Source organism: Anabrus simplex, chromosome 1 (genome assembly GCF_040414725.1).
Source record: "Anabrus simplex isolate iqAnaSimp1 chromosome 1, ASM4041472v1, whole genome shotgun sequence".
Taxonomy (NCBI): domain Eukaryota; kingdom Metazoa; phylum Arthropoda; class Insecta; order Orthoptera; family Tettigoniidae; genus Anabrus; species Anabrus simplex.
The window spans coordinates 565140929-565285107 of NC_090265.1; the positions used below are offsets into that span (position 1 = coordinate 565140929).

Sequence of the window (144179 nt, forward strand, 5' to 3'; positions counted from 1 at the left end):
GTCTGTAATTTCGTTTTCTGAAGAATAACTTTTCTTGTTTGAAGTAGTCTGTATTTTATGTCCTCTTCACTCCTGACATCATTAGTTATTGTGGTAACCAAGTAAAACTATTCATCTACTTCCTTTAATATTTAATTTCCTAATCTTTATTTTACTACATTCCATTGATTTTGTATTGGATTTGTTCGTTTTCATCTTGTATTCCTTCTGCAAGATTGCATTGATACCATTCTGAAATTTCTTCGAATCTTCTGCAGACGCAGGTAAATAACTATATCATCAGCAAATCACAGAGGTTTGCTAAAGGGGGTTCACATGACTTTACAACAAATATATTAACATTAATTTTAATTGCAAGTTGTTACAGGACCATCGTGAAATCAGGGGCTATGATATCCGAGGAACACAGTCATGAGACTCTCACCAAGATGAGCACGGATCGAATTTCGACCAATGAATATTGGATTTCTTAAATTAAAGCACCTGTCACTCAAACTACAGCAGGAAAAGTCTGCTTCTCGCCCGATGGACTGTATCGCTATTCGCCTACCCAAAGCTTATGATAGGGTAGATGATGAGAGACTACTAACAAAAATGAAGGTAGTTAGTTGTCCAAAAGATTAAATGGGTGGCTAAATTTCTAGAAAATAAAACTCGGAGAATTAGAGTAGGTGAAGCAGTATCTGATCCTGTAAAGATAAAAAGGGTGATTCCGCAAGGCGATTTTATTGGACCTTCTTATCTCTCTACTTAGTATAACATAAAGTCCTCGATCCCGTTTGTCTGTCTGTCTGTCTGTTTGTCTGTCTGTCTGTCTGTCTGTCTGTCTGTCTGTTTGTCTGTCTGTCTGTGACGACCAATATCCAGAATCACTGGATGGATTTTGATGCGGTTTTCACCATTCTATAAAGCATTTTAAAAGAAAGGTTTGTGTATAGGAACATTCATCTATGACCAAAGAAAGTCGAGCAGTAACGATTTCCGTGAAGCAAGTCGAAGAAAAAACGGTCGCCCGCTGGCTAAACCGTTAGGGATATATCTATACTATGAGGGTAAGACTTGTTTCGGCATAGAATGTTCTACAAAAAAGTCCGTGACAGCATACATCCCACTATAAGGGTTTTTATGTTACAGTTTTCAAACAACTTAAAATTTAGAAACAACAAATCAGCTAAACCGTATCAAAATAAATGGTTTGTTCACCTCAAGTAACTAATGTAAATTAAAATGTTATTTACGGTATGTACTTTAGGAGATATCGTTGTTTTCATTTTTCCGGGGAATCTCCATTCAGAAATATGGAAATGTAACGATTTCAGTGAAGCAAGTCGAAGAAAACACGGTTGTCCGTGTGTCTTTTTAGCTTACGCTGGCTGAACCGTTAAAGCTAAATCTGTACTATGAGGGTAAGAAGTTTTAAAAAAAGGTCCGTGACAGCATATATCTACCCTCTACACATACATACATTTACATTACGTTATTTCCACCTATACTTTCGGAATTGTCAACGGCTTTGGCCAGCAGTTAAGACTTCAAAAAAGAGTTTTCGCTATTAATTCGATTCACGCTTTTCTGTATTCCGTCTATGAGCATTTTGTTCCACAGTTTGTTTGGAGTTTCCGTGGTAATTTGATGCACTTCGACTTTTCTTAATTCATTCTGTGAAAATTTCGTTCTGCATGCTACACAGTCGAGTTGAAATTTGAAGGGGGTTGGATAGTTGGACTTTCCCTGGTAATCTGGTGCACCTCGGCTTTTTAAAATTCCATCTGTGAAAATTAAGTTGAACATGCTACGATACAATAATTAATAAGTTTTCAGTGACTTTTTTTTTTAGCTATATGAAATCTATAACCAGGCGTGTGGTCTCCGGAGAGACCTGGAGTAGGTCTTTCGAGTTGATGCCTTCTAGGCGACTTGTGCGTCTGTGACGATGGAGCCTTACCTACGATGAATTCTAATGATAAATATGGCACAAACAACCAGCACCCGAGGCAGAGGAATTAACTAAGGAAAGTTAAAATCCCCGACCCGTCCGAGAATTGAACCCAAGATCCCTTGGACCAAAGATCAGCATGCTAACCATTTAGCTATGGAGACGGACTATGGAATCTATCTGCCGTTATTACGAAGACTGTTCCCCCTGTGGGTGGGGGTGATAGAATAACAGCCACGGTATGCCCTGCCTGTCGTAAGAGGCGACTAAAAGGGGCCCCAGGGGCTCTGAACAATGGAGCGTGGGTTGGGGATCACGGCGCCCTTAGCTGAGTCCCGGCATTCCTTCCACTTACTTGTGCCAGGCTTTCATCTATCCTATCCGACCTCCCTTGGTCAACTCTTGTCCTTTTCCGACCCCGACGGTATTAGAGCACTCAAGGCCGAGGGAGTATTTCATTTTCACGCCCTTCGTGGCCCTTGTCTTTCTTTGTCCGATAATTTCATTTTTCGAAGCGTCGGATGCCTTCTATTTTTTCTCTCTGATTAGTGTTATATAGAGGATGGTTGTCTGGTTGTACTTCCTCTTAAAACAATAATCACCACCCCCACCGCCACTACTTACGAAGACTGTCCACATCATGACAATATGAGTGATTTTGAACAGTAATCCGGCAGTCTTTTTCTTTGTTCTAATGAAAATGAAAACCTACAACCTGTTTTCCAGTCAAAGACCGGGTCAGGGATGTAATGAATGAAGCAGTTATAAGCTATTAGTACGATGGGGTCGCCACTCCCAAAGTGATTTATTAATGAGTGATAGATGCTATGAAATGAGAATGGAGAGTGTTGCTGGAATGAAAGATGTCAGGGAAAACCGGAGTACCCGGAGAAAAACCTGTCCCACCTCCGCTTTGTCCAGCACAAATCTCACATGGAGTGACCGGGATTGGAGCCACGGTATCCAGCGGTGAGAGGCCGACGCGCTGTCGTCTGAGCCACGGAGGCTCCTTTGTTCTAATAAAATATTATATTAATAGCATGATGACCAAGATTTCATATTACATTATATTTTACCTTCCATTATAGGTGACATAGACGTATTAAGACCCTAATGTTGTGATATATACTTCCCGTGTTGTTAATATTAGTTTGTAGAGCGTGACGTTCTGTTCATCGGAAGCTCAGTTTTTGGTATAAACTGTTCGGAGCCATCCAGCTATTTTTCAGCAATTTCAGGATAATTTATCATTCACTCAAGTGTAACTGAAATCTGTCTGTCCAACCCAAACAAGTCCCTTAGCAGCGCGCATACATCGACCAGAATACCCGTTGCTATACAGTGTTCAGCACACCGCCAGCACATTGTAAGCTTCTGCCCATATCTGTTTTCGTTTGCAATCTGTCCGCCTCTGTGGTGCAATGTTACGGGAGGTCAATATAGAGGGGGTTCGATTCTCACTTCATCCATCCTCGAAGTGGTTTTTCATAGTTTTCCACTCCTTCTCCAGGCAAATGCCGGAATGGTACCTAACTTAAGGCCACGACCTCTTCCTAACCTATCCCTTCCAATCCTACCATCCCCCACAAGGCCCCTGTTCAACATAGCAGGTGAGGCCGCCTGAGCGAGGTACTGGTCATCATCACCAGTTGTATACCCGAGCAAATGTCTCACGCACCAGGACAGTGCCCTTGAGGCGGCAGAGGTAAGATCACTCGCTGAATTCGCGGGAAGAGCCAAACTTGGACTTTAAACTGATGATGAAATGACAATTCTTCGTTTAAAATCAGAATGTATTTAAAAAACCTGGCTCAAATAACCTTTTTTTTTTGCTAGGGGCTTTACGTCGCACCGACACAGATAGGTCTTATGGCGACGATGGGATAGGAAAGGCCTAGGAGTTGGAAGGAAGCGGCCGTGGCCTTAATTAAGGTACAGCCCCAGCATTTGCCTGGTGTGAAAATGGGAAACCACGGAAAACCATCTTCAGGGCTGCCGATAGTGGGATTCGAACCTACTATCTCCCGGATGCAAGCTCACAGCTCAAATAACCTTTAGCTAGACTCCTTTTATTATGCATAAGCATTTGCAATCGGGATCAATAATGGCATGCAAAATATTCCAGTTTGAGAGGTAATGCAACTTGTATGACCTCCCTCTACGTAGAGTAAGCCGATTCAAAGAGTATTACTGGTATATAAAGCGTGAGTCAGTCAGTGAAAGTTGCTTCTCAACCCGCACCAAAACTTGTTCGCGAGCAATATCAAGATCAGGAGTTCTAGTTCTTAAGCTTGCTCTATTTTTCTCGACAAACCCGGAAGGCGTTTTATAAATCACGTTCAGTATGGTTCCTCATGCCCTCTTTTCAATTGTTGCATCATGTATTAAGACTAGGACAACGCGATCAACAGCACCATGTACTTATCGCGTGTAATATGTCCCACTAACGACTTTTTATGGTTTTTGGAGACGCCGAGCTGCCGAAAGTTTGCTTCGCGGGTGGTTTACCGATATACCGACATCAGGCTGGCGTATTTGAGCAATTTCAAATACCACCGGACGGAGCCGGGAACTGGTGGTATATTTACGGCGCTCTTTACTTTCTTTTCACTGAATACGAAGCTCTTTGGTCTTGTTACAGAATAAGCCCGCCCTCTTGATGAAGCTGGGAAGCAGAACAAAATAAAATCAGAGAACTGCAGTTTTATACATAAAAATTAGCTCCTACGGAGGGAGTTGCCCGTGCGGTTAGGGGCGTGCTGCTGTCAGCTTGCATTCGGGAGATAGTAAGATCGAATCCCACTGTCGGCAGCCATGAGAGATTGTTTTCCGTGGTTTCCCATTTTCACACCAGGAAAATGCTAGGGGCTGTACGTTAATGAAGGTCACGGTACCGCTTCCTTCCCACTCCTAGTACTTTCCTATCCCATCGTCGCCAGAGGACCTATCTGTGCCGGTGCGACTTAGAACAACTTGTGAAAAAATAAAACCTGAGCTCATTCAGAAAGTTAATTTTTCAATATTATTTTTCTCCTAGCGCATAGTTAAGGACTAGTGGTGTAGTCATTTTGAAACACTGATTCGAGATAGTCGAGAGTTGATTTTTAATTTTTAAAAAAATAATTTGCTTTACGTCGCACCGACATAGATAGGTCTTACGGCGACGATGGGATAGGAAAGGGCTAGGAGTGGGAAGGAAGCAGCCGTGGTCTTAATTAAGGTACAGCCCCAGCATTTGCCTGGTGTGAAAACGGGAAGCCATGGGAAAACCACGGAAAACTATCTTCAGGGCTGCCGACAGTGGGGTTCGAACCCACTATCTCCCGAATGCAAGCTCACAACAGCGCGCCCCTAACCGCACGGCAAACTCGTTCGGTGTCGAGAGCTGAGAAAAAATGGATGTAGGAGAACTGGGATCGTTGAGAACAGAGCCAATCTATTTGCAGGCAGTATTGTACGAAAATGTGGAATTTGTTCTTGTCCTTTTGTGTTTTCCTTCTACTTCTTCTTCTTCTCACACTGCTCTGTCATTGTGTTTATCCTGTTATTTGTTACTATCTTTCGATCCACTTCCTTGTTCCTTTCCATTAGCCAGCCCCGGCGTGTAGGAGTAGTGTGCCTGCCTCTTAACTAAAGGCCCCGGATTCGATTCCCTGTATCTGAGGGCTAGTTCGAGGTCCACTCAGTCTACGTGACTACAGTTGAGGAGCTATCTGATAGTGAGATGGCGGCCCCGGTCTAGAAAGCAAAAAATAACGGCCGAGAGAATTTGTCATGGTGACAATTCAACACCTCGTAATCTGCAGGCCTTCGGGCTGAACAACCGTCGCTTGGTAGGCCATGGTGCTTTGGTGCTGTTTTGCCATGGCGTTTGGTAGGTTTGGTTTTGTTCCTTTCCATTACCTTACACGTTGGGATTCCTGGATTCTTTTCTCCTTTCGTGTTTTTCCTGTGTTCCTCGTCTTATCTTTTTCTTTGCCTTTTTTTCGGCTTTTTCTTATCCTACACTCTCGACATCAAGATTAAACCTCTATCATGATGGCCCGTCAATGAGCGTTGAAGTCCGCCCTCCTGATTTGGAAGCAGAAACGAGCTCCTCGGAGGCTGAAAAGGAATGCATATGGAAGAAGTGGTATTGATAGGGGAGAGAGTTAATCTATTTAAAGATAGCAGTGTGCGAAATTGTTGAATTTGTCCTTGTCCTTTGGATGTTCCTAAATCTGCTATCTGACTTCCTTTGCACTTAAATTTTTTTCCATTACTTCCAGAGGAATTAATGTAACTTCTCTCTTTTGTTAATTACGCACCTTTATGCGAGTGATAAGGTACTCTTTCCTCTTCTTACAGCTGATGACTCTGCAGGTGTCTTGCTCGCAGGTCACTGCAAGAGATGGGAGAATTGGCAACAGTAACCCGCACCTTCACCCCCCCGCATAAACAGTTTACCTTTGCGCTTTTTGCATTGTCTACACTATAGAAGCTATCCATACTCCAAATTTCAAGTTTATATAATTTTGTTAAGTACGTTAATCATTTTTATTGGTACACTTATACTCAAGTTTTCTTCTAATAATATTCTCTCGATATAGCTTACTGTACTTACCGCAAACTGCTTAACGACACGCTAACACAAGGAAGCTTTTGGCGATCAGTTCTCATGACGGTGAGCTGTTATTACGATTTCTCATTGTTGTGTATTTCAAATCCCTTGATTTGTTACAGATTTTAAAATTCGTAGGAGTACTGGGATTTTGACCGCGGGAAAATTCTTTAACGTGCTAATAATTCTTTCATTCTTTCTGAATCTGTTTACCCTCCAGGGTTGTTTTTTTCCCTCGGACTCAACAAGGGATCCTACCTCTACCGCCTCAAGGGCAGTGTCCTGGAGCGCGAGACATTGGGTCGGGGATACAACTGGGGAGGAGGACCAGTGCCTCGCCCAAGCAGCCTCACCTGCTATGCTGAACAGGGGCCTTGGTGGGGGATGGGAAGATTGGAAGGGATAGACAAGGAAGAGGGAAGGAAGCGGCCGTGGCCTTAAGTTAGGTACCATCCCGGCATTTGCCTGGAGGAGAAGTGTGAAACCACGGAAAACCACTTCCAGGATGGCTGAGGTGGGAATCGAACCCACCTCTACACAGTTGACCTCCCGAGGCTGAGTGGACCCTGTTCCACCCCTCGTACCACTTTTCAAATTACGTGGCAGAGCCGGGAATCAAAGCCGGGCCTCCGGGCGTGGCAGCTAATCACACTAATCACTACACCACAGAGGCGGACTATCATTCTTTCTTTCTTTCTTTCTTTCTTTCTTAATACGTTTACCCTCCAGGTTGGTTATTCCTTCGGACTCAGCGACGGATCCCACCTCTACCGCCTCAAGGGCAGTGTCCTGGGGCGTAATATTTTGGGTCGGGGGATACAACTGGGAAGGAGGACCAGTATCTCGCCCAGGTGGTCTCATCTGCTATATTGAACAGGAGCTTTTTAGGGGGTGGCAGATTGGAAGGGATAGACAAGGAAGGGGGAAGGACGCGGCCGTAGCCTTATGTTAGGTACCATCCCGGCATTTGCCTGGAGGAGATGTGTGAAACCACGGAAAACTACTTCGAGAATGGCTGAGGAGGGAATCGAACCCCCCTCTACTCAGTTGACCTCAGAGGCTGAATGGACTCCGTTCCAGCCCTCGTGCCACTTTTCAAATTTCGGGGCAGAGCCGGGAATCGAACCCGGGCCTCCAGGGTTGGCAGTTAATCACACTAACCATTACACCACAGAGAAGAACGTAATAATAATCTATAATATATATAAAATAAGAGTTTTGTCTGTACATTGCTCAAAATTTGAAAAGAATGGTATTTCTGTATCGGTCATGTCCACAGTAACAAGAAAATTCATTTTTTACTTTTCCGTAATTTCTGTCTGTCTGTCTGTCTGTCTGTCTGTCTGTCTGTCCGTCTGTCTGTCTGTCTGTCTGTCTATCTGTCTATCTATCTGTCTGTATGTATGTACACGCATCACGAGAAAACGGCTGAAGAGAATTTAATGAAAATCGGAATGTAAAGTCGGGTGATGAACTGCTACAATCTAGGCTATAAATTATTTAATCACGCTGAGAGAAATGGTAGTTTAGGTGAAGGCCTGAAATTTAATTCTAAAATATTTATGTTATTAGTGGTCGTGTCTTAATGAAAATCGCTTGACAAGGATGGAAAATAAGTCGCTACGATATAGGCTATACACGCTGAGAAAAATGGTAGTTTAGGGGAAGGCCTAAAATTTAATTGTCAAATATTTTATTAAAGGTCGTATCTTCACGAAAATTGGCATGAAAAGTCGGGGAATAGGTCCCTTTAATCTAGGCTATCAATAATGTTATTACACTGAGTGAAATGGTAGTTCAGGGGAAGGACTTAAATGTAATCTATATATAAAATAAGTGTTTTGCCTGTGCATTGCTGAAAATTTGAAATGGATGATATTTATGTATCTGTCATGTCCACAGTAACAAGGAAATGCATTTTTAACTTTCTGTAATTTCTGTCTGTCTGTCTGTCTGTCTGTCTGTCTGTCTGTCTGTCTGTCTGTATGTATGTATGTATGTACACGCAACTATAGAAAACGGCTGAAGAGAATTTAATGAAAATCGGTATGTAATGTCGGGTGATGAACCACTGCAATCTAGGCTACAACTTATTTTATGCACGTTGAGTAAAATGGTAGTTTAGGGGAAAGCCTGATATGTATTTCTCAAATAAGTTATTTATGTTATTAGTTTTCGTATCGATAAATACTACATAACTAAGTTATTTATGTTAGTTTTCGTATCGATAAATACTACATAACTAACATAACTTTAGTTATGTCGTAAGTTAGTAGTAGTTATGTAAGACGTTATTAAATTTTCGATCACTTATGTCTTATACATTGTTACCGTACCGCATATAATCAGAGATATTCATGAATTTGGTTTTTTGTTACTAAGTCCATTTCACGCCGAGTCACGAGAAAATGGGTAAACAGAATTTAGTGAAAATCGGTATGTAAATTCTGAGAATAAGGAACTACAGTCTACGATATACACTGACTGACAGACAGAGCAAATGCAACACCAAGAAGGAGTGGTCAGAACTTTATGCCAATTGCAGGGTAGACTGACGTCACTGAGGTATGCTCATGATGTGAAATGCGCCGCTGTGCTGCGCACGTAGCGAACGATAAATGGGACACGGCGTTGGCGAATGGCCCACTTCGTACCGTGATTTCTCAGCCGACAGTCATTGTAGAACGTGTTGTCGTGTGCCACAGGACACGTGTATAGCTAAGAATGCCAGGCCGCCGTCAACGGAGGCATTTCCAGCAGACAGACGACTTTACGAGGGGTATGGTGATCGGGCTGAGAAGGGCAGGTTGGTCTCTTCGTCAAATCGCAGCCGATACCCATAGGGATGTGTCCACGGTGCAGCGCCTGTGGCGAAGATGGTTGGCGCAGGGACACGTGGCACGTGCGAGGGGTCCAGGCGCAGCCCGAGTGACGTCAGCACGCGAGGATCGGCGCATCCGCCGCCAAGCGGTGGCAGCCCCGCACGCCACGTCAACCGCCATTCTTCAGCATGTGCAAGACACCCTGGCTGTTCCAATATCGACCAGAACAATTTCCCGTCGATTGGTTGAAGGAGGCCTGCACTCCCGGTGTCCGCTCAGAAGACTACCATTGACTCCACAGCATAGACGTGCACGCCTGGCATGGTGCCGGGCTAGAGCGACTTGGATGAGGGAATGGCGGAACGTCGTGTTCTCCGATGAGTCACGCTTCTGTTCTGTCAGTGATAGTCACCGCAGACGAATGTGGCGTCGGCGTGGAGAAAGGTCAAATCCGGCAGTAACTGTGGAGCGCCCTACCGCTAGACAACGCGGCATCATGGTTTGGGGCGCTATTGCGTATGATTCCACGTCACCTCTAGTGCGTATTCAAGGCACGTTAAATGCCCACCGCTACGTGCAGCATGTGCTGCGGCCGGTGGCACTCCCGTACCTTCAGGGGATGCCCAATGCTCTGTTTCAGCAGGATAATGCCCGCCCACACACTGCTCGCATCTCCCAACAGGCTCTACGAGGTGTACAGATGCTTCCGTGGCCAGCGTACTCTCCGGATCTCTCACCAATCGAACACGTGTGGGATCTCATTGGACGCCATTTGCAAACTCTGCCCCAGCCTCGTACGGACGACCAACTGTGGCAAATGGTTGACAGAGAATGGAGAACCATCCCTCAGGACACCATCCGCACTCTTATTGACTCTGTACCTCGACGTGTTTCTGCGTGCATCACCTCTCGCGGTGGTCCTACATCCTCCTGAGTCGATGCCGTGCGCATTGTGTAACCTGCATATCGGTTTGAAAGAAACATCAATTATTCGTCCGTGCCGTCTCTGTTTTTTCCCCAACTTTCATCCCTTTCGAACCACTCCTTCTTGGTGTTGCATTTGCTCTGTCAGTCAGTGTAAATAATTTTGTAAGACACCCTAATATCGCAGAGTCGAAAGAAATCTAATGTGAAGGCCTGCAATATAGAAAGCACATAAACTTTATCAACAATAACATGACATTGACCATTGTTTGTTGTGATGTGCTTTTTGTCTTCTGTTTCCTCCCATCCCCGATAGATAGGATTACTGCAGTGTACCGAGGTTTTTTTTTTTTAAATTTGCTTGACGTCGCGCCGACACAGGTAGGTCTTATGGCGACGATGGGATAGGAAATAAATAGTGGTGTGAAGGAAGCGGCCTTGGCTTTAAGGTACAGCCTGGTGTGACTGGTGTGAAAATGGGAAACCACGGGATACCACCTTCAGGGTTGCCGGCAGTGGGGTTCGAATCCATAGCTGCGCGCCCCTAACCTCACAGGCAACTCGCCTGGTCGTACCGACTGTAACAGCCTGCCTGTATATTGGCGGGAAGTAGCTGGGGAGTAAGATAACTTTCTTCTCTAGCATGCCATTCCTCTGGTTCATACATTTTATGATATATCTGGTACGTAACACACTGGTTCATCATAGTATTCGAGCTATTGAATCCGTACTCTAAGGCACTGACTGGAATGAGTAGTGTGCATATTTAACGGAATAATGACAGAGGAGTGTTCACGGCAGTCTGCGACCTGGTTATTCCAGCTCTGGGACTTAGGACTCTTAGATCGGCACCGTAGTACTGTTCGTTGAAAGTGAGAAAGTGTGCGGATTTTCATTTGATCGAATATTTTATATGATAACATTGCCTTCAATCGCTACATTCCTACTGACGTTTTTGTAATGACCTATGTTGAATTCAGTTAGGAAAACCACCAAGTCAGTCTTTCTGAGAATCCCGTAGCGAAGCACGGGTACATCAGCTAATAATAATAATAATAATAATAATAATAATAATAATAATAATAATAATAATAATAATAATAATAATAGTACTGTATGTCTTCAGATACCGAGTGGTGGCATTTAGGCGGCTTGTCTATCAATTTGTACATTCCGATTGTGATACTATTTAGCAACGAGATGAGTTCTACTGGGCGTTTCCTATGACTGAGTAAATTTGATTTTGTCGAGAGACACCCAAGGTCGCTCGAGATGTAGTGCCAAAATTTTTGACTGCACTTCGAATGTCGATGAAATATGCGAAATTGGGCTCATGAGTCGGACACTCTTACCACTGGTTAATTACGGCTGCAACGTGCTTGTAAATATTCTGCCGTGGCGTAGTTTTCTTGCATTTAACTACTATTTGCCATGAGTAGGCCTAGGGTAAAATAGAACCTCGAAATTGACGAGCAAGCAGCCAGATGGCGTTAAATTATAAAGCATGCACACTCTGAGGCCATACGATTATTGGTATTATTATTACTGCTATTTAATGTCAACCGACTGCACCGTGTTTCGATCCCGAAGATTTATGCGTACCTGATGAAAACCTCGAACAACTTTGCTACGCAAAGACACATAATAATAATAATAATAATAATAATAATAATAATAATAATAATAATAATAATAATAATAATAATAATAATAATAATAATAATTATATTGCCAACGAGCGGAGTGACCGCGTGCGTTAACGCGCTACGGCTTTGGATCCAAGTTGCATTCGGGAGACGAGGGGGTTCGAATCCAACCGTCGGCTGGCCTGAGAATGGTTTTCTGTGGTTTCCCATTTTCACTTCCCGGTAAATGCCGGGACAGTTCCCATTCATAGGCCACAGCCGATTCATTCCACTCCCTTACCGAAATTCATTCACCTCCATTAATTTCTTCATTAGTTCCTCAACCGGAGGTTGGCGACAAGGAGGGCATACGGCCGTACATAAAAGCCGTATAATTAATGTCATCATGGGACTAAGAAGTAAAATGCATTATTATTATTATTATTATTATTATTATTATTATTATTATTATTATTATTATTATTATTATAACTGACTTTCTCCGTGGCCCAGGCGGAAGCGGACCGACCTCTTACCGCTGAGTTCCGTGGTTCAAATCTTGGTCACTCCATATGAGATTTGTGCTGGACAAAGCGGAGGTGGGACAGGTTTTTCTGGGTACTCCGGTTTTCCCTGCCATTTTTCATTCCAGCAACACTCTCCAATATAATATAACTAGTAAGATACCCGTACTTCGATACGGTATCATACTGAAATTTACAATTAAATGCTTAACGTTTTATATATAATCTGCCGAAATTCGCGATCTGACTCGTTTTCTGAGAGATTACGGCAAAGTTCCTCCCATTTTACAATCTTTCTTTCCAGCAATCGATTTCGTACTTCCCGGGCTAGATCCAGGTATTCCACCCATTCAGTTGGGTCCCTAAATCTTTTCCTGTAAGCATTTTTAATATGGATCAACTCCTTGAGGAGATCCGGCGGTGTCGTCTTGGATGCCTTGGCGGTACTGAAACCGCGGCCGGACTGCATCCGTGGACATTACGTTTCCGTTTCCGTTTCCAGGTCGGTCCGCACACTTTGACGACTGTCCAAAACATTATTATTATTATTATTATTATTATTATTATTATTGTTATTATTGCTGGTTGCTTTACGTCGCACCGACACAGATAGGTCTTACGGCGACGATGGGACAGGAAAGGGCTAGGATTGGGAAGGAAGCGGCCGTGGCCTTAATTAAGGTACAACCCCAGCATTTGCCTGTGGGAAAATGGGAAACCACGGAAAACCATTTTCATGGCTGCCGACAGTGGGGTTCGAACCTACTATCTCCCGAATACTGGATACTGGCCGCACTTAAGCGACTGCAGCTATCGAGCTCGGTATTATTATTATTATTATTATTATTATTATTATTATTAGGGCGGGTGATATTAGTTGAATTTAGATTATTATTATTATTATTATTATTATTATTATTATTATTATTATTATTATTATTATTATTATTATTATTATTATTATTATTATTATTATTATTATTGATGTTCTGGACCCCACAGCAAGATACAAGTCCGCTACTTGGCCTAAATTACATCTGCTGCCATTGTCATTACTTACAATGTGACCAGCACCGTTGCCGCGCGTAGGCAAGTGCGCGGGATTTCTGGCGATACGCATGATATACTTCCGTGCATTATTGACCTTATTATAGATGTGGACAATTGCACGGCCAATATCATTCCTATCGTTTATTTCAAATGTGCTTAAATTTTCATTTACACGCTAGGAGAACCTACTGTAATCTAACTTTAAGTTTTCCAAAGGAAAAGGTGGCTCTTGGAAACGAACCCAGGAAAGAGTAAAAACGATCGGTTTATGATCAGAATAAGTACATTATGAACAGTAAAATAAATTGGTCTCAACTACTTTTTCACCCCACCGACGTTCATTTGATTCCCTCTCCCCGAAGAATAAAGAGGCGTGTTTCTTTATGTTTAAAGGAGATTCCACGCCTGTTACCTTCAGTTTTGAGGTATGAGTATCCCCGTAAAAGTAATTTACTTTTTTCACTTCCTTTCATACCCCCTCCCCCGACGTGAATTTTCCGGCAAAAAATACTTGTTTCTTTAATAGTAAAGGATCTTCTAAATACCAATTATCACGTCTCTACTATCTTCAGTTTCTGAGATATGTGTTCTCATAAAAGAAATTCAACTCCTTTTCACCCCCGCCTCCCAAGATGATTTCCCCCCAAAACGCATTTTTGTTTGTTATTAAAGGAGATACAAATACCAGTTTTCACGTCTGTAACATCTTTAGTTTTTATTAGATGTACGTATCCACATACAATTAATTCAATTAATTTTTCAATTTTTTCACATCGCTTCCCCCCCCCCCCGTTTCATTGGATTTTCCGAGAATAGGTATTTCTTTACTTTTAAAGCAGATTCCAAATACCAATGTTCACGTCTGAAAAATCTTTCGTTTTTGAGATAATAGTATCTTCATACAAATATTTCAACTATTTTTTCAGTTACCCTCCCCCCCTTTAAGTGGATTTCCAAAAACAAAAACTACGTATTTCCTTATCTTAAAGGAGATTTCATATATCAAATTTCAAGTCTGTAAAATATTCCGTTTTTGAGATATCAGTATCCTAATTAAAAGAATTCAACCCCTTTTTCATTCACTCTTACCCCCCCCCCCCACTAAGTGGTTTTTCTGAAAACAAAAAATACATGTTTCTTTATTTGTAATAGAGATAAAAATACCATTTTTCACTTCTGTAACATATTACGTTTTTGAGATATACTGTAGAATCGCTCAATTTAAAATTTCATCCCCTTTTTAGTTCCCTTTAAGTGGAATTTCCAAAAACAAATCACCTATGTTTCTTTACCTTTACATGAGATTCCAAATAGCAGTTTTTACGTCTGCGACATAATACGTTTCTGGGATACACTGTAGTTATAATCTTTCTAATCGTTCCCGTTTAAACCCCATTAATTGGATTTTCCGAAAAAAAATACTTGTTTCTTTGTTTTTAAGTGAGATCCCAAATACCAATTTTCAGGCGTGTAATATCTTAATTTTCTGAGATATACGTATCTTCATTAAAGGCATTTAACCACTTTCACCCCTTTTCACCCCTCCTATTGGGATTTTCCTAAAATAAATAATACTTGTTTCTTTATTTTTAAAGGAGATTCTAAATACCAATTTTTACGTCTGTAAAATTTTCAAGTTTTGAGATATAGATACACTCATTTTAAAATATCGCCCCCCCCCCTTTCACCCCCCATTAATTGGATTTTCCAAAAACAAAAAATACTTGTTTCTTTATTTTTATAGGAGATCCCAAATACAAATTTTCAGGTCAGTAATATCTTCAGTTTCTGAGATATAAGTATCCTCATTAAAGGTATTCAACCCCTTTTTCACCCTTTTCACCCCTCCTATTGGATTTTCCGAAAACAAAATACATATTTCTTTATTTTTAAAGGAGATTCTAAATACCAATTTTTACATTTGTAGACATTTAAAGTTTTGAGATATAGATACACTCATTTTAAAAATTCACTCCCCATTTCACCCCCCATTAATTGTATTTTCCAAAAACAAAAGAAATACATGTTCCTTTATTTTTAAAGGAGATCCCTATTACAAATTTTCAGGTCTGTAATGTCTTCATTTTCTGAGATATAAGTATCCCCATTAAAGGCTTTCATCCCGTTTTCCATCCTTTTTCACCCCTCCTATTGGGATTTTCCCAAAACAAAAAGTACGTGTTTCTTTATTTTTAGAAGAGAATCTAAATACCAATATTTAGATCTGTAAACTTCTAAAGTTTTGAGATATAGGTACACTCATTTCAAAAATTCATCCCCCTTTTCTCACTCTTAGCAACGGAATATCCAAATATTCTCCCTTAGCGAGCACCTACATTGTAATATAAATGTATCCACAAAATTTCATTTCTTTATGTCCAGTAGTTTTGGCTCGGCGATGATGAATCAGTCAGTCAGTCAGTCAGTACAAGTTACTTTATATATATTGATCTCATTTCATCTGTCAGTCATTAATCATTGCCCCAGAGGAGTACAACAAGCTGTGGATTATTATTATTATTATTATTATTATTATTATTATTATTATTATTAAATTGTGCTTTGCAGGTGTGTTACCATGAGCATTGAAGAAAATGTATTTGTTTACAAGATTTAGAGGATGTACAGGCAGCTTATATATCAGAGAGTTATGTGTCGTGAACGGAACTCGTCTGTGACGGTCATGGTCGGTTGTTACGAGAGCAGCGTAAAAAAAGAAGTTTCTAATGTGATGTGTGTGTGTGTGTGTGTGTGAGTGTGTGTCAACATATAGCGCCTTGTTCTTATTCCACATAAGCTACATCTAACGCATCTTCACACGTCTTACTGCCTGAACTTACAAGGGGAAGGCCTCAGCTGCGAATTCACCTATTTGAAATATATTTGTAATACGCTAAGCTTAGGCTTCATTTGGAACTTTAATAATTCTACCCTACTTCAACAAAATAAAGTTACAAATTTAAATTAAAAATGATGCCAAAGTGTGGGACCAGTATTACAATTAAATTACAGTTTACCCCGTATTATTATGATAATATTATTGTAATACTTGAGCCTCCGTGGCTCAGGCGGCACCGCGTCGGCCTCTCACCGCTAGGTTTCGTGGTTTAAATCCCGCTCACTCCATGTGAGATTTGTGCTGGACAAAGTGGAGGCGGGACAGGCTTTTCTCCGGGCACTCCGATTTTCCCTGTCATCTTTCATTCCAGCAACACTCTCCACTATCATTTAATTTCATCTGTCAATCATTAATCATTGCCCCAGAGGAGTGCGACAGGCCTCGGCAGCCGGCACAATTCTTATCCTCGCCACAAGATGGAGGCTTCATTCATTCCATCCCTGACCCGGTCACTGACTGAAAAAACAGGTTGTAGGTTTTCATCATAAGTAATACTTGTCTCACAGTTGGGCGTCATTTGTTTTATAATTGTAACAATTTTGATCACCATTTGTAACTTTACTGATTATACTTGACTTGAACTAAATGAAATAATTGTAATAACTTGAATTGCCCGTAATTTGGACAGCTGAATTCACTCAAACTTATTCGTGGAATTTAGACAGAGCAAGATGATGTTCTCTTCTCCCCCAGGGCGTGTACATGAAGTTGTGTACAGGCCTTACCTAAAGCAAAAAGCAAAACGCAAGAAAGCAAAATCATCTCCGTCCAGATCATGAGGGAGGGGTAGAAGGTAAAGGATTCCACTATCCGTAACCTCGGCACTTGATGGGGTAGAGTGCTCAGCTCTATGTCAGGCCTCTTTTGCTCCCAGGAATTAACCTGGCACACATTTTTTATGTAGGCTGAGTGAACTCCACGTTTCATCAATAAAAGTGTTTAATAGTAGGCCTAATACAGTAACAAGAAACAGACAGAGCAGGCTACGTTAATATATAGCAGCGGAAATTCTTCTAGATCAAAATGAGATGACATGATATTCATTTTCTTCTTTACTTTTAAAATTTGATATGCAATTTTATGTCGTGGAAGCACTTTGAAGTTTATGTTCTAGATGAATTTCTACTTTCACTTTTCCACTTCTCTCGCCCTTTTAACGGCATCCTTACATGAAATCCCTTTATGAGCTTTTGTTGCTTCCTCTGCTTCATGCTCGTCCTTGTCCATGTTTGATGTAGTAGTCTCAGCAGTCACATATTGAACAAGACACTCAGAATGCATGGATTGATCCTCTGTGTACACATCGACATCAATGGACTCTAAGTCTGTTGTGTATGTATTGAACCCATGACCTTTGTGCCCTAAGAACATTATGTATAAATCGACAATCATTTAAAAGTTGGATTCTTGATAGCATGGATTTGACACGTGACGAGGGGGTGATTACCTTCGGTCCCACGCTCTGGGATACGTGACGTCAGCCACACGTGTCAACGGCGGAAGAATCTCAAGTCATTTTTATGAACTATTTCAAAGCGCGTGTATATGGCGTGACCCAAGCCAAGTCAAAAAATATAGTGCCTATCAAAGGGGGTCAATCATCTCACAAATCGAACCCGTAAAAATTTTAAATGTCCATGAACACTACCGCCAGAAATGTAGCAAGCATGTAGTCACTTTCAAAACTCTTGAAATTACAGTTTAGGTAAGTCAGAAAATTTATAGAAATTTTCTTGGCGGCAAAGGGAGATATCCGAAGAGAGGGGGTAACTGCTATAAATATGAAGGGACGCCATGATGAAGTCTCCTTCTCCGGCATTTGTGATACAAAGCGGACGAAAAATTGTTGAGCTGCTCTGCGAAATCAAACCAACGAAAGTAGACTGAGTTCAACTGCAGGTTTTAGCCATTATGGCTAGGTCTTGACTCCATGAGGAGATAGTTTTCTTGAGTGAAATAATTGTACCAGACAGGACGGTCAAAGTACTGAATAAATTCTAATGTGATTAAGTAATTCGTGTGCGGGAATAATTATAGTCCATCGTGTGCGCTCAACAAACAAGTGAAGGGTATTTTCTTTTTTTAAATGCTTTATTCCAGGAAACCTGAAGAAACATAATGGTTTGTAAAGCCATGAATGTAAAAATGGCTAAATAAAATGCCAGGGTCGCAGGTGAGCCCTATGACTACATAAGGTAGGTGACTTTCCATCTTACTACCTCTTATATCTTGTCTCATGATCTCTAAAAGTGTATTTGAATGGGGATATACGCAGTGGTCACCCCTCCTAAGTTTTGTAAATGTGAGAGTACGACTAAAGGAGTCATTTGTTTTATTTTCCACTTGGATAAATTTTTGAAGTCTTGCGAGTGCCGTATAATGTTGTAAAAGGTTATTTAATAGGGTTTCGAAGTGATATCACGTCCAATGTAGATCGTCATCCGTGTGAGTGTGCTGCCTATATTTTGTGATGTCAAATTAAGATGTTCATTCGACGTAAAATTTTTCTGTCTGCAATTTGACGTTAATAATAATAATCCATGGTCACTCATTTTCAGTCGAGTGGAAGTGCGCTGTCGGGTGAGAACCTAGGGTGATGAATTTGGTCACGGAGAGAAACGTTTTTCTAGGCCCATTTTAAACTGTGTCTGACTGACAATAAAAAGATCTAGTAGAATGTTTGAGTCATTTCTCGTAAAAGTCAAGTTATTAAATACGATATCCTTTATGCGAAGTTATTCATGATTAATGCATTGTGCGATATTAGACGTCGAGATTTCTAGTGAGGATTTTATTCCAGTTCTTTGTCGATGATAATTGTGGAGCTGGGAAACAGAGGTTAGTTTTGTTGATATGAGATTTGTGAATCAGGTTGGACCTGTCATTGAAGCCGGGACACGGAAGCCCGAGGAATGTTTTATATGAGTTGAGCTGAGATGTGCGAATCAGGTTAGAGTCCTGTCATTGAAGCCGGGACACGATAGCCCGAGGTATATTTTAAAATGTTTGGAATGGAAAGAAATTCATAGAAATCCATAGCGGTATTAATTGGCGACGCGTATAATTAGTGTGGGCATCTTGAAGCTTAATCTGTGCATTTAGTTGGTTAGAATATCGTATTTGTTTAATTATGTCGGCAGAGTTTAAAGAGAGCATTTTGAGTAGCCAGTCAACTGTGAATAAACCAGGTGTTTCATGTAACTGCCAAGCGAACTTGGGGGATGAGAGGCCTCAGCTGTGATAACGGGACAGGCGTGGAATTGAGATTGCACTGTATTCTCGGCCGGGGAAAACGTTTAATTGCTGGATTTAGTTGAAATTCATAGCCGGTAATGATCTGAGTATTGTGAAATCCTGTAAAATTTGTTTAATTGGGGACGTAATGAACATTTGAAATCATGAACTTCGAGTATAAGGAACAGAGTAACCAAATCCAGGGTTGTCCAAAATATAGAGCGATGGTTGTGATGATCGGTTTGTCTGTGAAGGGTGTGCAAAATTCATAATGGTATGACGAGATATGACATCGTAATTATATGGCGAGTTGTTTGGTTCGTACGTAGATTATTAGGATATCCAAGTGTTAATAACGGTTAGGACTAGATTAGATTTTAAAGTGTGAGATCACGAGACAAGATATATAACTGGACATGAATTATGTAACTATTTTTTTCCAGCCAGATAAATATCATAAGATTGAATTCACATCACAGCTGCGTAGGAATTTGTGAAGAAACCATAGTCCGCGGAGATAAAAGTTACTGTTCTTTAACATTTCGTTAAATCATTTAAATTTATTTAATTATTAAATTCAGTGAAACCGAATTTTGAAATAACTTTAATCAAGCGAATAACTTGGAGATGCATTCTGGAAATTTTTAGTTTGTTTTTCTGGGGGAATATTTAAATATAAAGTAACGATTAAAGGGGCATATCCGAAGGAAATGGATTTTACTGCCACAAAGTTTGTGAGCATTGCTATTGTTGTAATTAGTGAACTTTGATTGGTTGAGCAGTGAATGTGCTGGGGATAGTAAAGTGGAAACTTTGGTCATCAACCGATGCAACTTAATTGTGTTTAGCCTTCAGCCTAGAAACTTGGATGGTCAGGGGGTCATCAACCTCAGTGACTTAGATTAGGGCCATATGCCATTGTAGCATCATTTCCTTGCGGTCATCATCCACAATGACTTTAAAGTAACTTAGAAGATTAGATGTCGGTCCATGACATAGACGCAGGTCACATCGATTCAATTAAGGGTCCATGCCGTAGAACCACTGTGTGGCACACACCAATTGGACTGCCTTAATTATACCCAGAGTCCAGAGTTCGTGTTACGAGGGCTGGACCATAACGAATCACTATGATGGTACATGTGGTCTCACATGGAAGCCGAATTTAAGGATTTCCAGACTTTCCTTTCTTAAATAATTAATAATTGAGACAATGTTTTCTAGTAAGAATGCCCATCAGGCAGTTACGTTAAAGTCTCACACCAGTGTTCTGACGTTTATGTAAAAATGATTGTGGTGTCCAGTGGACACAATTGACTTCTATGATACCATTGACATATCAGAATGCTTCGAAATTTTCCTGAATAAATGGGAATCTTTTAAACAGACCTTTCATTCCAGTAGATAGATTAGAATTACTGAACCCTACCTTTACCTCAGCAAGTGACGAAGAACCCGATACGACCCAAGAGACAGATCTCATGAGCTTTGCTGATAGGTAAGAAAGGTAGGTATCCCTCTATATGGACCAAAGGGTTCAGTATGTATGTTCAGTCTTCAGCCCTGAGGCTGGTTGGATCCTCAACAGCTCTGCCATCAGCTGTCATAGATGGCCTAGGCATCACTGAAGAGGCGTACTAGGGAAATGAGGAGTGAGGTAGTTTCCCGTTGCTTTCCTCACCGAGCCAGAAGTTACTATTACATATCAGTCTGCCAAGCCCACTGAAATGCATGCACCAACTGACCCTATGAGCAACATTTTCACACCATTCATAGCAGGGACTGGCTGCAGCAAGAATGGCATTACTAGCATCGCTCATACCTCAGTCACTTTCATATTGTCAAAGCCGAGGATGAGACTGAGACAGGTCAATGAAAGTAACAAAATTGCTCTAGCCTATACCAGAAGACACAGTGCACTGTAAACACTAGGTCCTGCCAGCAAAGGCACCATTATCAAATTGTTTTAAAAGTTTTCCATGTTAAGACTTAGCTCTTGTCGTTCTGAGTAGCTCAGACGGTATAGGGTTGGCTTTCTGAGCTCAAGTTGGCGAGTTCGATTCAGTCTCAGTCTGGTGGTATTTGAAGGTACTCACTAACGACAGCCTCGTGTCGGTGGTGGCACGTAAAAGAACCCCGGTGGAATAAAATTCCGTCACCTAGGCAACTTCAGTCATAAAGCTAGTTAGTGGGACGTAAACCATTATTATTATTATTATTATTATTATTATTATTATTATTATTATTATTATTATTATTATTATTATAATAATATTTAGCGCTTTCGCTTTCACATTCATTACTTCCGCAACGTGTCCGTTACACAGAAAATTTTATCCAGTAATATTGATTTTGGTCCGCCTCAGTGGTGTAGTGGTTAATCTGATTAGCTGCCTCGCTCTTAGGCCTGGGTTCGATACCCGGCTGTGCCACGAAATTTGAAAAGTGGTCCGTGGGCAGGAATGGGGTCCACTCAGCCTTGGGAGATTAACTGAGTAGAGGGGGTTTCGATTCCTACATCAACTATCCTCGAAGTGGTTTTCCGTGGTTTCCCACTTCCCCTTCAGGCAAATGCCGGGATGGTACCTAATTTAAGGCCACGGCCACTTCCTTACCTCTTCCATGCCTATCCCTTCCAAACTTCCTAGCCCCCCCTCCACAAGTCCTCTGTACAGCATAGCACGTAAGGCCACCTGGATGAGGTTCCGGCCCTCTTTCCCAGTTGTATCTCCCTCGACGCAAAATCTCACGCTCCAGGATACTGCCCTTGTGGGAGTAGAGGTGGGATCCCTTGCTGAGTCCGACAGAAAAAGCAACCCTGGAGGGTAAACGTTTTAAGAAAGAAATATTTATTTTGTTGTGTCTGCATCTATTATTGAGAATGTCCACTACTGAGAAACATTTTTTATATACTGTATACCAGATTGTGAGAAGAGTGGTAGAGGAATAATAATAATAATAATAATAATAATAATAATAATAATAATAATAATAATAATAATAATAATAATAATAATAATAATAATAATAATACGACTGCACTTCTACCGGGAAATTAAAACTAACCGTTTCCTAGAAGAGCGACCGGCTCCATGGCTAAATGGTTAGCGTGCTGGCCTTTGGTCATAGGGGTCCCGGGTTCGATTCCCTGCAGGGTCGGGAATTTTAACCTTAATTGGTTAATTTTGCTGGCACGGAGGCTGGGTGTATGTGTTGTCTTCATCATAATTTCATCCTCATCACGACGCGCAGGTCGCCTACGGGAGTCAAATCAAAAGACCTGCACCTGGTGAGCCGAACATGTCCTCGGACTCTCCCGGCACTAAAAGCTATACGCCATTTCATTTTTTAGAAGAGTCTGCTATTCAGAAGTGTCCGTTAGGAGAAGTTCACTGTACCGTTGAGACAGGTGTAAGGGGAATTGAAATGTTTCAGGGTGAGGCAAATCATATTCCAGGAGACCACGAGATGACTGACTAAAATAATGTTACGACTGTTTCTGGCTTTAAATACCCTGGCCAACTGCTTATGTGTGTGGAATGTGTCCGATCGACCGCCTCTGTGGTGTAGTGGTTAGTGTGATTAGCTGCCACCCCCAGAGGCCCGGGTTCGATTCCCGGCTCTGCCACGAAATTTGAAAAGTGGTACGAGGGCTGAAACAGGGCCCACTCAGCCTCGGGAGGTCAACTGAGTAGAGGTAGGTTCGATTACCACCTCAGCCATCCTAGAAGTGGTTTTCCGTGGTTTCCCACTTCTCCTCCAGGCAAATGCCGGGATGGTACCTAACTTAAGGCCACGGCCGCTTCCTTCCCTCTTCCTTTTCTATCCCTTCCAATCTTCCCATCCCCCACGCTAGGCCCCTGTTCAGCATAGCAGGTGAGGCCACCTGGGCAAGGTACTGGTCATACTCCCAAGTTGTATCCTCCGGCCCAATGTCACACGCCCCAAGACACTGCCCTTGAGGCGGAAGAGGTGGGGTCCCTGGAGGGTAAACAGATTAAGAAAGAAAGAATGTGTCCGATAACCTGTAGTATCTTGATGAGAGTATTTCTGTCTTCAGCGACACCTTGCTTTGTCTTCCTTTAGTCTGGGTGGAGTACTACGAGTTCAGCCCTGCAGTGTGATGTTTCACGTTATTTTCCGGCGTCGTTGGAGGCTCGGATTCGATTCCCGGACCGATCAGAGATTTAGGATCGACAATGGAACTGGTGTTTGTTGAGAAAAGTACACACAGCTCACCACCATCTTCGGGAGTGTGCCTTAAAAGAGCCGTACCTCCTCCAGGAATGCCAGGACACGAATTTACACTTTGCGAGCACTATGATCTAGAGGTGGCTTGCCTGTCTCTTACTCAGAGGTCCTGGGTTCGATTCCCGGACAGTCCAGGGATTTTAGTTCTGGACTAGCAGCTGGAACGAGGCTCACTCAGCCTCATGACATCAACTGAGGAGTTGGCTAATATGAGAGGCAGCAGACCCGCTCAAGAAAGCCAAGCAGTGCAACTGAAGATATCGTCAATCTGACTCCAATATTTACAGGACATTTGTCTGGGCACCAGTCGTCTTGGCAGGTCAAGGTCCTAATGGCCTGCTGTGCCACGGGAGTACTAAGGCTGAATTTCGGACTTGATCCCCCTGTGGGTGGGAGCGGTAGAATAACACCCACGGTATTTCCTGCATATTGTAAGAGGCCACTAAAAGCGGCCCAAGGGCTCTGAACTTGGGAGCTGGGTTGGCGACCACGAGGCTGTTAGCTGAGTTCTGGCATTGCTTCCACTTGCTTGTGCCAGGCTTCCCATTTTCATCTGTCCTATCTGACCTCGCTTCTTTTTTTCTGACTCCGACGGTATAAGGTATCGAGGCCTAGGGAGTCTTAAATTTTCACTCTCTTCGTGGGCTTGTCTTTCTTTGACCGATACCTTCATTTTCCGAAGTATCGGATCCCTTCCATTTTTTCTGTCTGATTAGTGTTATATAGAGGATAGTTGCCTAGTTGTACTTCCTCTTAAAACAATAATCATCACCACTACTTTCAGACTTGGTTGGGGTTTAAGGCCGGATAATGTTATTGGTTTTACGTTATGTTAACTATCTTTGCGGTTTCCAGAGCTGCCGATGAGCCGGGATTTTCTCCAACAGGAGAAATCGTATTCCAGGAGATCACGAGATGACTGTCTAAATGTGACGATTGTTTCATCTTAGTGGCTTTAAATACCCTGGCAAACTTCTTATATGATTGGAATGTGTCCGATAACCTGTAGTATCTTGATGAGAGTATTCACCGGTAAGTCTACCAACACGAGTTTGGTGAATTTGACCACCTTCAAATAGCACCGGATTGAGCCGCTATCGAACCCACCAACTTGGGCTCATAATACCATCGTTTGAACCACTCACTCTGGCAAGATGGGATAGCTTCCCTTTCAACACGCGCTGGTCCTACCATCAAATTGTTTGGGATTCGAACCTGTGTTTACTCGGACTGATCACTGCTTCACTGAGAACCACTCAACTCTGGTTTTCAAGTTCTTCTTTCCCCATCGCTTTTCCCACACCCTAGTCACAATGAGGGTGCGAACTACTGTATATGCCAGGTATGTCCCGATAAGAGGATGTATTCATGAAATCGTGTTTGTTTGGTGGTTGGTAGTGTGATGTGTGTATGAAGAAGCATGTTTGATTGGGAAAAAACATAAACACCCCGTCCATGAGCCAGGAGAATTAACCAGTTACAAATAAATAAAAATACCACACTAAGAGCTCTCGAAGTGCAAGAACGGAAATTGAAATTTCTGAGAAGAATAATAGGGCCAAGGATCCTACCAGATGGAAGACCCAAAAATGAGCTCTACCAGCATCAAGAAAACCTCATAGATGCCATCAGAAGAAAACGTCTATCTACGGACACCTGCACAGAATGGATCCTGATAGATTATCCCATAAGATCTTCAAGGTTGTTAACAAAGGCAAGGCTACTGGATTCCCCTGGACCAAGCAAGTTGACAAAGATCCTGCAGAGCTTAATATTAATCAAGCCGCCATAACTGACAGGAATGCATACCGTTTAATGGTCAAAACTAAACCTTTCCTAACATCCCTTACATCAGCTAGTCACAAAGGAGCCGGGAATTGGTCAGAGGAGCGCAGGAAAGAATTCATCGAGAAAATGAAGGAATACTGGGCCAACAGGAAGGCTCAAGAGGCCACTAAGAACACAATCCAGTACGCCAAAAGGCGGCAGACGACGACAAAAACACAGCTGGAACACAAGCACCGTGGTCCGCAGATGGTCTAAACGCAAGGAATAAATAAATAAATAAATAAATAAATAAATAAATAAATAAATAAATAAATAAATAAATAAATAAATAAATAAATAAATAAATAAATAAATAAATAAATAAATAAATAAATAAATAAATACATATTTTTTGCTAGGGGCTTTACGTCGCACCGACACAGATAGGTCTTATGGCGACGATGGGATAGGAAAGGCCTAGGAGTTGGAAGGAAGCGGCCGTGGCCTTAATTAAGCTACAGACCCAGCATTTGCCTGGTGTGAAAATGGGAAACCACGGAAAACCATTTTCAGGGGTGCCGATAATGGGATTCGAACCTACTATCTCCCGGATGCAAGCTCACAGCCGCGCGCCTCTACGCGCATGGCCAACTCGCCCGGTAAAAAAATAAATAAATAAATAAAAAAATAAATAAATAAATACATAAATAAATAAATAAATAAATAAATAAATAAATAAATAAATAAATAAATAAATAAATAAATAAAATCCGCGACCGGGCTGGGAATCGAGCCTGTGATTGAACTGAAGGCCTCGATGCTGATACTTCAGCCAAGGAGCTCGATCATCTGGCTTACAAGTTCTATCCGGAGCAAATTTTAGCATGTTCCGTTAAATAAACGAGTGACTGACATTACATTGACTTCTGTGATGCATGGTTCACATAACATAAGAATCTAGAAATAATGAACAGTGATAACAACGATAACATGTGCATACTTCTGAGTATTATATCATTTAGGAAGTGAATTCTGTACCTCAACCGGTCTGACCTTTAGAGAAGTGTCTCCAACAGGCTTAACGACGTCGTTCATCACAATGAAATCAGAGGTCAAGCAGACATTGCACAAATCATGCCTCGTGGGGCCATGAAGAGAAAAAGAGAGAAAATATCAAACTCGTCAGACCGATTCGCACGGCTTGAAACCAGTTTTACATGCTACACTTTCTTTTGAAATCTTAGTAGAAGCGATATTCGCAAGCAATGACTTCATTTCAGTGTTGGATAATAATTCCCCGCCCCTTAGAAAATGCACCCTTGCTAGCCCAGGTATAAATACTGTGTATAGTACTGGGACAGCATTCAGTGTTGAACTCAGCAATCAAGCAAACAAACCTCCACAAGCAATGGCTTTCAAGGTAAGATATTTGTGTGATTTATTTATTACTGGTGTGTTGATTTTCGGAGTAAGTTGCAGGGTTTCTAAGGTGGCCATTCTGCTATAAGATATCAGGAACTTCAATCAACAGTTGTACTTCGCGACAAAATTATCGATTTCTTATGAACACTTTCGTATTATGGCAGCTACGTACACGTGTTTATATATAAATCCATGATAATATGCAGTGATATATATTTATAGCCTCTTTGCTGTAATATCTTCCTTCAGTTGTCTTCACTAAAAATGAAAATCCTCGGCCTATTTTCAGTCATTTGACCGGGCCAGGAATGGAATTAATGAAGCCCCCTTCCAGCGGCGAGGAAAGGAACTGTGCCGGCTGCCGAAGCCTGTCGCAGTCCCCTGAGACAGTGATTAATGACTGACAGATGAAATGAAATGATATTGCAGAGTGTTGCTGGAGTGAAAGATGACAGTGAAAATTGGAGTACCCGGAGAAAAACCTGTCCCGCTTCCGCTTTAACCTGCACAAGTCTCACATGGAATGACCGGGATTTGAACCACGGAAACCAGTGGTGAGAGGTCGGCGTGCTGCTGTCTGAGCCACGAAGGATTCTTGTCTAAAAAAAAAAAAAACATGGCATTACAGCCCTTGAAGGGCCTTGGCCTACCAAGCGACCGCTGCTCAGCCCGAAGGCCTGCAGATTACGAGGTGTCATATGGTGAGCACGACGGATCCTCTCGGCCGTTATTCTTGACTTTCTAGACCGGGGCCGCTATCTCACCGACAGATAGCTCCTTAATTCTAATCACGTAGACTGAGTAGACCTCGAGCCAGCCCTCAGGTCCAGGTAAAAATCCCTCACCTGTTCGGGAATAGAATCCGGGGCCTCCGGATAAGGGGAAGGCACGCTACCCCTACACCACGGGGTCGGCCTCTTGGCTTTATTACTACATTTAATAATGATGTTATTGATTTTACGTCCCATTTACTATTTTCACGGTTTTCAGAGACGCCGAGGGGCTGGAATTTAGTCCTGTAGGAGTTATTTAACGTGCCAGTAAATCTACCGACACGAGACTGACGTATTTGAGCACGTTTAAATACCACCGGACTGAGCCAGGATCGAACCCGCCAACTTGAGTTCAGAAGGCCAGCGCTCTACCGCCTGAACTACCCAGCCCGGCTTGTTACATTTACTGTACGTTACTGACTTTTTCTCATGCATTCGACTGCCGACCTATTTGTAGACTGCGGCCCAATGATTTTCAGTTCAAAAATAAAACAGTATATTTCCGTGCTGAGCATTTTGTTTCATGTATACGGTACGTTATTAATACCTGTTTGATTTGTTTTATATTCGTGCTCTTCTATTATCATTACTTATTTCATTTTGTAATTTTTCTCCAGTCAAAGTAAATACAACTCGAGCTCCAGATTCTCTCTAGATAAATTCTGGAGCTCTCATTATATTACTACACTTATTTTTCTGGTAGTGAATACTTAGGCAAATTACTTTTCTCACGTAAATGGGAGTCTCAGGTTTTGAATGGTTCAGGGATCCTATTCTTATTCGTATCATTTTTCGTCTATGTTCCCTGAGCCTCTATTGCTCCTATATCCTTTGTATCTAAAGCCACTATCTCAGTGAAGCTTAAAATAAGTCTATGAAAAATTCCTAGTTACAAATTTGTTTTCAGATTCTCTTTCTTCTGTGTATATACTGGAGACCATTTTCCTCATTTCTTCCTTAGTACTTTATATCATTTAAGTTATTTGAAACAAATTGAAACCTACGTTCATTATCTTTTTCTATATAATTTCAGGTGATTTTTCTTATTGAGGTAATAATTTTCGACAGTTGTCACCTTGATACCTTCTAGTTACACCTTTTTGCTACTTATTAGTTACTTCTTTATAACGCTGTAGGCATAACACTTCCGTTTTATAGAAAATCGGAAATTTCATCCTGATGTATATTTCTTACCTTCTTCACTCTGTTATTTATAAATGTGTTCCTCTTGTTGCTAAATTTGTTCTTGCTGCATTCTACACTCAATAGATTTTTGATAAATTCTCTCTCCTTATTTCCCCACAGCCTTACCATCATTTCCATGTAGCAATGTAGACATTATAAAGCATTTTACAAACACAAGGATTAATCTCTATATGCATTTATTTAACACAAATTTGTATTTGTAGCATTTTTCGTCTATGTTCTGCGAGCCTTTATTACTGCCACATCCGTTATGTCTAAAGCCATTATCTCTACGAAATAATTCCAACAGAAAAGTCTGTTTTCAAATGAATTTCCTCGATTTGATAAAGGGACATTATTTTTTTCTTTCCAGTGCATCGTTTTCGCCACTCTGCTGGCTGTCGCTAACGCTGGCTATTTGGGAGGTTATGCTGCTGCCCCAGCCTACGCTGCCCCTGCCTATGCCACCCCCGCCATCACTGCTCAGCAGTCCAATATCCTGAGGACTCCCGGTAACCTGGGACAGATCTCCACCTACTCTAAGACCATCAACACTCCTTACTCGAGTGTCAGCAAGTCTGATGTCCGTGTGAGCAACGACGCTCTCGCCTACGGTGCTGTCGCTCATGCTCCTGTTGCCTACGCTGCTGCTCCCGCCTATGCTGCCGCCCCCGCCTACGCAGCTGCACCCGCTTATGCTGCCGCCCCCGCCTACGCCGCTGCCCCCGCTCTCGCTGCTCGTGCCTACGCTGCCCCTGCTGGTCTCCTTGGCGTGGCGTACTCTGCCGCTCCTGCTGTAGCTCATGTGTCCTATGCCGGTCTGGGAGCTCATTACGCCTGGTAGATGAGACTTTCCTCCAAAATACACTTCATCTCTTTCTTCCGTATTTTATAGTCAGTATTTTTATACAAACAATCGATTTTTGTAAATAAAGGTTTTACATACAATTTATTCTTGTCATTTTAAGTCGTCCTACAGCTTCCTCGAAAATTACGACGTCCTCCTTATCTTAATGATTTTGGGTACTCTGTTCAGTCTTCATCCCTAAGGCTGGCTGGATCCTCAACAGCTCCGCCATCAGCTACCATAGATAGCCTAGGCATTACTGAAGAGGTGTACTAGGGAAATGAGGAGCGAGGTAGTTTCCCGTTGCTTTCCTCACCGAGCCAAAAGTTGCAATTACATATCAGTCTGCCAAGCCCACTGAAATGCATCTACCAACCGACAATATGAGCAACATTTTCACACCATTCACAGCAGGGACTGGCTGGATTTGGGTACTCTAAGATGAAAACATCATTTTTTTTATTTAGACCCTATACACTTTTCCATTGTTTTCGGATTCCAACCCTGTATAGTTTATTGGGTTTCCGATGCCTGTAAGTACCTTTGAAACATCATTAAAAATTGGGGCTTCATGATCCACAACCACATTAAAAGTTATTGGTGCTCTGCTGGTTATACTTATGCATAACACAGATGATATCATGGTTTAGAGCGTTGATGGGTGATGCAAATTTGTTAGTACTGGCAATTCCAGTGACAGTTTTAATCAATGAATTTGGGAAAGAATATACAAAATTATGCTTGTTGGTCTAGATACTTTCAATATCGGTGTTCTAGATGCAGTACTCTGTTACAACCATTGCCAGGATTAATGGATTGAAAAAAATAAAATGGGGACCCATCACGGCAAATTCATTTATAATTGACAAGATTCGTGTACAAGAAGCAGAAACGTTCACTGAACGAAAACCAAAAGCAGAAAGAGGAATCTAAGGAGAAAAAGGTAAGAATAAGGAAAATATAACGATTACGCTGCAAGGATTTTCTGAAGTTATGGTATCTATCTAAAAATACGCGCTGTTATCTTTACATTTTTTATTTGTACAATTTGCTTGTTTACGTCGCACTGACACAGAGAGGTCTTATGGCGACGATGGGATAGAAAAGACCTAGGAGTGGGAAGGAAGCGGCCGTGGCCTTAATTAATGCCTGGTGTAAAAGTGGGAAGCCATGGAAAACAATCTTCAGGACTGCCGACAGTGGGGTTCCAGATGCAAGCTCACAGTTGCGCGCCCTTAACTGCACGGCCCCACTCGCTCGGTATATTATCTTTAGAAACTGCTTTCCACAATAACACTTTTCGAATGTTAACTCAAACATCATCAAAGATAAAGGGCTTATATTTTCTATCCTAACTTATACAGTGTGTATCTGTGATGATATTTCAAACGTTCGGGGATGATGGAGGACGTCAAATGAGGTAAAAAACCGTAGTTCGGAAATGTTAGAGTGTCGGGGTGTCGGAATTTTGTCCCGCAGTAGTTCTTTAAGGTGCCACCGGAAGCCAACGAAATGGGGTTGTCACCTTTAAACACCCTTAAAATCCTCAGTCGGGTCTGAACCCGTTAACTTGAGATTAGTAGACCAACGCCGTATCCACTATGCCACTGCGGTCGGCAGTCAAAAGTTAAAGCAAAAATTGGGCTGATACCTCCGACTGTACCGTACACTACATGTGCCAAGAGTACACTAGGGGAGACAATCCCGATGAGCAGAAGAGGCTTAACGTTTGACTCGATCGTTTCCAGACTACGGTTCCTTATCTCAAATTGATCCATTTGCCGTACTCCATCATCCCTGAGAGTTTGTAACATTACCACGGATACATCCTGTATAACAGAGATTTTGGACATGCAACAAAAAGTAGTTACAGGCTAAGAAACAAAACAGAAGTCCTTTCAAAAATAGTATTTTAAAAAGTCTGTTACCTACATTTAAATAAAATATTAATTGATAAACAGGTTGATAATCTGACATTATACATTTATAGTGTGTATAAAAGAGTGAATAGCATTTGGTAACAAATAATTGGGATAAATGTACCTGAATGAACCAGTGTAACTTCTTTAAAAATAAAGTGTTAATCTGGACTTTTTCAAAAATTATATTTTCAAATAACATACTGTAAGCTTATTTTTATATTTTAAAAGATTATTAGCCATATATTTACTATAAAAGGAGAAAATGCTTAATGGAACCATGTCTGCTAATGCATATAATTTGCGTATTCAGAAGTACACACCAAGTGCTTTTAATTCCAAAAATTTACATTTGCTACAGCACTCCAAGCACCTATTTCCGTGCATATAAATAGGTTTTTCAAAGACACAGCAGTTCATTATATCTCTTAATTCCTCCCTTTTGATTTCCTTTAGTACATCAGTTATAAGGACGAGGCCAAAGCAAAATACAGGTCCTTCGGTAGCTTATGCGACTCTTCTTCCTGCCTTCGTGGTTGTCATCCATGACTCCCCCAGTTGTGAGTTCCTTTAAGGGAGCGGTGATGAAAGTCATAACTGAATGAAAAATAATCACCTTTTCCAAAGGTAAAATAAATAATTTTTGTGTGTATATGAAACCTATAACAACTTTGCCGGAACTCTTCCATCTTTCTCTTTCATTTATATTACAAGAATTCAATAATATAAGTGATTGTCTCTCAAAGAAAAATTACCAACGCGCTACTTTAATGGAGCCAAGCTGTGCAGTTGGGGGACGAGTAGGTTCGAACCTCACCGTCGGCAGTCCTGAGAATGGTTTTCTGTGGCTTTCCATTTTCACTTTCAGGCAAATGCCAAGGCAGTTCCTATTCATAGGCTACGGCCGATTACTTCCACCTTTTCACTAATTTCTTTCATCATTATTCATTTCATTATGTTATAATTGAATTCATTAGCTCTTCAACTGATGGCGTCAGGAAGAGCATCCGGCCGTAAAAAGACGCCATGTAATTACATATCACCTCATCCCTGATCGCGTGTGAGGAAACTGGGCTAAGGGGTAGACATACATACATACATACATACTTGAATTAATTTAAGGCCTTGGTTTACCTTTGGTCTACAGTGAAGTGTATTTATGAATTGTGCAAGCAGTCTGATATAACTGATGTAACTGTGATGACTCTGGTAACGTCTGAGTGTATGTATGTATGTGTTTTGGTCTTGGATTTTGGATGGGTGCTCTGGAAACTGAAATAAGGTATTTGCCTTGAGAGTGGAAACAACAGCGAGAATATGGCACTCAGAATAATCACTGTCAGTTCCTGGATCTCCGAGCAGAGCAGCTTTCTAGGCCTAATCGCTTGGCAATGAAGTGCCCGGGAACGATTTCATCCATGAATTTTTCGTGTTATTACTCATACTACAATAATGGACAGCTAAAAATATTCCTGCGATTATACTGTATGCGAGTTAAATTGTAACTCTCAACTTGTCAAGAAACTTTAATCTAAAAGTAAATTCCGGAGACGAAATTCTTACTTCTTTCTTTTTTTTTTTTACTTTTTTTTTTTTAGAATTTGCTTTACGTCGCACCGGCACAGACAGGTCTTATGGCGACGATGGGAGAGGAAAGGGCTAGGAGTGGGAACGAAGTAGCCGTGGCCTTAATTAAGGTATAGGCCCAGTATTTCCTTGGTATGAAAATGGAAAACCATCTTCAGGGCTGCCGACAGTGGGGTTCGAACCCACTATCTCCCGGATACAAGCTCACAGCTACTTCATTCTTTAAATAAATTAATCTACTCTCACTTGCATGTGTATCACCTACCGTAAGTGCTTATGCTGATTTTATGCCAAATATTTCATGTAGCACAGAAATTATTGTAAATTTGTTATTGTTGTTGTTAAAGTTCGTACAGAAAAATGCCTGTTGATGATGGCCAGCTCTATAGAGGAGTGACTTAACATTATCTAGTATTTGAGATATTTGGAGATCCATCCTCAGTTGGAATTTACGAAACGTAATAACCCGATTGTGGCTGTCAAGCATATGAAAGGGATCGCCCAATATTGTACACTCTTGCTGATTTTCTTCAGTCTTTTCAGAGGCTATGTACAATTACCTAGTTAAGAACTAGTCGACATTACGATCGTATTCTGAATGAAGCTCATTTATTTCTATTCATCTGTATGTCCATATCCTTACTGTGGGAATTGTTATGCTGAAAGGTGATGCTGGTTACCTTCAATAGTGCCGCAAGCTGTCGAGACCAAGTTCCGTTTAACGAGCAGTGTGCTCTGTACAGTGCTGCTCGAGTGTGGGTAACTTGATACTAAGTGCGGTATACAATGTGACCGCACCCGTCATATTCCTCAGAATAAAGCGGCAAGATTTTGTGTTATTTAGCTACAAGAAGTTAGGCTAATGTTTGAAAACAAAATAGGCACCCGAAGTTGAATAATTACAGAGATGTTAATTTTGTGCAGTTCTTAAGTATTTACTGAATTAATTTCTTAAACAAAATATAATGAAACGAAATTCTCCGTAAAATTGTTGAGACTAGTTCTCAAGGCAATATCCAAAACTGTGTTATTAATAGAGTGTGAGTAAATCGCTTCCAATAGTCAATTCATATCTCAGTACTAATTCACTTTTGACTTAATAATAATAATAATAATAATAATAATAATAATAATAATAATAATAATAATAATAATAATAATAATAATAATAATAATAATAATCTCAAACGCAAACTTAGATAGGTTCATCAAGAAGTCCATGTCCATTCTGATGCATGGAAGAAAGCACACTCCGAAAGTATGAAAACCTGGTGGGCCCGCAATAAGACAAACAGTTGATACCTCGCGGTCCTTAGCGGCCCTGCGATGGATAATAATAATAATAATAATAATAATAATAATAATAATAATAATAATAATAATAATAATAATAATAATAATAATAATAATAATAATAATAATAATAATAATGTATGTCTACCCATTGGTCCCGTCCCATGGTACGAGGTCGGAGATGAGATGAAATGGAATGATATGGTATGTTTTATGGCAGGATGCCCTTCCTGACACCACACTCAGTTGAGTTAATGACTATGAAATGAATGATGGTAAATGAAATCGGGTAAGGAGATGGAAGGAATAGTGTGTGGCCTATAAATAGGAACTTGTCCTACATTTGCCTGTAAGTGAAAATAGGAAACCACAGAAAACCATTCTCAGGACAGCCGACGGTGGGGTTCGAACCTACTCGTCTCCGATTTCAGAGATTGGCTCCATAGCCGTAGTGCGGTAACACCCGCCGCCACTCCACTCCACTCGGTGATGATGATGATGATGGTATAATAATAATAATAATAATAATAATAATAATAATAATAATAACAGTAATAATAATAGTAATAATAACAATGTTTGCATTTTTTTGCTACGGGCTTTACGGGCTTTACTACGGAAAACTATTTTCAGGGCTGCCGACAGTGGGATTCGAACCTACTATCTCCCGAATACTGGATACTGGCCGCACTTAAGCGACTGCAGCTATCGAGCTCGGTACTGTACAAGTTACTGCATGCTGTAAGGGGTCATATTAATACAGGTTGATAGTATGTATCTTTAAGTGGCGTCATTTCCTTATCCTCCTAAAACAATCGTAATGGTATACAACAAAAATACTATATCGTCTAGTGTTTCGGGTAGTGAAGTCATACATTGAAATGAAAATGTTAATAATAATAGCCTAATAATAATAATAATAATAATAATAATAATAATAATAATAATAATAATAATAATAATACATCGCACGGACACAGATAAGTCTTATGGCGACGATATGATAGGAAAGGGATAGGAGTGGAAAGGAAGCGACCGTGACCTTACTTAAAGTACAGCCCCAGCATTTGCGTGGTGTGAAAATATGGAACCACGGAAAACCGTCTTCAGGGCTGCCTGCAGTGGGGTTCGAACCCTCTATCTCCCGAATGCAAGCTAACAGATAGGTGACCCAAACCGGCCAGTAATATAATAATAATAATAATAATAATAATAATAATAATAATAATAATAATAATAATAATAATAATAATAACGTATAATTTAAATGCAAGTTATAAAACACGGAATCATTTCCGATTACTACAAGTAAAATTCGAGTGGTGAGTTCCTGATGAGGATCCACGACATCCTACATTTTGTATATAGTTCAGTATCTGAACGTCCTCTGGAGAACGTTCACTCTGAACACAGCCATAGTAACAATTTTGCTCGTCCCTCTCACGAGGAGGGTCATTTCAGAAGGCTTAGAGGCGACGAAACCTTTGAGTGAACATTCTGGGCACTTTACAGGATTATGTTGAAGTGGATAACAAAAGATTTCCGTTTGTTATTCTATTTCGTTCAAAATTCGAGGAAGGGTAATGATGTCTTATCTTGATCAAGCTAGTTACGTATGAGTATCATTTTTGTTTGATAATAGAACTGACGTTTCGAAATATTCTTTATTTGCTTTGCTGCTGCTACTGCTGATCATGAGTCAGTTTCTCGAAATTCTAAGTTTAATTACTGAAAGTTTAATCGGAGAGGAAGGGCAGAAGGGGTTCGTTGGCAGTTATTCAGTTAGGCGTATGCTTCACTTAATGCTCCCTATGTGGATTATCAGCTTCCGGATCCCAAGGTCGCAGATTCAATTCCAGCAAATGTAATCTGATTGCTGAAGGGCGGAAGAAGTCTATTCGACACTCCATGCTGGTACGACCGCGGAATGTAAAACATCTCATCGAGACATATTTGGAGTTAACCGGAAAAAGTAATCAAAATCTCAGTAACAAGTCTCCTAAAATTGTTCCAATTATTTTGGCGTTTGAAGATGCAAACAACCGGGGGAGTTGGTCGTGCGCGTAGAGGCGTGTGGCTGTGAGCTTGCATCCGGGAGATCGTGGGTTCGAATCCCACTGTCGGCAGCCCTGAAGATGGTGTTCCGTGGTTTCCAATTTTCACACCAGGCAAATGCTGGGGCTGTACCTTAATTAAGGCCACGGCCACTTCCTTCTCATTCCTAGGCCTTTCCTATCCCATCGTCGCCATAAGACCTATCTGAGTCGGTGCGACGTAAAGCAAAAAAAAAAAAAACTTGTACAGCACCTACTAAGTATCATTCATTATTAGTTTTCTTGCGATTTGTCTTGTTTCATGTAGCATAAATTCAAAAGATGCCAGTCTAATATTACAATATTATCATTGAAATAATAATAGTGAAATTGTTACTGGCTTTACGTCCCACTGACTACTTTTACGATTTGCGGAGACGAGGTAGCGATACGAGGCTCATATATTTTTAGCACCTTCAAATACCATTGGACTGAGCCGGAATTGAACCTACCAGCCTACCAGAAGACTAGCGCTCTACCATCCGAGCTACTCAGTCCAGCAAGAAGAAGAAGAAGAAGAATCACATAGTGGTTTATCTGCTGGACTTCCAGTCTGGAAGCCGAGGTTCACATGGTGCCAGGGAAAACATCTGACATTTAACTCCTGGCCAAAATCAAGTGCAAACATGTGATTCGAGTAGTTCCAGAAATAACTAGGGTAAACTATGTAAAATTTCGACGATTATTTGGCTCATAAATCCAGTATGGAACATGCATGATCCAGGGATTTAATTTAAAATGTGCTACTCTGATTCAAACGATCGTGCAAAATTCAAGAATGTGGTTAGAATTTACAAATAATAACTCAAACACCTAAATTAAAGATTAGAAATGTCACGTGACGCAAGTACGCGATCTCATTGGTCTGTCTGACGTCATCGTCTAGGTTGACTGTGTTAGTAGACAAAATAACACATACTATGCTTTGAGAAACGTGGACACAGTTCACGTGAAAATGAAAAAAAATGAAAATCCACAGCCTGTCTCCAGTCATTCGACCGGGTCAGGAATGGAACGAATGAAGCCCTCATCCAGCGGTGAGGATAGGAACTGTGCCGGCTGCCGAAGCCTGTCGCACTCCTCTGGAGCAATGATTAATAATGACTGACAGATGAAATGAGATGATATTGGAGAGTGTTGCTGGAATGAAAGATGACAGGGAAAACCGGAGTACCCGGAGAATAACTTGCTTTGTCCAGCACAGATCTCACATGAAGTGACCGGGATTTGAAAAACGGAACCCAGCGGTGAGAGGCCGAGGCACTGCCACCTGAGCCACGGAGGCTTACATAGTTCATGTATTTTCTCTTTACTTTTCATGCCTGGTTAAGTGAAATTCAATATGTATATGTTGTGTAATAATCTGAGTGTTATTTCTTGTACTTAACATTAATCTTGCACTGACAATGAGGCAGAAAGGTTATAAATGATGCACAGTTTCAACGTGCACTAATACATCGCATACTGCCACGAACAAATTATTTATTCATGTGTCAAAAGACCCAAAAACTAGGAAGAAAACCCTAAAACTAGGAAGAAATTGATTTTGGCGTACCGATGAAATGTCAGTGATATACTGTATCAGAGAAGTCTACAGTTTATTACTGTGAAGATCATTTGTTAATGCAAGTTGAATATATTCGAACTTTTAATCACTTTTCTATGTCTGTTTTTATAGTGATGAAACTTTGAATTTGAATCCATGATTTCTAAAACAGTTAGTAGATTTGTGAAACAATTCAATTAAATTTAGGATATAAAAGTTGATTGTATAAATGTTGATTATTAAATTACTCTCCAAACCTAACCTTTGATTCATCCATGCCAAATTCATTTTTGCTAGCAGTTTTTCTAACATCGCACTAACACATCGAAGGTTTTCGGCGACGCAAGGATGTGAAAGGGCTAGGGCTGGGAAGGTAGCGACCGTGCCCGTAATTTAAGGTTCATCCCCGGCATTTGCCTGGTGTGAAAATGGGAAACAACGGAGAACCATCTTCAGGGCTGCCGACAGTGAGGTTCGAACCCACTGTCTCTCGAATGTGAGCTCTCAGCTGCGCATCCCTAACCGCACAGCTAACTCGCTCGGGTCGATGTATTAAAATCCATATGGCTACCGTAAGTGCTGGCTTGTCTAGGAGGATCTGCGGTGTCACCTTGTGAGGTGCTGCGTATGTTTGTTGTGGAGGAACGTGTTATGTGCCAGGAGCAGTAAAATGTAGAGAGTACAAACACGTATGTTTTCCACTATCTAGGTACTATTCTCATTTAATTACTGTTTCTTTCTCTTTCTTAATCTGCTTACCCTCCAGGGTTGGGTTTCCCTCAGACTCAGCGAGGGAGCCCACCTCTACCGTCTCAAGGGCAGTGTCCTGGAGCGTGAGACATTGGGTCGGGGGATACGACTGAGGAGGATGACCAGTACCTGGCCCAGGCGGCCTCACCTGCTATGCTGAACAGGGGCCTTGGTGGGGGATGGGAAGATTGGAAAGGATAGACAAGGAAGAGTGAAGGAAGACTCATTTAATTATACTGAGAATTATACGCAACAGGTTCTAGGACAGTACACGATGCCAGTATTGTTACCGGCAGACTACTACTACTACTAATACTACTAATAAATTGGGTCAGCCCTCCTATGAGGGTGAGTTGTGTCTGCCTATGTGGAAATTGCGTGCCAGTGTGTTGGTGTATGGTGTAATGTGTGAGTTATAGGAATGTTGGGGATAGCATAGACCACCTACTGGTGGGAATTAGGAAATTCGTTTACAATTAAAATCCATCGGCTCTGACGCATATCGAACCTGGGCCCCGAGGACCGAAGACCAAGACGCTGGCCACTGAGCTACGGAGTCAAATGCCCGGAGTCTGAAACTCTTGACACGTTCTACAACAGTGCGATGCTGCATCGGTCCCCAGAAATTCATCAATCACTTAGATCCCATATAGCCACTGCCTTATGTCTGAAAGCTTTAAGTGCATGAAGAGGTCTGCATCCTTAGTGTGAAAGGCTCAACGCGTTTTGTGGACAAAACTTCAAGATATGGGCTGATCGACACTACCATCCGGCTTGAACATGGCATTGAACAAGTGGCGGCTATAAAAAAGAGGCCAATATATGATATAGAAATTCCATACTTCAAATATGAAGTGCAACCTGGGAAGCACATAAGTAACCAGCCTGCTCTTTACTGTACGTGGTGCTGTTTCGAAGTTATTCGAGCAGTTTCACGACTATGGACTTACTATGAGGCTCAGATATGACATCGTTACTATCGTCACTATTGTCCTTTTATTTCGCCATCTGAGTACTCATACAGAACTAAAATGTCTGTATAATAATAATAATAATAATAATAATAATAATAATAATAATAATAATAATAATAATAATAATAATAATAATACTGGCATATGGCATCCGGAGAACCTTCGGCAGTTCTTTCGAGTTGACACCGTATAGGCTAGTCTGTGAGGATGGGGCCCTACCTGAAATAAATTCCAATGCTTAACAGGTCAAAAACACCCAGTCCCATGAGCCTATGGAATTGACTAGTGAAAGTTAAAATCACCGTCCCGGACGGGAATCAAACCCGGGATCCATTGGATCAAAGGCCAGCATGTCAGCCATTTAGGCGTGGAACCGGACGATACGTCACTAATCTATATCCCGGAGATAGTAGGTTCGAATCCCACTATCGGCAGCCCTGAAAATGGTTTTCCGTAGTTTCCCATTTTCACACCAGGCAAATGCTGGGGCTGTACCTTAATTAAGGCCACGGCCGCTTCCTTCCAACTCCTAGGCCTTTACTATCTCATCGTCGCCATAAGACCTATCTGTGTCGGTGCGACGTAAAGCCCCTAGCAAAAAAAAAAAAAAAAAAAAAAAAAAAAACTAATCTATATAGACTTAATTTTTCGTATATTAAGATACTACACTTCTCGTTACTATAAGAGTACTTTAGGGGAAGGCTACTTGGATGAATGGTCATCGTAGTGACCTTCAGGTAAGTTCAGTTCAGTTCAGTTCCGGGTTCGATTCCCGGCCGTGCCTGTGTTAATTCCTCTGTCTGTGGTACGGGGCGTTCGCCTTAATACACATCTCTTTAATTACACACAATTTCCGACTCGTTGGCTGAATGGTCACCGTACTGGTCTTCGGTTCAGAGGTCCCGGTTTCGATTCCCGAGCGGGTCATGGATTTTAACCAATGGCTCGGGGGCTGGGTGTTTGTGCTGTCCCCAACATCCCTGCAACTCACACACCAGCAGTATGGTAAATAAATATTTTTAAACAAAAAGACAAAATTTCAGATTAAATACAAAATTCTCTCTCTCCCTCTCTCTTTCCAGTCATCAGTCGTGAGGCTGGTTGGCAGCACCTCTCCATTTTTCCAGTTTTTCTGCTTTCCTTTTCAGTTCATATTAGGAATCACATCTCATATCATCTAATGTTTGCGTCACGTACTCTAACCTTAGTCGTCCTCTATATTTTTTTCCTTCTATGGAACTCGCTATTATTTCCGTCAATAACCCATCATGTCTAAGTATATGGCCTTTTTATTTGAGCCATAAAACACCTCTTCATTCGTGACCCTTTCTCTCCAACTAATTTTCAGTAATCTCAAGTAGCACCAAGATTCAGATTCAATAGTCTCCTTTTTTACCTTTTTGCCTAATATTCAAGTTTCGCTTCCATATAAAGCAATACATGGATACATGGATATTTGGCAGGTGTATCCTCACATTGTGCTTATGCTTTTTGTTATAAACAGATTCTTCTTCTTATCGAAAGCATTCTTAGCTTGAGCAGTCCTACTCAATAAATCAAGACAACTTTTTCCGTCACTGGTAATATTACTCCCTAATTCAGACACTTCCTGCAATCTTTCTTTTCCCAATTTCAGCTCTGTACGTTTTATTTTTCGTCTACTGCGTAATAAACTTTTTCTTTTATCTTTATTTATTTATTTACAATCTGAAGAATCATTTGTAAATCTAAATACCTAACCATACCAAGTGATAGGTTGAACATTACATAGGCTAACTTTGAGTCGAATCCTAGACCTCTAAGAACATAGGCCATCAAGCTACCGTTCGGTTACGAGTTGAATATGGCCAATCTAGTACCGTACATAAATAACTGTTATCATTTGGATAAATTAGGTTTGGGGTCAGCGGGAGTTAAAATCAGTTATTTGCACAATCATTGTATGAAACTTGGCACGTTTGTCTGTGAATGTGGATTTTGTACCTAAATTACTGTGTGTATACCCCTCTATGCACCTTGCCGGTAGCAAACTTCTTAACATATGTTTCACCCTAATTTGGTACTATGCTGATTTAATTACGCTTAAGAGTAAAGGTCAGATTAAATTGTTCTGGCGAGATTTCTCCGCCAAGTCATGTTTCAAGAATTGGAAAGGCGAAGCGTTCGGTGTTTCCAGAGGTCTGACCATTGCACTATTGTGGAGTATGTAGAAAACCAGTTTTGCACGCTACAGCTCTTGCTGGCCACTCAAGATTGGTCAGTGTGGGCCCCTCCCTTAACCACACACCCCTGGGTACCACATTCACTTTACTATATATACTGAAACGAACGATAAGCAAATCAGTTTCTCACTGTGAACCTAATACCTAAACACATTTCAAAATGGCTTTCAAGGTAGGTTGATATTATCATACAGTTTCGGTTACTGAGATCTTTTGTTATCTACCGGTCTGTCGGTAGTAGATCTTATTTCAGGCTGACCCGATCAATAGAGGGTGAGTTCCGACTGTCGTGTGTTAAAGTGTTTTAAGTGTTCTATATTATTAATGCTGAAAACATTTCTTAGCACAGTAAGGGTCCCATACTACGAGAAACGTAAAATTAAGCAATTACCTCCATTGTGCCGAAGGTTGAAGGGATAAAGACCCGGGAGATATTTTAAATTGTGGGTCTTGGATATCACTATCAAACTTTAAAAAAATATTTCCAAAGTCACTTCTGGCCTAAATGCAGTTCAGGAAACAGCCTAAAATCGCTAGTTAATTTACTCGCTTTATTTTTCATTCAAATCGTAGCCAAATTAACTTATTTACATAATTATTTGTGCAATGTGTTCCTTAGTTCAATACCTTCAGGCTCTTTTACTTTTTGAAATATGTCCACACCAAATGTAGTTGGTAAGGGCTTAAGTGAAACTCTGCATTGACTCACATTAGCGCTCGTAGTGGTACATAAGTGAAACAATGCATGGACTCACATTGGCGCTCGTAGTGGTAGAAAAAGGCAAACTGCTAATCTAATCGACCGGATAACAATGATTAAGAAACGGATTGTAATTTTTTGGAATAATTAAATAATATATTCTCATACAAAAACTCGTAGCTCATATTCCTAGGATGTTTTCAACATTGAGTTGCTTGCCTGAAGGGATAGAACTGTGGTTTTTTTCTTGGACAAGTGCAATTTACAGACTATCAACTGGATGGGTCTCTTGCTAGGTTCAGGGGGAATCACCGCTTTTTTTTTTTCTGTTGGAGAGTACGCTACATGCTCAATAACAAGACAATATTGTATATACCATTATAAAGTATTGGTCCAAGGGTCTCAGGTTCGATTCCTAGCCGGGACGGGGATTTTAATCTTCACTGGTTAATTGCTCTGATTCGGGAGCTGGATGTTTCTGCTATCAACAGTCCTAGAATTCATGCTAGAAAGTGTCCCATCCTCACAGATGCGCAGTCAACTCCAATGACCTGCACCAGGTATCTTTGGAGGTGGTGGTGGTGATTGTTGTTTTGAGAGGAAGTACAACTGGGCTACCATCTTTTATTAACACTAATCAGAAGGAACAAATGGAAGGGATTCGACATTTCGAAAAATGAAGCTAACAACGAAAGAAAGACAAGGTCCACGAAGGGCGCGACATTGAAAGACTTCTTAGGATTCGCAAACCTAATACCGTCGGGGTCGGAAAAAACAAGAGTTCACCAAGGGAGGTTGGGTAGGATAGATGAAAGTGAGGAGCCTGGCATAAGTAAGCGGAAGCAATGCCAGGACTCAGCCAAGGGCCCCGTGGACGCCAAACCACGGCCTCCAGTTACGAGAAGCTAGGGTCCCTTTTATTCGCCTCTTACGGCAGGCAGGAGATACCGTAGGTTTTATTCAACCACCCTCACCAAGAAGGGTTTTCTTTGGAGGCCATAAGCCATTATTATTATTATTTTTTAAGAAGTCATTGAATTATATTCGAAGCAAATCCGTGTGCGTACAGGCGAAGAAGACCCGTGTAGGAGTGGAGGGTAAAGCTTCCGCTACACGTAACCTCGGCACTAAATGGAATTGAGTTGTTACTACGCCCCGCCGCCTTGCTCGGAGGAATTAACCTAGTACTTACGTTGAAGACTGAGTGAACCTCACGGTCACGTGCCTCTGCTTAGGGTCCCATGCCTCTTGAAAAATGGAAATTTCCTTTCTAAATATTTCGACTTCCTGACTGGAATCGAGCCCACGTGCTTCCGTGTGATTCGAGCAGGCATTTACTACCTCGACTAGGCAGTTCCTTTGAAGATTCAAGATACCTTTCATACTAAAATTATTTCTTGTTCTTATTTTCTTCCTGACGCATTTACCAATTACTTGAGGTCGGCATTACATGTGGATAAAGTCCCGTTTTACAACAGGATGCTCTTCCTGACGCCAAGACTGTACGGAGAGATATACTGTATTTAATTTCACGCTTGGGTGTTTCTGTAGTAGTTAGTAGTGTGATGCGTTGTTTGAAATTTAAGATGTGTGTTAAGACGAACACAACCACCCGAACCCCAAGCCAGACAACATAACCAGATGCGGTTAAAATGCCTGGTTCTGCCAGGAATTAAAACCGGGGTCCTCCGAACCCAAGGCCCTTATACTGACAAGTCATCCAAGGAGTTAGACAAAAATCGTTTTCTTATTCTGTGTCTGAATGGCAAGTCAGTAAAACAAAATTATTGGACATGTTTAGCTTGAAATACAGATTTTCGTTTTGAGGTCGTCTTGATTACATATTTACAGTATATGTCGCAGAGATGTTGAGCGTAAAGCAAAAATAGTCAGGATCTTAACCGGAAACCTTACACTTTCGTGGCCCATGTTCCACCGATTGACCTAGGGTGATGTTGGCATTTTTCCTCTGTTGGATAGATGTTAGTTACAATCGGACATTGCTATCATTACAAATGCAGACTGCGTTGTAGGCTATTCTAATTAGATATCTAGTTTCCATGATTATATTATACTTACGAAATGAAAATAGATTTCCATGGAGTGAGTATAGGAAACAGGTAGCATAAACCCAGTCAAGACTGTGGTCAGAGTCATTTTGCAGTCCAAGTTTGATCCCTGTCTGGGAGGGCTGGTATTGCAACCTTCCTCAGTATGGTGTATTAGGGAGTTCTTGAACACATCCTTATAAACTCCGTCATGTTGTGTTTCCTGTCAGTTATAAGCCTTTACATTCCATTTCTCAAAGGGTGTCTATCGACATGGCTTTCCCCATAATTTCTTTATTCGTAACAGCTGTTGAAAGCGTCCGAATTCCCAAAGTATTTCCTTTCTTGAGCCAAAATTACTTGCAATAACACTTTCTAGAAATACAGGTTGTCAGTCAGTGTAAACAATCACTATTAATTAATGAAATGGAGACTGCCTTTCCCTCAGCCTATATATTATGCAACCTTCTTATGGAAAATAAGAATATCAGCAATTTAAGTTACATGTCTCTTCTTTCCAGCTTGTTGTTCTCGCTACTCTGCTCGCCGTAGCTAACGCCGGCTACCTGGGAGGTTACGCCGCCGCACCTGCCATCGCCGCTCCCGCCCTCGCTTACGGAGGCTATGCTGGCCACGGCTACGGCTATGGAGGTTATGCCACCCCCGCCATCACTGCCCAGCAGTCCAACATCCTGAGGACTCCTGGTAACCTGGGACAGATCTCCACCTACTCTAAGACCATCAACACTCCTTACTCCAGCGTCAGTAAGTCTGATGTGCGTGTGAGCAACGACGCTCTTGCCTACGGTGCTGTCGCCGCTCCCGCCTACGGATACGCCGCCCATGGTATTGCTGCTGCCCCCGCCCTGGCTTACGGCGCCCGCGCTTACGGTTATGGTGCTCCTGCCCTCGCCTACGGAGCCGCCCCCGCTCTGGCTGCCCGTGCCTACGCCGCCCCCGCCATCGCTGCTCACGGTCTCCTCGGCACCGCCTACTCTGCTGCCCCCGCCGTCGCTCACGTGACCTACGCCGGTCTGGGAGCTCACTACGCCTGGTAGACACTGACGAACTCGTGGGTTTCAAGAGCAAATTTCAGAACAAACATTCTTCCATGTTCATTTTTAATTGTATGTACATAAGCTATTTTCTTATTAAATAAACCAATAAAACTCAAGTATTGTTGTTGTTGTTGTTATTATTCTGCTTATATGTTTGATGTAATTTTTCTGACTAAACAAATTATGAATTTAGTAAAATTGTCTGAAATGTTGCTACTCTGTCACTGAGTAAAGGAAGAAACATTCCAATAATGCTACAACTCATACATAATATTGTGATGTGGACAAACTCAAGTTTTGTCCAGCCAGAGTGAGCACACAAACTAAGGTTTATTAAATTCACTCACCGTGTCTACACTTCTCGAATTCATCGCTTATAATGCAGGGATTGTATAAATCCAATGCGATGAAGAGACTTAATACACTAGTTGTCATACGCATAGCGAAACTGACACCTTCAGCGAAGGATCTACTTTGGCATCCTTAACTGTCCATACGATGAAAACAATAAAAACTATATATATTTTAGTCATTTCACCTAAAAAAAAGTGATCGTTACTGAGAAAAGCTAAGGTTATTTGTTTAATTAGAGCACAAAAGGCCAGAGATAGCGAAATGAGATCGTCGCTAACTTTCCTTTATCGAGGACAAGTCCCAAGCATTGTGTACGATTCATATTATGCGTAATAGTACACGGTACATCGTCTTAGATCACGAGGTTAAAACATCCCTGCCTTATCCAAACCTAGATGTTAGCGACCTAGTTACATCACCCAACTAAGCCAAGAGGCTAGTGATCAGATATCTTGAACCCGAATTTAATACCGTAGGACCGGGCGGTTAGGGTCGCTTGGCCGTCTTTTTTTGCTAGGGGCTTTACGTCGCACCGACACAGATAGGTCTTATGGCGACGATGGGATAGGAAAGGCCTAGGAGTTGGAAGGAAGCAACCGTGGCCTTAATTAAGGTACAGCCCCAGCATTTGCCTGGTGTGAAAATGGGAAACCACGGTAAACCATCTTCAGGGCTGCCGATAGTGGGATTCGAACCTACTATCTCCCGGATGCAAGCTCACAGCCGCGCGCCTCTACGCGCACGGCCAACTCGCCCGGTCGCTTAGCCGTGAGCTTGCATTTGGGAGATGGTGGGTTCGAATCCAACCTTCAGCAGCCCTGAAAATGGTTTCATTTTTTCACACCAGGCAAATATCAGGCTCCATGTTTAAATGGTTATCGTACTGGCCTTGGTCCAGGGGGTTGCCGGTTCGATTCTCGGCCGGGTCGTGGATTTTAACCTTCATTGGTTAATTCTGATGGCTCGGGGGCTGGGTATGTGTGCCGTCCTCATTATTAGAATTTCATCATAGATAGGGCCCCATCCTCATAAACCGGCAGGTCGCCTATACGGATTCAACTCGAAAGAGGCCATTATTATTATTATTATTATTATTATTATTATTATTATTATTATTATTATTATTATTATTATTATTATTATTATTATTATTATTATTGGCCTTCCGTTGTTTTCCATTTTCACACGAGGCAAATGCTGGGGCTGTACCTTTATTAAGGACACGGCCGCTTCCTTCCCCCTGCTAGGCCTTCCCTATCCCATCGTCGCAATACGACTTATCTCCGTCGGTGCGACGTAAAGCAAAATATTATTATTATTATTATTATTATTATTATTATTATTATTATTATTATTATTATTTTGCGTACCAAAAATAGTTTCCTACACGAAGTAGCTCGCAAGTCCCGAATCTTTAGATGCCTTAATAAAGATGCCCGATGGCGGTATGTTTCGTTACGCAACCGCTTTATAAGCATTGCGTCTGTACGCACGTATTTGGTCGCTGCATTATATACTACAAGAAAACTTAAATGTTGCAAAATTTGGGCTGAGAAGACTTGGGAGAAAGGAGACGAGCTGCTCAACTATCGTAAGTGGTATGTTCTGAGCTGTCAGTGGAGAGATGGCGTGCAGTGACATCAATAGACGAATAAATTTGAGTGGTGCCTTTAAAAGTAGGAAAAATCAAAATATGAAGATAAAGTTGGAATTCAACAGGGGAAATTGTGGAAAATATTCCTTTACAGGAAGAGGAGTTAGGGATTTAAATATATGTAATTATTTTTGCTATTTTATTTACGTCGCCGCACAGACACAGATAGGTCTTATGGCGACGATGGGATAGGAAAGGCCTGGGAATGGTAAGGAAGCGGCCGTGGCCTTAATTAAGGTACAGCCCCAGCATTTTCCTGGTGTGAAAATGGGAAACTATGGAAAAACTATCTTCAGGGCTGCCGACAGTGGGGTTCGAACCCAAAAAATGGCGAGGGGATTTGAATAATTTACTAAGAAAGATTATTTTTGCGATTATTAAAAAAAAAGACTAGGTAAACAACAGATAGGGTATCTGCCACCTGGGCGACTGCCCTAAATGCAGATATGTGGTGATTTATTGAGCTTCGGCACCGACAGTGTAAGAAATCTTTATGCTCTCTGCTTCTGCTATCTTCATCTTTACACACCTGCACTTTTAATTACTTCTTCATTGGTCTAACTCGTCTAAATTTTCTAGCTTTTGATTCAGATCTCACCTAATGTACTTTCATTCTGAGGCCAAAACAATGTACTGTAACTTAAGCCACAAATTCAATCGTTGACACGTTGTTGGCTTCCAGTTGGTACATATAACGCAGCTATTCATAGTGATAAGTAACAGCATATACGTTCATTTATGCTTATTTAGAGTCCGTTCAGAGGCCGATTTACTGACAGACCGGATCATAGGGAGCTGGATTGGCGAGAGTCTAGTGTAACTAAGCCGTCGGCTTTCACAAGATTAAACGTCGTCTAAAACCGTGTTGTCTCAAAAATCACGAGTCCCAAAACTCACGAATTCCAGGAAGAGGATTAGTAAGAACAGGTTTCTCTACCTGGACCAGTCTCAAAACTCACGAGCAGGGCCAGTTCTTCTTTGAATGGAATACTTTTAATAATCGAATAACTTCCATCCATTATTTAAATAATGGAATTAGTTTCAAATATCATTCACTTATATCCCACCCTATTAGTCATGGGATAATGGAATACTTTTAATAATCGAATAACTTCCATCCATTATTTAAATAATGGAATTAGTTTCAAATATCATTCAGTTATATCCCACCCTATTAGTCATGGGATAATGGAATACTTTTAATAATCGAATAACTTCCATCCATTATTTAAATAATGGAATGAGTTTCAAATATCATTCAGTTATATCGCACAAAATAATCGGACGCGTCATGAGTAATTTTTTTTCGGTTTATGTGTGTCGGGTAGACAATCAATATTGAAATAAGCGAATAGATGAACTCTTACGAAAAATAGAAATACGCCTTTTTTTCGAATGAATCTGCAAGTGTAGATGAGTGAGTTAACTGTCTTGATCTTTAATGTCTCTAAATAAAATTCCTTATTGAAGTAAATGCCGCCTTCTGGCCGCATAATGGAAGTACTGTAAGTCCCAGTACTACCAACTGACAGTTTCTTTTAACTAGCAATGGGCAATATACCTACTTTAATTTTATGTCGTTCGTCTGCATACATAAATTGTTAGCTGCTGGCCTTTGGTCCAAGGGGTCCAGGGGGTCCCGGGTTCGATTTGCGGTCGGGTCGGTGATTTTAACTTTCATTAGTTAATTCCTATGGCTCGGGGACTGGGTATTCTTGCCGTCTTCAGCATTAGCCTTCATCTTAGGAAGGGCGTCATCCTTACAGACGTACAGGTCACCTATACGGCGTCAACTCCAAAGACCTGCACCAGACCTCTCCGGAGGTCACACGTCATTATTGTAAATTTATGTGAAAGTTAAGAAATGCACTATGTTAGCTTTAAGGCAACAGCAAAATATTTTGATGATGATGATGCTTGTTGTTTTAAGGGGCCTAACATTGAAGGTCATCGGCCCCGCAAAATATTTTAATAATAATAATAATAATAATAATAATAATAATAATAATAATAATAATAATAATAATAATAATAATAATAATAATAATAATAATAATAATACACACCGGTCTCTTTCATTCACCAGCCATTATTTTTCCCCTGTGGGTTGGGATGGCAGAAACACATCTACAGTATCCCCTGCCTGTCGTAGGGGAAGCGTGAGTCACCGCTCACCTCATGCCTCCTGCGGTCATCGCCAGCACCTGCTGTCCGGAGTCGTAAATTTTGAGACTCATTAGAATGTTTACTTTAGCAACCCGTTTGTAGTCGTGAGTTTTGATACTATTTGTAACTAATTTTAGCCCGTGAGTTTTAAGACGTAACCGTTTAAAAATACTAGATTTATTTTTCTTTCTTGCTCAAATGATAATCAAATAAGGAACTTTAAATTAAGGATCTCTGTGTCCAGCATGCTTGAGAAGCTGGCTCCTCCAAAAAAATAATTTATATGTTCATTACGAATATTCCAACACTTCAGGAATGAATTTGCCGGGCATTGCCCAGACGGTAGAAGCACTTATTTCCTGAGCCCAAGTCGGCGGGCTCGATCCTGACTGAGTTCGGTGTTATTTAACGGTGCTCAAATAAGCCAGTCTCATGTCGGTAGATTTACTGCGAGAAAAAATCCCAGCACCACGGCGTCTTCAAAAACCGTAAAATGGGTAGCCTAATGCGGCACAGAACCAATAATATTATTATTAAAAATGACGGTGCTTATGTTTCTTGCGAGATGTACTTCGGGTAAGTCGAACTCTTGAGGTTCTAGTCGTGCATTAAATCAGTTTTGAACCCAAATGGTTCAGATCATTGGCATAGAATATTAAAAATCGTAGACATTTACGGGAATAATGAAGTGGAGTTACACGAGGTGCCGGATATATGTTGCAATCCCGCTTGCTCAAGTCATTAGTCAGATAGTACACGTGTTATGGTCATTTGATTGCACAAGAGACAAGCAATGGAATCTTCTACTCTAGAGAGAGAAAGTCTGCGACAGAGCTATTCAAAATTTATGTAGGTAGGACTTCTAAACAGCGAATTAAAGTACAGCGCGCTCGAGGCTGAGTGAGAAAAAATATGGTCGCCAACATAAAAGCCCTACTATATTGGTAAAAATCCGCAGGGAGATAGTATAGAAGAAGATTTAGACTTCTACGTAGTCGGAAAATTAAGACGATATATCCTAGTAAATTATTGTACTACATTAATGTGGCTATTAAGGGCAGGATGTTATGCAATTGATCAGGGGATGCCCTAAGCTCGACGCCATGAGGCAAGAGCACAACAGGAACCCACGCTCTGATAAAGGAGGCTCACTCTGCTTTTTTGTTCGGGACGACTCGGACGGAGATGTGTGGTGTTCGCCGTTGAACGAAATTTTGAGCATTTCTCAGCCTGATACATACGATATTGAGAACGCATAACTGAATCCGCTGGATTTTTATTAGAGAATTGGGAATATAAATATTCAAGAATTTTGAGATATAAAGTCTCACGTTATAAACCTGTTCGTTGGGCATTAAGGACCGACATGGTATAAAGTCGCGGGACGCTTTGCAGTGCCACGTGTCGGAAATCGCGAAGTTTGCAGAGAAGGAGTATTTACTAAATTGTGACGAGAGTGTAATGTGTACTTGTGTATAATTCATGTATATTTTTCTGTGTGTATTTTAGTGTAAAAATGCGAGTGATGTCGTGTGCAATGTTGTACCAAACAAGAGTGAAGAAAATGGATGTCGAGGAAGGCATTTATTCGCGCGTTAACGCTACCGTTATGATGGTGTGAATCACATAATGGGGCTTACCTGAGGGCCAAAAATGCTGTATGGCTGACCATGGAACAACGCCGGATTCGGTAAGTACCTCCTGATTCATATTATTTTCACCTATGCATGAAGAGCTGTAGTTAAACTTGTAAATAATTGTTCTTGCATGAAATTATTAAGTTAAATTTTTATTTTTCAATGTAGCAAGGGTTAGCTAGATATAGGGAGTACATTTCTGTACTGATGCCTTGGGAGGAGTGAATATATGTAGGTTAAGAAACGTGTGTTGAGATATGATCTTCTATAATAATAAGAAACGTGTGTTGAGATATGATCTTCGATAACGCGTGATCTTCTAACATGATATTCGTGTGTGTAAATATATTAATTAGAATATATGGCAATCAGTATGTGTTTATAGTCATGGGGATAGGCTAGTGATAGCTTGTGGCATGCTGCATGGATAATTTTAATAGTCGAGAAAGAGTTCATTGACATCATGAAGATATACACCAGTGGCCAGTCATGCACATTGCAGTGTATACTTAGAGTCCGTTTCATCAATAAGTAACATACATTTCACCAGTAAATGAAAATGTGCTATGAGGGAATAGGTATTCTGTCATATAATTCTTTTTTGTGACTTAGTTGAGATTGGCACATATGAACGCTAGTAGCAGGTAACGAACCGGCGATATTATGGAACGAGATATTTTAATATAGTCCAGGCAAATGAATTAAAGTGTTTCTCGATATGTTATGACGAATCCTGGTAAGAATAGAATCAGTAGACATGTGAAGTGTAAGATAAATATTGTGTATTGAAAGCGTTGTATGCTCATGCATAATTGATATTATAGCCCAAGGGGATCTTAGTTAAATGGAAATAATTTTTTGAGAGGAAAATATGGAGTTAATTAGAACGGAAATATATTAATCTGTGTTGACAGTAAGATTGCCGTGCATGTAAAATAAATAGTAAATGAGTTCCGCTCACAGATAAGACGTTCGTACTGCAATGCGTGTATATTAAAGCGAGGTTTAAACTACGTTGATTAGGGTCATAAAATGAAAGAATAAATGTCATTTGTTATATAATTCCGATTGAATGATTTAGGAACAGCACATTAAGGTGTAAAGATTTAATAATATTATTCGCGGTACTCCATTGTAAGATAGGAAATTATAGGTCACTGTAATGTTGCGATCCAGGTGATCGGAACTTCGATTCCCGACCATGTCAATGAATATGATTTCCCTGGTAATTATGAATATGAATGATCTTGTTTTTGTGGCATATATGATTTGTGTTCACTGTGCATTTGACAACCGCAAATTTTGATATGCGGTTGCAAACTTTGTGTTTGATGTTGTGAATTCATTTCATGTGGTTGTTGTGTTTGAGGCAATAAGGTTCTGCCCTATTGTCATAGATTCAGTGTAGATTAAGTTTTTGGCGGGAATTCAAATTAGTTTAGGTCCCTTCAATACAGGTTATTGTTTATTTTATGTATTAGTGAAACAGCTGATCATGTGTATGTGAAGTAATATCGTAATGGTAAATTAGAATGTTAACTTGAGTTTATTTTCATCAGGAGTAGTTATCGATCCGGTCGTTTTCCGTGTTAAGTGTGTATAGATGAGAGGAAGAAACCGATATAAAAGAATGACTTAATGAATGATTTAATAAATGTAACGAGTTAATAATTTTAATATTTAGTATTTTTAACAGAGGTAACATTTTCAATGATTTCATAATTTCTAACAGCTTCGTGATTTAATGATTGAACTTATTGTAATGATTTAATAATGTTTAATAATAATAATAATAATTTTTATAATTTAATAATTTGATAGTTTTGAAAGTATAATGATTTAGTGATTCAGTATCTAGTTTACGTGTTTATATTCAGAAAGAATTTTATATTTTTCAATGGTTCATGGATAGAAGGAAGAGTGGATACGGAGTAATGAGTTCATGTATAGAGGAATGTATTTCGAATTTATTTTTGATTTCAAAGGACACTCTAATGAAAGTGATTCATGTAATAATGGTTTGTCAACTGTATTATTTTTTAATATGGTAATAATAAAATACAATTAAAAACCGAGATGTGTTAATAAAAGGAACAAGTTGAGTAAATTAATGTCGGCAAATGATAATGAGATAAAATAAGAGTTCAAGTGAGATGTATTTGGATGAATTTGAAATTCATTAATGAGATTGCTATTTATCACGGTAACAATTGATGATGGAAGTAAATTGATTGGATACTTAGGCCGACAAATTTTAATAGATAAAGACACTAGTTAGTGGCTTGGAGTGAATAATTGAGTGAATTAAACAAATTTTAGTCCACCTCCGTGGTGTAGTGGTTAGCGTGATTAGCTGCCCCCCCCCCCCCCCGAGGTCCGGGTTCCATTCCGTGCTCTGCCACGAAATTTGAAAACTGGTACGAGGGCCGGAACGGGGTCCACTCAGCCTCGAGAGGTCAACTGGGTAGAGTTGGGTTCAATTCCCACCTCAACCATCCTGGAAGTGGTTTTCCGTAGTTTCCCACTTCTCCTCCAGGCAAATACCGGGATGATACCTAACTTAAGGCCACGGCCGCTTCCTTCCCTCTTCCTTGCCTGTCCCATCCAATTTTCCCATCCCCCACAAAACCCCTGTTCAGCATAGCAGGTGAGGCCTCCTGGGCGTTGTACTGGTCATTCTCCCCAGTTGTATCCCCCGACCTGAAGTCTGAAACTCCAGGACACTGCCCTTGAGGCGGTAGAGGTGGGATCCCTCCCTGACTCCGAGGGAAAAACCATCTAGCGGCGACGACAGGAAATGTGCCGGCTGCCAAAGCCTGTCGCACTCCTCTGGAGCAATGATTAATACTGACTGACAGATGAAATGAAATTATATTGGAGAGTGTTGCTGGAATGAAAGATGACAGGGAAAACCGGAGTACCCGGAGAGTAACTTGTCCCGCCTCCACTTTGTCCAGCACAAATCTCACATGGAGTGATCGGGATTTGAGGAACGGAACAGAGCGATGAGAGCCCGGTGCGCTGCCGCCTGAGCCACGGAGGCTTACACAATTCACGTATTTTCTCTTTATGTTAGTGCCTGGTTAAGTGAAATTCAATTTGTATATATTGTGTAATAATATGAGTGTTATTTCTTGTACTTAACATTAATCTTGCACTGACAATGAGGCAGAAAGGTTATAAATGGTGCATAGTTCCAACGTGCACTAATGCATCGCATACTGCCACGAATAAATTATTTATTCATGTGTCAAAAGACCCTAAAACTAGGAAGAAAACCCTGAAACTAGGAAGAAATTGATTTTTGGCGTACGGATGTCTGTGATATATCAGAGAAGTCTACAGTTTATTACTGTGAAGATCATTTGTTAATGTAAGTTGAATATATTCGAACTTTTAATCACTTTTCTATGTCTGATTTTTTAGTGGTCAAACAATGAATTTGAATCCATGATTTCTAAAACAGTTAGTAGAGTTGTGAAACAATTCAATTAAATTTTGTAATATAAAAGTTGATTGTATAAATGTTGATTATTAAATTACTCTCCAAACCTAACCTAAGTTTTGGGTTATCCATGCCAAATTAATTTTTGCTAGCAGTTTTTCTAACATCGCACTAACACATCGAAAGTTTTCGGTGACGCAACGATGGTAAAGGGCTAGGACTGAGAAGGTAGCGACCGGTGCCGTAATTAAGGTTCATCCCCGGCATTTGCCTAGTGTGAAAATGGGAAACAACGGAGAACCATCTTCAGGGCTGCCGACTGTGAGGTTCGAATCCACTGTCTCTCGAATGTGAGTTCTCAGCTGCGCGTCATTAACCGCACAGCTAACTCGCTCGGTGGTCGATGTATTAAAATCCATATGGCTACCGTAAGTGCCGGCCTGTCTAGGAGGACCTGCGGTGTCACCTTGTGAAGTGGTGCGTGTGTTTGTTGTGGAGGAACGTGTTATGTGCCAGGAGCAGTAAAATGTAGAGAGTACAAACACACTTTTAACATACAGTATGTTTTCCACTATCCAGGTACGATTCTCATTTAATTATATTGAGAATTATACACAACATGTTCTAGGACAGTACACGATGCCAATATATGTTGCTGGGAGACTACTACTACTACTACTACTACTACTACTACTACTACTAATAATAATAAATTGGTACAGCCCTCCTATGAGGGTGAGCTCTGTCTGTGTGTGGGAAATTGCATGCCAGTGTTTTGGAGTATGGTGTAGTGTGTGAGTTATAGGAATGTTGGGGATAGCATAGACTTTCATTCCCTAAACTAAGGAAATTAATCGTTTACGATTAAAATCCATCGGCTCTGCCGGGTATCGAACCTGGGGCACCGAGGACCGAAGACTTAAGACACTGGCCACTGAGCTGTGGAGCCAAACGCCCGCAGACTGAAACTCTTGGACACGTTCTACGACAGTGCGAAGGTGTTTCGTTCCTCAGAAATTCATCGTTCAGTTAGATCCTCCAAGCCACTGCCTTGAGTCTGAAATATTTTTAAGTGCATGAAGAGGTCTTTAGCCTTAGTGTGAAAGGCTCAACGCGTTTTGTGGACAGAACTTAAAGATATGGGCTAATCGACACTACTATCCGGCTTGAACTGGCATTGCACAAGTGGCGGCTATAAAAAAGAGGCCAATATAATATGATCTAGAAATTCCATACTTCAAATATGAATTACAACCTGGGAAGTGAGATGGCACATATGCAATCAGCCTGCTCTTTATTGTACGTGGTGCTGTTTCGAAGTTATTCGAGAAGTTTCACCACGAGTATGTCCGGTTCCATGGCTAAATGGTTAGCGTACTTGCCTTTGGTCACAAGTGTCCCTGGTTCGATTCCGGGCAGGGTCGGGAATTTTAACCATCATTGGTTAAATTCGCAGGCACAGGGACTGGGTGTATGTGTCGTCTTCATCATCATTTCATCCTCATCACGACGCGTCAGATCAAAAGACCTGCACCTGCCCAGCCGAACTTGTCCTCGGACATTCCCGGCATTAAAAGCCATACGCCATTTCATTACCACGACTATGGACTTACTATGAGGCTCAGAGATGATATCGTCACTATCGTCACTATTGTCCTTTTATTTCGCCATCTGTGTACTCATACGTCCGCCTCAGTGGTGTAGTGGTTAGTGTGATTAGCTGCCTCCCTCGGAGACCCGGGTTCGATTCCCGACTCTGCCACAAAATTTGAAAAGTGTTACGAGGGCTGGAACGGGGTCCACTCAGCCTCGGGAGGTCAACTGAGTAGAGGTGGGTTCGATTCCCACCTCAGCCATCCTGGAAGTGGTTTTCCGTGGTTTCCCACTTCTCCTCCAGGCAAATGCCGGGATGGTACCTAACTTAAGGCCACGGCCGCTTCCTTCACTCTTCCTAGTCTATCGCTTCCAGTCTTCCCATCCCTCCGCAATGCCCCTGTTCAGCGTAGTAGGTGAGGCCGCCTGAACGAGATACTGTTCATCCTCCCTAGTTGTATCCCCCGACCCGGAGTCTGAAGCTCCAGGACACTGCCCTTGAGGCGGTAGAGGTGCGATCCGTTGCTGAGTCCGAGAGAAAAACCGACCCTGCAGGGTAAACAGATAAAGAAGAAGAAGAGTACTCATACACAACCAAAATGTATCTATAATAATAATAATAATAATAATAATAATAATAATAATAATAATAATAATAATAATAATAATAATAATAATAATAATAATGGCATATGGCCTCCGGAGAGTCTTGGGCAGTTCTTTCGAGCTGACGCCTTATCATTGACCTACGCGTCTGTGAGGATGGGGCCCTACCTGAAATAAAATTTAATGTTTAACAGGGCACAAACCCCCTGTCCTATCAGACAATGGAATTAACTAGTGTAAGTTAAAATCACCCTCCCGGACGGGAATCAAACCCGGGACCCCTTGGATCAAAGGCGAGCATGTCAGCTATTTAGGCATGGAGCCGGACGATACGTCACTAATCTATATAGACTAAATTTTTCGTATATTAAGATAATGCACTTCTCGTTACTATGACAATATTACAGGAGGGTATACTGAGTACTTTAGGGGAAGGCTCCTTGGATGAATGGTCATCCCCGTGACCTTCAGTTAAGTTCAGATCAGTTCCGGGTTCGATTCCCGACCGTGCCTGTGTTAATTCCTCTGGCTGAGGGACGGGGTGTTCGCCTTAATACACACTTACTGACAATGTCCGACTCGTTGGCTGAATGGTCAGCGTGCTGGCCTTCGTTACAAAGGGTCCCTGGTTCGATTCCCGAGCGGGTCGTGGATTTTAACCTTAATTGGTTAATTCCAATGGCTCGGAGGCTGGGTGTTTATGCTGTACCCAACATCCGTGCAACTCACACACCACACTATCCTCCACCATAATAATATGCAGTTACCTACACATGGCAGATGCCGCCCACCCTAATCGGAGGGTCTTCTTGACATGGGCAGCACGAAATTAAAATTAAACACCACAGAAGCACGCAATAGTGATTACATTCCTCCACATAAGGTTGGCGTCAGAAAGGGAATTCGGCCGTAAAATTGGGCCAAATACACATGTAGCGCCGACACCAAGAAAGTAAAAGGACAGGAGGAAGATTCTGAGTCCTCTAGGCTACCTCTGCTGAGAGGCAGCTGGTAAATAGATATTTTTTATCATCAGAAAAAAATTCAGATTAAATACAGCCATGAATATTGTTTTCCGTGGTTTCCCATTTTCACACCAGGGAAATACCGGGGCTGTACCTTAATTAAGGCCACGGCCGCTTCCTTCTAATTCTAGGCCTTTCCTATCCCATTGTCGCCGTAAGACATATCTGTGTCGGTGCGACGTAAAGAAAAAAAAGTACAAAACTCTCTCTCTCTCTCTTCTCTCTCTCCAGTCATCAGCCGTCAGGTTGGTTTGCAGCAGCTCCCCATTCCTTACTTTTCTCTGCTTTCCTTTTCAGTTCGTTTACAAGTTGTTTTACGTCGCACCGACACAGATAGGTCTTATGGTGCGAATGGGATAGGAAGTGGCCTTGGCCTTAATTATGGTACAGTCTCAGCATTTGCCTGGTGCGAAAATGGGAAACGACGGAAAACCACCTTCAGGGCTGCCGATAGCGGGGTCAGAATCCACTATCTCCCGGATGCAAACTCACAGCTGCGAGCCCCTAACTGTACGGCCAACTCGCCCGGTTTTTCAGTTCGTATTAGGAATCACATCTAATGTCATCTAATGTTTGCATCATGTACTTCAATCTTGACCGTCCTCTATATTTTTTTCCTTCTATGGAACTCGCTATTATTTCCGTTAATAACCCAGCATGTCTAAGTATATGGCCTATTAGATGATTCCTGCATCTTTTTATTTGTGCCATAAAACACCTCTTCATTTGTGACCCTTTCTCTCCAACAAGTTTTCAGTAATCTCATGTAGCACCAAGCTTCAGATTCAATAGTATCTTTTTTTACATTTTAGCCTAATGTTCAAGTTTCGCTTCCTTATAAAGCAATACATGGATACATGGATATTTAGCTGTTGTATCCTCACATTGTGCTTATGCTTTTTGTTATAAACAGGTTCTTCATCTTATCGAAAGCATTTTTAGCTTGAGCAGTTCTATTTAATAAATCACGACAACTTTTTCCGTCATTCGTGATATTACTCCATTTCTTTCTTAATCTGTTTACCCTCCAAGGTTGGTTTTTACCTCAGACTCAGCGAGGGATCCCATGTCCACTGCCTCAAGGGCAGTGGCCTGGAGCGTGAGTCATTGGGTCGGAGGGTACAACTGGGGAGGATGACCAGTACCTCGCCCAGGCGGCCTCACCTGCTATGCTAAACAGGGACCTTACGGCGGGGATGGGAAGATTGGAAGGGATGGAAGGGGGAGGAAGCGGCCGTGGCCTTAAGTTAGGTACCATTCTGGCATTTGCCTGGAGGAGAAGTGGGAAACCACGGAAAACCACTTCCAGGATGGCTGAGGTGGGAATCGAATCCAATTCTACCCAGTTGACCTCCTGAGGCTGAGTGGACCCCGTTCCAGCCCTCGTACCACTTTTCAAATTTCGTGGCAGAGCCGGAAATCGAACCCGAGCCTCCGGGGGTGGCAGCTAATCACACTAACTAGTACACCACAGAGGCGGACGATATTACTCCCTAAGTATGTAAATTCAGACACTTCCTGTAATATTTCGTTCCAGAAGTTCATCTCTGTACGATTTATTTTTCGTCTACTGCATACTGAAACTTTTGTTTTACCTTTATTTATTTTCATGTTATATTCTTTTTCCAGTATTTTATTCATAATATGAAGAATCATTTGTAAATCTAAATACAAACCTACAAAGACTTAACCATACCGAGTGATAGGTTGAACATTACATAGGCTAAGTTTGGGTCGAATCCTAGACCTCTAGGAACATAGGCCATCAAGCTACCGTCGGGTTACGAGTTGAATATGGCCAATGTAGTACATGAATGACTGTTATCATTTGGGTAAATTAGGTTTGGGCTCAGCAGGAGTTAAAATAAGGTATCAAATTAGTTATTTGCACAATCATTCTATGAAACTTGGCACGTTTGTCTGTGAATGTGGATTCTGTACCTAAATTACTGTGTATACCCCTCTCTGCACCTGACGATAGCGAACTTCTTAACATATGTTTCACCCTAATTTGGTACTATGCTGATTTAATTACGCTTAAGAATAAAGGTCAGATTAAATTGTTCTGGTGAGATTTCTCCGCCAAGTCATGTTACAAGAATTGGAAAGGCAAAGTGTTCGGTGTTTCCAGAGGCCTGACCATTGCACTATTGTGGAGTATGTAGAAAACCAGTTTTGCACGCTACAGCTCTTGCTGGCCACTCAAGATTGGTCAGTGTGGGCCCCTCCCTTAACCACACACCCCTGGGTACCACATTCACTTTACTATATATACTGAAACGAACGGTAAGCAAATCAGTTTCTCACTGTGAACCTAATACCTAAACACATTTCAAAATGGCTTTCAAGGTAGGTTGATATTATCATACAGTTTCGGTTACTGAGATCTTTTGTGATCTACCGGTCTGTCGGTAGTAGATCTTATTGCAGGCTGACCCGATCAATAGAGGGTGAGTTCCGACTGCCGTGAGTTAAGTGTTTTAAGTGTTCTTTCTTTCTTAATCAGTTTACCCTCCAGGGTCGGTTTTTCCCTCGTACTCAACAAGGGATCCCACCTCTACCGCCTCAAGGGCAGTGTCCTGGAGCGTGAGACATTGGGTCAGGGGATACAACTGTGGAGGATAACCAGTAACTCACCCAGGCCGTCTCACCTGCTATGCTGAACAGGGGCCTTGCACGGGGATGGGAAGATTGAAAGGAAAAGACAAGGAAGAGGGAAGGAAGCGGCCGTGGCCTTAAGTTAGGTAACATCCCGCCATTTGCCTGGAGGGGAAGAGGAAAACCACGGAAAACCACTTCCAGGATGGATGAGGTGGGAATCGAACCCACCTCTACTCATTTGACCTCCTGATGTTGAGTGGACCCCACTCGTACCACTTTTCAAATTTCGCGGCAGAGCCGGGAATCGAACCCGGGCCTCCGAGAGTGGCATCTAATTACACTAACCACTACAGCACAGAGGTGGACGTTCTATATTATTAATGCTGAAAACATTTCTTAGCAAAGTAGGTGTCCCCATACTACGAAAACCGTAAAATTAAGCAATTACCTTAATTGTGCCCAGAAATATTTTAAATTGTGAGTCTTGGATAGCTCTATCAAATTAAAAAGACAAATTTCGAAAATCACTTCCAGCCTAAATACAGTTCCGGAAAATAGCCTAAAATCGCTCGTTTCTTTACTGGTTTCCTCTTTTATTCAAACCCTAGTCAAATTAATTTATGTACAGAAGTATTTCTGTAAAATGTTCCTTGGTTCAATACCTTCAGACTTTGGTAGATTTTTTGAAAAATGTGGAACTCTGCATTGGCTCACATTGGCGCTAGTAGTGGTAGAAAAAGGCAAACTGCTAATCTAATCACGGCCTACTTGATGCGTCGGTCTAGCTAGCTACTTGGACCGGAACGAAGGATCCAGTCGGCCGTAATGTAATCGACCGGATAACGATGATTAGGAAAAGGACTGTAATTTTTAGGAGTAATTAAATAATATCTTCTCAACTAAAATTTGTAGCTCATATCCCTAGGATGTTTTCAACGTTGAGTTGCTTGCCTGAAGGGATAGAACTGTGGATATTTTCTTGGACAAGTACAATTCAGAGACTATCAACCGGATGGGTCTCTTGCTAGGTTCATGGGGAATCACCGCATTTTTTTCTGTTGGAGAGTATGCTACATGCTCAGTCACAAGACAATATTGTAATTACCATTATAAAGTATTGGTCCAAGGGTCTCGGGTTCGATTCCTAGCCGGAACGGGGATTTTAATCTTCACTGGTTAATTCCTCCGATTCTGGAGCTGGATGTTTCTGCCATCAACGGCACTAGAATTCATGCTAGAAAGGGTCCCATCCTCACAGATGCGCAGTCAACTCGTAAGACCTGCACGAGGCATCTTTGGAGGTGGTGGTGATGATTATTGTTTTAAGAGAAAGTACAACTGGGCTACCATCTCCTATTCATACTAAATAGAAGTAAAACATAGAAGGAATCCCACTCTTCGAAAAATGAAGGTAACAATTTAAGAAAGACAAGGTCCACGAAGGGCGCGACAATGAAAGACTTCTTAACATTCGCAAACCTAATACCGTCGGGGTCAGAAAAAACAAGAGTTTACCAAGGGAGGTTGGGTAGGATAGATGAAAGCGAGGAACCTGGCATTAAAAAAGCGGAAGCAATGCCAGGACTCAGCTAAGGACCCCGAGGACGCCAACCCACGCTTCCAAGTTAGGAGACTCTAGGGTCCCTTTTACTCGCCCCTTACGTAAGGCAAGGGGATAACGTAGGTGTTATTCAATTATTATTATTATTATTATTATTATTATTATTATTATTATTATTATTATTATTATTATTATTATATCCTAAAATCCATTTAATTATATTCGAAACAAATCCGTGTCCGTACAGGTTATTAAGGCCCTTGGAGGAGTGGAGGGTAAAGCTTCCCCTACCCCTAAACCTCGCCACTAAATGGGATTGAGTTGTTACTACGCCCGGCCGCCTTTCTCCGAGGAATTAACCTAGTACTCGCGCTGAAGGCTGGGTGAACCTCAGGGTCACGTGCCTCTTGAGAAAAGGAAATTTCGTTTCTAAACATTTCGACTTCCTGACTGGAATCGAGCCCACGTGCTTCCGTGTGAATCGAGCAGGCATTTACTACCTCGACTAGGCAGTTCCTTTGAAAATTCAAGATACCTTTCATAATATATCTATTCTTCTTTTCTTCCTATACCATTTCCCAATTACTTGAGGTCGGTATTACATGTGGATAAAGTCCCGTTGTACAACCGGATGCTCTTCCTGACGCCAAGACTGTACGGAGAGATATACTGTATTTACTTTCCCGCTTGAGTGTTTCTGTAGTAGTTAGTAGTGTAATGCGTTGTTTGAAATTTAAGATGTGTGTTAAGACGAACACAATCGCCCGAACCCCGAGCCAGACAACATAACCAGATGCGGCTAAAATGCCTTGCTCTGCCGGGAATCAAAATCTAGGTCCTCTGAACCCAAGGCCCTTACACTGACAAGTCGTCCAAGGAGTCAGACAAAATTAATTTTTTATTCTGTGTCTGAATGCAAGTCAGTAAAACAAAATAATTGGGCATGCTAAGCTTGAAATATTTCTCGTTTTGAGGTCGTCTTGATTACATATTTATAGTATATGTCGGAGAGATGTTGAAGGTAAAGCAAAAATAGTCAGGATCTTAACCGGAAACCTTATGCTTTCGTGGCCCGTGTTCCACCGATTGAACTAGGATGATCTTGACATTTTTGCTCTGTTGGATAGATTTTAGTTACAATCGGACATTGCCATCAACACAACTGCAGACTGCGCTGTAGGCTATCCTAATTAGATATCTAGTTTCCATGACTGTATTATACTTACGAAATGAAAATAGATTTCCATGGAGTGAGTATAGGAAACGGGTAGCATAAACCAAGTCAAGACTGTGGTCAGAGTCACTTTACAGTCCAAGTTTGATCCCTGTCTGGGAGGGGTGGATTTAAAACATTCCTCAATATGGTGTGTTAGGGAGTTCTTGAATATATACTTATAAACTCCTATATGTTGTGTTTCTGTAAATTTACTCAGTCATAAGCCTTTAAGTTCCATTTTTCAAATGGTGTCTATCGACATGGCTTTCCCCATAATTTCTTTATGCGTAACAACTGTTGAAAGCGTACGAATTCCCAAAGTATTTCCTTTTTTGAGCCCAAATTACTTGCAATAACACTTTCCAGAAATACAGGTTGTCAGTCAGTGTAAACAATCACTATTAATTAATGAAATGGAGACTGCCTTTCCCTCAGCCTATATATCATGCAACCTTCTTATGGAAAATAAGAATATCAGCAAGTAATTTAAATTACATGTCTCTTCTTTCCAGCTTGTTGTTCTCGCTACTCTGCTCGCCGTAGCTAACGCCGGCTACCTGGGAGGTTACGCCGCCGCCCCTGCCATCGCCGCTCCCGCCCTCGCTTACGGAGGCTATGCTGGCCACGGCTACGGCTATGGAGGTTATGCCACCCCCGCCATCACTGCCCAGCAGTCCAACATCCTGAGGACTCCTGGTAACCTGGGACAGATCTCCACCTACTCCAAGACCATCAACACTCCTTACTCCAGCGTCAGCAAGTCTGATGTGCGTGTGAGCAACGACGCTCTTGCCTACGGTGCTGTCGCCGCTCCCGCCTACGGATACGCCGCCCATGGTATTGCTGCTGCCCCCGCCCTGGCTTACGGCGCCCGAGCTTACGGTTATGGTGCTCCTGCCCTCGCCTACGGAGCCGCCCCCGCTCTGGCTGCCCGTGCCTACGCCGCCCCCGCCATCGCTGCTCACGGCCTCCTCGGCACCGCCTACTCTGCTGCCCCCGCCGTCGCTCACGTGACCTACGCCGGTCTGGGAGCTCACTACGCCTGGTAGACACTGATAGACTCGTGGTTCTCATGAGCAAATTTCAGAACAAACATTCTTCCATGTTCATTTTTAATTGTATGTACATAAGCTATTTTCTTATTAAATAAAACAATAAAACTCAAGTATTGTTGTTGTTGTTATTATTCTGCTTATATGTTTGATGTAATTTTTCTGACTAAACAAATTATGAATTTAGTAAAATTGTCTGAAATGTTGCTACTCTGTCACTGAGTAAAGGAAGAAACATTCCAAAAATGCTACGACTCATACATTAAAATATTGTGATGTGGACAAACTCAAGTTTTGTCCAGCCAGAGTGAGCACACAAACTAAGGTTTATTAAATTCACTCACCGTGTCTACACTTCTCGAATTCATCGCTTATAATGCAGGGATTGTATAAATCCAATGCGATGAAGAGACTTAATACACTAGTTGTCATACGCATAGCGAAACTGACACCTTCAGCGAAGGATCTACTTTGGCATCCTTAACTGTCCATACGATGTAAAAAAGAAAGTAGTTACTTCACCTAAGAATGTGATCGTTACTGAAAATAGCTAACGTTATTTGTTTATTTTTTTTTTTTTTGCTACGGGCTTTACGTCGCACCGACACATTTGTTTAATTAGAGCACAAAGTGTCAGAGATAGCGAAATGAGATCATCACTAACTTTCCTTTATCAAGGACAAGTCCTAAACAATGTATACGATTCATATTATGCGTAATAGTACACGGTACATCGTTTAGATCACGAGATTAAAAGATTCACAACATCCCTGCCTTATCCAAACCTAGATGTTAGCGATCTAGTTAGATCACTCAACTAAGCCAAGAGGCTAGTGATCAGATTATCTTGAGCCCGAAATTTAATAGCGAAGGACCGAGCGAGCTGGCCGTGCGGTTAGGGTCGCTTAGCTGTGACCTTGCATTTGGGAGATGGTGGGTTCGAATCCCACCTTCGGTAGCCCTAAAATGGTTTCCCGTGCTTTCCCATTTTCTCATGAGGCAAATGTCCGGCTCCACGGTTAAATGGTTACCGTGCTGGCCTTTGGTCCAGGGGGTTCCGGGTTAGATTCTCGGCCGGGTCGTGAATTTTAACCGTCATTGGTTAATTCCGATGGCTCGGGGGCTGGGTATGTGTGCCGTCCTCATTATTAGAATTCACCGTAGATAGGGCCAAATCCTCACAAGTCGGCAGGTCGCCTATACGGCGTTAACTCGAAAGAACTGAACCAGGCTTCTTTGGAGCCACAAGCCATTATTTATTATTATTATTGTTATTATTATTATTATTATTGTTATTATTATTATTATTATTATTATTATTATTATTATTATTATTGTCCGACTCGTTGACTGAATGGTCAGCGTACTGACCTTCTGTTCAAAGAGTCCCGGGTTCGATTCCCGGCATGGTCGGGGATTTTAATCGCTTCTGATTAATTTTTCTGCCTTGGGGACTGGGTGTATGTGTCCGTACCAACACTCTCCTCATCATATTTAGACAACATACCATGCTACCAACCACCACAGAAACACGCAATAGTGATTACATCCCTCCATGTAGGGTTGTCGTCAAGAAGGGCATCCGGCCGTAAAACAGCCAAATCCACATGTGCGACGCAGTTCGTACCCGCAACCCTACAGGTGTGGAAAAAGCGTTAGGAAAATATTATTATTATTATTATTATTATTATTATTATTATTATTATTATTATTATTATTATTATTATTATTATTATAATCCCCAGGCAAATGCTCGGGCTGTACCTTACTTAAGGCCACGGCCGCTTCCTTCCCAATTCAAGCGTTTTCCCATCCTTCCGTCGCCGGAAAACCTTCGACGTATTAGTGCAACCTTAAACCACTAGCAAAAAAATAAAAAAAATAAAAATAAAAAAAAAGATATACTAACGATGCGGTGGCCAGTCCCTTTTCCACTCCTTCTCTGGCCACCAACATGTGTGCTATCCATCCATGTAATGACCACACCTACTGTTGTTTAACTTCGGAGATCTCACGGGATCTAGTGTTTCAGTATAGACTTTTTTTTTTGCTATTTGTTTTACGTCGCACCGACACAGATAGGTCTTTGGCGACGATGGGATAGGAAAGGCCTAGGAAGTGGAAGGAAGCGTTCGTGGCCTTAATTAAGGTACAGCCCCGGCATTTGCCTGGTGTGAAAATGGGAAACCACGGAAAACCATCTTCAGGGCTGCCGACAGTGGGGCTCGAACCTACTATCTCCCGATTACTGGATACTGCCCGCACTTAGGCGACTGCAGCTATCGTGCTCGGTCAGTATAGACTAGACTCTCTAATTCGTCCATTCTTTACACGGAGTGGTGTTGAATTAGCGGGAGTGCTGGTTTACCGAGAGTTCAATACGTACTGTGCTGTACTTATGAAATCCTATGTTACATTCACACACTTGATGAATATTTAAAATAGCAGAAAATAGTCCTTGAGTTTCCTACACGAAGTAGCACGCATGCCCCGAATTTTTTGTCGCCTTAACGAAGATGCCCGACGGCGGTATGCTTTGTCACGCGACCGCTTTGTAATCATTACGTCGGTACGTGCGTATTTGGTCGTTGCATTATATACACTGACTGACAGAGCAAATGCAACACCAAGAAGGAGTGGTTCGAAAGGGATGAAAGTTGGGGAAAAAACAGAGACGGCACGGACGAATAATTGATGTTTATTTCAAACCGATATGCAGGTTACACAATGCGCACGGCATCGACTCAGTAGGATGTAGGACCACCGCGAGCGGCGATGCACGCAGAAACACGTCGAGGTACAGAGTCAATAAGAGTGCGGATGGTGTCCTGAGGGATGGTTCTCCATTCTCTGTCAACCATTTGCCACAGTTGGTCGTCCGTACGAGGCTGGGGCAGAGTTTGCAAACGGCTTCCAATGAGATCCCACACGTGTTCGATTGGTGAGAGATCCGGAGAGTACGCTGGCCACGGAAGCATCTGTACACCTCATAGCGCCTGTTGGGAGATGCGAGCAGTGTGTGGGCGGGCATTATCCTGCTGAAACAGAGCATTGGGCAGCCCCTGAAGGTACAGGAGTGCCACCGGCCGCAGCACATGCTGCACGTAGCGGTGGACATTTAACGTGCCTTGAATACGCACTAGAGGTGACGTGGAATCATACGCAATAGCGCCCCAAACCATGATGCCGCGTTGTCTAGCGGTAGGGCGCTCCACAGTTACTGCCGGATTTGACCTTTCTGCACGCCGACGCCACACTCGTCTGCGGTGTCTATCACTGACAGAACAGAAGCGTGACTCATCGGAGAATACGACGTTCCGCCATTCCCTCATCCAAGTCGCTCTAGCCCGGCACCATGCCAGGCGTGCACGTCTATGCTGTGGAGTCAATGGTAGTCTTCTGAGCGGACGCCGGGAGTGCAGGCCTCCTTCAACCAATCGACGGGAAATTGTTCTGGTCGATATTGGAACAGCCAGGGTGTCTTGCACATGCTGAAGAATGGCGGTTGACGTGGCGTGCGGGGCTGCCACCGCTTGGCGGCGGATGCGCCGATCCTCGCGTGCTGACGTCACTCGGGCTGCACCTGGACCCCTCGCACGTGCCACATGTCCCTGCGCCAACCATCTTCGCCACAGGCGCTGCACCGTGGACACATCCCTATGGGTATCGGCTGCGATTTGAAGAAGCGACCAACCTGCCCTTCTCAGCCCGATCACCATATCCCTCGTAAAGTCGTATGTCTGCTGGAAATGCCTCCGTTGACGGCGGCCTGGCATTCTTAGCTATACACGTGTCCTGTGGCACACGACAACACGTTCTACAATGACTGTCGGCTGAGAAATCACGGTACGAAGTGGGCCATTCGCCAACGCCGTGTCCCATTTATCGTTCGCTACGTGCGCAGCACAGCGGCGCATTTCACATCATGAGCATACCTCAGTGACGTCAGTCTACCCTGCAATTGGCATAAAGTTCTGACCACTCCTTCTTGGTGTTGCATTTGCTCTGTCAGTCAGTGTACTTGAAGAAAAATTCAATGTTGAAAAATCTGGGCTGGGAAGACTTGGGAGAAAGGAGACGAGCTGCTCGACTAAGTGGTATATTCCGAGCTGTCAGTGGAGAGATGGCGTGGTGTGACATCAGTATATGAATAAGTTTGAGGGGTGTTTTTAAAAGTAGGAAAGATCACAATATGAAGATAAAGTTGGAATTCAACAGGGCAAATTGTGGCAAATATTCGTTTACAGGAAGAGGAGTTAGGGATTGGAATAATTTACCTAGGGAGATGTTCAATAAATTTCCTAATTTTTTGAGATTATTGAAGAAAAGTCTAGGTAAACAACAGATAGGGAATCTGCCACTTGGGCGACTGCCCTAAGTGCAGATCAGTGGTGATTGATTGAGCTTCGGCACCGACAGTGTAAGAAGCTCTCTGCTTCTGCTATCTTCATCTTTACTCACCTGCACTTTTAATTATTTCATCATCGGTTTAACTTGTCTAAATTTTCTAGCTTTTGATTCAGATCTCACCTAATGTACTTTCATTCTGAGGCCAAAACACTGTACTGTAACTTAAGCCACAAATTCAAACGTTGACGCGTTGTTGGCTTCCAGTTGGTACATATAACGCAGCTATTCATAGTGATACGTAACATGGCTCAGACGGTAGAAGCACTGGTTTCCTGAGCCCAAGTCGGCGGACTCGATCCTGATTCAGTTACGTGTTATTTAATGCTGCTCAAATAAGCCAGTCTCGTGTCGATAGATTTATTGCGAGACGAAATACCAGCACTTCGTCGTCTTTAAAAGCCGTAACATGGATGGCCTAGTGGGGCGCAGAACCAATAACATTATTATTAAAAATAAATGTGCTTATGTTTGTTGCGAGATGTACTTCGGGTAAGTTGAACTCTTGAGGTTCTAGTCTTGCATCAAATCAGTATTTTATAATCGAATGGCATAGCCACTGACCTCTTATCCCGGTTCGAATCCAGGCCAATGCATGTGGGATTAAGCAAAGAATATTTCCTCTCTGCGATTTGTATTTCCCATAAAGTTGGAGATCTTGTGGCTATGATCATGAAATAAACAGTCATGTGAAAATGAAAATGAAATGGGATATGGTTTTTGGTGGCGGGAGTGTCCGAGGGCATGTTCGGCTCGCCAGGTGGAGGTCTTTTATTTGACGCCCGTAGGCCAGCTGTTCGTCATTATGAGGGTGAAATGATGATGAAAACGACACACACACACACACAGAGAGAGAGAGAGAGAGAGAGAGAGAGAGAGAGAGAGAGAGTACCTGTGCCAGCGGAATTAACCAATTATAGTTAAAATTCCCGACTCTGCCGCGACCCCTGTGACCAAAGGCCAGCACGCTAACCATTCAGACATGGAGCCGCACATCCATGTGAAATTACAAGCCGATTTAGAAATATGTTTATACTGCCGGTAATGTTTCTAAAAGACAACAGACTACGAATGTTACCAACACGTATCGAATGTCCATGATTCATGACACACCTTATTTGTTTCTTTCGCAACTTGTTCCATTATTCTCACACTCAGGGGGAGCACGTAACTATACCTGTTTTATAATCGATTATCAAATCATCAAACGATTTTTATGTCAAGTATACTTTCTAATACAAGATAGATGCTGAATAGGTAGAGATAAAATTATCCCAAGGCGCTCTCTTTGAATCTGATGTAATTATTGTTTGCCTACTTACAATTTTATTGATGAAAGTAACGAAGGTTCCAGTACTTTGTATCCATGTGCCTTAAGTATCGCTGCACGATAGAACTAGGAAGCTGAGTAGAGTAGTGAGATCCTAGACCGCATAACTTTTCGACAGGTATCATCGTAGGTGTAGTGTTCCACAACTTATTTAGGATTTCTCTAGGCAAATATCTAGATAGTTATTCTATCAAGTTCAGGTTCCTATCCAAATCACAGATCCAAGAATTATTGTTGCATTACACCAAAAGTATAGTTTCCGTGTAATACATATGTGATATGGTGTTAAAAATTCTCCCCACCGAGCTCGATAGCTGCAGTCGCTTAAGTGCGGCCAGTATCCAGTATTCGGGAGATAGTAGGTTCGAACCCCACTGTCGGCAGCCCTGAAAATGGTTTTCCGTGGTTTCCCATTTTCACATCAGGCAAATGCTGGGGCTGTACTTAATTAAGGCCACGGCCGCTTCCTTCCCACTCCTAGCCCTTCCCTGTCCCATCGTCACCATAAGACCTATCTGTGTCGGTGCGACGTAAAGCAACTAGCAAAAAAAGAAAAAAAAAATCTCCCAGCCTCTTAAAATGGGTCATGGGTCATTATATCAACATAAATTGTAACGTGTTCTTGTTGCCATTAAATATGTCTACATGAATGCAAATTTTATTTGGCTATGTTACTTTCGACTACAATTTATTGCAATAATCCATACTTCCAGATACTTCCAATAGGTTTTCTCTTTATTTCATGTACTGTTTGTATCACATATTTTATATAATATTACTTGTTATGATTTTAATCTGGAGCATTGCGCTGTATTTAAGTGAAACACGGACAATAATAATTATCTCAGAAAGAAAGAAAATACAAGCTTTTGAAAAATGGTGTAGATCGAATCACGAATGAAGATATACTGAACTGAATTGGTGAGAGGAAGGCGAAATTTGATCAGAAGAAGAGATAGGACAAATTTTAAGACACCCAGGACTTGTTCAGTTGGTTTTTGAGGGAAGTGTAGGCGGTAAGAACGGTAGGGGTAGACCAAGGCATGAATATAACAAACACATTAGATTATACGTAGGATGTAGTAATTATGTAGAAATGGAAAGGTATTCACAGGATAGGGTGGCATGGAGGACTGGATCAAACCAGTCTACAGATTCATGACCCAACCAACTATAACAACAACATGATTTTCAGGTGACATAAGAGGAAGGAGTAAGGGGATCGTGGGTTCATAAAATATGTATGGAAAATGGCTTTAGCGTATATGGGTCCTACAGTAGTTAACTATTTTAGAGACGATATTATTTATTTACACTTTATACGTATTTTCTTCTTCTCCCGAATGCAAGATCACAACTACGTGACGCAAACCACGCAACCAACTCTCTCTGTCGGAAGGTGGTGATGATTTCTCAAGTAGTACCGGTATTACAAATGACACCATCATATTGGCAGGATTTAGATATGTTACTCCTGATAATGATTTATCGTACCAACCATCACAGCCATTCCCTGAATTACAGTGAATATAATGTTCTAATGAGTCGTTAATTTGTATAAACATGTTGTGTGCTGTAATTTTACATTCTAATTTTTTATGTTATTACCAAAAATTTAGAAAAATAAAAAAAAGACAGTCAAGATGGTGTAATATCAGAACAATAGTTCATGAGTCTAACTGAAATTTCGAACTACATTTTTGCCTCAAAATGTGAATTTTCATTAACTGAATTAACAAAATTGTAATTTATCATTCATTTTCATTTCAACGGTAACGATTTTTAGATAAAATGTTAAAAAAAGGTCACTGAACACATAGAGTTAGTAAATAATACACTAGAGGTAGCATTGGCGCCACCGTCTACGAGAAAATCCCTGCAGCGAGCGGAGCATGTTGAAATCGCAGCTGTTTGGCAAAAAGCTCGCTCCGCTGTACTCATCAACTTTTAAAACTGTGTGGATATAGACATGGTTTAAAATTCTTACATGTAAACATTCTCAGAGACTACAGTATACTTGCGACGTTTCTCTCCAGCAGAAAGAAAGACACCCCCCAAAAAAGAAGAAATATAGGACAAATGCTCGATAAGGGAGGAGGGTGTTCAATTGCAATTATGTAAACAAAATCAATTTACTGTTCATGTTAAGTCTTCTAACAACATATATTTAGAATGGGGATACGTATATTTCGCTATCTTTTGTGTAAATGTAATACATGGACAGGACTTCGGCATAATTCTGCTCAACGACCGAAAACATTCACTCTCGTGCGTAGCGAATAAGCGAGTTGTTAGGTCTAAAAGCGTTGGCGAGATTTTGGAGCAAAATAGACAAAATAAATGTCATCGCTGGTTAAGCCGCTGGCTTTCTGAGCCCAAGTTGGTAGGTTCGATCATTGCTCAGACCGGTGATATTTGGTGCTCAAATAGCATCGTGTCGGAAATTTGCTGGTACGTAAAAGAACTAACGTGGGACAAAATTTCGGCACCTCAGCGTCTTCGAAAACCCTAAAATTAATTAGTGGGTCGTAAAGCCAATAATAATAATAATAATAATAATAATAATAATAATAATAATAATAATAATAATAATAATAATACCATCATTATCATCAATGTTTCCTAAACGTGATTACAAATGGAAATATACACTCGGTTGAGGTTTAAGTCTATTATGGAGTTTTTTAGTTAGCTTTTCGTGAAATGTTTGATTTGCTTTAAGATTTTAAGTTGTCAAATGACTTCCTTTAGTGGAAAGTGAGAGTGGTAAATTATATGATAGTAGAGAACTGAAAAAAACATCTTCACAATAATATGTTGTTTGTTTACAATTTGCTTTACGTCGCACCGCCACATATATATTTTATGGAGACGATGTGATAGGAAAGGGCTAGGAGTGGGAAGGAAGCGGCCGTGGTCTTAATTAAGGTACACTCCCAGCATTTGACTGGTATAAAAATGGGAAACCACGGAAAAACGGAAAATCATCCTCGGGGCTACCAACAGTAGAGTTCGAACTCACTATCTCCCGAATGCAAGTTCAAAGCTACGCGACCCAAAACCCGCAACCACTCGCTCCGTATCATGCACATCAGTGTCATTACAAGAAAGGAAAAGAAATAGATCAGGTTAACCTCTAAACACTGAGTAATCATGGCAATGAGGAGCCAATTATACCCGTCAATATAATCAGCGATGTAAGAAATATGTTGAGAAATCAACATTACTTTCTGATTATAATGGATAGTAACAGTGTATCAACCTACTGGTCAATAAACAAAATTGTCTTTGTGAACCTATTTCTAACATTGAGATCATTCATGTATGATCTACTGTAAAACTTGATGAATACCAAATAGAACATCTGAATAAAAATATAAATAAATAAAATTACTCAAAAACGTAATAAAATTAATAAACATAATTAATCGAAATGTCCGTAGTATGGGCATTAGAGTTCACCAGAATGGATCGATCGAATTTAGATAGAGCATGATAATTCTTTATATCGCAGGGCGTGTACATAAAAGCTGCGTACTGGTACATCTGCTTCAGGCCTTACCTAACCTTCTGAAAACGACTAAATAGGTAGGAACTGCACCTAGATTCATCAATAACTCCACTGATTCTAAAATATCTAACTATATTCTTAATAAAATCCGTGCATGAGCACCTCATCAACACACCAAAATACACTTATAATACACAAACAAAAGATTGCTGGAAGACTCCATATTTACAACAACAACAACAACAACAACAACAACAACAACAACAACAACAATGAAAACAGTGGGAAAACGAAAGCGATAACTAAGCCACCATTTGTAGTTAGTTCGTTGAACATGCGCATATATGTATATAAGAACCCTTCACTGTCTCTGTATCAACACGACTCGCCGATTCTCATAATCGGCAGTTAAAACATCACACAGATACTGTACCTCGTAATACTGTGTTCACAGACTTTAACACTTGTTAAGATATATATATATATTTGAGCAACACAAGCTTGTCGATTCTGAACATAAATTATGGAAAGTCTGTGATAGCTTTCACCAACATATAATGCCAAGCCGCCACAAGTGCTACAATACTTAATGCGTAAGCACTCCACAATTTGTCGATGAGCCACTTTCCACCGAACATAACAAGACTACGTTCCACGAACGTTTGAAGTCCAGTCCAGTATAGTGCAGCCGTGTCACTCCAGTATCATGCGCCAGCACTACTTCCTCCCCGTACAATGTGTGGTCTCCTTCCTTCTCGTACAGTCTCAGCACTACTTCCTTCTCGTACAGTGTGTCAGTTGTGGTTCCCTTCCGCTGTGATGTCAAACTATATAAAGACGTCAGCATTCCCCTTCATCTCACATGATACGTCTGGATTGGTCCTTGCCAGCCAATTATCAGTGATCCTCTTGTCAAGACCACGCCGTGAACTCATTCTTGGTCCCAAGACATAAACAAACGCTGGGGTATTTCACATGAGTCATAGAACTTTCCTAGTACAACAACAAGCTCATCTCATCAAACACTGGGATGCCGCATGAGTCATACAAATTACCAGAGTCCAATGTAGCATGTTTTCCTACTCGTTGTTCAAACCAAATTACTCATGCCTACATATGTGGAAACCTCCCAGCTTACAACTATTAATGTCAAAATATACAAATGAAATACTGACGATAATAATAATAATAATAATAATAATAATAATAATAATAATAATAATAAAATCAGAATTAAGACATCGGCCCGTCGAAGAAAGCTTCCTTTATTTATGATTTTATCTTGAAAAAAGTCTGATGTCAATTAATTGCATGTTAAAAGCTTATTTGGCAGTATGACAGTAGTACATCTTCAATTCTGTGAGCTTGCATCCGGGAGATAGTAGGTTCGAATCCCACTATCGGCAGCCCTGAAAATGGTTTTCCGTGGTTTCCCATTTTCACACCAGGCAAATGCTGGGGCTGTACCTTAATTAAGGCCACGGCCGCTTCCTTCCAACTCCTAGGCCTTTCCTATCCCATCGTCGCCATAAGACCTATCTGTGTCGGTGCGACGTAAAGACTCTAGCAAAAAAAAAAAATCAAACAAGATTTCACTTTTCGACAAATTTCAGGGGCTCGTAACATTAATTATATGTGTGATCGAATTTAGCGACAGAGGCAAACATCTCAGGTTTTCTAATTTTATTTCCAATCATGGACAGTTGTAGCTGATTTATTTTACGGAACTCAAGGAAATGAGCTCTGAAGACATTAATTTGAGTTGTGTTGTACACAAATACGAAGAGTGAACGTCTGTACCCACCACTCCTGTTGGGGCCATCATGGTCTGTACGGTGGTGTCTATCTTTGATGGTAGATTTAATAACTGAAATTATTGTGAAGAATTGCAATAGTAGTGCTCGTTGTTTTAAGGGGAATGGCAATGAGTTAAACGGTATCATTTTGAAAGGTGCTCGGAAGATGAAGAAAGAGATCTATTCCAGAATTTGTTCGGCATGAATAAAAAAATCTTAGAATAGCCGTTGTCAGCGCCGGGTTTCGAAAGTCGGGCCCCAATTGGTGTAGTTCCAAGAAGTCTCTAGAGGTCTGGTAGGTGCAAAGTATTGGTAAAAGTAGGTATTTGATAAATAAATAAATAAATAAATAAATAAATAAATAAATAAATAAATAAATAAATAAATAAATAAATGTCGAACCCTTGGCCCGTTTCTGTGCGGGGTCGGGTATGAAGTAAGACGAGCCTTCGTAGCGAGTTTTTACGACAGGATGCTCTTCCTGCAGTCAACTTCATTAGAGGAGTTAATGAGATGAAGTGAATGACGTGATATATGATACAGTAGTAGGAAGGGAGTGGGTGAACCCCTTTGTCACCACATAGCCTACTCCTGTCGAATAGCACCAGGGAGTTTACTCAAGGCTTTACGTCCCCATCCGATGAAAGAATCACCATCAACAGCATCATTTGCCCTCACTTCTTATGAACGGAGAGACTTGGAATTTAATCCAGGCTTTTGGCACGCAATCTAGCGATTGGAAATTGTATACCACCACCTCTCCTACCGTGGCGGCCAACATTCTAATGGTAATTTTTTTTTGATCAACAGGACTCGAACCTGTTTGACGCCTTAACGATCATGGCCACCAGGCGGGCCAAATAAATAAATAAAAATAATAAATAAAATATATTTTGTTATTTGCTTTACGTCGCACCGACATAGATCGGTCTTATGGCGATGGTGGGACAGGGCTAGGAGTGTGAAGGAAGTGACCTGGTCTTGATTAAGGCACAGCCACATAGTTTGCCTGATGTGAAAATGTGAAACCACGGATAACCAGCTTCAGGGCTGCCGGCAGTGTGGTTCGAACCCACTATCTTTCGAATGCAAGCTGATAGCTACGTGGCACAAACCGTTCAGCCACTTGCTCGGTAATAATAAAAAAATTAATTTCGTGTGGCTATTTATAGCCGGGTGCAGTTCTTGTAAGGCAGACCCTCCGACGAGGTTGGGCGGCATATGCCATGTGTAGGTAACTGCGTGTTATTGTGGTGGAGGATAGTGTTAAGTGTGGTGTGTGTGTTGCAGGGATGTTGGGGACAGCACAAACACCCAGACCTCGAGCCATTGGAATGAACCAATGAAGGTTAAAATCCCCGACCTGGCCGGGAATCGAACCCGGGACCCTCTGAACCGACCATTCAGCCAGCGAGTCGGATAATAATAATAATAATAATATTAATAATAATAATAATAATAATAATAATGTGGATGGACAGTATAGGCTGCAAGGAAGGGAAGAACTTTACCGAGACAATGAAAGGCTAAGTGAGTCCATGAGAAAACGGAGACTTAAATTCTATGGGCATTTATTTAGAATGGATGAGAAGAGACTAACGAAAAGGATTTTCACAATACTAGACAGCGGACTTAAAGTGTCGGACAAATGGTTCGGGGAGGTGAGAAAGGATCTCAAACAGATGTGACTAAATTCAGAAGACATCTCAAACCGAACAAAGTTTAGGTCAGTGATCGACAGATTTCAGGGATTCCATGACGAACCAAAACTTAACCGTGGGTGGACGGAAGAAAGAAAACAGGCTGCCCGAGAAAGGATGCTAAAGTTCTGGGCTGTGAGGAAGGCTTCCAGAAACATGTAATTGTTATCTAACGTGGTCTCTAATGGCCGTAAACGAATATAATAATAATAATAATAATAATAATAATAATAATAATAATAATAATAATAATAATAATAATAACAATAATAATAATAATACCGTTATTTCTATAACGTCCCTTCAATTTTAATTTTAAGAGATACTCCGGTGTATAAATATTGTCATTCAGAAGTTCTTTAACGTGATGGAAGCCAATGACACGGTTTAGAATCACTGAAATACCTTCAAATATTATCATTGTTCTCAGGCGGGATAAAACTGTCTATCTTGAGAAGAGGAAGACAACTGTGCCAGAGAGGTCGGCAAGATACGAATATCAGATTGGAGTGACAGGACGCGATGTCTCTATCACTTACAAAAACACCACCACCTCTTAGGAAACAAGAGCCATATAGAATGGAACCAGTTCTCCACCACGAAACTTTCGTTTGACCATCATTTGCTAGTCACCTGATTGGTCCGATTCGTAACCACACCTCTAAACATTCACTTTTTGCTAGTATAAATATGTGCCGAGAAATGGCGTTTGGTACAGTTTTCTATAAACATTGTTATCTAAAATGGCTTTCAAGGTACGGAGCAAGAGTTAGTAGCTGTCGCTACAATCTTTTCTACTGTAGAAAACTAAGGAGTGATTTTATACGCAGCGCTCTAGAAGTGATAAATTTGTGTGGTGCTATTCATCTGGATTTCTTCATTGAATTCCACGTTCTATTTATTTATCTACGTGGGAAGCAAATAAGTCAGAATTGATATTTTATCACAGAGGAAACGACAGGAGAGTTGTTTTGGAGATTGTATGGATGTTAGAGGCAACGACTGAATATTTCTTATAGATCTATTAGATTTGCTCGTTACTATTTCACACTACATCGTACTATCGGGACATTCAGAGGAAGATAAATTAGTGCCAGAATTTATACAAACTTAGTACCGTATAGAAGGACAAGAGAAGATTTACTACCTCTTATCACTGAATGATATGCTGGTCTTAGAGATGGATAGTCTTTTTTCGTTGCGCTTGGTCTGTTGTACGATGCTGGCGACGAAAAATTAATTTTGCTTATTAAAATATAATTAAATAACATAAACTTAACACAAGGCTCATCCCACCCTCTCAAGACGACTGTCAAATAACGAGATGGCCTGCAGATACTGGAGCACTCGTGTTCAGTGTCATGATTTCCTTTTATAAGCCTGATCACTGGCTCTCAAAACTTGATATTAGATTAAAGGATAAACCCTTTTCTAAACCTCAGACCTGGATTTATTTGTGGATTAGCAGTGAATCGAACCAGAGTCTCCATTTAAGAGGTGGACGTCACATTAAACAATAGTGAATTAAATGCATTTTCAAATGTGACAGAGTAGAACTATAAAAAACGAAGGATAGGTATTTTTGTGTTCTGCGGCTCTTCCATATTATACATACCCTCCGATTCACGTCAAGGTTTCAATATTTTTGGCATGAGTCACGCATTTGTTTCAATAATTCTACTTATAGTGTGATCAGAGAACTTTAAAATAAAGCAAATCCTGTATAGTCTCTAATTCTTCAGCAATATTCCATGTTGTATGATATTTTCGAAGAATTTGTCTGCGATGGGCTCATTTATTTATGTCGTTAACATCTATTAGAGTATGCTGAGTATGAGATGAAATAATAACGATAACAACAGAATTGCATTAACATGACAAGTTATTTCACCAGCTCCGCGGTTTAGGGATAGTGTCGCGACCTCTTACCCGAAGGTCCCGGGTGCGATTCCCCGCCAGGTTAGGGATTCTTCTCTCGATCTGATGGCTGGTTCGACGTCCACTTAGGCTACTTGAGAACAATTTGAGTAGCTGTCTGACGATGTGATGGCGGTCCTGGACTGGAAAGCCAAGAATAAACGTCAAGAGAGAATTCGTCGGGCTGACCACGCGCCATCTCGAAGTTTGCAGGCCTTCGGACTGAGCTGCAGTCACTTTGGTAGGAGAAGGACCGTCAGAGTTGGAGCTCTACGGAGTTTGTTTTAGTGTGTTAGAAATTGAAATCATCGCTGTGTTGTGGAAACTAAATATTTATTACAGGAACTAGATATAATAAAATGTTTTAAAGAGTGAACATTTTCAAGTACAGTGCTTCAACTGCTGACCTGACCAAGATCTAATCCGTATGTAGAAATTAGGACTAGGAATGAGTTATCAAGAAGCGGGTTTATGTGAATGAAGTAATTACTCTCTGAATATCTATTCCATTTATATCTACGAATGAAATCTGTCAAGTACTATATTTGGTCTATCCTATATTGAGTAGAATCATAGACTCTCAAAGCAGTCATGGAGCATATGCTCGAAGCTTTTGAGATGTGAGTAATTGACGTATGCCGATATCTTGGAAAGCACTGGTTTCCTGCGAAGAGATCCTATGCCATGTAGGATCAGAAAGAGAGAGAGAGAGAGAGAGAGAGATGTTTCACAGCATTAAAATAAGAAAGATACCATAAATACCTTAGTCACATCGTTAAGCATGAAATATATGAATTGCCTGGACTTTAGGAGGAAGCGAAGATCGGTTGAAGGAGAGGAAAAGGCAGGAGAAGTATTTCTTGGCTCTCAAATACGTTACAGTAGATAGGTCTTAATCTACAAATGCTCAGGACAGAAATGTAAGAGCCATAATGATTGCCAATCTCCGTTAAGGAGATGGCATTAGAAGAAGAAGAAGAATCTCACCCGTATTTCATATCACACACACACACACACACACACACACACACACACACACACACACACACACACACACACACACACACACACACACACCGTGTTGCTTTATTTGATGCCACTAAAGTGGCACTTCCAAAGAAGCTCCTATATTACGTAAAATACGCCCAATAATCCATCAAACGATTACAATTACATCAGTCAGTAATCTGAACACACAGAGAAAATATCTAAAGTAATGTACAAGTCTGCACTATAAGCGAGATATTAGTGGGAAAATCTGTCTTTCATTACTTTGGTATTATTATGTACCTTCTTCTTTAATGAGCAGGTTAATTCACTTGGTACGATTGTATTTTTCTACAATTGTATATCTTTATGAGGTTCGCATATATTTTGCACCACATACGAGGAGAATGGTGAATACTGTTCGTTTAAGGCTATACTTACCCCTTAGTAACCTAAGTAACAGACTTATATCAACCGCGGAGCGTTCAAATAGTTGTGCAAAAAATATATCTGAGGAGAACCGAAAGATGAAATTCACAGACATAACAATACTTAGATTCAGTGCACGTATATACTATTTAATTATGGCTAATTCCAATTCTTTCGGTCAATGCCGTTCTCTACGGTAGAACATATTATTTTCAATTACTGTATTGGTTTTAGTAAATATGTCATTTGTGTAACATGTAATGAAACAATAACTGAACGTTTTCCAGCTCGTTGTTCTCGCTGCTCTGCTCGCCGTGGCTAACGCCGGCTATCTGGGAGGTTACGCCGCCGCCCCAGCCCTCGCCTACGGAGGATATGCCGCCGCCCCCGCCTATGGAGGATATGCCGCCCACGGATATGGCTATGGAGGTTATGCCACTCCCGCCATCACTTCCCAGCAGTCCAATATCCTGAGGACTCCCGGTAACCTGGGACAGGTCTCCACCTACTCCAAGACCATCAACACTCCTTACTCCAGTGTCAGCAAGTCTGATGTCCGTGTGAGCAACGACGCTCTCGCCTACGGTGCTGTCGCCGCTCCCGCCTACGGATACGCCGCCCATGGCATTGCTGCTGCCCCCGCCCTGGCTTACGGCGCCCGCGCTTACGGTTATGGTGCTCCTGCCCTCGCCTACGGAGCCGCCCCCGCTCTGGCTGCCCGTGCCTACGCCGCCCCCGCCATCGCTGCTCATGGTCTCCTCGGCACCGCCTACTCTGCTGCCCCTGCCGTCGCTCACGTGTCCTACGCCGGTCTGGGAGCTCACTACGCCTGGTAGACACTGATAGACTCATGGTTCTCATGAGCAAACTTCAGAATATACATTCTTCCATGTTCATTTTTCATTTTATGTACATAGCCAAATATCTTATTAAATAAAAAAAAACCTCAAAGCTGTTATTCTTATGCTTACATACCTAGCGTATAGTTGATAAAATAATCATGAATGAGTTACGTAAAATAATCGGAGATGTTGAATAATGCTTGCAGTTTTATAAATGAAGACGATTACGGTACATGTAAGCTCGGCACTGAGTAAAGTAAGAGATAGTTGGACCGAGCTCGATAGCTGCAGTCGCTTAAGTGGGGCCAGTATCCAGTAATCGGTTCGAACCCCACTGTCGGCAGCCCTGAAGATGGTTTTCCGTGGTTTCCCATTTTCACACCAGGCAAATGCTGGGGCTGTACCTTAATTAAGGCCACGGCCATTTCCTTCCATTCCTATCCTATCGTCGCCGTAAGACTATCTGTGTCGGTGCGACGTAAAGCAAATAACAAAAAAATAACAAAAAAAAAAGAAAAAAAAGAGATAGTTGGAAACATGTATGAATTGAAACGCTGTGATGTGGACAAACTGAAGTTTTGTCCAACTAGAATGAGTACGCAAATTGAGAATTCATAAATTCTTCACCCACCAGGTCTACAGTCCACGAATACATCCTTTATAATACAGAGGTGGAATAAATCCAATGTGAGGATGAGATTCAAATCGCTAGATTTGTCTTTACTTAGCGTATGTTTTTAATTTTTAAACATTATTTTAGTTCTGGGAGTGTCCGAAGAAATGTTCGGCTCGCCAGTTTTGCTGCTGCTTTTCCCGGTACACCCCATGAAGGTGAGCTGCATGTACCGCTGTGTGTGGGTGTAGGTGGAATTGTACGGGCTAGGAATGGGAAGGAAACGGCCGTTGCCTTGAGAAAGGTACCACTCCGTCATTCGCCTGAACTTGAAATGGAAGACCTATGAAAACAATTTCGAGGATGGCCGATGGGAGATTCGAACCCATGGCCTCCCGAGAAGGCACAACGCAGTGAGCAAATCTTTACGGTGGCAGTGCGGTTAGGGACGCGCTTCTGTGAGCTTGTATCCGGGAGATAGTGGGTTCCATCCCCACTGTTAGCCGCCCTGAAGATGGTTTTACATAGTTTCCCATTTTCACACCAGGCAAATTCTGGGGTTATACCTTAATTAAGGCCACGGCCGCTTCATTATCTCTCCTAGGTCTTTTCTACCCCATCGTCGCCATAAGACCTATCTGTGTCGGTGCGACGTAAAACAAATTCTAAAAAAATAAAGGAAAAGAAAAATATTTTCGATAACTCACTATTTGATGATAGGCTACTTGTGTATGTAATGAATTCGATACCTTCAACGAAGGATTTACTTTGGCACCGTTAGTTGAGTATCCAATGCAGGAAAAGAAATATTTTATTCTCCTCAACTTAGAATTCGGTCGTTACGGTAAATGATTTACGGCAATTAAGGGATGCACTTACAGAACTCCCCTAATACAGAGTTTATAAAACTTGAGTCAGAGGTACAGTTAGTTCTTCCTTTTCATTACGCATCGCTTAATTTATTTTAGTTTATTTACCAGACCTCGTCTTCTCCTAGCTAAATCCTTGTTTAAAAATGCTCCGATATTTCAAAACAAATCGTATCTAATGCTGTAAATCTTCCAAATAGCGATAATAATATTAGCTTTACGTCCCACTAACTACTTTTGCGGTATTCGGAGACGCCTAGGTGACAGTATTTCGTCCTGCAGGAGTTCTTTTACATGCCAGTAAATCTACCAACACAGGGCTGACGTATCTGAGCATCTTCAAATACCACCGGGCTGAGCCAGGATCGAACCTGCCAACTTGGGCTCAGAAATCCAGCGCCTTGACCGCCTGAGCCACTCAGCCCGGCTCTAAGTAGCGTTCCCTGGTCTAATTCTTAACAAATATCTATGTTAATGTACCATATCTCTTAAAAACTTACATTGTCCGCAGTAATGGCATTATTGGGATAGGTCTATTAGTTATTTCACAGTGGTTTCCAAAATAATAACGACACCAAGGTGGCATATTAGATTATTGGCTCAGCAAAGTGGTACCCAATAATATTCGACAAATGAACTTAATCTTTCCCATGGTCAGCCATACTTTTACATCACCGGACAGGTTTTTCCAAAAAGAGAAAAAGTTAAGGAAAAGGTCATCGTCATCGGCCCTACCCAAATTTGGTATTGTTCATCAACTGGATAAAAAAAGGGTTCATGTTTTTTCTGGAAGTTAGCTGTATCTGAAAAAAAGGTTTTCCTTACAGGGCCAGAAACTGCTATTGCAGCACGACTCGCTCTATGAGTAGCACCTTTCTTAACATCTAGATATACTGGTCGCGTTTCAAATTCCCTTTCTCATCGCCATATTCCATATTGTCAGCCTTAGATGATAAATTTGTCCCCTGCAAAAGACCTTACTTGAAGAAAGGAACTTCAATAGTAACATTAATCTCTGAGATGAAGTCAGATATCTATCAGATCTGTCCCAGTTTAAGGATATAGGATTTGCACAAATTAATTCTCTGGAGTACAAAAGGTGAGGTCAGTGTAAATCAGATCAAACTTCGGGATATGGACAACCTTCTTAAGGTTATTTAAGGAAAATGTTGATAAACGTTGTGAAAGAAATAAATGAGGAAGAATACTCTGCTAAAATGGCCGAACGACTTGCGAGTGTAAAAAGAGAAGTCCATTTCTTCCTGTAATCTTTCTTACAAATATACAAAGGGCACTAGGAAAGTTTTGCAAAACGCAAAAACGGTTGGCTGGATACCCCTGTTATCGTGAGGGATGAAAAGAGGGGTGAAAAGCGGTCTAGAAGACAGCAAGGCGCGACCTTCACACCAGTTGTTACCAAGCAGTGGGATCGAAAGCAAGTTGTCAGTACGGTCTAAAGGTGAATATCGCGCCATTATCTCCTACAATTTTGCTCGTGGATTAACTGTTGACCACCGCCTGGAGGAAATGACTCCTGTGCAGAGGAAAGACTGTCCACATCGGACAACAATTTTCCGCTGTTACAAAGAGTTTCAGAGGAAAAATTTTGGGGCTGAAGACGATCCTCGATCTGGGCGACAGTCTGAATCAGTGACTGAGGAAAACATTGAAGCTCTGAGGAAAATGTTGCAGCAAGAGAGGCGGTTGACATATCGGCAGGCAAAAGAGACCCTCCATATCCCTGCACCAGCTATTCATTCAATTCTACACGACCATCTCCATGTTTCAAAGGTTTGTTCCCTTTGGGTGCCACATTCACTTTCAGAGGAACAAAGGGCACATCGTGTGAAATGGTGCCGAAAAATGCTAAAACAGTTTGAAAATGGGACTTCGCGTAACGTCAATATCATCATTACAGGTAACGAAACTTGGCGTTATTATTATGTACCAACAAAATCCCAGAACAAGGCGTGACTGTTTGAAGATGAGGGTACTCCTGTGACTGTGCGAAAGTCAAGATCAGTGAAGAAAAGGATGATTGCAGTATTCTTCACTAAACGGGGCATTCTGACTCGGGTTGTGCTAGAAACACAAAGGACAGTTACTGCGAAGTGGTACAATGAGACTTGTCTGCCTCAGGTCATCCAGGCTGTCAAGCAGCTCCGTCCGAGGTCACGGCTCAACACTTGGCTCTTGCATCACGACAGTGCTCCAACACATCGTGCTAATGTAACAATGGATTTTCTTGCCAGATCAGGGTTGAGTGAGCTTGATCACCTTCCATACAGTTCTGCTCTTGCCCCATGTGACTTCGCACTCTTCACAGAAGTGAAGATGAAGCTGAAAGGGCGGCGTTTTGCATCCGACGAGGACCTTCTGGCAGCATGGGATAAAGAGTGTGAAAATGGAACCGAAGAAAAGTGGCAGAGTTCGTTCAGTGACTGGTTTCGACGTATGGAGAAGTGTATTGAGTGTGGTGGAAATTATTTTGAAAAAGTCTAAAGCGTTCACTCACATTGCAAAACTTTCCTAGTGCCCTTTATACTTCCATTGTTTTATAATATCATTACAATTTTATTATAGTACTAGCTGAAGACAACCTGCTTCGCTGGTATTTTGTACATCCGTGCGTTTTTCTCTATAGCATATAATACATAAAACGTGCAAAAAAGACCACTCTTTCCGTTTCTTCTTTTATTTTTATTATTTTTTCGTGTTATACAAATATCTTACATTCTAAGTAATTTCATAAAAAATCATTCTTATACACTACATTTGATGTCTTATTGTCTGGCGCATGAACAAACAGATTTTTTCCTTGTCCGACACGAGAGAAAGCAACGTAGAGCTGACCATGTGTGAAACAGAAATCCTTCAAGTGAACTTGTGGAACGTTTGACCCTGACCCTTATTGACAGTCATACTATAAACTAATCTCATTGGAAATTGTAATAGTTTGAAACAAAATGACAAATCATTTCAGATTAATGGAATTCTTGGTATGAAAACCGATTTTCCTTCTTTGCCGGTTAGGATTACTGCCTCAATGATATTGTTAAGGAGCTGTTTCAGAAAGTACCTGCTTCATACTCAAGATTTACAGAAAATACTCATAGATGTACTCAAGTAGCAAACTGTTGTGGTTCTGACATCACCATACTCCTGCGAGATGAATCAAAGATGGTATATAAACAAAGGAGTACACATCACAGCCTTTAGAGTAGGCCTATATTCTCACTCCGATCCTTCCAGTACATTATCACTCATTTTAGTACATTCAGTGACGAAGTCGGCCAATTTTAAGCCCCACATCTCCCTCATCACCACGGAACCACTATAGTGCACGATGGGAGAATCTAGGCTACTACCACACAAAAAAATACCAGCGGTCTTAAATGGATAGTTGTGGCTGCAAGGTGAAATGTACGGACACACATGTCTATTTTTATATGTAGTTGGCCACTTTCAACCCCTATATCTACCATACCACCACAGCTACCGACACGCAATCACCATAGTGCACGATGAGAAACTCGATGCTAGTGCCACACACAAACACGAGTGGTCTGCGGTGGGTAGTTTTGGCTGCAAGGTGAAATGTACGGACACACATGTCTATTTTTATATTCAGTATATATATACACTGACTGACAGAGCAAATGCAACACCAAGAAGGAGTGGTCAGAAATTTATGCCAATTGCAGGGTAGACTGACGTCACTGAGGTATGCTCATGATGTGAAATGCGCCGCTGTGCTGCGCACGTAGCGAACGATAAATGGGACACGGCGTTGGCGAATGGCCCACTTCGTACCGTGATTTCTCAGCCGACAGTCATTGTAGAACGTGTCGTGTGCCACAGGACACGTGTATAGCTAAGAATGCCAGGCCGCCGTCAACGGAGGCATTTCCAGCAGACAGACGACTTTACGAGGGGTATGGTGATCGGGCTGAGAAGGGCAGGTTGGTCGCTTCGTCAAATCGCAGCCGATACCCATAGGGATGTGTCCACGGTGCAGCGCCTGTGGCGAAGATGGTTGGCGCAGGGACATGTGGCACGTGCGAGGGGTCCAGGCGCAGCCCGAGTGACGTCAGCACGCGAGGATCGGCGCATCCACCGCCAAGCGGTGGCAGCCCCGGACGCCACGTCAACCGCCATTCTTTAGCATGTGCAAGACACCCTGGCTGTTCGAATATCGACCAGAACAATTTCCCGTCGATTGGTTGAAGGAAGCCTGCACTCCCGGCGTCCGCTCAGAAGACTACCATTGACTCCACAGCATAGACGGGCACGCCTGGCATGGTGCCGGGCTAGAGCGATTTGGATGAGGGAATGGCGGAACGTCGTGTTCTCCGATGAGTCACGCTTCTGTTCTGTCAGTGATAGTCACCGCAGACGAGTGTGGCGTCGGCGTGGAGAAAGGTCAAATCCGGCAGTAACTGTGGAGCGCCCTACCGCTAGACAACGCGGCATCATGTTTTGGGGCGCTATTGCGTATGATTCCACGTCACCTCTAGTGCGTATTCAAGGCACGTTAAATGCCCACCGCTACGTGCAGCATGTGCTGCGGCCGGTGGCACTCCCGTACCTTCAGGGGCTGCCCAATGCTCTGTTTCAGCAGGATAATGCCCGCCCACACACTGCTCGAATCTCCCAACAGGCTCTACGAGGTGTACAGATGCTTCCGTGACCAGCGTACTCTCCGGATCTCTCACCAATCGAACACGTGTGGGATCTCATTGGACGCCGTTTGCAAACTCTGCCCCAGCCTCGTACGGACGACCAACTGTGGCAAATGGTTGACAGAGAATGGAGAACCATCCCTCAGGACACCATCCGCACTCTTATTGACTCTGTACCTCGACGTGTTTCTGCGTGCATCGCCGCTCGGGGTGGTCCTACATCCTACTGAGTCGATGCCGTGCGCATTGTGTAACCTGCATATCGGTTTGAAATAAACATCAATTATTCGTCCGTGCCGTCGCTGTTTTTTCCCCAACTTTCATCCCTTTCGAACCACTCCTTCTTGGTGTTGCATTTGCTCTGTCAGTCAGTGTGTATATATATACGAGGGTTGGGGCAAAAGTCATGGCAACTTTTTTTCTTGAAGATACCAGTCCGGTTGGAAAATGTGACATACACAGACGAACGGAGAAGGTGTTAACTACATGTGTGGACAATGAATAGCACTGAAATATCACAACACACTAATTTATTACGGTAGTATACAGGGCAATATGGCCTTCCCGGTGCAAAAGAATGACAACGCAGTACACATAAGGTTGAAATGACAAACCTGGGCCTAAAGACCCTCAAAGTAGTCCCCTGCTACTGGCACAACACGCTGCCAACGATGTGGGAGGTGCTGAATACCATCTGCCTCAGCATTTGCCGCACCATGTGTGAATCGAGTCACCTGTTGGCGCACAGCATTAGCAATGTCCTCTCGTGTTGCAAACCGCCTACTTAATCTTTCGAATGAGATCAAAGTTACAGGGCGAAATGTCGGGAGAGTACGGTGGGTGCTCCAATTCTTCCCATCCCCAACGTCGTAGTAGCTGCCTTACACACTCTGCTTTATTGCACTGTCTACAAGATCCGGACGTTTCTCCCGAACGCTACGTCGTACCTGTCGCACCAGGAAGTCCCTGTAGTACTGTGCGGTCACTGTTCTGCCATTGGAACAAAGTGGCAAACAAACACACCCCTGACGTCATACGCGACGATCACCATCAATTTGACTGGGGAAGATTCTGACGGACCTTCTGCCTCCTTGGTGATCCAGCCTGTCGCCACTCCGCGGACTGACGTTTCAGTTGTGGTTCGTATGCCCTGGCCCAAAATTCATCGATGGCGATTATTCGTGACAAGAATTGATCGCCGTCCTGTTGCTAGCGTGCAAGGTGGTCGGAGCATATTGCATAGCGCACCCACCTTTGAACTTCCGTCAGTGCAGGCGGTATCCACCGCGATGCGACTTTGCGCAGTTACAGCTCATTACGCAATATCCTGTGGACGGTGCGTTTCTCGATGCCACTTGCCCTCTCTAACTCCAGTTGTGTCCATCGTCTGTCTTCATCCAGGAGCTGCTCGATGACGGCACGTGCCACGTCGGTTCGCACACTGATAGGTCGTCCCGAACGTTGCTCATCACTGGTTGACACACGTCCTTGCTGAAACTTTCCTACCGACGGTGCTACTGTACGGTATGGTAGGGCATTATTCCGAAGGGCTTCCACTAATTCACTGGGGCCGATGACCTTCGATGTTAGGCCCCTTTAAACAACAAGCAAGCAACTAATTCACTGTGACATTCCATCGCCTTTCTCTCTCGAAGAACGGCTATTTAGATGTAAGCGCGCTGCTCAACACGGGTTACTGCCATCTCGCAAGACACTCACCAACTGACTGATTTCACAGCCCTCGCTGCTCTACTACCAGCTATCACAGAGTCATCTGTTGTTATGCATACACACTATGCCTGCAGAACTTCCACACGACACATATACGTTTGTGATCCGTTTACATATCATATTTGTCGCACTATGATCGTCATAGTAATAATATTAATAGTTACGAATAACATTTATTCTAAAGGTTTTCCCCACCACACTTTGTTTTTCCAAACATTTCTTTTACATTATTTTGTTCCAAAATTCGCTTATGCAAAATTTAAATTTAAATTGATTATATAAATTTCCCAGACTCTTGGATTATATTTCGAAATTCTTCAGCCTAGATTGATTGGACATTAAAAATAGCTCCACAATAAGTTATCCAAAGCAAAGCAAAGTAAAGTCGTCTCCGTACAGGCCATGAAGGCCCTTGGAGGAGTGGAAGGTAAAGGCTTCCACCATTGTTAACCTCGGCACGTGTTGGGGGTAGAGTGGTTAGTTCTACGCCCGGCCGCCCTTTTCCCCCAGGAATTAACCTGGTACTCATTTTTGGTGTAGGCTGAATGAACCTCAGGGCCTTATGCGCCTCCAGAATAGGAAATCTCGTTTCTTAAATTTTACGACTTCCTGACGGGGATTCGAACCCACCTCCTTCCGGGCGAACCGAGCACGCCTTTACCTCATCGGCCAGGCAGCCCCTCAATAATTATCCAGTTGTAGGAAATCCTGAAAACCGATGGTGGAACTATAATGAGGCGTACCAGGCATATAGAATGAATTGTTTGCCATTGCTTCCCTTAGTGCACCACAAAGTGTTATTGTAGCACGACTGGCCCAATGCTTAGCGCCTTTCATACTCAGCACCAGCCATACTTCAGCAGCTACCATACTGTCACAGCCATGAATGTGAGTAAGACTTGGGCAGAAGCTACATTTTGCTCTTTCATGTGCCAAGGGGCAGAGGAAAATATACTCCATACGTCAAGTCAAGAAATAGAAACAGGCGTAAAAGAGAACATAAATATAATTGAAATTGAAAATCAGACACTTTCATTTAAAAACAAGTTTTTCTTATTTTCTTTGAAATCACTTTGGGTAAGACAATTTTGGAAATCTGCTCCTCAATTGTTCAATGGAATAACAGAGAGTGACATCGTCACAAAATTTTCGCCAAGAATGATTCTTGATCAAAGTAACGATTCATATTTCACGTAAAACCGACAGAGCATAACTTCCGATCACGATATTAAAACACTGAAAGGTGAGTTGCCTCTGTGGTGTAGTGGTTAGTGTGATGAGCTGCCACCCCCGGAGGCCCGGGTTCGATTCCCGGCTCTGCCACGAAATTTGAAAATGGTGTGAGGGCTGGAACGGGGTCCACTCAGCCTCGGGAGGTCAAATGAGTAGAAGTGGGTTCGATTCCCACATCAGCCATCCTTGAAGTGGTTTTCCGTGGTTTCCCACTTCTCCTTCAGGCAAATGCCGGGATGGTACCTAACTTAAGGCCACGGCCGCTTCCTTCCCTCTTCCTTGTCTATCCCTTCCAGTCTTCCCATCTCCCAGCAAGGCCCCTGTTCAGCATAACAGGTGAGGCCGCCTGGACGAGGCACTGGTCATCCTCACCAGTTGTATCCCCGACCCAGAGTCTGAAGCTCCAGGACACTGCCCTTGAGGCGGTAGAGGTGGGATCCCTCGTTGAGTCCGGGAAAAGGCAACCCTGGAGGGTAAACAGATTAAGAAAGAAAGAAAGGTAAGTTACATCATCCAAACCAGGATGTTAGTCACTTTGTCACTGTTACAGTCTAAGACAGAATTAGGCATTCTGAGCCGGGTTTACTTGTAGGATGACAATTTCTCTACCCAACAGCTACCCATCCAAAGGGTTATCACGCGCAATGTTGATTATCTGTCGATATCTGCTAAATTAAAGTGAATTCATTTCCATAATTAATTCACATTTAATAATAATAATAATAATAATAATAATAATAATAATAATAATAATAATAATAATAATAATAATAATAATAATAATAATAATAATAATAATAATAATAATAATAATAATGTTATTATAAGGTCAGAGAGCTCCTCTTGATATGCCTGTCGTAGTCATTTTGTTTTTCCCGCCCTTTTCAATGGTTTTATGAACATTTAATAAGAAGCGCGTTGTGGTATGCTCCAGTTCGTAGTCGGAATTAATCCATTATAACGTCATCAATTGTCTGTTTCTTAAAAATCTATCCATATATTCGCTTATTTTATCCTGCAGTTCTTGATGTAAAGCTTGGCATTGTGTCGTCGAAGGCAATGGTGTTTTTTAATCGCAGTACTTCTATATAGAACGGTTGTCTTATGAGCTCATAGGTTAGTCTCGAAGGAACGTTTCTTTTTTGCCAGCCAGTGAACTTTTTAAAGATATATGGCGTTCACTCTTTCTAGTGTAGCTAGGTTACCCTTCGATAGCTAATGTCTAAGGCGTATGTCATGATGAGGTCTGTTTGTACGTAGACTTTTTTTCTCTTAGCTGCATGTAACTTATTAACCATCTGATGAATATATTTGGAGGCTGGGAAATATTAGAGAATCAAAGAGTATCTTGCAAGGGATAATATTCTTCCGTGATCAGAAGAAGTGTATACTCTCTGGCTTGACAATCAAACATGGCTGCATGCAATGACATCACTAAGAATAAAAATCGTATATCGGAAATATGCAAGTTTTAGTCGCTTAGCAACCCGCTATGTACAGAATGTATTACGGGTTAAGATAAGCCTTCGCTTGCAATTACTGGAGTGATTATTTGATGATTGATTTTATGATTACTCAAAGTTGGCTGAACTTAGAGACCTATCATTGTCTCTTGATTCACCGGCAAGTAATTCCGAAGAGAATAAAACAGAAAGGAAACAAATCGGTCCAGTAGAACGGACGGGCGGATTTGCCAAAGCTGTTTTTAGTAAACTCTTTTAATACCCAGACTGACTTTACGTACCACTACACAACTATACTTTTACGGTTTTTGGAGACACCGAGGTGCCGAAACTTAGTCCCGCAGGAGTTCATGTACGTGCCAGTAAATTTACCGACACGAAGCTGACGTATTTAAACACCTGCAAATACCACCGGACCGAGCCATGATTGAACCTGCCAAGTTGGGTTCAGGAGGCCAGTGCCTCAACCGTCTGAGCCACTCAGCCCGACTCATTCACATTTATTCATGTCCTCGACGTCATGTAATTCTTATCAGACACACCTGCAATGGAGGTAAGCTACAAGTACGTTTCAGGACACATACCTGCTCCCCCCCCACACAAACCCCTGTTAACATCATTGATAAGACGGGGAATCGAAACCAGGCCTCCACTCCACATTATTTTAATGTTGAAATCATTTCTTAGCAGACAAAGTAGGGGCCCCATACGACGAAAAACGAAAAATAAAGCAATTTCTTCAATTGTGCCGAAAGTTGAAGGGCTAAAGGGTCCGGAAAAATTTCACTTCCGGCCTAAATTCAGTTCCGGAAAACCAACCTAAAATCGCTTGCTTCTTTACTCGTTTTCTTTTTTATTTAAATTACAGCCAAAATATTATATTATTTACGTAATTTTTTCTCTAATGTGGTTCAATACTCTCAAGCATTTTTTTGATTTTTTCAAGAATGTCCACACCGAATATAGTTATAAGGGCTTAAGTGAAACTCTGCATTGACTCACATTACCGCTCGTAGTGGTGCTTAAGTGAAACTCTGCATTGACTCACATTACCGCTCGTAGTGGTGCTTAAGTGAAACTCTGCATTGACTCACATTAGCGCTCGTAGTGGTGCTTAAGTGAAACTCTGCATTGACTCACATTAGCGCTCGTAGTGGTGCTTAAGTGAAACTCTGCATTGACTTACATTAGCGCTCGTAGTGCTGCTTAAGTGAAACAATGCAGTGGTTCACATTAGCGCTCGTAGTGGTGCTTAAGTGAAACAATGCATTGGTTCACTTTAGCCCTCGTAGTGGTGCTTAAGTGAAACAATGCATTGGTTCACATTAGTGCTCGTAGTGGTGCTTAAGTGAAACAATGCATTGGTTCACATTAGTGCTCGTAGGGGTAGAAAAAGGCTAACTGCTAATCTAATGACGGGATAACTATGATTAAGGAAGTGATTGTAATTTTTAGACAGAAAAAAGAATATATTCTCATACTTTATTATATTTTATTTACCTAAAATTCGTAGCTCATATTCCTAGGATGTTTTCAACATCGAGTTGCTTGCCTGAAGGGCCTAGAACTGTGGATTTTTTTTTTGGCTACGATCCTTACTGCATGAATTGGTGTAAATAACCTCTTTATCAGTTTCGATCATTATACAGTAATTTGGTACCCGGACGTACCATCCTATCTTTTTCACCCTTAGTTATTTCAGCCTTTCATCATTATCGTCGTAAGTATTGGTTCAACCTTTCTTCCTGCAATATGCAGAAGCTCGATGATGGTGAATGCTTCATTGCTGACGCTGAGGCAGGAAAGAGGGTCAAAGAGGCAGAAGACAACGGAAAATATAATTTCAAATAATTAAAGAAAATAAATGTATAAATACTCAATAATTTGGTGTTAAATCTTTCGTGAAAGGGAAATTGAATGTGTGGGTGGAAATGATGACGAAAACACTTCAGGGCGAAAAGGTTTAGGTGCAGCGTCTAGTAGTGAAACAGACAGAGGCGAATGCATACAAGGTGTAAATTATTAGGTGAAACATCTAGGAATCTATAATTTTCCTCAATATTGGTGGTGTTTAGGTATATTTATTTTGTTCAATATCGAACTTAAAAATGTTTTCCTACCGCATTCTGCGTCGCCTTTATGACCACTTAGCTAAATGGTCAGCGTAGTGGTAGTCGTTTTAGACAACTCTGGGTTCAGTTTTTTACCCTGAAATATAGTCTAACTGAATAGGGTTGCAAAACTTATTTTTCATTAACACTAATTCTTAGGACCGCAAGTCACTACACATTCAATACTATTTTTAACACTACCTTTTGTATGAGAGAAAAAATGCATGTAATAAAAAGTTTGAATGTGCCTGTGTTGGGGTCACGGTCACAAGTTTTGACATGAAGTACGTACTGCGTGGCGGATGTTGTCGAAATGAAGTATTCAGTCAGTATGAGTTTGACATTATGCTTCTAGACAAATTTTACACACTTAAAGACCATGAGTTACCGAGCGAGTTGGCTGTGTGGTCAAGGTTGCGTTCCTGTGAGCTTGAGATTGTGGGTTCTAATCCCACTGTCGGCAGCCCAGAAGATAGTTTTCTGTGGTTTCCCATTTTCACACCAGGCAATGCAATGGCCGCTACCTTCCCAATCCTAGTAGTTTGCCATACTTCATTCACCGAAAACTTTCAATGTGCTAGGACGACTTTAAACCACTAGCAAAAAACAAACAAACAAACAAACAAACAAACAAACAAACAAACAAACAAACAAACAAACAAACAAACAAACAAACAAACAAACAAACAAACAAACAAACAGAAAACAACAAAAAACAAAACAAAAAAGAACCAATGAGTTCCAAATCATCATCTACCGTTGGGACAGTATATATGGTCGGACGAAACTCCAGTAGCGTGGAACTCGCCTCACGATCTCGGCCCCCTTAACTTTGAGACTATCCATATCAGCCTTTTCACGCTCGATATTGGTGATTTTGAAATTTTTGAAAATATCTATTCTCTTAAATACGTTTTCAATAAATATGAGGCCCTTTATTGCCCCTATGTCAAGAAAATTTACGAAAGACAGATTTTTTAGAATTTCTTCGCACCACATTTCTCTTATATTTCACAATTTGTTTTTTTATTTACATTGCACCCATACGCGAATGTGCATAATAGATGCATGAATTAAATGTTTAATAATTCGCATATGGGAATACTGCAATAGGCTGGAAAAGCTTGAAGTCTCACAAAGCAACATTCAGGCGCCGTTTAGACTGAAAATATATCCACAGAATACGTCTTAAGGCACGAACAGGAAGTAGTTAGCCTGAGTGGTACGTCCAATTATGTTTATGATGCCGACGAGAGGTGGACACTTTCTATCCAGTTCCCACGTGAATCCGCACATCAGAATGTACCCTGCCTAGAAGTGTGAGAGAGAAACGAATAATGCCCGTCATCCCTTGGCAGAAAATGGAAGAATCCAAGCTACTAAGAGCGCGAACGTCTCAGCCAATCACAAAATTGCAAATTTTAATGTCTTGTCATAGCGGGAATCTACAGCTAGTATTTCGCGATTTGGTGCCCGAAGTAGCTGTGAAAGATTGTGTCCTGACTTCCAAACAATATTTGAGGATTTATTAGTGAAAATGTGTGGTTAATCAGTGGTCAAATAAGAAATTTTCAATTTTACATGGAAGAGTGGTATCGCCCAGGGAATGAACAGTCATGGCGGGAAGGTGCCATATTCTTGCAGAAAATAGAGCCAGTGACGCGCGCCGTTGTATAAATTAACCTGTGATCGTTTCTCATAACGCAATGTAACACGTAAATCGGACCAAAATTAAGAATGTTTAGAACACATTTCCAAATTTCTAACCTACGGACGTATGATAAATCGGTCCCAAGTGCAGGATTATTACGCCACATCCCTTCCACAGAACTATTTTCGAAGTGGGGGAGGACTGTTTACAAAACCGACGACACCAGTGTGATGAATCTCAGTCTTGTAAGAATCTTCAGTCTGGTGAGAATTCGCAGTCTTGTAAGAATCTTCAGTCTGGTGAGAATTCGCAGTCTTGTAAGAATCTTCAGTCTGGTGATAATTCGCAGTCTTGTGAGAATTCTCAGTCTTGTAAGAATCTTCAGTCTTGTAAGAATTTTCAGTCTTGTACAGTTGTTGGCATCCGAGTGAGTAATGTATTTACTTGTGAGTAATATCTTAGCCGAAATGAACACTTCGACAAACTTTTATGCAACTTTAGTTTATGCAGAGATAATCAGGCAATTAAATTAACGAATGACAATGATAGTTATATTCTCAACACTTGCCTTGAATGAACTTATAACATACTAGGACCGAGATGAACAATGAATCTCTTCGTAACACGTAGCTGCATAACATTTTCCCTAGTTCACGTCATATTTTGGAGGACGATTATTATAAAAATTCTCCACATATCATTGGGAACATTACATTTAACTTTTTTCACACTATCATAGAACTATTATTGCAAGTGAGATATTTGGGAGCAGAATTAGTCAAGCCAGTTACAGGGAGAAGAACTTTGTTTTCACTAGTGGAATGCTGCGGCACTAAGACCTTGATTCCAGTGTTATGGTCAGAGAAGGTGAATAACCAATAATCCTCTACACAAACAAACTGAGAGGGGTGAGAGAGACGACAGTAGGAGGCTAGGCAGATAGCGGAATCCAGACTTTCAACTTCACGTCAGGTGCTCAATGCAGTGTCTTTGAATAATCTTCGTAGGAGTGTTAAAAATGCGAGTGCTAATATAAATGTGGACGTGTGCAACGCTATCGTAAAAATGCATCAAGTTTGTACGTGTGACATCTCGGATAACCACATCATCTTGAAGATGGAGTACTAAATTCATCATGACGGAGTTCGGAGGGTGATCTGATCTGCCTCCAGCACAAATAAGGTAAATGAGCAGAATGTAAATATGTAAATATGTAAATATGTAGGACTATGAACAATCGATGATCAAAAATGTAGTTTAGAATTTTAGATAGGATTGTAAATAATTCACGTGTTGGATGGTATTAATTATAGATTGATATCATTTTCATTTTGAGTTAAACGTGAGACTACGACAATTATATTTGGCGATTCGGAATATAAATGCCGTAGTGTCACAATAATAGTGATTATAAAAATTAGGATAATAATAATAATAATGATAATAATAATAATAATAATAAATAAGTGTTAGCGAGTGTTATTTGCGTAGTTTCCTTAAGTAAATGTTTTTCATATTATTTCTGGATCATTTTGAAGTAAGTCATTTTGACATATGAGAATTCTATTTCACTAAGAAAATTACATACAGTGTAGTGCAGATGCTAAAGTGATAATAATAATAATAATAATAATAATAATAATAATAATAATAATAATAATAATAATAATAATAATAATAATAATAACTATGGTAATGAGCGTTATATTTTTGTTGACGTTTTGATTTTGTAGATGCCGCCATGTTAGTTTAAATGTTTGCTTTTGCTGCTGGCGCATCCAGTTTATTATTTCATGTTATGTAATCATTATTCAGACGACCGTTTCCGTTAGCTCTCATACTTTGCACTTAGCGACGATATGGTTGATACGCGAAAGTTCATTTCTTTATGTAAACGTGATTACACATTTCGATAGCCGTGTTTTTGAGAGGCAATCTCGTTATTTCAGTTAAATGATTAGTGACAGGAAGCCATTGATAAGTTAGCTTAGATATTTCACAATATGTGAAACGGTAGATGATCAAAATAACAAGCAAAGTAATAGTAATATCCCTGATGATATGCGTTGAAAAATGGAAAATGTGATATTTGGACCATGTCATGAATAATGGCGTAAAAAAATGGAGATGTGAACGACACAGTTATTTCGCCCGCCTGATACGAGCGAGGCCGTACTATTGAGTTACTACGTCGAGAATATTGATGAATAAATAGAATTGAGAGATGAACAATTTAACCGAGAGTGTTAAATATGCGACGACATGTGTGGTGGTTGTAGGCGAAAAGCTTGTATTGTTTCAAATAGTTTCCAGGGAAAATAAATGCTCGGAAATATGCAAGTTAGAGTCCGAGGTGAATTGTGAACAGGGCGACCGATCAATGTGTGTTTCGACAGTCATGTATAATCATTGATGACATGTAATACCAATAATTCTTGTCCGTAAAGATTGAATAGGGTCATGTCCAGACATTTTCGTCTGAGGTGAGATTGCCATCAAATTCACATAATTTTGCTACTTGAATCAGGGTAATATTTTATACTTCGATATTGCGCATTTTTATTTTAATTTTTTTTTGGCAGCGATCTTTGGGATCTGGATTTTTGATATAATATCCTTTCTTTGTATATATTTTGTCGCCGTATTATTTTAGAATCTGATGATACGTGAATAGTGTTTGTATTTAATTTATGTAAAATAAATAGGTGTAGTCAGGTTATTTTAATTTCAGTATTTCTTGGGAGCAGTGTTTCTCCATTGACATGTTCATTTATGTAAATAGTATTTCATGTGTTAGGGTAATAGATCATCGATTAGTTCATAGTCAAAACCATAGTAGTGGTATGCTAATACCAGAAGACAGTTAGTAATCACCAAGCCTTAGAAATCCACTACATTTCAGTTAGGCAAATGAAGCGATCTTTAATAAGCAGTTGTATCACAAGTGCCACAGATGAGTTACATAAATAAGATGGGATCTGCCTCCATCTAGAGTTGGTACCACACAAATATGCATTCGCAATGAAAATGCAGGCAGCGGCAAACTAGGTAAAGTTGACGATGTAAAGGGATCGCTTTCATTTAAGGAATAAACTTGAGGCACTTGGCCTAATTAATTTAAGTATTTTAAGCGTCCAGACTATTACAGTTAAATAAGTAAGATTTAACTAATGAAATGAGTGATGGTAGCACTGAGGTTTTGGTTCAATAAAATTTCTTGTTTTCCGCCACGAGTAGTTTAAGTATGTGGCAAAGGTTATATAACGGATAAAGTACCATGTTCATGGTTGTTTTGTTTTTTTCTCTTTTCTTTTTATTGTTACACATGGTTAGTGTATTCTATTATTATTTTAGAGTTGGGTGTTTCCCAACTGAATTTGAATATGGGTTAAATATTTGATAGACACCTCAAAGTCAATGTCAATTTGATGAATTAACAAATTAACTAATTAATTACTCGAATTCATTTTGAGAGGACATTTTCCAAGGTATTGCAAATCATTTATTCAAATGAGACTGTATTTTTGACCAGTGTTTTAAATGTGGTCACGTCATTGTCATGGAGACAGTGGTTCGATGTAACCCAGAATATTAAAATTTGATCGACCTTCAGTCGAAATTTATTAAGGCAGATAATTAACTTATTGCAATGAAAATCCTTTAATTGTTTTAAATTTTAATTTCAGTTCATATTATTTTATTTTACACCATTTTTACTTTCATTTTTACACTTTGAAAATTTTGTTAAATCATTTTATTTATTTCAATTTTAATTCAGTCTTTGGGTACCGTCATTTAATAGTTTAGTTTACCCCATCTTTCATTTCCTTACCCCCGATCGACGTGTGGCCCATCAACCCGAGGGATCCAAGAACGCACCACCCCTGAGGAGAAGAGTCTACATGAGGCGGTAGGTATTTTAAATGTCATTATTTGCAGGAGCAGCCGGCGCACATATCAAGAAAGAAGACCACCGCATTGGGTGCCTTAAAAAGGGCACAATATGTATAACCCGCTGAGGCGAAACAAACGACACGTCTCTTTTTTCTTCTTCTAGAATTTGCTGTACGTCGCACCACTACAGATAGGTCTTATGGCGACGATAGGATAGGAAAGTACTGGGAGTGGAGAGGAAGCGACCCTGGCCTTAATTAAGATACATCCGAAGCATTTGCCTGGTGTGAAAATGGGAAACCACGGAACACCATCTTCAAGGCTGACAACAGTGGGGTTTGAACCTACTTTCTCCCAAAGTCAAGCTGATAACTACGTGACCCAAGCCACGCGGCCACGACACCTCACACGGTGTGTTATCACGCTGGAGTCCAAACCCACGTGGCACGGCGATTTTTTTACCTCAAGATGGCAGTACTATTGCATTGCCCGATGAAGTTGTAGCAGATTTTAGAAGGCAGTGAAAGACAAGAGACAAAAGAAATAACAGAAAAAAAGAAAGTAGGAACCCGATATCGCGAATTCATTAAGATGATGTTTTTTTGCTTGTAAAATCTTATTGTTGTACATACAGCAGTGTAAATAAATGCATTAAATATTGATTAGTGACCAAGAGTTATAAGCAGTAACATTGGTGACTCCGACGTGATACAAATAAGCAAGTTTTCGAAGTGTAGTGAAGTGAAACATAAAGAAGCCACCAATTAAACAACAGCACACTGTTACGTGAGTAGAAGTTCTCAGTCGCATTCATTTCATCATCCCGTGATGAATATCAATCTTAGGCCGTAGACTGTGTTGTAAATTGTAAACATGTACAATAGGAACTAACCCCGAAATGGCAACCCAGGAAAACAAAGATATTCCAACCGTAGGCTGCGAAGCTAACAAGGTTAGCATAAAAATTCCTCCGTTTTGGTCTGAGAAGCCCGAAATTTGGTTTTTCCAAGTAGAAGCCCAGTTCAACACTAATAGAATCACATCCGAAGAAACCAAATTTAATTACATAATTGCCCAACTCGAACCAAAATATATCGAGAATATTTGGGATATAATAACAGGACCAGGAACTGCTAAATATACGGCCGCCAAATCACGGCTCCTGGATATTTTCAAAGAGAGTGAAGATGTGAAAATCAAAAGATTGTTTACTGGTGTAGAGTTAGGAGATTACAAACCTAGTCAGCTTCTTAGAAAAATGCAGTCGTTAGCTGGAAAGGATGTGACTGATAAGGTTATTAGAACCCTTTGGCTAGATAAGCTTCCAGATTCGATAAAAAATATCCTAGTCGTGAGCGAAGAGTGCCTGGAGCGTGTCGCAGTAATGGCTGATAAGATGTTGGAGATGAACCCCCGCAATGACGTATTCAAGGTTGATACCCAAGACCCAAAAGGTACTATTATTAATGAGTTGATTACTAGGATTGCTCATTTGGAACAACAAATCGCTATGATGTCCGTAGGACAACCCAGCAGTCGAAATCGTAGTCATCGCCGGCGAAGCTCTAGTCGTGACCGAAGCCGAAGTAGAAGAAGATACGACCCAAAAGGCAAGTACTGCTATTATCACTTCCGATTTGGTCAACAATGCATTCCGGAGAAATGTAAACAGCCTTGCTCATGGAAGTCGTCGGAAAACTCCAACGGGCAGTAGAATTATCGGCTAGTTCACCTGCCGAGAACCATGATAGAAGCCGCAAACACCGGTTATTCGTAACAGATAATAAAACAGGCCTGAGGTTTCTTGTTGACAGTGGGGCAGATGTGTCAATAATTCCACCAAGGAACTGTGATCGAATCGATGATTCGTTTAAACTTTATGCTGCCAACGAGACTGTAATTCCAACGTATGGTATCAAAACCCTAACTTTGGATTTAGGTTTACGCAGACAATTTCAGTGGCCATTTGAAATTGCTAAGGTCAACAAGGGTATATTAGGAGCAGATTTTTTAAACGAATTTCATTTATGTGTCGATATTCGTAACAAACAATTAACTGATGGCGTAACCAAACTTAAAAGCAAGGGTGAGGTTATGTCCATTTCGGAAAATGAAACTATAAGTACAGTGAACAAAAGTATGCAATTTGCCGACTTGTTCAGGTCCTATCCTGAAATAACATCGCCAAATTTGGTACCAGAAAAGATTCCACATAATATTAAACATTATATCAATACCCAAGGAACTCCAGTTTATTCTAGAGCAAGACCATTAGCACCTCATCGGTTACAGCAAGCAAAACAAGATTTTCAATTTATGCTGGATCATGGAATCATCAGGCCATCAAAGTCAGAATGGGCTAGTCCTCTTCACTTGGTAAACAAGAGGGATGGATCACTTCGTCCATGTGGAGACTATAGGAGACTGAATGAACGAACAGTTCCAGATAGGTATCCTATTCCGAGACTTGAAGACTTTCATCACATCTTGGATGGTGCAACGATTTTTTCCAAAATTGATTTATTCAGGGCGTATTTTCAGATCCCAATAGCAGAAGAAGACAAGCACAAAACTGCCATTATCACACCATTCGGACTTTTTGAATTTAATGTCATGAGTTTTGGACTTAGGTATGCCCCATCGACATTCATGCGGTTCATCCATGGTGTTTTGAATGGGTTAAATTTCGTATTTCCGTACCTGGATGATATAGTGATTGCCTCCAAATCAGTTGCAGAACACAAGCATCACCTACAGCTAGTTTTAGAACGGTTGTCGAAGTATGGCCTCCGTATCAACATGACTAAATCTGTAATAGCTGCAAAAGAACTTGAATTTCTAGGGTACCTGATTACACCAGATGGTTCAAGACCACTTCCTGAGAAGGTACAAGCAATCAAGGACTATAAGTTATCTGAGACCGTGCGTGACTTACGCACATTCCTCGGTTTGATCAACTTTTATCGTCGTTATCTGCCAAATGCAGCAGAAACTCAAGCTATTCTACACGAATATTTGAAAGGAGCTAAGAAGAACGACAGCAGAAAAATTGACTGGACCGACGAAGCCAAGAAACAGTTTGAGAAATGTAAAGAAGACTTGATTAATGCTACATTCCTGACATTTCCAGTTCCAGATCTGCCTATAGCCCTTTTCACAGATGCTTCTGATCGGGCTGTTGGAGCAGCATTACAGCAATATGAAGACGCTGGTTGGAAACCTATAGCTTTCTACTCCAAAAAGCTTAGCAGTGCGCAGAAGAATTACAGTGCATATGATAAAGAATTGCTTGCAATATACCTAGCCGTGAAACAATTCAGGCACCTCATTGAAGGTAGAGAACTTACCATTTTTACGGATCACAAACCAATCACCTACGCATTCTAACAAAAGAATGAGAAGGCTTCCCCTCGGCAACTACGGCATCTGCAGTACATCTCGCAGTTCACGACTGACATACGTCATGTCAGTGGCAGAGATAATGTGGTAGCCGATACTCTGTCAAGACTTCATGAAATTTCAGTAATTGATTATGAAGTCATAGCAAAGCATCAAGAAATTGATGAAGAGCTGAAGCAGTTACGACAAGACAATACATCACTGAAATTCAAACAGTGTCAGTTAGGTTCTCAGTACATGTTGTGGTGTGATGTCTCTACTAATAACATTCGCCCTTTTGTTCCAAAGTTATTTCGCACAAAAATTTTCAGACAGATTCACGATATGGCACATCCTGGCGTGAAAGCAACAGTCAAAAACGTTGTTGCCAAGTTTATATGGCCAGGAATAAGAAATGATGTGCGCAAATGGGCTCAATCTTGCATTAGTTGTCAACAAAACAAAGTGACAAGGCACCCTAAGTCTCCAGTTGGAAATTTCGAGCAACCAGATGATAGATTCAAAGTGGTTCATGTAGATATAATTGGACCCTTGCCACCATCAGAGGGAAACATTTACTGCCTTACTTGCATTGATCGATTCAGCAGTTGGATGGAAATCATTCCAATGGCCAATATCACCTCCCAGTCAGTAGCAAGTTCATTCTACAACAATTGGATAAGTAGATTTGGAGTTCCAGAAGTAATTGTTACGGACCAAGGGAAACAATTTGAATCAGAATTATTTAGAGACTTAACAAAGCTCTGCGGAGCGAAGGTGCAACATACAACTTCGTACCATCCCCAGGCAAATGGAAAAATAGAACGGCTACATCGTACTCTTAAAGCAGCAATTAGAGCACACAAGGACCCCAGATGGACTCAGAGCCTACCGACAGTTCTACTTGGTCTACGAGCAGCCATTTGAGAAGACTCCAACTACTCACTTGCAGAAATGATGTATGGAACCACCATCAGACTTCCTGGAGTGTTTTTCGAACATTCAGTGCAGTTACAGTGCAATCCAGATACCTTTGTGACCCAACTCCGGGATCACATAAAGCATCTTAAGCCTGCTAAACCTAGAACAGTGACATCCAGATCTACATTTATTCACAAAGACCTCTCTTGTAGTTCACATGTGTTCTTGAGGACAGACAAAGTTAAAAAATCCCTCGAGCCACCTAATGAAGGACCGTTCCGAGTGGTAAAGAGGCAGGACAAATATTTCACCATCAGTATCAAAGGCAAAGATGTAAACGTTTCCATTGATAGACTCAAACCTGCTTATATACTAGCAGATGAAGAAACAGAACGAGATACAGTGAGGAATCCTAATCTACCTCCTATAACACCCCCTGTTTCCGAAAAATACCGTGCCAACCAGAAACAGGAAAATACCTTCCAGGACAGTGAACGAGTCAAGACTACACGTAGTGGTAGAGTGATAAGATTTCCTACAGATATCGGGACATTAATGACTTCTTAGGTTAGGTTAGGTTAGCCTTTTGTCATGTACAGTTCATAAAAGTTTTCATCTTCTGTTAACGTAACTTAGTTACTGGCAGGAGAGTGATGTAGCAGATTTTAGAAGGCAGTGAAAGACAAGAGACAAAAGAAATAACAGAAAAAAAGAAAGTAGGAACCCGATATCGCGAATTCATTAAGATGATGTTTTTTTTTGCTTGTAAAATCTTATTGTTGTACATACAGCAGTGTAAATAAATGCATTAAATATTGATTAGTGACCAAGAGTTATAAGCAGTAACAAAGTGAAATAGAGGTCAGACTCTCGTTGCTAGATACAATAGTCCTTCATCTTAAGAATAATATATTGAACACTGTCATCGCAATCGTCTTAATATTATTTCTATTTGAAAACTTCCATATTTTTTAATGCTCACCGGCCCAAATACGATTGCAAAACTATAGACGTAGGTATTCTATGTCAGTTTTCTTATCTCATACGTGTACATTGATCACATTTTTGGAACATTATCTTGAAGGGAATTGTTGTATATTTACGTATTCTGTGTGTAGAATGCTCAGCCCGGAGGTTGGTATGATCTTCAGAAGCTCTGTCATTATCTGTCATAGATGGCCTACGCATAATAATAATAATAATAATAATAATAATAATAATAATAATAATAATAATAATAATAATAATAATTTCGCGTGGCTATTTCTAGCCGGGTGCAGACCTTGTAAGGCAGACCCTCCGATGAGGGTGGGCGGCATCTGCCATTTGTAGGTAACTGCGTGTTATTGTGGTGGAGGATACTGTTATGTGTGGTGTGTGAGTCGCAGGAATGTTGGGGACAGCACAAACACCCAGCCCCCGAGCCATTGGAATTAACCAATGAAGGTTAAAATCCCCGACCCGGTTGAGAATCGAACCCGGGACCCTCTGAACCGAAGGCCAGTACGCTGACCATTCAGCCAACGAGAGGACACGTTTGAGTTGGGTCCACGGTCAAAACATTCCCTTGAGGAAGGGTCGAGGTCTAGTTGCACCCCTGTTCAGTGGGGTAGGTTTCTCCATTTGTTAATTTTCGGCCACTCGTTTATATTTGAATATACTTCTTAATATTTAACAAGTATCAAAATTACATTTTAATATCAATTAAAGACAATTATTGCATTTATTACATCCGCGTTTAATTACTATCACAATAATGTCTTAATAGGGATGTACTGAAACACTACCGATAGATGTCTCACGTGTAGTACCCGGTATGCGCTTGTCGATCGTCATTTGTTTGCATGTGTTTTTAATGGAAGTTACCTAGTTAAATGCTGAAATTAAAGATTTAATATATCGTTACGACAACAAAGATGACAAGAAAATTGTGATGTCTGACTATTGCTGTGTCCCAATGTCCCAAAATCAAGGTCGACCGTATTCATACCATCAGTTTCCTAAGCAAGATGCTATCCGTAAAAAGTGGTTGCATGCGATTCGTAGGCAGGACCTAGGAGTGACTCATAATATCAAAGTCTGCACGAAACATTTTATAGTTGAAGATTATGTCATTACTGAAACTGGCAAGTAAGCTAATTAGTACTAATTAAGGAATAATTTTATAATAAAATAGTACATTCTGAAAAGTTAATATGACCTATTTCAATGATTTTAGGCAAAAGACGAAGACTTAAGGAGAACGTTGTACCTTCGATATTGTCATGGTATGGCACCGGTACCTTGGAAATAACTCGCAGAGCAAGAAGATATAGAAGTAGAAAAACAGCCATAACACCGTGTGCGGTACGAAACCTAAATCACACAGTGACCTATAATTTGACACTGGAGCACCATCATTTTCAGACTTCCTGAACGTTGCTTCCAAATTTGAAATTTATATACCGGTATTTGTCTTATGGTCCGAAACAATAATCCTGAAACTCGTGCGCTACACGGAAATGAAGTTCAGTTGTACTGGATGTAGCCCCAGGCACTGCTGTCATAGCAATGTCGTGCCTTATGTACGCCTATAACCGGCAAAGAAAAGAAAAAATACCATATTAGGAATGTTTTCAAAATGCTATTTGTAATTTAAGAATTCAATCTTAACAAAAACGCTAAAAGAAAGAGTTGCTGCATTTATTCCTTACTGGTACCTTTCAATCAACTCTTGCATTTTTCCGGATATTTTTTCGCCCCTTTTCTTCAATTCTGCTTCCAAATCCGCAATCGTCATTGCACCTATACCATTTCCCGTCTTGTTGAAACCATTAGCAGAATATGGTAACTCCATTTTAATGCATTTAAAGCAAAAGTTTCGTTTCGATGATCGCAAATGTAGGAATACTCCATATAAGTCTCATGTAAAACAGTCGAGCAGCGGAAAGCGCATACCGGGTACTATCATTATGCTGCCTAGCGGACAAGTTTTGCGTGATACATCCCTATTAAGACGTCTTTTTAACTAACATGAAATAAGGTTTTAACAATTCTTCTTCTTCTCCTTAACATGTTTACCCTCCAGGGTCGGTTTGTCCCTCCGACTCAGCGAGGGATCCCACCTCTACCACACCAAGGGCAGTGTCCTGGAGCTTCAGACTCTGGGTCGGGATACAACTGAATAGGATGACCAGTAGCTCGCCCAGGTGGCCTCACCTGCTGTGCTGAACAGGGGCCTTGTGGGAGGAAGGGAAGATTGGAAGGGATAGACAAGGAACAGGGAAGGAAGTGACCTTGGCCTTAATTCGGGTACCATCCCGGCATTTGCCTGGAGGAGAGGTGGGAAACCACGGAAAACCACGTCCATGATGGCTGAGGAGGGAATCAAATTCCCTCTACTCAGTTGATATCCTAAGGCTGAGTGGACCCCGTTCCAGCCCTCTTACCAGTTTTCAAATTTCGCGGCAGAGCCGGGAATCGAACCCGGGCCTCTGGGGGTGGCAGCTAATCACACTAACCACTACACCACAGAGGCGGACGTTTAAAAAATTACTTTTAATTTTTGTTTTGTTTTTGCTAGTGGCTTTACGTCGCACCGACACAGATAGGTCTTATGGCGACGATGGGATAGGAAAGGCCTAGGAAGCGAGCGGCCGTGGCCTTAATTAAGGTATAGCCCTAACATTTGCCTGGTGTGAAAATGGGAAACCACGGAAAACCATCTTCAGGGCTGCCGACAGTTGGATTCAAACCCACTATCTCCCGGATGCAAGCTCACAGCCGCACGCCCCTAACCGCACGGGCAACTCGCCCGGTTTACTTATAGAATAATTAAATCATCACTTAATAATTAAACCTAGCCTAACTTAACCTAGTTTTGAGTATGGACTATACATCGCATTTAAAACTTATTTAAACTGTATATTTTAACTGATTTCCAAAAGTTGTGACTACTGGGGGCAGTTCCCGGGGGGCAATTAGACCCTCACTCCGAGCTGACCATGAGCCCAAATCAATCGCCCTTTTTTATGGACATCGCTCACCGTGGGTGAACTCAGCATTCCCCCACTCAGAGGCATACTAGGGAAAGGAGGAATGAGGTAGTTTTTCGTTGCTTTCCTCACCGAGCCAGAAGGTCCTGTTACATATTATTCTGTCAGGCTCACTGAAATGCACGCATCAGACGACCCTATGAGTGACATTTTCACACCATTCATAACAGGGAGTGTCTGAATAAGGAATGGGATTATTAGCAATACTCATACCTAGGTCACCTTCATGTTGTCAAAGCCAAGGATCAGACTGGGACAGGTCAAAGTAAAAAATCTGTCGTAGCCCATACAAGAAGACATGGTGCGCTGTAAACTCGTCTTGTCAACAAAGGTATATATTTACATAAGAAGGATTGGACCGGGTGAGTTGGCCGTGCGGTTAGGATCGCGCAGCTGTGATCTTGCATCGGGGAAATAGTAGGTTCGAACCCCACTGTCTTCAGCCCTGAAGATGGTTTTCCGTGGTTTAACATTTTCACACCAGGCAATTAAGGCCACGACCGCCTCCTTCCCACTCCTAGGCCTTTCCTATCGCATCGTTGCCATAAGACCTATCTTTGTCGGTGCGACATAAAGCAAATAGTAAAAAAAAGACGCATTGGAATAAAAATATAGATGTACCTGAAAGACTAATGAACATCCTATATCGTGAATATTTGCAGCACAGTATTACATTGCAGTTGGATATTATTTTTTCTTTTTGCTAGTTGCTTTACGTCGCACCGACACAGATAGGTCTTATGGCGACGATGGGACAGGAGGGGGCTAGGAGTGGGAGGGAAGCGTCCGTGGCCTTAATTAAGGTACAGCCCCAACATTTGCCTGGTGTGAAAATGGGAAACCACGGAAAACCATCTTCAGGGCTGCCGGCAGTGGGGCAGTTGGATATTAAACAGTCTCAATTACCTTTGTGGGTCTTTTTATGAAACAAACTGTTTTCTAACCCTTTAAGCCTTGCTTCGCTCGGCACACATGCTGTACAGTAGGCCAGTACTGTTGGTTATACTGTCAGAAACTAAAGTGATCATGTGAAGAAGAAAGATGATTGACCAGGAGCAAGAGAACATCATTATGTGGCGACTAGGTATAAGAGAACATTAGTCGTGCGGCAGAGATGGATTTTTTTATGTTTGCCAAAGAAAACAAGGAGAATGGGACAGTGTTTGACATGGTATACAATAATATAGACATTCAATTAGTATGTGAAGTGGAAAAACAACTAACAAAGAACATTTCAGTTCAATCACTCTGTAGTTTTCTAACAACTATGCGACAGACTTTTGACCGGCTGCTTAACGTGTTCATTTCGTATACTCAAAGATTTTGGATTATTTCACGATGAAGTCCATTGGTATTTAAGAGTGGTAGAATATTAAAGATCTGTGCCTATTTATTCAATTTTTTCCATGAAAAATGTAGGCCTTCTGGCATCTTAATATGGATACTAGTTGAAGAGATGTTAAATAGCCTATTATTATTATTTTCTACATCTACTACTACTACTACTACTAATGGCATTGCATCATACTAACTACTTTTAATAAATGTCGAAACGCCGAGACGCCGGAATTTTATCTCTCAGGAGTTCTTTACTTGGCAGTAAATCTGCGAACACCAGGCATAGAAGATATTATTATTATTATTATTATTATTATTATTATTATTATTATTATTATTATTTAACATCCAATCAACTGATATATATATATTTTAAAAGACACCCTGATGTGGGAGTATTGTTCTATAAAATGCTAGGAACCAACGATTCGAAACAGTCTCCCTTAAAACATCCTCAAATATCATCGACCTAATTCAGAATAGAACTTGTTATTTTGGATAAAAGACGACGACGAAAACCAACTGTGCCGCAGGAGTCGACCAGGTATGAATATGAAATCTAAGGCAAAAGAGGCCATTCTACTATCACTTGCAAAAACAGCACTGCCTGTGAGGAAACAACTGCTGTATAGAAAAAAACCAGTTCTCCACCACGAGACTTTCGTTTGACCGTCATTAGCATGTCACCTGATTGGTCAGATTCGTAACCACACCTCTAAACACTCACTTCTGCTGGTATAAATATGTGGCGAGAAATGATGTGTGGTACAGTTTTCCAAAAACATTAATCTAAAATGGCTTTCAAGGTACGGAGCAAGTGTTAGTAGCTGTCGCTACAATATTTTCTGCTGTAGAAATTTAAGGATTGAATTTATACGCAGCGCTCTGAAAGTGATAAAAGTGTGTGGTGCTATTCGTTTGGATTACTTCATTAAGTTTCCGCATTGTATTTACATACCTGCGTGGAAAACAATAGTTAGAATTTACACTCTACTACAGAGAAACGGTAGGGCAGTTACTCTGAAGATTCTGCTGAAGTTTGAGACAGTGTTTGGGCATAGCTCTACTATATTTGCTTATTACTGTTTCATTTATTTCGAACTATCGGCATATTTAGTGGATGACGATGAACTAGTGCCAGGATTTATTAAAACGTGGTTTTGGCACCGCGTAGGACGAAATAAGTCGTCGTTACGCCTAGAGAAGCAGCTATGTGGTAATATTTCAGTTTAGAACTCTGACCAGAAAGGTTCTGTCATCTGAGGTTCAGTATTGCATGAACGATGTCAACGAATTTTCGTTCTAAGTGATACATGTGCTGAGGGTCAGTATTTCTCCCGACAACAATGTCACATAGCGGTATTTCGAGGTACAACGACGATATGTTAGCTAAAGATGAAAATACCAGAACATAACGGTAATCTTAAGAGACTACAGCTATAGTATATGTCACTTCGGTTACTTTTTTTTTTTTTTTACAAGTTGGTTTACATCGCACCGATACAGATAGGTATTATGGCGATGATGGGACAGGAAAGACCTACGAGTGGGAAGGAAACGGACGTGGCCTTAAGTACGGTGTGAAAATGGGAAACCACGGAAAATCATCTTCAGGGCTGCCTACAGGGGAATTCCAACCACTATCTGCCGAATGCTGGATACTGGCCTCACTTAAGCAACTGCAGCTATCGAGCTCGGTCGAATCTTCGGTCTACGTCATTCTCTATGGCACAATGATATTTTCAGTACTGTATTTTTTTTTACAAGTTGCTTTACGTCGCACCGACACAGATAGGTCTTGGCGACGGTAAGATAGGAAAGGCCTAGGAGAGGGGAGGAATCGGCCGTGGCCTTAATTAAGGTACAGCCCCAGCATTTGCCTGATGTGAAAATGTGAATCCACGGACAACCATCTTCAGGGCTGCCGACAGTGGGGTTCGAACCCACTACCTCCCGAACACTGGATACTGGCCGCACTTAAGCAACTGCAGCTATCGAGCGCTGTTATTGGTTTTAGTAAGGTTAAGTATTCGCTTCGTTCGCCGAATGTTCGGTGTAGTGGGCTTCGTTGCCAAGCCGGGTCGACGATTTTGATCTTAAATGGTAATTCCCTTCACTCGGGAGCTGGTTGTTTGAGCTGTCCCCAACATCTCGGCAATTCATACACTACATATAACACTATCCTCCACCACAATAACACGCAGTTTCCTATACACGGCAGATTTCACCCACCCTCGTCGGAGGGTCTGCCTTACAAGAGCTGCACCAGATTGGCAATAGCCGCACTTAGTTATTATAGCAAGGTTAATGTCCACCTCCGTAGCGTAACGGTTAGTGTTATTAGCAGCAGTCCTGGGGGTCCGGGTTCGATTTCCGGTTACCAGAAATTTAAGAATGGCAAGAGGTCTTTGATGAGGTTGAAATGGTACATGCAGCTCATCTCCATTGGGGATGTGCCTGAAAAGAACTGCGCCACTTCTGGATGAGGGCACGAGTTTACTTTTTTTATTTAAGATTAAATAACATTATTTGTGTACTAAGTCATGAAACAATTGAACTTTTCTTTCCAGCTTGTTGTTCTCGCTACTCTGCTCGCCGTAGCTAACGCCGGCTACCTGGGAGGTTACGCAGCCGCCCCAGCCCTCGCCTACGGAGGATATGCCGCCGCCCCCGCCTATGGAGGATACGCCGCCCACGGATACGGCTATGGAGGTTATGCCACCCCCGCCATCACTTCCCAGCAGTCCAACATCCTGAGGACTCCTGGTAACCTGGGACAGGTCTCCACCTACTCCAAGACCATCAACACTCCTTACTCCAGCGTCAGCAAGTCTGATGTCCGTGTGAGCAACGACGCTCTTGCCTACGGTGCTGTCGCCGCTCCCGCCTACGGATACGCCGCCCATGGTATTGCTGCTGCCCCCGCCCTGGCTTACGGCGCCCGTGCTTACGGTTATGGTGCTCCTGCCCTCGCCTACGGAGCCGCCCCCGCTTTGGCTGCCCGTGCCTACGCCGCCCCCGCCATCGCTGCTCACGGTCTCCTCGGCACCGCCTACTCTGCTGCCCCCGCCGTCGCTCACGTGACCTACGCCGGTCTGGGAGCTCACTACGCCTGGTAGACACCTAATTTATAACATTCATGAACAAACATCGTCATATCTGTCGTTTGTAAATCACCAAAATTACTTTTAAAATAAAATTATTAAATCCTTCAATTGTTTTTACCTTCACAAATCATTAGATATCCTGAGCCCCAAATCACTCTCTTGTCCAACTCCTCTTGTCCCCAAACTCAAATATCAGTTCTACTTAATTTTGTATGGAATAGAGGGAACGTGATAACGAAGTGACTGGCTTCTTGTCAAAGCGGCCGCAGTTCGTATCCCAGCCAAAGCATACGGGATGTTTGGAAGTGAAAATCACGTTCTTGTAATTTGAATTCAACCTAAAACTGGAGGTATCATGGCCATTGTCACGATATTAGCATTGTTCTAAAACTATAGACTATAATATGAACATAGCAATGGAAAGATTTAGCTGTGGCGATGTCTGTTTAAAATAGTATAGCAACGAAATTTAATGAAACATTCATTACTTAATAAAAAACAATAACATTAATTGAATATGTTACAAGAAATTATATCAGAACAAGAAATTTTGTGAGAAAGAATAAAAGGGAAGAAACACAGTAAAAGAAACAAACTTGACAAATAAAAAATTCTTTCACTTAGTATAACCTAATCCATAAAAAGAGTCGCACAGGAATTCTTACGAAATTTATAGAAACCACGTAAAATATTTCCTTTCATGTACCGTAACACAATTACAATGCACTAACTCAGAAATTCACTAAAATTTGCAAAATACAATTTAAGATATTCCGTTACAAAAGTGCAGCATAAGAATTACAAAGTAATAGAAAATCAAAGAAAACTTACAATATCCAATACTATAATACTATGATTTACAGTAGATTGAGTGGTACAATGATTTACCACCACCGAACGAGTTATCCATTCGGTTAGGGTCACGCAGCTGTGAGCTTGCATTCGGGAGATGATGGGTTCGAATCCCACCGACAGTTGCCCTGATGGTGGTTTCCCATTTTCACACCAGGCAAATGTTTTACTGTATCTTAATTAAGTCCACGGCCGCTGCCTTCCCAACCCTGGCCCTTTCTCATCATTTCGTCACCGACAACCTTCGATGTGTTAGTGCGACGTTATACCACTGACAAAAAAAAAAAAAAAAAAAAAAGAACAGTGAATGCCTCTAGACAGTCAGCTTTCTTTCTTAATCTGAAATTCAATTATGATTAATCCTATTACTGTTTGTTTTACGTTGCACCGACATAGACAGGTCTTATGGCGACGATTGGATAGAAAAGGGCTAGGAACTGGCAGGGAAGCGCCGTGACCTTAATTAAGATACAGCCCCAACATTTCTCTGGTATGAAACTGGGTATTTTCAGAGCTACTGACAGTAGGGTTCAAACCTTTCATCTCCCGAGTGCAAGCTGACAGGCATGTCAGTTACCCAAACCGCATAGCCACTTGCTCGGTACTATCAGGAATTTACCTCATGACATTGTACGATGATGATGACCAACGTAAATATTAAAGAAACTTGACAGTGAGTGATAGGAATATAATGATGATGAGTTTAATTTACCGGGTGTGAAATTGGGAAAACACGGAAAACAATCTCCAGGGCTGCCGACAGTAGGGTTCGAATCAACTAAATCCCGAATATTGGGAATTGGCAGAATAGGTAATCTATATATATATATAATAACTTGTCTCGACTGACTGACTGACTGACTGACTGACTGACTGACTGACTGACTGACAGACTGACTGACTGACTGACTGACTAACTGACTAACTGACTGACTGACTGACTGACTGACTGACTGACTGACTGACTGACTGACTGACTGATTCATCATCGCCGAGCCCAAACTACTGAACATAAAGGAATGACATTTTGAGGATACATTCATATTAACATGTAGGTGCTCGCTAAGGGAGGATTTTTGGATATTCCGTCGCTAAGGGGGGGAGGGGGTGAATTTTTAAAATGAGGATATCTATATCTCAAAAACTTAAAAGTTTACATGCGTAAAAATTGGTATTTGGAATCTCCTTTAAAACTAAAGAAACACGTATTTTTTAGTTTTCGGAAAATGCCATTACGGGGGTTGAAAAAGGAGGAAAAGGGATTGAACACCTTTTATGAGGAGACTTATATCTTAAAACAGAATATATTACAGACATGAGAATTGAAATTTGGAATCTTCTTTGAAAATAAAAAAACACGTACTTTTGTGTTTTTGGATAACCCGATGAATAGGGGGTGAACAGGAGTGACAAACGGGATGAATTAAAAGAAGACTATATCTGCGAATTATCTCAGACATGTAACATATTACAGATTTGAAAACTGGTATTTGGAATTTCCTGTAAACGTAAAGAAATATAAATGTTTTTCTTTTTCGGAAAATCCACTTAAGGGGAAATGAAAATGGGGTGATTTTTTAAAATTAGGGTACCTACAATGTATCTCAAAAACTTAACAAGTTGCAGACGTGAAAATTGGTAATTGGAATCTCCTTTGAAAATAAGGAAACAAGAATACTTTGGTTTTCGAAAAAAACCTTAACGGCGTAGGGGGTGAAAGAATTGAAAAATTAGTTTAATTATTTGTATGAGAATGTATATATACCAAAATCTAAGGATATTACAAACGTGAAAACTGGAATTTGGATTCTCCTTTTAAAAAAAAGAAACACGCATTTGGTGGGGGAATCAACTTGTTGGGGGATGAAAACCGAGACGAATTCCTTTTACGAGGATACATATATCTCAAAAATTGAAGATGTTACAGTCGTGATAATTGGTATTTGGAAAATCATTTAAAGAAACTGGTAGTTTGTTATTGGAAAATTCACTTGAGTGGGGAGTGTGAAAGTAAATTAAAAAATTGAATTCTTTTTCTGGATAAACTTATATCTCAAAACTGCAGGTTACAGACGCGGAAATAGGTATTTGGAACCTCCTTTACAAATAAAGAAAATGCATTTTTTGGGGTGGGGGAAACCAACTTAACGGGCGGGGGTGGAGTAAAAAAAGGAGTTGAATTCTTTTCATGAGGATACTTATATCTCAAAAACTGAAGATGTTACAGACATGAAAATTTGTGTTTGGAATTTTCCTTCAACACTTAAGGGGGTGAATTTATTGAAAAAATTGTTGAATACTTTGTATGAGGATATTTATATCTCAAAAACTAAAGATGTTAGAGATGTGAAAATTAGTATTTGGAATCTCCTTAAAAAATGAAGAAGCACGCATTTGTTTTTCCGGAAAATCGACGTAACGGATGTGGGGTTGATAATAAGTAAACAAGGAGTTGAAATATGTTTATCCGGATACCTTATCCTACAAAATGAAGCTGTGCCAGACGTGAAAGTTGGTATTTTGAATTTCCTTTCAATTTCCTTTCAAAATAAAGAAAAACTTTTTTTTGTGTTCGGAAAGTCCAGTTATGGGGCTGAAAAGAATTGGAAAAGCGGGTGAATTTTTAAAATGAGTAGCGGTATATCTACATTATATGTCAAAAACTTATCATGTTAGAGACAGCCCTGAAGATGGTTTTCCATGGTCTCCGATTTTCACACCAGGCAGATCTGAGGCTGTACCTCAATTTCGGCGACGACCGCTTCCTTCCCATTCCTAGGCCTTTCCTATCCCATCGTCGTCATAAGACCTATCTGTGTCGGTGCAACGTAAAGCAAATAGCAAAAAAAAAAAAAAAAAAAAAAAAGACGTACAGGAACCTGTACAATTTATTTTTCGGAGAACTCACTTAACAGGGGGTGAAAAGAAGTGCAAAATAGTTGAATTATTTCTATGAGGATACTTATATCTTAGAAACTGAAGATGTTAGAGGCATGAACATTTGTTTTTGGAATATTCTTTCATAATAATGAAACCGGTTTTCTTTTGTCTTCGGAAAATCCACTTAGGGGGATGAATGAATTGAAAGATTACCGTAGTTGAATTCTTTGTGTGAGGATACTTATATCTCAAAAACTAAAGACGTGAAAATTGGTATTTGGAATCTCCTTTAAAAATAAAGAACACGCACTTTTGGGGAGGGGGAATCAACTTAACGTGTAGGAAGGGGGGTGAAAAAAGGAGTTGAATTGCTTTTATGAGTATACTTATATCTCAAAAACTGAAGATGTTACAGATGTGTAAATTAGTATTTGGAATCTCCTTTAAAAATGAAGAAACACGCATTTGTTTTCTTCCGGAAAATCGACGTATGGGGTGTTCTTTTGAAAATAAGTAAATAAGGAGTTGAAATGTGTTTACCGAGCTCGATAGCTGCAATCGCTTAAGTGCGGCCAGTGAGATAGTGGGTTCGAACCCCACTTCCGGCAGATCTGAAGATGGTTTTCCGTGGTTTCGCATTTTCACACCAGGCAAATGCCGGGGCTGTACCTTAATTAAGGCAACGGCCGCTTCCTTCCACTTCCTAGGCCTTTCCCATCCCTTCGTCGCCATAAGACATATCTGTGTCGGTGCGACGTAAAGCAAATAGAAAAAAAAGAAGTATGTTTATCCGGATAGTTTATCTTAAAAACTGAAGCTATTATAGACGTGAAAGTTGGTATTTTGAATTTCCTTTCAAAATAAAAATACGTATTTTTTGTTTTCGGAAAGTCCACTTATGCCGGGAGAGAGGTGGAGAGAAGTAAAGAAGAAGAAGAAGAAGAATTATTCTTATGAGTATACATTTATCTCAAAAAATGAAGGTGTTACAGACGTACAGGTATGAAAACTGATATTTGGAATCTCCTTTAAAAATAATGAAGCATATTTTTTGTTTTCGGAAAATCCAATTAAGGGACTGAAAAGAATTGGAAAAGCGGGTAAATTTTTCAATTGAATACCGGTATACCTACATTATATGTTAAAAACTTAACATGTTAGAGACAAGGAACTTGGAATTTGGAAAGTCCTTTAAAAATACAGGAACCTGTACCTTTTTGTTTTCGGAGAAGGCACTTAGCAGGGGGTGAAAAGAAGTGAAAAATAGTTGAATTATTTTTACCAGGATACTTATATCTTAGAAACTGAAGATTTTACAGACTAAAAAAATTGGTATTTGGAATCTCCTTTAAAAAGAAACATGTATTTGTGATTTCGGAAAATACATTTAGATGGGGGTGAGGGTGGGGGAAGGACTGATCAAGGGGTTGAATTCTTTTTATGGAGATATGTATATCTCAAAAACTAAAGATGTTACAGATGTGCGAATAGGTATTTGGAATCTCCTTTAAATATATATTTAAAAAAAACATGTATTTATTTTTTCGACTTGAGAGAAGACTGTTTCTCGTCTTAGCCCCAAAAGGTAATACCACAAACATGGTTTACAAAGAATTTCTGGGGTAAATGAAACACAATTTTCGGGTGAGTTATTATACTTTAGGAATTTTCAGGTAATGTCTTAATACAATGCCGTGAAACGATTACTTGGATAAAATTACGAAATTCACGCGAGCGAAGCCGCGGTTAATTGCTAGTAAATAAATAAATAAATAAATAAATAAATAAATAAATAAATAAATAAATAAATAAAAGGACTACAGCATTTTGCTTTGCCAATGGCTTTCCCCGAAATTCTGTCTGGATTTGTCAATGAGGAAATTCTTATATTTTTTCGAATGCATGATTTCAAATATTCTTTGAAGTATTACACAACGCGCTCTTCTCATTTCAAAAATATAGTAATTAAGATCATTATGAGCAAAATAATAGAAGTTTTCACTGCCTGTAGTATGTGAATGTACGAGTTACCGAAATAATTCATTTCTCTTTAATTACTGAGTCACATTCGGCAAGTTCTATATCTACGGTATTCTATTGACTCAATACTAATTATTCCTTGGAATGAATGAGATCAAAAGCGAGTCAATTTTACTTTCTTTATCCCTATAAAAAGTGACTAAACATTTTTGTTTGAATTACAACCTTATTTCTTTAAAGCCCGACTTACCTGGGAGCTACCTACATGAATCACTTCCTGCCACCAATCACCTCGTAGTTTTAATTAGGCTTGTTACAAATCACGAAGGTAAGTCTAGGTGAAAGGGAAGGTGGTCCACTAGAGGTTTGTGGTTAAGATTTTTCCCGCTTACTTGGAACTTAGAAGACGTGACTTATCTGGGTCAAAAGGACCACACTCAGGCTGCTACTGCCGTTCTCCGAGTTACATGGTAACTACAACTAAATCATATTCTTTACTCTAACCAAACCGAATGAGTTGGCCGTGCGGTTAGTGGCGTGCAGCTGTGAGCTTGCATTCGAGAGATAGTGGGTTCGAGCCCCACTGCCGGCAGGCCTGACGAAGGTTTTCCATGGTTTCCAATTTTCATACCAGGAAAATGCTGAGTCTGTACCTTAATTAAAGCCACGGCCGCTTCCTTCCCATTCCTATCCCATTGTCGCCATAAGACCTGTCTGTGTCGGTGCGACGTAAAGCCAATTATAAAAAAATCTAAAGAAGTCCCATTGCTAGCAAGATATCAGATGTACTGGGACTGAATTTATTCATTCATTTACTAGCTGTACCATAGCGGTTCGGTATACGTACAAACCATAATTTTTAGGAGATATGTTCAATGATAAGTAAAGCAAAGCAAAGCAAAGCCATCTCCGTACAGGCCATGAAGGCCCTTGGAGGGGTGGAAGGTAAAGGCTTCCACTATCCTTAACCTCTGCGCTTGATGAGGTAGAGGGGTAGAGTGGTTAACTCTACGTCTGGCCGCCTTTGCCCCCAGGCATAAACCTGGTACTCATTTTTGGTGTAGGTTGATTGAACCTCAGGGCCATGTGCACCTCCGGAAGTGGAAATATCGTTTCTTAAATTTTACGACTTCCTCACAGGGATTCGAACCCACGTCCTTCCGGGCGAACCGAGCACGCCTTTACCACCTCGGCCAGGCAGCCCCCTGTTCAGTGATAAGTGCATACTACGATGTTATTGACCTTGTTATAAAATAATAAATGGATGAACAAGTTCCATCGCGTTCTTCAAATCAAAGGGCCGAAGTGCATTGAATTAAATATGTATATACATTATTCCGTCCACCTCTGTAGTGTAGTGGTTAGTGTGATTAGCTTGCACCCCCGGAAGGCCCGGGCTCGTTTTCCGGCTCTGCCACCAAATTTGAAAAGTAGTACGGGGGCTGAAACGGGGTCAACTCAGCCTCGGGAGTTCAACTGAGTAGAGGGGATTCTATTCCCACCCCAGCCATCCTCGAAGTGATTTTCCGTGGTTTCCCACTTCTCCACCAGGCAAATGCAGGGATGGTACCTAAATTAAGGCCAGGGCTGCTTTCTACCTCTTTCTTGTCTATCCCTTCCGATCTTTCCACTCCCCACCCCACAAGGCCCCTATTCAGCATAGCAGGTGAGGACGCCTGGGTGTGGTACTGGACCTTCTTCCCAGTTGTATGCCCGACCCAAAGTCTCGCGCTCTAGGACACTGCACTTGAGGCGATAGAGGTGAGAGCCCTCGTTGAGTCCGAGGAAAACACCAACCGTGGACGGTAAGCAGATTAAGAAAGAGAGAAAGGTATTACATTATTTCTATAATTCAGCGCTGTAGCACAGGAACTACTCGTACTTAGGCTGGGATTATCTTCAAGAACTTCTATATGTGCTCGCGTAGAAATGTTTTGGAACTTCCGCAGTGAATTGTCTGAGTAATATTCCCCTTTCGACTATGGATTAATACGGTGCGGTGGGCAGATGGCTACATGAACCATACAGCGATCAGCCCGAAGACTGGTTATATCCCTAACATTTCCGTCTTCAGGTATCTTAGAAAACTTGAGTGCCACTGAAGAGATGTACCGGGGAAATTCAGACCTTTACTTTCTCTACTGATCCATAACCACCGAGCTCGATAGCTGCAGTCGCTTAAGTGCGGCCAGTATCCAGTATTCGGGAGATAGTAGGTTCGAACCCCACTGTCGGCAGCCCTGAAAATGGTTTTCCGTGGTTTCCCATTTTCACACCAGGCAAATGCTGGGGCTGCACCTTAATTAAGGTCACGGCCGCTTCCTTCCCACTCCCAGCTCTTCCATGTCCCATCGTCGCCATAAGACCTATCTGTGTCGGCGCGACGTAAAGCAAAAAAAAAAAAAAATCCATAACCAGGTATTATGTAGAGTTCTTCCAAACCCAATAATTTATACTACATATTGCCCTTAGCGGTAACTTTCAAACTGTTAATCTGAATACGCACCGGGCGAGTTGGCCGTGCTGTTAGGCGCGCAGCTGTGAGCGTGCATCCGGGAGATAGTGGGTTCGAACCCCACTGTCGGCAGCTCAAAAGATGGTTTTCCGTGGTTTCCCATTTTCATGCCAGGCAAATGCTGGTGCTGCACCTAAGTTAAGGCCACGGGCGCTTCCTTCCCCTTTCTAGGCTTTTCCTATCCCATCGTCGCCATAAGACCTATCTGTGTCAGTGCGACACAAAGCAAATTGTAATAATAATAATAATAATAATAATAATAATCTGAACACAAGTAAATGGTATTAATAATAAAATCTCATTTACTTCCATGTTATCACCATTAAAGGTGTCCAGCTCCATGGCTAAATGGTTAGCGTGCTAGCCGCTGGTCACAGGGTTTCGGGTTCGATTCCCGGTTGGGTCGTGAATTTTAACCATCATTGATTAATTCCGCAGGCACGGGGGTTGGGTGAATGTGTCGTCTTCATTTCATCCTTATCGCAACCCGTAGGTCACCTACGAGCGTCGTGTCAAAAGACCTGCTGCTGGCGAGCCGAACATATCTTCGGAGACTCCCGGTACTAAAAGCCATACGACATTTCATTTCATCAATAAAGGTAATTAATAACCGGATAGGCAAAGAAAAAAGACTTAAATCAGTATAAGATTGACTACGTCATGATATCATCAGCCGTTATTTTTTCTCTTAGTGAGCAGGCCCGCTGTTCTTTCAATTTGGAAGGCTCTTCAGTTGGTTTAACTAGACCTGTTTCAGTCTTCGGTCCAGATTTGAAGTACCTCGACCTGCACAACGCCCCTGCAATCTCGTGCCGATCATCCATATACAGGGTGAAGCGAAATTCGCGCACTCGGGCGTCGCAGCGCGACTCCTCGCATGCCAGCAATAAAAAAATGTCTCTCACAAAATTTCGTCCTGCGAGTATATCTGGCAGAAAAAGGACGTTGATGAGTGGCAACCTGGCAACACTGTAACCACATGTAGGGTAACTACCTCTGTCAACATATATTACTCGTGCTGTGCAGTTGGTGCAGTGGGTAGAGTTTGGGGTTAGCATGCAGAAGGTCGAGGGGTCGATCCTGGGTAGAGGAGTACGTTTTTTTATTTCGTAAATGTAGTCCAGGTGGTATGGTATCTGGCATCTTAATCGTCAACAGCGATTGCAGCGGGTCCTCTAGAAACCATTTGCATACGACACATACACCCAGCCCCCGTGCCAGCGAAATTAACCTACGATGGTTAAAACTCCCGACCCTGCCGGGAATTGAACCCGAGACCTCTGTGACCAAGAGCCAGTACGCTAACCATTTAGCCATGGAGCCGGACGGACGCGCGGTTTTACGCTTGCAATCGTGAGATAGTGAGTTCGAGCCACACTGTCAGCAGGCCTGAAGAAGTTTTTCCGTAGTTTCCTATTTTCACATCGGGAAAATGCTGGGGTGTACCTTTATTAATGCCACGTTCACTTCCTTCCCACTGTCAGTCCTTTCCTATTCATCGTCGCCATAAGGCCTATCTGTGCGCGTGACATAGAGCAAAAAGGGAAAGAAAAGCTCCTCACCTCAGCTCAGGACGTCCTACTTTCCTAGATTCGCCTAGCATGGAATTCAAGTTCTTCTTGACCAATCTGTTCTTCATTTTGAAGAATAATAATGGTGACTGTGTTATAAGGGACATGTATGTATGTATGTTTCAGTCCGTCAGCGATACCGCTGGTGGGATCCTCAACAGCTCTGCCATCAACTGTCATAGATGGCCTAGGCATCACTGAACAGGCGTACTAGGGAAATGAGGAGTGAAGTAGTTTCCCGTTGCTTTCCTCACCGAACCAGAATTGCTATTACATATCAGTGTGCCAAGCCCACTGAAATGCATACACCAACCGACCCTATGAGCAACATTTTCACACCATTCATAGCAGGGACTGGCTGCATAAGGATTGGCATTACTAGCACCGCTCATATCTCAGTCACTTTCACATTGTCAAAGCCAAGGATAAGACAGAGACAGATCTATGAAAGTAACAAAATTGCTCTAGCCTATACCAGAAGACATAGTGCTCTGTAAACACTAGGTCCTGCCAGCAAAGGCATTATAAGGGACATAGCGGAGTTATATGCCTCGATGTAGAAGGTGCGCAGATGACGAAACATGGGATACCACTTCATCATTAATTAAGAACGAATGTGAGTAAAGCTGCTTCTCTTATTAATCGTCGTCAACACTGGGAATCGAATTTTTGGATCCGCGTTTAATACTGCTCCGTGGCGCTGCCGTGTTGTGGATATAATTACTTGGTTGGCGTGCGAAGGTGAGTAAACTGGAAATGCAAAGGCAAGAAAGCTAGCTTATGACTGTTGATAGTCACAGGACTTCCAGTTTAACATGGAATCCGAACCTAAGGGACATCGATTTTCACTCCAAAAATTTCACATGCATTGTCCGGAATTCGATCCGCAGCCGCTAAGATGAGACGCCAGTGACAATACCATTCATCCACCACGCAGTAAACTAGGCATGTAGTAATAGTATGTAAGGTATGTAAAGTTGGCTACTCCATTACATCATGCGTATATTAGATAACTAGCAAGATACCCGTGCTTCGCTACGGTATTATACTGAAATTTATAATTGAATGCTTATTGTTTTAGATATATAATCCGCCGAAATTCGCGATCTGACTCGTTTTCTGCGAGAATCCACCAAAATTCCCGATCTGACTGGTTTTCTATGATTTTACGGCACGTTTCCTCCCATTTTATAATCTTCCTTTCCAGCAATCGATTTCGTACTTCCCGGGCTAGGCTCAGGTATTCCTCCCGGTCAGTTGGGTTCGTAAATCTTTGCCATCTTTTCCTATAATATTTTTAATATGGATAAAATCCTTCAGGAGATCCGGAGTGGTGTCATACTGGGTGCCTTGGTGGCACTGAACCCGCGGCCAGACTGCATTCTTAGTCATTACCCGTCCAGGAGCCGTTTCCAGCGCGGTCCGCGCATTTGACGACGGTCCGGATTATTATTATTATTATTATTATTATTATTATTATGTGTTGCTGGAATGGCTGATGACAGGGAAAACCGGAGTATCCGGAGAAAAACCTGTCCCGCCTCCGTTTTGTCCAGCACGATTGCCACATGGAGTGACCGGGATTTGAACCACGGAACCCAGCTGTGAGAGGCCGGCGCGCTGCCGCCTGAGCAACAGAGGATCCTTATAAGTACATTAATAACAGTAAAATCAATTGGTCTCACCTCCTTCTACACCCCACCGCCGTTAAGTTTATTTACCGCCACCCCCCCCCCCCCACCCCAACCAAAAAAATTAAAAGAATGCTTGTTTCTTTATGTTTAAGGGAGATTCCAAACACCAATGTTCACGTCTATTACCTTCGGTTTTGAGATGTAAATATCCCCATAAAAATAATTCACTTTCTCTCACACTCCTTCCCCCCTCCCCTAAGTGAATTTTCCCGCAAAAAATACTTGTTTCTTTAATAGTAAAGGATCATCTAAATACCAATTATCACGACTCTAACTTCTTCAGTTTTTGATTTATGTGTCCTCATGAAAGGAATTGAACTCCTTTACACTCCCGCCCTCCAAGATGGTTTCCCCACCAAAACGCGTTCTTCTTTGTTTTTAAAGGAGGTCCAAATACGAATTTTCACGTCTGTAACAACTTTAGTTTTTATTAGGTGTATGTATTCTCATACAATTAAGTCAATTAATTTTTCAATTCTTTCAACCCCCCCCCCCCCGCTTCATTGGATTTTCCGAGAATACGTGTTTCTTTACTTTTAAAGCAGATTGCAAATATCAAATTTCACGTCTGTAACATCTTCATTTTTGAGATATCAGTAGCCTAATTAAAAGAATTCATCACCATTTTCAGTCACGTTTACCCCCCCCCCCCTCCCTCCAACCAAGTGGTATTTCCGAAAACTAAAAGTACACGTTTCTTTATGTTTAATAGAGATTAAAAAAAATACCATTTTTCACTTCTGTAACATGTTAAGTTTGTTTAGATATACTGTAAAAATTCTCATTTTAAAATTTCACCCCTTTTGAGTTCCCCTTAAGTGGAGTTTCCAAAAACAAATCACCTATATTTCTTTACATTTACAGGAGATTTACACCCAATCTTTACGTCTGTAACATTTTACGTTTCCAAGATATTCTGTAGATATAGTCTTTCAAAAAAATTCACCCCAATTTTTCACTCCTGTTTAACCGCCATTAATTGGCTTTTCCAAAAACTAAAACATACGTGTTTCTTTATTTTTAAAGGAGATCCCATATGCAAATTATCAGTTCTGTAATATCTTTCGTTTATGAGATATGTGTATCCTCATTAAAGGCATTCAACCCATTTTTCACCCTTTTACACCCCTCCTATTAGGATTTACAGGAAACAAAAAATACGTGTTCCTTTATTTTTAGAGGAGATTCTAACTACCAATTTTTACATCTGTAAATTTTAAAGTTTTAAGATGTAGACACACTCATTTTAAAAAATTCACCCCCTCTTTTCACCCCCAATATTTGGATTTTCCAAAAACGAAAAATACCTGTTTCTTTACTTTTAAAGTAGATCCAAAATACCAATTTTCAGGTCTGTAATGTCTTCAGGTTCTGAAATATAAGTAGCCTCATGAAAGCCATTCAACCCATTATTCACCCTTTTAAACCCTTCCTATTGGGATTTTCCGAAAACAAAAGAATACGTGTCTTTATTTCTAAGGAGATTCTAAACACCAATTTTTACATCTATAAACTTTAAAAGTTTTGAGATATAGATACACTCATTTTAAAAAATCACCCCCTTTTCAACACCCCCCCATTAATTAGATTTTCCACAAACAAAAATACGTGTTTCTTTATTTTAAAAGGAGATCCCAAACACCAATTTTCAGGTCTGTAATATCTTCAGGTTGTGAAATATAAGTAGACTCATGAAATGCATTCGACCCCTTTTTCAACCTTTACCACCCTTCCTATTACGATTTTCCGAAAACAAAATATACGTGTTTCTTTATTTTTAAAGGAGATTCTAAATACCAATTTTTACATCTATAACTTTTAAAAGTTTTGAGATATAGATACAATCATTTTAAAATATTACCCCCTTTTCACCCCCTTACTTGGGTTTTCCAGAAACAAAAAAATACGTGTTTCTTTATTTTTAAAGGAGATCCCAAACACCAATTTTCAGGTCTATAATATCTTCAGTTTCTGAAATATAAGTAGCCTCATTAAAGGCATTCAACCCATTTTTCACCCCTTTTCACTCCTCCTATTGCGATTTTCCGAAAACAAAAAAATACGTGTTTCTTTATTTTTAATGAAGATTCTAAATACCAATTTTTACATCTGCAAACTTTAAAAGTTTGGAGATATAGATTCACTCATTTTAAAAATTCACCCCCTTTTCACCCTCCCATTAATTGGATTTTACAAAAACAAAAAAATACGTGCCTCTTTATTTTTAAAAGAGATCAAAAGTACCAATTTTCAGGTCTGTAATATCTTCAGTTTCTGAGATATAAGTACCGGTGTCCTGATTAAAGGCATTCAACCCATTTTCCCCCATTTTCACCCTTTTTCATCCCTTCTATTGGGATTTTCTGAAAACAGAAAAATACGTATTTCTTTATTTTTAAAGAAGATTCTAAACACCAATTTTTACATCTGTAAACTTTTAAAGTTTTGAGATATAGAGCAACTCATTTTAAAATTTCACCCCCGTTTTCACCCCCTTAGCGAAGGAATATCCAAAAATCCTCTCTTAGCGAGCACCTACGTCTTAATATGCATATATCCCCAAAATTTCATCTCTTTATGTCCAGTGGTTTTGGCTCGGCGATGATGAATCAGTCAGTCAGTCAGTCAGTCAGTCAGGACAAGTTATTTTATATATATAGATTTCCGAATGGGCGAATAATAATATAATATAACAAACCAAACCAAACCCCATGGCACTACAGTCCTTGAAGAGCCTTGGCCTACCGAGCGACCGCTGCTCAGCCCGAAGGCCTGCAGATTACGAGGTGTCGTGTGGTCAGCACGACGAATCCTCTCGGCCGTTAGTCTTGGCATTCTAGACCGGGGCCGCTATCTCACCGTCAGATAGCTCCTCAATTCTAATCACGTAGGCTGATTGGACCTCGAACCAGCCCTCAGGTCCAAGTAAAAATCCATGACCTGGCCGGGAATCGAACCCGGGGCCTCCGGGCAAGAGGCAGACACGCTACCCCTACACCACGGGGCCGGCTCATAATATAATATAATATAATATAATATAATATAATATAATATAATATAATATAATATAATATCTCAGCCATCCTCCAGGTGGTTTTCCGTGCTTTCACACTTATCCTCTAGGCAAATGCCGGGATGGAACCTAACTTTTAAGGCCACGACCGCTTCCTTCCCTCTTTCTTGTCTATCCCTTCCAGTCTTCCCATCTCCCCACAAGATCCCTGTTCAGCACAGTAAATGAGGCTGCCTGGATACTGTTTCCCCTCCCCAGTTGTATCCCCCACCCGCCAGTCTCACGCTCTAGGATACTGCCGTTGAGGCTGTAGAGTTGGGATCACTCGCTGAGTCCCAGGCAGAAACCAACCCTGGAGGTTATACGGATTAAGAAATATAGTCCGCCTCTGTGGTGTAGTGGTTAGTGTGATTAACTGCCACCCCAGGGGGCCCGGGTTCGATTCCCGGCTCTGCCATGAAATTTGGGAAGTGGTACGAGGGCTGGAACGGTGTCCACTCAGCCTCGGGAGGTCAACTGAGTAGAGGTGGGTTCAACTCCCACCTCAGCCATCCTGGAAGTGGTTTTCCGTAGTTTCCACTTCTCCTCCAGGCAAATGCCGGGATGGAGCTCAACTGAATAGAAGGGGTTCGATTCCTACCTCAACCATCCTGAAAGTAGTTTTCCAAGGTTTCTCACTTCTCCTTCAGGCAAATGCCGGGATGGTGCCTAACTTAAGGCCACGGTCGCATCCTTTCCCATTGCCATACCCCCACTAGGCCCCTGTTCAGCATAGCAGGTGAGGTCGCCTGGGCGAGGTACTGGTCCTCCTCCCCAGCTGTTTACCCCTGACCCAAAGTCTCAAGCTCGAGGACACTGCCATTGAGGCGGTAGAGGTGGGATCCCGCTGAGTCCGAGTGAAAAATCCTGGAGGGTAAAGAGACTGAGAAAGAAAGAAAAATAATAAACAAGAATACCGGTGCTAAATAATAATTGTTCTACGTCTGTATAATGTTATTGATTTTAAGTTTCACTAACTACTTTTTGCTGTTTTGGAGACGCCGACTTTTCGGAATTTTGTCACGCATGTTTATAATAATAATAATAATAATAATAATAATAATAATAATAATAATAATAATAATAATAATAATAATAATAATAATAAACATAAAAAGAAGAAGAATACTAGTTGTTTTACGTTCAGTCAATTGTTACATATTTTACGAGGCATCTTGGTATCAGAGTTTTGTCCAGGTGAGTTCTTTAAAGTCCTGGAAGTCATCGACTCTAGATATCATCCTCAAATATCATCCAGGATTGAACTCTAATCAATTTCGCCACAGAAGTTGAACAAAAAATATATATATCAGATCTAACGGTAAGTTTCAGGAGCTCATGTCTATATCACTTGCAAAAACAACACTGCCTATTGGCAAACAACAGCTGTACAGAAAGAAACCAGTTCTCTGCCACGAGACTTTCGTTTGACCGTCATTTGCATGTCACCTGATTGGTCAGATTAGTAACCACACCTCTTAACATTCACCTTTGCTAGTATAAATATGTGGCGAAAAATAATATGTGGTACAGTTTTACAGAAACATTGATCCAAAATGGCTTTCAAGGTAGGAAGCAAGTGATAATAGCTATCGCTGCAGCATTATCTTTTGTAGAAACCTAATGTCTGGATTTTAACGCAGCACTCTGGGAGTGACAATAGTGTGTGAAGTTATCGGTTGGATTTGAAGTTTTGCATTCCATTGAAGTATTTACGTGGAAAGCAAAGAAGTTAGAAATTATAAAAATAACCAGGAGAATTGCTCTGATGATACTGCGAATTTTCCAGGCAGTGGGATATAACTTGAAGCTCTGTTAGATTTGCTTATTACCGTTTGACTTTACATCATAATATCGGCATATTCAGTGGTCGAAGATGAACTGGTACGAGGATTTATACAAAACGTGGTTTTGGCACCACTTAGAACGCCAGGAGGAGTAACCTCACAAGGGTTTTTCTACTTTTCATAGTTGAATGATATCTCGTTGTTAGGGATAGTCTTATTTCGATGTTCTGTATAGGTTTTGTGTTTCTTGTGTTGAAAATATCCAATTCATTTATTCAAATTTAAGGAAAAAACGTGAACTTATCCCAAGGTTCATCCCGCCCTGTCAAGACGATTACTGCCTAACGACATGGACTGCCAATACTGGAGCGACACATGGTCAGGGCCATGAATTCCGTGCATTGTTGGCCACTGCCTCTCGTATCAATAGTTTCTCATTTGATCTCACGAAAGAGTTACCAAGAATTAAAATTCATGGATTAGCTGAGGATGGATCTCTGGGCTGCTTTTTGAGCGATACACTCACACCAAAACACAGCATACATTATTTTTTAAATGTTGCAAATTGTAACTAAAGGAAGAAAGACGGTTCCGTGTTCAGCGACTCTTCCACACCGTACATTCCTCCGATCTGTGTCAAGTTTCTGAAATTTGTAGGTTAAGTCACGCATTTGTTTCAATAATTCTTTTTTTAGTGTGATCAGAGATTTTCGGTTTCTCGACTGGTAGGTCAGCATAATCGCCTTCGGTTCAGAGTCTCGGTTTCAATTTCCGGTTGGATTTTGGATTTTTGTCGTTTGTGGTTATTTTCTCTTTTAGAATCTGCTGTATATTGCACCGACACAGACGGTCTTATGGAAACGATGGGATAGGAAAGGGCTACGAGTGGGAAGGAAGCGACTGTGGCCTTAATTAATGTAGAGGCTGCGCATTTGCCTGGTGTGAAAATGGGAAACCGCGGACATCTATCTTCGTAGTTGACGATGGTAAGATTCGAACCCACAACTGGAAGCTGATAACTACATGACCGAAACCGCACAGTCTCTTGCTCGGTCGGTTCCGGATAATATTGTCTCAGGGACTGAGAGTTTTTGTGTGAAAATGCCCACCTTCAATTACAAACTTCGCACGACCAACCACCACAAAGACGCAATCCTAGGTTTGAGTAATATTTCATATTATGTCATAGAATTCGAAGAATTCATCTGAGATAGGTCCATGAATAGTCAGATTTATTAGATTATTCTATTATTTGAAGGAATGATGATAATCGTAAAGGTATATTAATCTTAAAAGTTGTTCGAAGTCCGGTTCCGCGGTCTAGGGTTAGCGTGTCTGCCTGTCACCGGAAGGCCCCGGAATCGATTCCCGGTCAACTCAGCGAGTTTTACCAGGATCAGAGGTTTGGTTCGAGGTCCACTCAGTCTACGTGATTACAACTGAGATATCTAGTTATTGTGAAAATGTTAAAATCGATTATCAAAACTAAACCTTTCTTCAGAATTCCATATCGTAATCAAACTATTCTGTCTCACATTGGGCTACGTTTTACAGCTGTGTTTGCAGATGCGATTACTACGTTGTTTGATGGCATTGAACTATTTATTCCAAATATTCTGCCATATTCCTTAAAAATAGACCAAATTATAAACCATCAAATTACTAAATTCATTACTAAATAGCCTCAGCTGACAAAACAGAACAAGATCTAGACCAGACTATTAGCGGTAAATTAACGAAATGTCTTGTTTTTTCGTTACTATTTCAATTATATTAAGTACTCTTTCCCTTTGACGAGTAGTCTCACCCAATTTTCACGACCATTTGATAGCTTGTGATATTTTATTCTGCTGAATGATTTGAATGGCCTTTTCTAAAATTTCAATTTTTTTGATGATCGTGTATTTAGCACCATATTCGAGGATAATGGTGAATGGTGATCGCGTACGACACTTTTTACTCTTCACAAATCTTGGTAACAGAACTAGATCAGTCGGGGCTGATACACATTGGAGCGTACAAAAAATACTGTAGATTAGGAAAACTGAGTGATGAAAATTCCAGATTATAATTGTGCTTAGATTCAGTCTTCAGAGCCTGTATATGAGTAACGACCATTACGTGTCATACCTTCGGAATTTGTCAAATGAATTTTAACAAGTGTAAATAAGTTTGTGTGTGTAATATGAGTGAAACAACTGAAACTTTTCTTTCCAGCTTGTTGTTCTCGCTGCTCTGCTCGCCGTAGCTAATGCCGGCTACCTGGGAGGTTACGCCGCCGCTCCTGCACTCGCCGCCCCCGCCCTTGCCTACGGAGGATACGCCGCCCACGGCTACGGCTATGGAGGTTATGCCACCCCCGCCATCACTTCCCAGCAGTCCAACATCCTGAGGACTCCTGGTAACCTGGGACAGGTCTCCACCTACTCCAAGACCATCAACACTCCTTACTCCAGCGTCAGCAAGTCTGATGTCCGTGTGAGCAACGACGCTCTTGCCTACGGTGCTGTCGCCGCTCCCGCCTACGGATACGCCGCCCATGGTATTGCTGCTGCCCCCGCCCTGGCTTACGGCGCCCGCGCTTACGGTTATGGTGCTCCTGCCCTCGCCTACGGAGCCGCCCCCGCTCTGGCTGCCCGTGCCTACGCCGCCCCCGCCATCGCTGCTCACGGTCTCCTCGGCACCGCCTACTCTGCTGCCCCCGCTGTCGCTCACGTGACCTACGCCGGTCTGGGAGCTCACTACGCCTGGTAGACACCTAATTTATAACATTCATGAACAAACATCGTCATATCTGTCGTTTGTAAATCACCAAAATTACTTTTAAAATAAAATATTAAACCCTTCAATTGTTTTATTTTCGTAAATAATTACTTCCCTCTCATTATCGGCATCAAACTACCCTGTTGTCTACCACCTGGGGTGATGGTCTAGAAGTAAACACTTTTTGAATTGAGAAATCAGTCAGTTCTGTTTAATTTTCTGTGGAATCGAGTAGAGTTTATATTCGAGGGGTACTGAAACTGTCGTTTTTAAAATCAAAACGGCCGCGGTTTAGATCCCGGTTAAATTATGTACCATGCTTGGAATGGAACATCACGTCCCAGTAGTACTAATTCAGTGTAAAATAGGAAGTCATGTACGTATAAATATGATTTCAGGAGTCATGTAAGACTGTATGTACTGTAAGTTTGCATATTATTATTCATAATTTTTTTATAAGTTGTTTTACGTCACACCGACACAGATAGGTCTTACGGCGACGACGGGACAGGAACGAGCTAGGAGTGGGCAGGAAGCGGCCGTGGCCTTAATGAAGGTACAGCCCCAGCATTTGCCTGGTGTGAAAATGGGATCCACGGAAAACCATCTTCAGGGCTGCCGACAGTGGGGTTCGAACCCACTATCTCCCGAATATGGATACTAGCCGCACTTAAGCGACTGCAGCTATCGAGCTCGGTATTAATAATAATATTAGCATTAAAATAATTTAATTGAATGTTAATAATAATAATAATAATAATAATAATAATAATAATAATAATAATAATAATAATAATAATAATAACAATAATTGCGTAAGTCCAGCGGAGAGACCTGGTTCAGATCTTTCGAGCTGACACCGATAGGTCACATCTGCGTCTGTGAGGATGGGGCCCTACCTAAAATATATTCTAATGTTTAAGACGACACACTCATACCCGGTCTCGAAACCAGAGCAATTAACCAATTAAAATTAAAATACCTGACCTGCCGGGAATCAAATCTGTGACCCCTTGAACCAAATCAAACAATCTAACCAATCAGTCATAGAGCTGGATAAATGAGAGATATCCTGGTGTCAATGTCTGCTTGCAATAGAATAACAATGAAATTAAATGAAAAAGTACATAACAAAATATCACGGCACTACATCAAAACAAATTTCATGATGCAGAAAGAATAAGCTGAAGGAATTCAGGTAGAAAACTTAAAAATTAAAAATTTGATTTGCGGCTGGTAGGGGAATTTTAATCGCTTCTGGTTAAGGTTCGAGTTCTGGGTGTTAGTGGCCGTCTTAACACTTACATACCTGCAACCTATCACACTACCGTCCGACTCATTGGCTGAATGGTCAGCGTTGAGGCCTTTGATTCAGAGGGTCCCGGGTTCGATTTCCGGCTGGGTCGGGGATTTTAATGGCGTCTGATTAATTCTTCTGGCCCGGGGACTGGGTGTTTGTTTTGTACCAACACTTTCCTCTTCATAGTCAGACAACACACCGCACTACCAACCACCAAATAAACACGCAATAGTGATTACATCCCTCCATATAGGGTTGACGTCAGGAAGGTCATCCGGTCGTAAAACAGGGCCAGATCCATATGTTCGACAAAGTTCGCACCCGCGGTGTGGGAAAAGCGATAGAAAAGAAGAAGAAGAAGAACCTATCACACTACCAACCACCACAGAAACGCGTAACATTTAGTACATTCCTCCACATAGGTTTGGTGTCAGGAAGGGCACCCGGTCATAAAACTGAGCTTTATTATTATCTTCGCCGACTCCAAGTAATAGGTAATAAAGGACTACGAAGAAGTGTAATGTATTGGTACATAATAATGGGAACTGGGGAAAATGTACGGAAAATAACGTGAAAGTGTTCCCTTATTGGTATCCTGACAGTCGAGCAGGAATTCACACAAAGTTGAAAAAATATCAGCTTAATAATCCGCCAAAGGTAGTGTAACATAACACAATCACTTAGTTTTTTTTACAAGTTATTTGCGTCGCACCGACACAGATAGGCCTTATGGCGACGATGGGACAGGAAAGATATAGACGTGGGAAGGAATCGGCTGCGGCCTTAATTAAGGTACCTGATGTGAAAATGGGAAACCATGGAAAACCATATTCAGTACTGCTAACAGCAGGGTTAGAACCCACTATCTCTCGAATGTAAGCTGAGAGCTACGTGACCCTAAACACGTGGCCACTTGCTCGGTACGTTCATACGAGTAAACGACAATGCTAATGCCGTAATCAGTAGCACTGCCTTCGTAATGTCCAGGCCGTACTGTACCTCTGATGACGTCACGCTTTGGGGGGGACTTGAAGGCGATACGCATACGCTCCGCTTGAATAACACAATCGTTTAAATTACTTAAAGAACTGTTAACACCTTATAAAATCAAAACCTATCCTCAATTATTTGTTAATTCTGACATGCAATGCATATCCTTCTCCGTAACGTTCTATTTCTCGCGTATATGCGTTCGTTTGCGTGAGTACAGCCTAACACTTTGAGATATATTCTTGCAATTTTATCCATTTTCTGGTCAACTGGAACATTCACATCATACACACTGACAGAAAACATGCAGCCAATTACCATTACTATTTATTACAAATATAAATTATTTCTGTACCTCATTGTTTCCACTCCATGAACACTGCAGCTTTCCTGGACCTCTTACAGGAAGTTACACCAGTATGGAGTAGGTCTGCTCTCTTTGAAGCACTTTGTTGAATACACAAGTCGGTGTGAATTTTGGAGAAGTTATTTTAAAATATATTCACCCAAATATATATAGACTGTCCGGCCAGGTCTTCCAATTTTTTTCCGCAGTCACAAATGACTAGGGAATCTGCCAACTGCATTGACTCCAAAGCCAGAGATTTTGTGACACACTTAGGATCGTCTGAATTTAGAAATACCATCTTATATGTATCTGACACTAACACACAAAATACTTTGTATACCTCAATTCCAAGTTCTATTGACATGTCTGATGGATACTTTAAGCCCCCTCGATTTAGGAAATACAGATACCTTACTTCTGGAGGTAATTCATAAATAAGATCTGAATCTGTCAGAAGACAAGATTTACATAAATCACACTGCTGTTTGATACTTATATATATATTGCTATTTGCTTTTCGTCGCACCGACACAGATAGGTCTTACGGTGACGATGGGACAGGAAAGATCTAGGAATGGGAAGGAAGCGGCCGTGGCCTTAATTAAGGTAGAGCCCCAGCATTTGCCTGGCGTGAAAATGGGAAACCACGGAAAACTATCTTCAGGGCTGCCGACTGAGGGGTTCGAACCCACTGTCTCCCGAATACTGGATACTGGCCTCAGTTAAGCGACTGCAGCTATCGAGCTCGGTGATACTCATAAATAAGACTTGTATTTTCAAATACACCGAATTCAGATAAGCCGTAGGTCTGATTACATAAAAATATAGGGCCTACCTAATGTTACCCATGTTTATGACATAATAAAAATTATTAACTCACCATCTGGACGGGACACTCTTATTTCTCTCAGGATGTGATTTTCAGGAAAGTGCTTGATACACACAACTGTGTTGTGATTAACTATTAAATTCTCCCTGGGAATAGCCTTCTTCCATAACTTAACTCGTTCTTCATCAGAAGAAAACACTAATACCGGAGTGTACTCTCCTTGTTTATAATTGGCTTTGCAGCCAGGCACACAGCAACTCTTAGGCATGGTGGTTTCCCTCACTGATCATCTTAATTCAAGTATATACAATTCGTGGTTAATAATAAAACACATAATGCACTAACTCAATTAATTTTACACTATAAATATAACATTACACAAATAAAATACATAATTAAAACACTGAAGAACGATCTTCTTAACCTATAGCTCCACATAAATACACGCTCACACTAAGTTTTCTTCACTAATTAACGACTTTCCACTTAATAATGCAGTCGATGACGACTCATTCTCACATATATCTGAATGAACACGCAGCCATCGTTAAAAATTTCAATAAAACTGCGAAAATATAAAACTCTACTAACTCATGTGCTAAACTTCCCCCTAACGATCAGCTGATTGCTTTCCGCGCTCGTTACAGTACGGCCTGGACATCACGAAGGCAGTGTCAGTAATCATCAGCATTCGTCTCCGTAAGACCTCTATGTGTCACTGTGACGCAAAGCCACTAGAAGAAAAAGAAGAAGAAGTCAACAGCATTACCTTTACCAAATCACTGTCAACAATAATTGGACAATGCTGTATATTATGTAGTTATAAACCGAAATAAATAGCATATTAAATGAATAACAGCTGTCCAACAATAAAGAATGTTGTCACAGTAATTAAAGGTACTTAAATGACTTGTTTTGGATCTTATCGACAAATTGAGTATTTGAAGGATAAACTGTATCATCTAAAGCAAAAGTATTTGTCACCCTAATCGGTGCGGAACTCTGTATGAATATATTGTATGACTAGCAAGATACCCGTGCTTCGCTACGGTATTATACTGAAATTTATAATTGAATGCTTATCGTTTTATATATAACCCGCCGATATTCGCGATCTGACTCGTTTTCTGAGAGATTACGGTAACGTTCCTCGCAATTTTCAATCTTTTCTCCAGCAATCGATTTCGTACTTCCCGGGATAGGTCCAGGTATTCCACCCGGTCAGTTGGGTCCCTAAATCTTTGCCATCTTTTCCTATAAGCATTTTTAATGTGGATCAAATGCTTGAGGAGATCCGGCGTGGTGTCGTCTTGGGTGCCTTGGCGGTACTGAACCTCTACTTGGCGGTAAATTCATCTGCTGCCGTTGTCATTGATGACGGTATGACCAGCACCATTGTCGCCCGTAGGCAAGTGCGCAGGACTTCTGGCGATACGAATGACATACTTCCGTGCATTATTAACTTTATTACAGAGCTGAACAATTGCACGGTCAATCATATATCTATCGTTTATTTCAAATATGTTTAAAATTTTGTTTATAGCCAGAAGAATCTGCTGTAATCTAAGAAGGTTCTACAAAGGAAAAGATGGCTCTTGAAAACGAACCCAGGAGAGATTAAAAATGATCGGTTTATGATCAGAATAAGTACATTGAAAATCCACAGCCTGTTTCCAATCATTCAACCGCGTCAGGAATGGAATGAATAAGCCCTGCCGAAACCTGTCGCACCCCATGGGGGGAATGATTAAATGAATGACAAATGAAATGAAATGATATTGGAGAGTGTTGCTGGAATGAATGATGACGGGGAAAACCGGAGTACCCGGAGAAAAACCTGTCCCGCCATCGCTTTGTCCAGCACAAATCTCACATGGAGTGACCGGGATTTGAACCACGAAACCCAGCGGCGAGAAGCCAACGCGCTGCCGCCTGAGCCACGGAGGCTCCTTATAAGTAGATTAGGAACAGTAAAATCAATTGGTCTCACCTCCGTTTTCACCCCACCGCGGTTAAGTTGATTTACCCCCCCCCCCAAAAAAGAAAACATGTTCCTTTATGTTTAAAGGAGATTTCAAATACCAATGTTCACGTGTGTTACCTTCAGTTTTGAGATATAACTATTCCCATAAAAATGATTCACTTTTCTCACTTACTTTCACACTCCCCGCTCCCCTTAAGTGAATTTTCCGGCAAAAAGCACTTGTTTCTTTAATAGTAAAGGATCTTCTAAATACCGATTATCTTCAGTTTTTGAGATATGTGTCCTCATGAAACGAATTCAACTCCTTTTTTACACTCGCCCCCAAAAATGATTCTCCGCCCCCCCCCCCAAACGCGTCCTTTTATTTTTAAAGAAGATCTAAATACCAATTTTCACGTCTGTAACAACTTTAGTTCTTATTAGATGTATCTTCATACAATTAATTCAATAAATATTTCATTTTTTCACCCCCCCCCCCAACCTTCATTGGATTTTCCGAGAATACCTGTTTCTTTACTTTAACAGGAGATTCCAAATACCAATTTTTACGTCTGCAACATTTTACGTTTCTGAAATATACTGTAGATATAATTTGTCACTCCCGTTTAATCCCCATTAATTAGAATTTCCAAAAACAAAAAAATAAATGTTTCTGTATTTTTAAAGGAGATTCCATATACTAACTATCTGGTCTGTAATATCTTCAGTTTCTGAGATATAAGTATCCTCATTAAAGACATTCAACCACTTATTCACACTTTTCACCCCTCCTATTGGGATTTTCAGAAAACAAAGAAATACGTGTTCTTTTATTTTTAAAGGAGATTTTAAATATCAACTTTTACATATGCAAACTTTTGAAGTTTTGAGTAATAGATACACTCATTTTAAAAATACACCCCCCCTTCACCCCCCACTATTTGGATTTTCTAAAAACAAAAAAATATATGTTTCTTTATTTATAAAGGAGATCCCAAATACCGATTTTCAGGTCTGTAACATCTTCAGTTTCTAAGAAATAAGGATCCTTATTAAAGGCATTAAACTATTTTTCACCCCTTTTCACCCCCTCCTATTGGGATTTTCCGAAAACAAAAAAATACGTGTTTCTTTATTTTGAAAGTAGATTCTAAGTACCAATTTTTACATCTGTAAACTTGGAAAGTTTTGAGATAGAGATACACTCATTTTAAAAATTCACCCCCCTTTCAACCCTCCACTATTTGGATTTTCCAAAAACAAAAAGTACATGTTTCTTTATTTTTAAAGGAGATCCCAAATACTTATTTTCAGGTCTGTAATATCTTCAGTTTCTGAGATATAAGTATCCTCATCAAAGGCATTCAACACCTTTTCACTCCTCCTATTAGGATTTTCCAAAAACAAAAAAGAAATACAGGTTTATTTATTTTTAAAGGAGATTCTAAATACCAATTTTTACATCTGTAATCTTTTAACGTTTTAAGATGTAGACACACTCATTTTAAAAATTCACCCCCCTTTTCACCCCCATTATTTGGATTTTCCAAAAACGAAAAGTACCTGTTTCTTTATTTTTAAAGTAGATCCCAAATACCAATTTTTAGGTCTGTAATATCTTCAGGTTCTGAAATATAAGTAGCCTCATTAAAGGCATTCAACCCATTTTCACCCTTCCTATTGGGATTTACCGAAAACAAAAAATACGTGTTTCTTTATTTTTAAAGGAGATTCTAAATACTAATTTTTACATCTATAAACTTTATAAGTTTTGAGAAATAGATACACTCATTTTCAAAATTCACCCCCTTTTCACACCCCCCATTAAATTGGATTTTCCAAAAACAAAAGAACACGTATTTCTTTATTTTTAAAGGAGATCCCAAACACCAATTTTCAGTTCTGTAATATTTTCAGTTTCTGAGATATAAGTATCGCCATTAAAGGCATTCAACCCATTTTTCACCCCTTTTCACCACTCCTATTTGGATTTTCCGAAAACAAAAAATACGTGTTTCTTTACTTATAATGAAAATTCTAAATACCAATTTTTACATCTGTAAACTTTCAAAGTTTTGAGATATTGATACACTCATTTTAATAATTCACCCCCCTTTTCCCCCTCCCATTAATTGGATTTTCCATAAACAAAAAAATACGTGTTTCTTTATTTTTAAAAGAGATCAAGTGTACCAATTTTCAGGTCTGTAATATCTTCCGTTTCTGAGATATAAGTACCGGTATCCTGATTAAAGGCATTCAACCCATTTTTCACCGTTTTTCACCCCTCCTATTGGGATTTTCTGGAAACAAAAAAATACGTGTTTCCTTATTTTTAAAGAAGATCCTAAATACCAATTTTTACATCTGTAAACTTTTAAAGTTTTGAGATATAGATACACTCATTTTAAAATTTCAACCCCCTTTTCACCCCCTTAGCGACGGAATATTCAAAAATCCTCTCTTAGTGAGCACCTACATCTTAGTATGAATGTATCCACAAAATGTCATTTCTTTATGTCCTAGTTTTGGCTCGGCGATGATGAATCAGTCAGTCAGTCAGTCAGTCAGTCAGTCAGTCAGTCAGTCAGGACATGTTATTTTATATATATAGATAACGGAGAGCAATGAACGAAATTTATTTTTAAGAATCTTTACCAAAAACAATCCCAATATGTTTGTTTAAAACAGATTAAGTTGCACAAAATGAAAATTCTTCGAAATCATTCCTTTATTTAACTTCTTTCATTCTTTCTTAATCTGTTTACCGTCCATGGTTGGTTTCTCCCTCGGACTCAGCGAGGGATTCCACCTCTGCCATCTCAAGGGCAGTGTCCTGGAGCGAGACACTTTGGGTCGGGGATACAACTGGGCAGGAGGACCAGTACTTCGCCTCACCTCCTATGCTGAAGAGGGGGCTTGTGGGGAATATTAAGATCTAAAGAAATAGACAAGAAAGAGGGAAAGAAGCGACCGTGGCCTTAAGTTAGGTACCATCCCGGCATTTGCCTGGAGGAGAAGTGGGGAAACCACGGAAAACAACTTCAAGAATGGTTGAGGAGGGAGTCGAATTTTCCTCGACTCATTTGACCTTCCGAGGCTGAGTGGACCCCGTTCCAGCCCTCCTACCGCTTTTCAAATTTCGTAGGAATCGAACACAGACCTCCAGGGGTGGCAGCTAATCACATTGACCACTACACCACTTATTTAACGTTGACCCTAATTAAATTCGCCACATTTTCATGATTTGAATTGACCTCCTGAATTGATTAAGTCCCGTGAAATCTACTGTACTACGTATGTTCCCATCCGACAGAGTTCAGTCAACCCTGTCTTTTAGTAACATATTATAGTGAGCTTCGGATTGTTTCGAATTAATGATTCTAACTGCAATCAGTCTACATTTTTACTTAATGTGCTCTTCTCATTTCATTAACACAGCAATGATGAAAGTGCTCACTAATTATTCCCCTAAATTTTTACGAGTTCTAGTCATCCAGCCTTAACGCTCGCTTTGGCTCTTCCATCATGGTCATCCTTCATATTATATGGGTGAATCAATCACACAACTCATATATTTGCTCATACGTTACCAATGTTACCACAAGGTACCTCTCCTGTCCTTGTATCATTTATGGTGTGTATTAAAACAATGAGCAATATTATTGTTCCAGGGACTTTAGCTGTCCGTTTACCAGCTAATATAATTGCCGGCCATCTCCTTCTAACCCTTGTTGGTAATAATGGCCCTTTCCTGTTCCTCTCAACACATTCCATCCTACTTATTGTTCAAATGGAGGGTTTGCATTGGGAAGTCATATTTCCTTTTGAATCGCATTAGTACTTAGAACAGACAATTTTATGACTGAGATACCCAGAATGTCCGCTTCTGTGGTGTAGTGGTTAGTGTGATTAGCTGCCACCCCCCGAGGCCCGGGTTCAATTCCCGGCTCTGCCACGAAATTTTAAAAGTGGTACGAGGGTTGGAACGCGGTCCACTTAGCCACGGCCGCTTCATTCTCGCTCCTATTCCATCGTCGCGATAAGACCTATCTGTGACTGTGCGACGTGAAGAAAATACTAAAAAACACGATAAAACTGAGGGGTGGTTCGATTGCTACCTCAGTCATCCTCCAAGTGGTTTTCCGTGGTTTCCCACTTCTCCTCCAGGTAAATGTCGGGATGGTACGTAACTTAAGGCCATGGCCGATTCTTTCTTCCTTGCCTATCCCTTCCAGTCTTCCCATTTCCCCACAAGGCCCCTGTTCTGCATAGCAGGTGATGGTACCTGAACGAGGTACTGGTCCTCCTCCCCAGCTGTATCCCCGATCCAACGTTTCACGTTCCAGGACACTGTCCTTGAGGCGGTAGAGGTGGAATCCTTCGCCGAGTCTGAGGGAAAACCAACCCTGGAGGGTAAACACTCCTTGCCCTGTCTTATCCCATCGTTGCCTTAAGAGCTATCTATGACGGTACGACGTAAATGTAATTGTAAAAAAATCGGAATAAATACTGAGGCAATGATCATCAAACTCAAACTTCGATAGCCGGCCACGTCCCCCGAATGCCCATCACAAACTTTACATGAAATTTAAAACTAAATTTACCAAGTCACGCCCATCAATGATTCAGACATTGGTACGGATAGAGAATAGGACAATAAATGGACAAGGCTGAATATTATGTAGCAATAATACCGAAATAAGTCCACCTCTGTGGTGTGGTGGTTAGTGTAATTAGCTGCCACTCCCGGAGGCCCGGGTTCGATTCCCGGCTCTGTCAGGAAATTTGAAAAGTGGTACGAGGGTTGGAACGGGGTCCACTCAGCCTCGGGAGATCAACTGAGTAGAGGTGGGTTCGATTCCCACCTCAGTCGTCCTGGAAGTGGTTTTCCGTGGTTTCCTACTTCTCCTTCAGGCAAATGCCGGGATGGTACCTAACTTAAGGCCACGGCCACTTCCTTCCCTCTTCTTTGTCTATCCCTTCCAATCTTCCCATTCCCCGCAAGGCCCCTGTTCAGCATACCAGGTGAGGCCGCCTGGGCAAGGTACTGGTCATCCTCTCCAGTTGTATCCCCCGACCCGATGTCTGAAACTCCAGGACACTGCCGTTGAGGCGGCAGAGGCGGGATCCCTCGCTGAGTCCGAGGGAAAATCCAACCCTGGAGGTTAAACAGATAAAGAAGCAGAAGAAGAAGAATAATACCGAAATAAACCATAGTAAAATAAAGTAATGTATTGCCGAGCTCGATAACTGCAGTCAAATTAAGTGGAGCCTGTTTCCAGTATTCGGGAGATAGTGGGCTCGAACCCCACTGTCGGAAGCCCTTAAGATGGTTTTCAGTGGTTTCTCATTTTCACACCAGGCAAATACTGGGGCTTAATTAACCTTAATTAAGGCTACGGACGCTTCCTTTCCACTCTTATCCCTTTCCTCTCCCATCGTCGCCATAAGACCTGTGTGTGTCGGTGCGACGTGAAGCAACTTGTAAAAATTAAAAAAAATATGCATTAGCTGTAATTATCTTATATTTAAACTCAAATAACGCACATTTGTTTCTATTAAGTAATTCCTGTTGAAAAATCTGGAACGTTAAGGCGAATGGTAAATATAACGATAAGGAAGACGACATATTATTTAATTATAATTAATAGATATGTTATTGAAACGAGTTTAATTTAGGAACATGTCAACTTTGCATAATGAATCAACTACGAATCCAAATCTGTACACAGTTTTTTAAAGAACCTAATGCGCACTTAATATTTAGAGATGAAAGTTTTATTCTTTGATGATGACGACTTTCTTCTTCGATTGCGGTTGTGTGACTTTTCGTAGTATGTGAGTCTCGAGCTAATTAGAACACTTCTCTACAGTGTTGAGGGTTGGCAACATAGCCATACTATAATGTGACATGCGAGTGACATACAAAAACCACATTTCATTTTAAATTAGTACATATACCTGTAAATTATTCAGTTCTATTTCAAATATTTCCCTAAAATCAGGTATATTAATAACAAATTGAAGTGTTTTTGTTTCAAGTTGATTTACGTCGTACCGACACAGATAGGTCTTAAAAATTGAAGTGTAAGGGGCTGTAATTTTCCTTGATAGCGCTTGCGCACCACATGACACTGTGACGTAACATACGTCATTTTCAGCTTATAAGGAGCTTACATGTAGGGGATGCGTCTTGTAGTTGCTGTCAGTGCGCGTTGTGTGGACGGAGTCGGTTCGTGCGTACTGTGGGGCTGACGCGTTAAACTAAACCCGTAAGTAACGCTCTTCTTTCACTGACTGTTTTGATCACTTCTTGGTGGGCTCTCTTGTACTTCGTAGCAATCCTCAGTGGCGGTCAGTTACTGTATTACTGTAATGTATTGCTAGATAATCTACGTTTAACAATACAGTGGAAGGAAATATTTCCTGACAGGGCATATTAATTTTATCGGGTGCATAATTCATGGAGTAAAACTGAGCAACCAAATTCTCTATCGATTGAAAAAATACCTTGAATTAATATCCTTGAACATTTATTACTCGAGATTTGTGAGAATCAACAGGTTCATATGGGTACTCATCTCTGTGGATAGTTGCTTTGTAGCAGTGGGTGGGACAAAGGCAAGCAATAGAACCGGAGCATTAACCACATTGCTCCCATGTCACACCATTTCTTCTCTTCGTGCCTGCTTGTGTGCATTTCCCAAACTTGAAGTTGAGACCGAACGGTGGAACAGAGATGGTGTTA

The 144179-nt window shown here is 41.1% G+C and overlaps 6 protein-coding genes across 6 annotated transcripts; all 6 read left to right on the forward strand.

The window, feature by feature from the left end:
• The first annotated feature begins 27040 nt into the window (after positions 1 to 27040).
• On the forward strand, positions 27041 to 29856 carry LOC136878311 (cuticle protein 76-like). The gene is made up of 2 exons (XM_068228476.1): positions 27041 to 27052; positions 29323 to 29856. Exons 1-2 carry the CDS (start codon positions 27041 to 27043, stop codon positions 29854 to 29856), a joined length of 546 nt encoding a protein of 181 aa, XP_068084577.1.
• A 10875-nt stretch (positions 29857 to 40731) lies between these two features.
• LOC136878469 (cuticle protein 76-like) lies at positions 40732 to 46049 on the forward strand. The gene is made up of 2 exons (XM_067152090.2): positions 40732 to 40758; positions 45492 to 46049. The coding sequence occupies exons 1-2, from the start codon at positions 40732 to 40734 to the stop codon at positions 46047 to 46049; spliced, it is 585 nt and encodes a 194-aa protein (XP_067008191.1).
• Positions 46050 to 64413: 18364 nt separating this feature from the next.
• Positions 64414 to 65034, forward strand: LOC136869949 (cuticle protein 76-like; the record flags this gene model as incomplete). The annotated part of the gene is made up of 1 exon (XM_067144887.2): positions 64414 to 65034. A coding segment is annotated over one exon (543 nt), but the record flags the coding sequence as incomplete, so codon positions are not given.
• Positions 65035 to 81317: 16283 nt separating this feature from the next.
• LOC136878630 (cuticle protein 76-like) lies at positions 81318 to 81872 on the forward strand (the record flags this gene model as incomplete). The annotated part of the gene is made up of 1 exon (XM_067152098.2): positions 81318 to 81872. A coding segment is annotated over one exon (555 nt), but the record flags the coding sequence as incomplete, so codon positions are not given.
• A 30467-nt stretch (positions 81873 to 112339) lies between these two features.
• On the forward strand, positions 112340 to 112915 carry LOC136878732 (cuticle protein 76-like). Its single transcript, XM_067152220.2, has one exon. The coding sequence runs from the start codon at positions 112340 to 112342 to the stop codon at positions 112913 to 112915; it is 576 nt and encodes a 191-aa protein (XP_067008321.2).
• An 18530-nt stretch (positions 112916 to 131445) lies between these two features.
• LOC136878811 (cuticle protein 76-like) lies at positions 131446 to 131988 on the forward strand (the record flags this gene model as incomplete). The annotated part of the gene is made up of 1 exon (XM_067152348.2): positions 131446 to 131988. A coding segment is annotated over one exon (543 nt), but the record flags the coding sequence as incomplete, so codon positions are not given.
• Positions 131989 to 144179: the final 12191 nt, after the last annotated feature.

Coding starts and splice junctions, on each gene's coding strand:
- LOC136878469 (XM_067152090.2), top strand. CDS start 40,732: ATGAATGGTCATCGTAGTGACCTTCAG. Junction 40,759..45,491: donor GTCATCGTAGTGACCTTCAG/GTAAGTTCAGTT, acceptor CAGCAATTTAAG/TTACATGTCTCTTCTTTCCA.
- LOC136878732 (XM_067152220.2), top strand. CDS start 112,340: ATGAAACAATTGAACTTTTCTTTCCAGCTTGTTGTTCTCGCTACTCTG.